The sequence below is a fragment of the Marmota flaviventris genome, chromosome 4 (genome assembly GCF_047511675.1).
Source record: "Marmota flaviventris isolate mMarFla1 chromosome 4, mMarFla1.hap1, whole genome shotgun sequence".
NCBI lineage: Eukaryota > Metazoa > Chordata > Mammalia > Rodentia > Sciuridae > Marmota > Marmota flaviventris.
The window spans coordinates 10,273,679-10,417,857 of record NC_092501.1 but is presented as its reverse complement, the minus strand read 5'-3'; positions in this window follow the sequence as shown (position 1 = coordinate 10,417,857).

Sequence of the window (144,179 nt, the reverse complement as noted above, 5' to 3'; positions counted from 1 at the left end):
GCCCTAATGATAAACCTCTGACTCTCTGTCCCTGGGCTTTAGCTCAGCATGGTTTCTCCTGCCTATGATGACAACACATGACCCACTTCAAGCTGAACCCTCAAGCTGACCCTCTGAAACTGCAGCCAGTCCATCAAGCAGTCTGTCCAGACCCTTGGAACTGGTTCTTTAAAACCCGTATCTGACCACCTACGGTGATTCTTTGCCTGTATATCTGCTCCCTGCATGGCTCTTGACATGGCACCCTGAAATTCTCTGGCTGCCGTAACCCTTTTCGCAGCCTTTCTGATGTACACACACACACACACACACAAATATGTATGTGTGAAGTGTGACATACGACTTGAGTATTGCTGCTATTAGTAATGAAGAGTGGAATAAAAGAGCCTCTGATCGCTTGGCTCATGGCTACCAAGTGACCCATGAGTACTTGGTAAATTACACTGGATGAAAGTGGTGTAGGTTGGGAAGACATTGTTATTCAACAAACTCTGACACTGTGGAAAGACACAAGTGAGTCTGGTCTCTGTTAATGGCATAGCCCACACACAAAAGAGGCAGAACCAGGATTTGAACCAAGCTCCAGAGCCCAACCTCTTCACTGCCCTATCTTCTTCCCAATAGTGTATGCTCAAAAAATGATTGCTATGACCATCGTTAGATCCAGGGGATTTTTTACACTTTCTACTCAATGACCCTGGCAAGGGTTCTCCACTGAAGACAATTTTGTGATTGTGTGACAGTGAAATGAAAACCTGTATGTAAAACTCCTGTGTCTGGTGCTTAGTAGACACTCACTGAATCTTAGTTATTATCATATTCATCACTATCATTACCTCTGAACCGTTGATTCTTCTTTCTGTGCCGCACCACGCATTCTATCTGGTAGTGAAGGAGCTATGAGTTGTGTGTTTCCAGCTCTCTGTTGCTGTTCTGCTAAGTGGAAACTAAAACAGGGGAGTAACCAGTACAGTATTTCATTATAGCCACTGTGAGTCTGCATCGCTTTTTAGGAACCTTGTCCTCTCTGGTTCAATCTGCTGCCTGTCCAGGGCAATCAATAATAAGTATCCCTGCAGACAGCTGAAGGACATTAAAAACAGGTGGCACTAGATCAGAGTGCTCACTGGCATCTCGGTGTGGACTGCATTCAAGGCTGGGTCCTGAGGCCACTCTGATCCACCTACGATCTGGCCAGAAATGGGGTCAGCTCCACAGATGGCAGTTGTTGGGGGAGCTCAGGGGAGTGCTGGGCTGTCTTGCCTTTATTCACCTGTTAGAGCACAAATGAGTTCATTTCTTCTGAAGACAGCAGGGAGGAAATGGAAAATGTGAGTTGAATAAGTCTGTTCTCTCCGTCGGTGTCTTACGTTATTAACAAGGTCAAGCCACAGTCATTCAGGTGTTCTGGAATATCCTGGGTGAAATTTACAAGCTGTTTGTTCTTGACACCACCTTGTGCCTCTCCTCTTCTCGGTGGTTTTCATGAGGGACATTCAGATGCTGTGACAAACAGAGGGACTTGGGGTAGGCAGCCATTTTGCCATCCCTAACCATAGGCTCATTGATTGTCCTCATGAAGTTAGCTATTTCTTGCCAGGACCCAGGGCAGGAAGGAGTGGGGTGTTCATACCAGAAAACACTTACCCCTGTCACATTATGGAAAAACCCATTTCTTTTCTTAAGTGAATGTTTCAGAAACATTCAAGCTGTTGGACAGCTCTCTCAGTAAGCAATGACAAATGCCCAGGTGAAGACCCCAGGCCCATTCAACCAGGGCATAGTAATCTGTGCCCAGAGGAGGCGTGAGATCACAGAGGAGCACAGCCTGGTTCTGCTCCCCGGGGCTCTCAACAGCGTGGTGGAGGGCCTCCAGGGAGCCCCAGGATCAGCAGCCCAGGGCTGCACCTGAGGTGGGCTACATGCTGTGCCTTGGGTATGTGTCCCTCCAAAGCTCATGTTAAAACTTAGCCCCCAAAGGCATAGGTTAATGGTGTTTGGAGACGGGGTCTTTTAGGATTAGAAGAGGTCATGAGGGTCCCTATGGTGATATTAATGACTTCATAAGAAGAGGAGGAAAGATCTAAGTTAGCTAACTTGTTCTGTTTTTCTGTGTGTTACCTTGGAATTCTGAGGAAAGACCTCAACAGCAAGAAGGTTTTCACCAGCTGTGGCCCTTCGACCTTGGATCTCCTGTCCTCTAGAACTGTGAGCTGAGTAAACTTTTATTTTTTGTAAATCATCCCATCTCTGGCATTCAGTTATAGCAACAGAAAACAGAATAGATGCACATTTATTCACTTGCACCATAAGCAAATATGCTACTGTTATTATTCTAAGATCATTATTGGGCACCTAAAAAACAGGCTAGGGACATAAAAAGATATATCTTTGCAATTAATACCCTAATTCAAATTAAACTTCTGGGTAAATTTGGTGGATTTTTAGCATGTATCTCTTTCCATTCCCTTTTGAAACCACACTAAAATGATAGAAAAAGGATTTTTTTTAAAGCATAAACCTCCAGGGACAGGGAGAACAGGGAAGGTAATAATAGCAATAACAACTTAGAATCTTGGAAACACACTGTTAGGAATAAGAAACTAGTCTGAATTCTAAACCTTCAGTGGAAGAATAAAGTCAATTTGCTTTACAGAATCCCCAAAGGTTCTCAAATTGCTGTACCAGGCATCCCTGTAAATGGAGGTCAAGGGAAAGGACTAAAATAAGGATGGACACAGTTGACCCTGTGTCCCTCCTCCCCCATCTGGAAGGATGCTAGAGTTTCCCCTCCCTGTGGAGAGGACGAAACAGGGTCCACACTTGGCTGGACATAGGAGGACCATACACCAAATACAGAAATAAGCCCTGAACAGGGAATGCCAAAGTCCCCAGCTCTCTTCCCCCAATTTGAGCCTCAAGGTGCTGACATCTAGGGACCCACCTCCTCCCACACACAGCAGAGGATGAAGGACCTAAGTATCCTTTCACCGGAGGTTCTCCCAGCAAAACCTCCGACACTCCTGACATCAATGACATTCACAGCCAACCAGCCCTGTGCACGTGCTCAGAGCTTCCGGTCCCTCCCTTCTCTGTAGGAGCTGATGCCTGGGGCTCACCAGACGTCCGAGGAGAGCCTCCAACATGGAAGATGGAGTCAGAACCAACAAAGCAAGACAAAAATCAAACTCTGCAGAATGAGCAATGCAGGAAAAATGGGATTTCAGAAATCTTAGTGTCTTTAGAGATATGGAAGGAGACCTGGAAACAAGAAACAAGAATAAGATGTCAGTAGATGACAAGAACTCTGTCGACCATCAAACAATTTGGTACTAAAAATAAAAGAGAAGCCAAAATGCACTATAACCTCTGGAAGATAAAGACCCTGGAAGGTAGAATATAAAAAGTCAAGCAAAAACAAGAAAGAAGAGAGAGAGTTACGAAGACAGGTCTAGAGGTACAACCTCTAAATAACTGGATGTCTAGAAAGAGATAAGGAAGAAAACAGGCAGAAACATAGTTTTTATCAAATTATTCAAGAAATTTAGCAGAACTCAAAGGGCCTCACTGAGTGCTCATGTTTGGTTTCCTGGTTGGCCTCCCCAGGTAGACCCAGAGACCCAGGGACCATGTTAATTCAGTTCTATGTGCCAGCCTCCAAGGTCCCAGGGCCTGGCACACCATGGTTCTCCACTGGTGCTTATTAAATGCATGAAGGAAGAAGGATTGTCTGACTAGACAGGGACACCAGGGCTGTGAGGCCGTGGAGCAAGAGTTGGGGAGCCCCTAAGGTGACTCGCAGGCTTACCAAGGAGTCTCTGAGGAGGACAGGGGGACAGGGAGGAGGGGAGGGCTACACCCAGGCAGGTGGACAGCTGCACAAGGCAGAGGGATGCGAGAAGGCACAGTACACTCACAAACACGTGTGTGCACACCTGTACTCAGAGACGAGTGGTCCAACACGACTGTCCTGGTGGGCAGAGGTCAGCAGAGTCTCCGGCTGTTTCATGGATCTAGGGCCACTAGCTTCTTCCTGCATGAAGGTTGGGGGTTCCCAGAACTGATTCCATATCAGAATCACCAGGTGAGCGTCGTCAACACCCACGTTCCTGGGCCTCAGCCAGACAGAGCATAAACCACAGATTTGGGATCGAACCCCAGATGTCCCAAGGCTCAGGGCACGAGCTGGGCCTGGGGGGAGGGAGAGGGCATTTGGGAGGGCCAGATCTGGGCTTCAGAGTCACAATTCACATTGACCTTTCCTTCAAATCCAAAGGGGATGGATTTTAACCGAGTTGAATCAGGAAAAAATGAACTCTACCTTAGTGTTGATCTAAAACACAAACACTGCAAAGGAGTTATTCTGTGAGCCCTTCATCATTACGAAATTGGTTGAGTTATTGCTGAAATGAGGTGATTTAAATATGGAAAGTTAAGATTGATTTCCTACTTTCATTACTGAAATTTAATAGGTTCTCTAATTTTCTTTCTTCTGTATGTTAGGAACAGTGAAATAATTCCTAACGTGAGCTAATGCATTTCACATCCAATAAGGGATACTGGTGCCATTCAAAATGTCCAATTTAACGGAGAGAAGATGCTTTAAAATGCCCTAATGGAATGTCATTCCTGAAATCTGCATTGTTTGAGTTCTATTGTGCTGTACACTGCAGTCTTATCTTATTTAAAATCAACCAACATCCACTGAGTTCCTATTCTGTGCAAGGCCTGGATTTGGGGAGCAGGGAGCTGACTTACTGTAGGCAATATGAGAAACCAGAAGCCTTGAGCCCTGTTCAAACCTGAAGTACCACTCATGTCCCGTGCCGGTGGTGGAATCGGGATCACTCTGCGTAGTGTGGGATGGTGGTGTGAAGACAACATTGTCAAAGCAGGAGTGTGTGTGTGTGTGTGTGTGGGGGGGGGTGGCGCTGCGACCTCAAGGGTCCTCTTCCACACTGGAAGGCAAGAGAGCAAGTGCACCTGGAATCACTTTATTTATAGGGAAAAGAAAGCAAAGGATTTTCAATAGAATATTCTACACCAATAAGGCAGAGGATGAGGTTTCAAGGGGGGTTGCCCAGTCCCGTTGGGTAACGCTCAAGTCCAGAGCTGAAGCAAATTTCTTTGCTGAGTGAAGGTCAGCACCTGGCGTGCAATGCGAGACCGACACCCCCATTCCTCAAGGCCGAGAAGGGGTGCCTAGCTCATGGGCAGGCGGCCTCCCACACTGAAGAGCTGTCTAGGGAGATGAGACTGTCGGCAGCCGCTCTGGACAGCAGCAATGTACACACCTTTAAGTCCGGAGTAAAGAGGTGCTGGCCTGGGCCTGCACCCACCTCAATGCAATTGGACCTCACCTCCGCTGGGAAGGTGCAGCTCCAGGAGTGAGCGTCACCCAATGGGGTTGAGTTACACCTGTTTGTTGTAACCCTATCCTTTGCCCTTTTTTGAATAGAATGTTCCATGGGTTAGCTCCCCCCATTAATAAAACCCAGGTTTGAGGAGTGCTCCTCCTCTCTCTTGCCTGCCTTTCCACCCTTGTGGGAGCCGCGGCTGAGGAGCGGTCACTGAACCCACAGAAAAGGGTATTTCTCTGTGTGTCATTATTCTGTGTCAGCTCAAATTCACTTGGAGTGACCTTGATTGGTTTAGTCAAGTGTCCCTGCATGAGACTAACATGCACAAAATGTTCTTAATGACCCAAGGCTTCCCATGCAAGGTCCACTGGCAAGGTCCAGTGTGGACACCACAACCATAGGGATCAGGCAAGGGGAGCAAGCTATGGACTTGGTGGGTCTGGGGAGGCTTCCTGGAGGAGGTTACGATCTGGGCTTGTCTTGGAGGCTGGGTGACATTTCACTGGACAGAACTGAGGACAAAGACTCCTGGGGCTGGAGGGGGGAGAGTTCATGGGTCCAGATGGGGGGAGATGTGGACCTGTTCAGGAGACAGAACAGACAGTGCAGATCAAAGGAAGGTCCTTACTTGAGAATCACTGAAGGTGAGATTGGACAGGATGTTCAGAGTGTGACCATGGAGGACCCTGGATGCCAAGTTCAAAATGGTGGACAGTAGTGAAGATTTTTTATTAGATTAGAGAAGTGGAAGGTGAACATAGAACTCTGGAATACTAATCTGGAGGAGTGTACGAAGGGTTAGGAAAGCAATGAGACTAGTTAGGAAGCTCTTGTAATAGGGTAAGAGATTCTGAGTTAGGCCTTGGAATCAAACTCGACAGGAGAGAGAACTATTAACACCGAAGGGCCATGGAGTGGGGGTTCACATTGAGGGCACTAAAGGACAACAGAACAGACAGCACTGGGAGTGACCTAGCCCCCAGCACAGCTCCAGGGGTCTGGTGCAAACTCAGGGATCACCTTTTGAGGGTCTTGTCCTCAGGATGACTGGCCCCAGCTGGTCTCCTACTTGTTGGGTTTTCTCCAGAGTCAGGACAGAGTTGAAGGCGCGGCTTAGCTTCCCTGGGGCCCAGGAAGAAGCCACTGTGGAGGGCAGGGTCCCCAGTCCATGTGAGAGGCTGTCCTCTCAATGGAGAGCTGAGAAGAGGAGGGTGAGGAGGAGGCTGGGGTCCAGGAACCTGGATACGGAACCCAGATCTGCACAGATTCTTGGGGTGGAGATGGATGTGTAGCTTTGGACAAAACGCACTCAGGATCGTAAGTAAAGCAGTTACAGATTCTTCTCAGAGAAAATGCTTCAGCTGCTGAGAAGATAAATTGTCCCCCATGATCATGATGTGACTTGCACAGAAGGAGCTTGGTGTGATGGCTGGCCACTCCCCAGAGGCCCAGCTTCCAGATGTGGCTCGGTACTTCTGCTGGAGACTCCAGACCTGTCACTCCCTGCCCTGGATGGCCCCAAATAATGACTAACATCTCTGTCTCTAAACTGCTTTTCAGGATGCAAAGTTCTTTAAAATCTGTTATGACACCTTGTTCTTCAAGCATAACCCTCTATCACAATATAACCTTGATCAAAGTCTCTGCAACCCACCATTTGCCAATGAGAACAGCTGGTGTCTTGCTGTTCCAATGGTCCATGGGCATATGGGTTAGTGTCTTTCTTCTCCACAGACCTGCAGATATCAGAGCTTTATCTCAATCTCTTAGAAAAGCAACTGAGGCAAAAAAAGAAGCCACACACAGAACAGCCCTGGAGAAATGGGTCTGAACTAATTAGCTCTTCATGCACACCTGCATCAGGAAATGAGGCGTGGAGCAAGGCCCTTAACCAACCCCCTGCCCCAAAGTACCAGATTCATTTATGACAGGGTCTGCTTCTTTCTCCAGGGTGGAGGGTTTGTGGCACCTAACTTCAAAATTGAACTTACAGAGTAGCTTTGCACACTCTTAAATTGATTAATTGTACTGTTTGTGAAGGGTTGTGCAAATGTGCCTCAAAGACCATTAATATATAATCCACACAGCTCATGGAATGCCTCACTGGGCAAATCATTCCTTCTTCATGATCCTTGATGCCCGAGTGCTTCATTTGATTCTTTTATACTCACAGATTTTCAGTTTTTCCAATTATTATTGTTTGAAGACATTGCTTACTCTTCCACATGGGGTCGAAGATTTGGAGTTTGCAAAGGATCTGAGAGACAATCCACTCCCTTATTACTACAACGACATGGAATTCCTGAGAAGTTCAGTGAATTGCTCTGGGACACAGGGCTGAGGATTCAGGTTCCTGGTACCACCCACTTCACAGTCTGCTCAGAAGGAAGGCTGCAGGGCCATCTTGTAAAAGAGTAGGGCAGGGAAGGGTGGGTGCAGGAGGGAGGAGGGCGTTATAAAGTGAGGCCAGGTTATAAACTACCCAAGGGAAGTCAACACCAGGATTCAGGAGGCTGAATTCAGTTCCCCTAGAGATTCCTTATAAAAATAAATGTGGTGAACATATGACCCTTGACTTTCTGAGTCTGGTCTATTTCACTTACCATAATGTTCTCACGTTCCATTCATTTTCCTGCAAATAACATAATTTAATTCTTCTTTGTGGCTAAATAAAACTCTATTGTGTGTATATACTACATTTTCTTTACTCATTCATCCATTGATGGACACCTAGCCTGGTTCCATAGTTTGGCTGTTGTGAATTGTGCTGCTATGAACATGGGTACGCAGGTGTCACTGGAGTGTGGTGACTTTAGTTCTTCAGGGTAAACACCCAGGAGAGGTGCAGTGGGGCCTATGGTGGTCCCATGCCTGGTCTGTGGAGGAGCCTCCGTACTGATATCCGTTGTGGCTGTGCTCATTTACAGTCCCACCCACAGTGTCAAAGTGCTCCTTTTTCTCCACGTCTCTCCAGCATTTATTATTGTTTGTATTCTAGATGTCAGACCCTGCTTTCTGAAATTTCAGCAGTGTATTTTCTATCTGCTCCTAAATCACAGCAAGATGTTTTTAGGCCCATGTGGTGTTTAAAATTAATTAGCAGGCACAAGGCTGAGCGTTCCTCCCGTAAGCTGCTTTCCTGAGTGTCCTCATGGAGAAATGTGATGTCTCTCCTGGGCCAGCGTGCAGGTGTCGCACACCCCACGCAGGGGCAGCTCCCTCAGTCTCTGTCCTTAAAGGAAGGGGCAAACAGGAGAGGGCAGGAATGTCTCAGGCCTGACTAGGCACCTAGCTCCGTGGGAACTCACCTGGGGGAGCAGGGGCAAAGCAGGAGAACCAGGACAAAGCCTCCTTGTTGTGTCCTAGAACCGTGGGGCTTGGCACGGGAAGGGTCTTGTCTGGAGCGCCCACACATTTTCTCTGGGAGCAACCTTGCCACATGGGCAAGGTCTGAGTCCATTCTTTCCCCCAGAGGTCAAACTCCCTGAAGAGTTGCCTGACCCTGGGCCCTGGGAGTCAATCTTGGCAGCTCTGTGCATTCCGTTAGTGCCACCTCTCTCCTGCTCTCTCTCTGGTTTGTCACACAGCAGAGAGAATGAACACAGTACGGGCTCCAAAGGTTCTGTGCTAAAGCTCATGCCACCAACAGAGACCAGACAGGTTCATCTGGACCACAGAGATGTCATCTGTCAGGTGCTGACCAACCCCAGCACCACTCAGTTGCTCTCCAAACACCTGCTCCCCAGCTCCCCACTGCAAAACACCCTAAAAAATCAAACTGAAACTACCTTTCATCCTCCATACCTTAGAGAAGCCTTTCTAAGCCCACCTTAGGTTGAGAGAGGGGGGGCTCCAGGGAAAACCTGTGGGAGTAGGATTTGGGGTGTGTCTACATGCCCCTGACCTATGTTTGCTGTTCCCCTAATGATTCCTTATACAAATATATGTGGTGAGGCCAAGGGAAGGCTGGTGGTGAAGAGTGGCCACTCACCTACAGTGGCCTTCCGTCACCTGGATCTCTCGACTGGCCTCAGAAGGCTGGAGGAAGGAGAAAGGAGGGAATATGGCGGCCCTGGGTGGTGGGACCCCTTAGGTGGTGACGGTATTGGAGAACTGGGGAGCACCATTACCTCTGAGGGCATGGGGCAGCAGAGACTTCCTGGGACAGGCCCTGGGAGCTGTCCTTTGAGCTCTGTGGCTCTCTGTTTTGGTCCCCTCCAATGGGATTTCTTTCTATGGTTTCCTTTTACAACTGCAAAGGAGGCCAAGCTTACAAAAGATACAACCACTTTTATCCGTTGGTTGACTGATTGATTGTAAAATATAAACTTCTACATCCAACACAAATGCTTAAATACTTAAATCATTCAAGAAATGCAATTAAATTCTTTACTGGATTCCTGCCTGGACCCAGTTGGAAACCTCCCTTTAGATAAGGCAATTTGTTTACGATGACGAAGCCTGCTGACAGGGTGGTGAGCAGCTCACCCCAGAGAGGCCAAACCCACAGTGCGAGGACCTTTCCATTACTGCCAGCCATGAGACTGCAGGACAGGCAGAATCTACACAGAAGTCACCACTGAAATTGGGAGGCTTTTCTTTCCTCCTGACCATGGTCACAGGCTCTGCATGGCCCAACCCAATGGCAGTTTATAGATTCTACAACCCCCAGATCATGGAGTGTGTAGAATCTATTTACTGCCTGTCAAAAATTGGGCAAGTCACTGATCCACCCTGAACCTCAGCATCCTCCTCTACAATTTGGGAGCCATTTACATCCCTTGTTGTATTGGAGGGTTAAATTAGATGATGTATGTTATGTCATCCTCGATGATCAGTACCTCTTCTTGAAATTTAATGAGCATGGGTCGGCAAAATTTTGCACAGGGCCAGATAATAACTATAGTAGATTTTGTAGAACATACTGTCTCTGTCATGACTGCTCAAATCTGCCCTTGCAGTGAAAGCAGCCACAGACAGCATATAAGCCAGCCAGTGTGACCATGTACCGACAAAATGTCATTTAGGAAAGCAAGCAACTGCTGGGTTTGGCTGTCCTGGAGGGGGAGATACTATGAGGGGAAGAGGGTCTAGGCTGACCATCACCCCACGCCTGCTCACCTGTAGAACCACAAGCAACGGTGTGAGCATCCGGGCAGCCCTTGTGCATTGTTCCGTTCTGTGTGCTTGTTTTATGCAGCAATAGATACCTGATTCCACTTATCAACGAGGAGATTTTACCAGAAGCCCAGAATTCCAGGTTCTATTGAAAATCAGGTTCTCTGACCAAATGGACTTCTGTTTCCACAGGGCTACATTTTCCTGGACCTGAGTGTCACAGATCCTCTTTAGATGAGGCGTCCCATCTTTGGGTGGCCCAGCCACACCTCTTCTGCAGTCTCCTCAGGGTCCGCTGACAGTTGTCCTCATACTTGCAGTTACGCCCCTCTCCCTGGGCTGCCCTGCTCATCTGTGACACCTGATGTGTCCCTTCAGGCATTTCTGGTTGCTGCTCCAGTTCAGAGGGATGGCCTTTTGTGGACCCTCTGAGCGTTTTGGTTGCTCAGCTCCTACTGTGTGCTGGGTCCTGGGCCACACACTGCGGCTGAGATGAACTGCCTGTCAGAGCACACACTGTGCCTCCTTTCTAGATGCAGCGTGTTCTCGAGTCGATTCACATCAATACAGAGTGTGGTGCAAGGTGCCGCTTCAGGACCAGGGTTTGAGCTGGGTGTCCCTTTCCCACTATTTCTTTCTTCTTAGCTCCAGACACACTCCCCTGAGCCTCTTGAGCCTCTAAGGAATGATGGGGTCATAGCACAGGAGCTTGGGTGCCATGTAGAGCAAAGCCACCTGCAGACCCCGCACGGCCACACTGGGCTGGTGTGTAATAAAACTCTTCCGTTTTGTCAAGACATTGAAACACTGGGGCTCACTTGTTGAAGAAGCTGGAGTTAAGTGATTCAGCCCTTCCTGTGTGCTGTGACACTTCATCCTCATGGTGAGCCCATTTTTTCAGTAGATGTTCCTTCCCATTTTATAGACAAGGTGACTAGGTCCAAAAAGGAACGCCACCCCAGGCCCTAGGAAGAGTCAAGGTGGAAGTGACTTCACCACGGAGCTAGTGAAGCTCACGCTTTGTGATCCTGTTCCTGAATACGCTACTTCAGAATTCTGGAAGATGTTCAGTGGTTATATATTTTTGCAAAATTTGCAGAAAGAAGGAATTTTGTCTTTAATTAGTTGGGATCACTGTCTCTTTCCACTCCAGCCTCCCATCCCCATGCCTGGTTTGATGCTGGAGTGGCTGTGGGCACAGTTGGCATCTGGCTAAAGGAAAGTCGAATTAGGAAACATTTGGTTTTATTTGTCAGATTTTGTGTGTGTGGTTTGCATTCACTGCTGCATAGAATTAAATTATTGTTTGCCTCTGGGTATAAGAACAAGTGCTGAGAATGCTCTGACCATCAACTGTGACTCACCTCAAATCATGACAGGCTGCGTCTGGTATCTTATGCCAGAAACATAGAAAAAGAGAAGAAATGAGTCTTGAACTTTCTGCGGCTGGTCTGTGGGAAATTCTTCCAAATGCTACATCACAATTACACAAAGAATGTGATAGAGTCTGCTCGCATTTAACAATCTGAAGATCATCGCATGCTGTCACCAAGAACAAATTGTGACGGTTAACTAAATGTTCCTATATCAACAAGCGAAAAACAAATTTTGATCAATCATGCTAGAGCAAAGATGGAATTAGCTTTCTATTTTATTTTATCAAACATGTTATAAAATCATCGTTATGTGAAGAGATCAGAATATAAACAGCAACATTTTTTAAAAGAGGAAAAATAGAAGTCAGGCAGTAAATTAATAAAATGATCATGCTATCTTTCCAAATATCAGACAGTGGTATTTGTCAAGTTTTTGTCAGATTTGAAATTTGATGTAATTCCTTTTTGCATTCCAAATAAACTTTATAATTATATTTTTTGTTCTCTCATAAGGAAGGTTTTTTTTTAAAATTATGAGTTATAGACCCCTCAGTTCTTACATCTACCCAGACTTGGGGCTGTATTCAGAGAATAGGAAGGCTCAATCCTCCCCAGAAGGTGTGTTCCACCCCCACTGCCAACCCCTGTCACCCCACCCCTATGGCAACAGTCTTTTCTACTTGCTGCCTGTGCTTCAGGGACCACCAGGCTCTGGCTTGCCCAGGGATTTCCCCACAGCCTCCTGGGGTCAGTAGTGGGCACCTTCACCATCCCTTGTGAGCCCAATGCAGATGTGACTGTAGAGATTCTGCATCTGGTGCAGCAGCTGAGACAGCACCTGTGCAAGTCTGCTTTCTGGGAGCCAAACCCGAGGTCCCCCTCCACACGTTGTCTCTTGTGCTTGAGCACAAGCCCCAAGAAAGCCTTGTTTGGGTGGAATTGCTGCCTGCCTCCTTGGGATGTCTATCTTGTATTGAGCAAAGATGCCCAAGGTTGAGCTGGTAGCACCGAGAGCTGGGAGATCATAACACCGAAAGAACTGCATTTTACCATTTCATAATTTCCATCCAAATTGAGCAAAACAACCCTCAGCTGATTGCTAACAGGACCATGCCAGAGTGGGTCACGTCTGTGGAGCTGCCCCTGGAAGACACCCTTGCTCACAGTCACCTACCATTGGATTTCTGCTCCTGGGTGAGAGCCTCTGCATCTGAGGCTCATTTAAAATTTCTGGCTGAGGTGTCTGCAAGCTCTGTGCCTGCTTTTCCATCTGCTCCTGCAATCCCATCATGAGATTATTGTTTGGCTTTTATAAAAACATAATTTACTATCTCCCCAATGTCTGGGGTGCTAGAGAGAATTCAGTCTTCCTGGAGGAACTTTCTCTGCATTGTGTGGATTTCTTGGGTGATCTCAGAGATCCTCAGACAGGTACACTAGCTGCAGGGGGCCACTGGGAACTTCCTGCCTTCTCTGTTTCCCTGTGTCTCCAGCCCACCCTGGATCCCGCCAAGTTTTGCCATCTTGGGTAACGGCAATGTAATCTGGGAAGCAAGGAGAGGCAGGGGAGGTGTTGGGCATATGTGCCAACTTCCTTTCCCATAGTTCTCAATGTTGCTTTTTAGTTTATGATTGTTGAAGTAATTTTTGTACCTTTGGTGTTAATTCCGTCATTTCTCATTCTCTGCTTTTGGGATGTTTTAGGATGGGGAGAGGCTTGGCTGGATTTTCTTTCTTGGGATTGTCTTGGTTTTCTCGACTTCAGCAAAAATGCCAACATGGTTTGTTTACCTTTATTTCCTAGTGTGAATGAAAGTGATACATCCTCTTTTAACTCTCTTGAAGAATATTTACACTACAAGTTCTGTCATTATTAAAGACAGGAGCAAAATCGTACTTTCTGACTTAGTCAAATATAAAAAGAAATATTAAATATGCTTTTATGCACTCTGTTCAGATTTTTGAAATAGAGCTTAGGGATGAGAACTCTTATTCAAAAACAATTTGTGTTTGAATTCCTCACATTCATTCTCTGAGAAAGGTTGTTTTCACAATTACTTGGGCCACTGGGATGTATTTCCCAGTGTTCATCTTTGCTCCTAAATTCCCTGAAATAAAGCCTTCTTTTAATGTGGGTCCCTAGAAATCTAGTCCTCGGTCCCAATAACTTGGTGGCATAATATCAAGAAGGTTGTTTTCTTTGTCCATCCTATAGTTTGTTGTGATCTATCCAAGAGAGACACGCACTCTACTGCTTTTTAAAAAAATCTCTTAAAAGCGAAGTCCCAACAAATGTGACACTGGAGATTATGAGGTCCAACTTTCCAAGGTCTGAAGAGCACAGAGGCAGAGGTGGATGGGACCTCTGGGGAGAGAGCTGTTGTTAGTGGGCTCAGAGTTTCAATTGCGCAAGATGAAAAGAGTTCTGAGGTTGGATAGTGGCCATGGCTACATGCCATGGAGCTGGGCACGTAAAGTGGGTTGAGATGGTAAATGCTATATTATTCACATTTTACTGCAGTTAAAACTAGTTTTTCAAAATTATGGGATAAAATATCTAGGAATAATACTTGTAAAATTTGTGTTAGACCTGTTTACCCCATTTTTTTAAACTGATTTTATCAGTGACTTTTATCAAAGATTCAGATCCAGAAAGTCTCAATGGAGCCTTGGTATCTCTGTATTTTTAAAAGGTATTTGGGTAATTTCGAAAATGCATGGCTGAGAATCTGCCTTTGATTAGATTTGAAAAGGTGAGGTAGTGGGGGTTGGGCGCTGCTATTGTCTGAGAGCAGGTGCCCTTTTCCTCCTCTGTTCCCCTCTCAGTGAGCTCCTGGGGATGGGGCCTGTTCTGCTGGCCTCCTGTGTTCCCTGCAACATCTAAAGAAGGGCTTTGAAAATAGAAGGTGTTCAATAAATGGCATTGGGTTGAGATGGGAGGAAAAGCTAAAGCACAAATATCCTGCACCCACTGACTTGTAGAAGTTCACCGTCCTCCAAGCTCTGTGAAGGGCCAACAGCTTTCCGTTTCCCATGAGACCTTAGCCAGCTGTGCTCTGCGGCCAAGTTTCCCTGGCTTCGCAGCATGAAGTATGTCCTGGGGTGACGGGGACTTATGAGTTGTTACTGACACCCTCATCAGAGAGACTTCCTAGGTGTACAGCCTTGTACGAGGGAATCATTTTTGTTCTGTGAGAGTTTAGAAGCTATAAGACAAAATAAAGCAGTTTCTCTCACCAGATTCTTGAGCACCTTGGTTCTTTCTAGTCTAAATAAGACAAAGGTAGGTGCCCCAAATGATGAGGGAGGCTGAGGAGGCTGCCTGCCACAGAGGGGGGCCAAGGGCCCTGGGTCCCTGGGTGCAGTGATGAATCTGGCAGCACAGAGCCAAAGTCATGGACAAGGAGTCTCTCTGCAAGAGGATGGACCCTTGTTCATTAGAGAGGAAATATTTTCAAGAAAATAGGCCAAGACATATCAGTTCAAAAAATTTCTTTTCTATAATTCTGTACTCCCCAATTTTCTGTTAATCATGATATAATTAGAAACAGAAGTAAGAATTACTTAAAATCAGGATCCCTGATTTCAAACCTTTTTGAATTTTTTCTTATGAGCTGTAAGAGTGCTCATCTTTAAATGCCCCAGAGTAACCAACTGGTTCTTTAAAAAGTGTTAGGACTGTAACTGACTTGGTGGTAGAAGTAGTAACATCAGATACCTGCCTGGGCAGGGACTAGTTTATCTATTAATTCATTCAGCTAATAGTTGTTGCCTGCCTGCTGTGTGTCAAGAATTAAATGAGATGCTGTAGCTCAAATGGTGACCAAGAACTTGTCTCTATCACCCACAGAGAGTGCCTGTCTCTGTGATAGATAGGCCCTGAATGTATGTATGTACAGAGTACTCTCTTCAATGAATAGATGTCCTGAGATATAATTGACATGCAATGTCCTGCACATTGAAAGAGTTCAATTTGATGATATTTGACATATGTTTACCCTTGTGACACCACCCTCATGCTAGAGTCAGTGATGTATCCATCACCTCCAAAGGATTCCTCCTGTCCTCCATAATCCCCTATCTCTCTTTACTTCCCTGTCCCCAAGGAACAGTGAACCTGCTTTGTCACTATAAATGAGTTTGCATTTTTTAGGATTTTGTATACATAGAATCAGACAAATGTATGTCCTCTTTGTCTTCTTTCTCTCATAGTTATTTTGAGCTTCATCAATGTTGAGTGCTCTGGCGATCATTCTTCTTTATTCCTGAGTAGCACTTCATTGTATGGATATACCACAAGTTGCTTATTCTTTCACTTTTGATGGACAGTGTGGTTGTTTCCAGTGTCTGGCTCTTCCAAATAAAATTTCTTTGGACATTCATGTGTAAGTCTTTGTATAGCTGTAAGCTCTCATTTCTCTTGGGTAAGCACCCAAGAGGATAGTGGCTAGATTACACAATATGTGGATGTTCAACTTTTAACATGCAAAGTGGTTGTTCTTTTATACCCTCAAAAGCAGTATAGAAGCCAGCCCACTGCACACACCTGTAGCCCCAGCAACTCAAGAGGAAGGAGGATTGCAAGTTTGAGGCCAGCCTCAGCAACTTATCAAGACTTTGTCTCAAAATTTAAAACAGAAGAGGTGGGGGCTGGGGATGTGGCTCAGTATTTAAGCACCCCTGGGTGGGATCCCCAGTACTCCTCACCCCGCCCCCCGCCAAAAAAAAAAAAAAAAGCAGTATAGGAGAGTTCCAATCTCTTCTTCCAGTCCCTTCACCACTTTGCCAACACTCAGCATGAGCAGTCTATCAATTTTTGCTATTCTAATAGGTGTGCATTATGACTGCCTCATATGGTTCACTTTTCATTTCCCTAATGCTTAATAAACATGATTATTATTTAATTATGGTTGCGAGAGCCTTGACAGAAGCTGATCTGGGCTGTGTAAGCGGGGAATGAACGAGGCTCAGCTCTTGGAGTGCCTTTTCTCCTAAGACTCATTATCACACAGTTTCTGAGCCCCACACTTATCTTTGCAGTGGATTTGGCCTTTGGATGAAGTTGACAGCCAGTTGGGAATAATGTGATATTTGGCTACGCTCAGCTATTTTAATGTAGTCCACTGATCTTCACTGGATGGAGATACGCCTGAATAGTTCTCTGAACTGGACCATTTCCACTCAGGGAGTTTCCTCTCCGCTGTCCCTGGCCCTTCACATTCCACTCTTGTCCATCTTTCCTAAAGAGTGAGCTTCCTGGACAGGAGGGTCCCTCAGAGTCTTTGCCTTCGGACCAGGGCCATATCTTGCCTTTGTGTCCTACTGTGGTTCAAATAACAAGGTCACTGGCCCAAAGTGAGCCATGGGAGTGAGGAAGATTCAAGTTGAGTCACCAGTCAGGGAAAGAAAGGAAGGGCACAGAGGTGGCTCAAGCTGCCGGGTGCCTTAAGGCCTCTATTGCAGCATTGCAAAGTGGTTTGTGTGTGCAGAACCTGGCCTGGCCTGGTTATTAGGGGACAGAGTGCAATCAGCCTGGCCTTGGCTGGCTACTGGGGGACCGAATGCAGTGGGCCTGGCCTGGCCTGGTTATTAGGGGACAGAATGCAGTGAGCAGCTCTGCTTTTGAGTCAGAGAGATGAGGAGCCAGATTGCTGCCTCCAGGGCCTTCCTTGCTCTCCCGGGGAGTTTTTGTAGCTCCTGAGAGGAAGGAAGCGGGGAGAGAGGCAGCACACAGAGGCTGCCCCAGGCTGCTTTGCATGGCTCCCATTTAATCTCTTCACTTGTTATTCCTTTGCCAAAATTAAAATTCCATTTCTTAGATCTTCAAATATTTAAAAGAATCATCTGCTGTGGCCCAACAGGAAGGAGGGAAAGGGAGAGAAGGGAAGGGGAGGGGAGGGAAAAGAAGAAGGAGACAGAAGGAAAACCAAGAACAAAAATAAGTCAATGTCCCTTGGGGCTGTTGGAGGAGAAGCAAAGACCCGGGCACTCCTGAAAGATAAGCCAAAGGCCCTGGCACCAGGAAATTAAAACACTTCTCTGTGGAGTGTCCACCCCTCCCCTCATGTTTTCTCTGAACTGGCCGTTGAGCCTGATAGTGTGACTTTGTGCCTTCTCTGCTCCCTCCAGCCAGGCTGTCTTAGTGCTTGTACCTTGAATGCCCATGATGTCACCGAGTGTGTCTGGATTCAGGACCCTTTCTCACTGTCTTAAAGTTGCAATGTCTTTCTCATCCCCACGAGTAGTCTACTACAAGTTCTTAGTTTTAAAGTTGTGTCTAAATTAATTTTACTTTTAGTGATTGTTGATGAAGCTCGTGAAAGGTCCTGAGACAGTGTGACCTCCAGGCCTGGGACAAGTTCTCCTGGAAAGAGGATCAGCCTGGCTCAGTCTGAACTGGGGAACCCATCTTTGGTCTTTCTGAGTGTCCTCTGAGGAGCTTGGGGATGTGGCACATACATGACACAGGAATCACCTCTGTGTGCAGTTGAAGAAAGGGGAGGGAGAAATAGTGGCCACCCCAAGCCTGTCTGCTATGTGCTGGGAAAGTCACATGGATCCCAGATTTTTAGGAGGCTAATAAAACAGGCTTTCTATTCCCTCCAGAGGGAGGAATTCTCCTTCTGAAAATCATCTTTTTATACACCAGACAATTTCTTTCCCAAATTCATTCCTAAATCTTCATTTGCAATATTTTAAGGATTTGAGGTGGTCTCCACTTTCTAAATAAGACTAGGTCATCCTCCAGATTGCATCCAAGACTTTTCCCTGATGGCAATTTGTACCGTTGGCATCATCTTGGTTTCATAAATGTTTATTGAATGACAGGGCAGGTGCCAAGCACCTGTGAAATTTTTTTAAAAATTTTTTTTATTCTTATGTAACTGCAAAAGGTGGATGCTTTCACTATCCCAATAGGGGGGATAAAGTGATGTCACTTGCCCATGGTGACACAACTGGCAAGAGACCAGGCAAAACTTACTCCCCATCCATCTTGCTCCAAGGCTCAGGCTTCAAAGCAGTATGCGGTGGCACCTCTCAGAGTTTTCTGGTGGTTCCATTATGGATCTGTCACCTCCTAACAAGCAAATGTGTCTCTCCATCTGGCTGAGACAGTCATTTGCAGCAAACTGATCACATGCAGTGGCTTCAGGTCTTAGCCCTTGCTCCCCTGCTCTACGTACATTTTGTCTCTGGACCATCCTTATGCTCTTTGAAAGACTTTGCAAATCATGGCTAGATAGTGCTTTCCTAAGGTCCAAAGGGGAAAAAGCAAAAGAGAACCATAGCTGCTTTCCAACAGCCCAACAATACCCTGTGTCTGGCAGGAAATGTGGATTCAAAGTGAACCCCTTCTCAAGCAATTTCTAGTGTGCTTTCTGGCTACAAAACAACTTGGAATATTAGATTTTCATGTCCTCATTACACCCTAGTCTTATTTTTTTTAAATATCAAATACCAAAGCTTTCATTTCCATCTTGATTTGGGTGGTAAATGACTCTATTTAATTATTTGCCATCATCTTTACTGACACAGCTGTAAAAATTTTAGTGTCATTTTAGGGACCCAGCTCCATAATTCCTATAATACAACTTGTTCTCCCTTTAAAGAGAGGACTGCAATTATTTGGGACATGTAAATGTATCGCCCCTCATTTCAAATGATGAGGAATATTCATGAGGAGGCTATCAATATCCAAACAGGATACATTAAATTTTGTTCTTGGGGAAAAGCTGTGCAAGGGTCAAGCATGCAATTAAGAGCTTGTCTGCTTTTAAAAGGGATGATGTTTACGTTCCTCCTGCAAGGAAAATTCCAGATGGAAAGCAAGATTTACAAAAGATGAAACTGCTCCCGATTCCTCTCTTTAGGGCTGATGTTCAGCTTTTATTAAGCCCTAAAATGTTCCAAAGATGCTTGTTCTGAAAAATATTGTGAAGATTTATGACAGTACTAATGTCCGCCTTCCTCTCTCCCAAATCTGAGAGGAATAAGTGAATATTTTGTGGCATTTAGAGTTGGTAATTGCTTTCATGGCAGGCATTTTTTTGTGAAATCAGATAATAAACAGGGTCTTAAATTCTTTGTTTCCCTCAAGTTGCATGAGCTTAAAAGAATTTCTATGGAGAATTTTATTTCTTATGCTACAACTTTAATAACTCCATTAAGGTTCTCTCTTTCTTACCCTGATCCCCAGCTGTGTATATTTGGGTGTAAAATGTAATTTTCTCTGGCCACAGCTAGGAGGAAGCTGCTTAAAATGTTCAATCTCTTCTAAAATGTGAAACACAATCAAGTTTCTCCTGGGAAGATAATGGCATTTATCGACTAGCTCAGGGGTCTGCAACTTTTTCAGTAAACGGCTAGTTACTAAATATTTTAGGCTTTGCAAGCCACAAAGTCTCTGCTAGAACTCTCAGCTCCACCCACATAGTGTGAAGCAACATAAACAATACTAGGTGAGGAGGCTGTGTTGCAATAAAACTTTATTTATGCACATTGACATTTGAATTTCATACAAATTTACTTCTCATGAAATATTATTACTGTTTTCCTCCCCCCACCCAACCATTTAAAAATATAACCACTATTCTTTGCTCAGGGTCCATACCGAAAATAAGCAGCAGGCCACATTTGGCCCACAGATCAAAATTTGTTGACTCATGTACTAATCATTGAGTCAATAAATACTTTTGAGCATCTATTATGTACAGGGAAAAAACAGACATAATACCTATCATCATATTGTTTATTGAGGAGAAAACAATTTGGAAGAAAAGTAGGAAACATTAAAATTTGGAAGAAAGGATGGCTTATATCTAATGGTGTCCCGAGCCATGCTTCCAAAACTCTTGACATAAGCAGTTCTGTCTTTCACTAACAACTGAGGAGCACAGGGGTGTGGTTAGCCCCATACTTCAGAAATATGAGCTGGTTCTCAGTCTGTGAAATACAGGGATTTAACATCTCTCCAGATTCCGGCTAAAGAAGGCAAGCTATTTAAAAGCAGGGCATTGGACTTGACCTTATTCCTCTTGTAGGCAGAGGTCAACACACAAAAAAAGTCCATCTTAGTAAAAGCACTAAGAGTTCACTAGAATTGCGCTATCCAATATGATAGCCGTTAGTCACCGATCCTAGTTAAAGTCAAATTTAAATTACCTAAATGCAATTACAAGCTCGTTTTCTCTTTTGCACTAGCCACATTCAAGCTCTCAATGGACAGTGTGGACATAGATTCCCATCACCATAGAAAGTTCTCTTGGACAGAGCTGTTTCAGAACATTGGAATATTTTTCTTCCCTACACTGCCACTTTCATGTAAATTCATCATGAAAGATGAGTTCTGGGATCTCACTCTTCCTTGGCAAATACTGCAGAGGCATGTTAGAATGTGAGAAGGAAGGTGGTGGGACTAAAGGGGATGGCAGCATGGTGGGATGGACATTGGTTTCCCTGAAATAGAGAAAAGAAACTAGACACAAAACTCGTGGTCAATTAATACATACAAAACACTAGGGGAAAAGGCATGAAGCCCACAGCACAAGACCTGACTGTGCAGAAAAAAGACAATGGGGCATTTGAAGGTCCAGAACAAGGACACCCCCAAATACCCAACAGTATTCCCTGGAGCTCGAATCTCGCCAATTTGTGAGCAATGGAGAAATGAATACATGGCGGTGGATGAAGGGACCAGTTCACTGCAGGTTCTGAAAGGCATGAAGCATGTGACTTGGGACTAACTGACCAGGGCTGCTTTCCAGGAGAGGAACTCAGACTGCAGAGGAACAGATAGGAGTGGAATAAAAATTGAGCAGGGTATTGACAGGAGGGAACATGGAAAGCAAAAGCCTAGGGCAGGAAACAATTCTAGGGCATTTCAGAAAGTAAGCCACCATACTTTTGCAAAATACAAAAACCACAAGAAGAAACTCTGAGAAGTTTGAAAAGTTATTTTGCTTCTGGGCTTATACTAAAGGGTCAGGGTAAAATAAGTTCTCAGAAAAATGAGGAACAGTTTCGGGGGAAGTCCATTTAGAGTTATCGTAAGAAAAATGAAAAGGAGAAGAATAATACCCTTAAAGACAAAATGAGCCAGAATGCAAGCGCAGGCAATGAACTTGCTATTTCAAAGTGAGCAAAAATAAATTTGGAAAATGATACGTGACATGAAGAACCATATAAATTAGATTCAGAAAAACTCACAAAACAACAAACTTAGGGAAAAATAGGAATAAACATTTTTTTAAATGAAGATCATTTAAAATTATTTTAAAAATGAAGATTAAACTACATGAAACGAGACTAAATATTATAAAAAGCTAAAAAGAAACAAGGAAAGAGATAAAAAGGACAAATATCAAAGAAAGCCAAAGTATATCCAATACAGAGTTTCTTGGAAACATATTTCTTTCTTGGAAAAGAAAAGAAAGCAAGGAGTGGAACAAACATCAGGTAGAATTCAAGAAAAGTTTACTAAATTTAAAAAAAAACAACTTAAAGCTGTATATCAAAAGGTCATAGGACACACTTGAGAATTTTAACCCAGGATGCCCTGCATTGAGGGGTTTTCTAATAAAATGACCAGACTCTACAGGGGAAAAAAAAAAATCTTTTGAGCATCTAGAAAAAGTGATTTAGAAGAGAAAAATTATCATCAGATTTTTGACAGCCATCATAATGCCAAAAACAAATGGAGCGAAAATGTTAATGTACTCAGGGAAAAGAAAGGGAGCCCAAGTTTTCACATCCGGCAAAACTGACTTCACAGTTCAAGGTGCAGTGTACTGTCAACAGGTAAGGGCTCCGTGGGGATTGTTTCTGTGGTCCTTCCTGGAAAACACCACAGTGCCCTGGGCTTCAGACCACCAGAGAACTAGGTGGGCATGCACGGGCGACATGGGGTGAGCCGTCCTGGCTGTGTGTACAGCCAGAACTCAGTGAGGGTGGGAAGGAGAGAGCTGGCATAGCTATGGGTGTGCAGCCAGTCACTGAAAGGGAGGCAGTGGAAGAAGTCAACCGATTTAGTAACCACAGTTGGTTGCAGTATTTGTATTGTTATTCTGAGGCCGTTGGGTGTATATGGTAAAATTAAGCAAATAGGCTACCCCTGATCCTGAGGATTTCATCAGAGTGCTTCAACTGGAAGAGAGGAGATACTGACTCCATAGTCTTGCATTTAAGTAAAAAATATCAACTCATGAGGTATTTTCTGTTCTAGGTGCAAGAATCTAAAAAGGAATGTATATGTGTGTGTGTATACATCTAATCATATTATATATATATATATATATATATATATATATATATATATATATATATACACCAAATTATAATTATAATACATATATACCAAAGTATCTGTATATAATACATTATGCATATATAAGTATAAAGAACTGGGAATATATATGGCAAGTAAATATTTAAATATGTAAATACATAAAAATATAATTAAACATATATATTTTCTCAGCTTTTTTACTTAGCTGAGAAAAATGAACTACCTACATGTGGGTTTAAAATACTATTTCCTGTTTAAAGAAATACTATTTCCTATTAAAAGAAATCAGGGCTGAGCCCAGGAGTGGGACAGAAAAAGGGCAAAATATAAACCCGGATCATATCATTAGATCAAATGGTACAAAAAGTTATCAGACTACCAGGTGCGTGTCCAAAGGGTTCATCAGCCAACTTGAATTGGCTCCCACTTGCCAGAGAGAGCACAGTTTTTGTCTCAATAAAGATAATCATTGCAATGAAACCCCATCAAATATGTGCACGTAGGCATACTCACGTGTGTGCGCATGCACACACACACACACACACACACCCCTCACTATAAACAAAGGGAAAGAATGATGCAATTTATCCTTTTTCCCTACAAGAACTGGACCACTGGGTAACCAAACCATAGAGGAGGGAAAGCGTCTCTGAATAAAAGCATTCCAACTAAAAGAAAAAAATAAATTATGGGATTAGAATATCAACACTTTGAAGTTCCCACTCAACAGATCTAGGCATCGTGAAATAATTACCACCAACATCACACACCACAAAAAGACAACTGGGCATTGATTGCCTCCTGATGAAAGGACATAGCACACCTTGAGTCTTGCCATTGGGATTGTTATGCTTGAATTCGGGACCCCCAAAGACCACCAGAGACCCAAGATCGATGCAAGCAGCAAAGAGGTGTTTATTGCGAGCTAGCTCGGTCCTCCGCACCACACACAGCAACTGGTGACGCTGAGAGGCACCGGGCCCAGGGTTTGCAGCATTTTTATACATTTTTTGGAGAGGGCAGGGACTTCACATACATCATAGCATCCCTTAGCAAATCATCACACACCGCGGGAAAATCAAATAACAACTCTAAAACATGATTAGCACATTCACTGGCAGGAACAAGTTGGGTAGGGGTGATTGGTCAGTGCAAAAGGGGTATTCGTTTGAACTGATTGGTTTAAGCCAAGAGGGGTGTACGTGCTGAACTACATGGTTTCCCAATATGTTATCAACCACCATAAACTACTGGGAGGGTTATCTGGCATCCCAGGTATTTCCCTGTCTCATGCTGATTGGTGGCTGCTAGGGGGCTGCTATGGATCCCCACCTAGCCTGACTGAGTCAGGGACACCTGGCGCAGCAGATCTCTCCTGTTATTTGTAGATAAATAATTTAGCAGGGTGGGAATGTGCCTAGGAGTGCTCTGTGGGATTTTCCAAGGACAAAGGTCATGTCCCTTTCTTGGACAGGCTTTGCTCTGAGATAGAGGCTGGTTTTTCAGGATCAGATTGAGGTGTGATCAAGCCTTTGGATTTACCTGCAATTTGCGGAATTATCTAGGAAAGAGATCTGAAATGCACAACCAGGATGCAATTGGCAATATCCAGACTATTAGAATCTACAAGATGAATGGCCTGGGTTGTTCTACATGCAAGCCTAAGAGAAAGACAGAAGTAATCCTGGATATTAAAGGAGATTTTTCAAATTGATCAAATAATTTTTAAAATGGCAAGATGAAGTTAATTCTAAGAATAGACACTGGGGTAAAAGAAAGCCAAGGAGCGACTTCTACCAAAACCAGGAAGAGAGGGAGGGGCTTTGATTGGGAAGGGGCCCAGGGAGGAATTCTGGGGTAGTTTCTTGACCTGGCTGGTGGCTATTAAAATAATCACCTTGTTAATAATTCATTATGTTATACATTTGCTTCCTATGTTTCTTTGAATATGTCTGTATTATTTTTAAAAAAAGATCTTGATAGAATTGACTTTGCTAATGTGAGGACAGGGCAGTGTCTCCTTAAACCCCTATCAAATCAGACCCTGGGGGGGGGGGGGGCTAGGTTTGCTGAATTCTACAGCCTCCCCAGGAGCTCCTAATGCACAGCATGGTTGAGAAGCACTAGCCACGTGGTAGTTCTCTAGTATTGAACCAGCAACTTCAGAATCACCTGGTATGATTATAAAAAAATGCATGGCCCTCTCCTGAGAACTTGCTAGAAATGCAAAAAATTCTCATACCCACTCCACCTACTGAATCAGAAACTCTGGGAGGGGCACCCAACACTCTGTATTTGAGTAAACCCTCCGTGTAATTTTGAGGCATGCTCCAGTTTGAAAACTCTGAGCTGTATAAAACACAGCCTTTGCCTCCAATTTGTCCCAGAAACAAGCCTGTGCAGGATAAAGGAAGTCTGTAGGAGGTGGCTGGTTGTGCTTTGGGGTTGCATTTATCTGCACAGAGACCCCTGGACTGTCTTCTCAGGATAGTAAGTACCAGACAGAATGCAAATACATGTTGGGCTATTTTTCAAATTATGACAATCTAGTAGGGCCTCTCTGCCCTGATAATGTAATATATGGAGATGATGATTATTGCTTTAGAGTAGGCATATTTTCAACTCTAAGCTGGTTCCATTACTGAACCTTAATGAATCTTAATGGCCACATCGCTGAAATCTATATGTAAATTTAATATGCCGAAATCATCCACTCTGAATAACTCAACAATAACAGCAACAAGAAAACACATGAATCTGTTCGTATTTGAGTTCTGAGAGCAAAGCCAGGTCTGAGCCAGTCTGGAGGGAATCACAGTGGAAGCGCATCCTCTCCCCACCCTCCAGGATTAGGGTCTGGGCCAAGAGAGCCATTGCTTTATTTGTAATTGCTGGGGCAGGTTTTTTGCAACCTTCATCTAGTCAGTGTGTTAGTGGAAAAATCTGAAAATTGCTGTTTCTCTCTGAAAGTACCTTCTGGAAGATACGGCTCTAAAACTGGGAAGCTTCAATCCGTTTGATTATTTGCAAAGGGAGATATTTTAAAAGTGATGTCAGGGAAAGAACATAATTAATTGCTCCCTCTGGGTTGCCTTGGCTCGCTGTAGTGATTCACTGGCAAGGATTGGCTTTGCTCTGTTGACTGTGCACCAGGAAGGCACAGGCTTTGTGCTGCTTCTCCAGGTCAGAGGGAGATTTGCATTCATCCATCGGATGGCAGGAACTCTTCTGGGTTACAGGTCTCCTGCTCCAGCTGTGGCCCTAGTCAGAGCACCCTTGTGCTGCAGGCTTCTAAGCTCCATTGGTTCCGGCGTTGACATCTAATGGTCCTGGGATGTCCATTCCAGAAAGAATCATAAATCTAGGAAGGGGGATAATTTTTCTCTAGAACCATTCATACCTTTGTTTTCTGATCCCTGACACAGGGCACAAGTGTGCAGAATGCTAAGGCTGCACCAGTCTCTATGGAAACAAAGAGCTACTCCCTGGCTACAGGTATCTGGCAGCCCATTGTAGACAGAGGCTGAACAAAGACAGTGCAGCATGATCATTTTGCAGAAAATTTGCGGGAATGCAGATGGGTAGTGGGAGGCTGTCTGGTTGGAGGATCAGCTGTGGCAAAGGTTGGGCCGTGTAGGCCACATTCACCTCTGTGGTTCTGCATGTTTCAGTGCAAGGTGGGAGCAATGCAGACCATGGGGATCAGGCCCTGCACTGAGTGAGTTTCCATCCAGCACGCAAGGGAGGAGGCTGTGAAGAGTTTTAAGCAGTAATTCTAAGAATTATCCTCAGCATTCTTCCTATTTGGTCTACAGCTATTATATGCCAAGCACTGCACAAAACAATTCCGATGAATCTTACAGTAACTCTAGGAAATAAATATTAATCTCCTATTCTACATATGAGCAAAATAATTTCAGAAAAAGCAAGCAGCTGACCTCAGAGCACACAGCTAAGAAGCAGCCAGGTCCTGACTGAAACCAGGCTGTTCTGACTCCGTCTGCACTCACAAATGCTTTGGCATTTTGGGATGTAGACAGAGGTGAGGGGGGTGCAGATTACTGAGAGAACTCTCCCACAGATGTAGCTCTCTTCAATAATGAGTATGCCGTATTAAACTATGAAAAAATCACACCTGTAGCACTTGTTCATTCGTCCAACCATGCAATCGGCTGTATGCCGAGCACTGTGGCAGGTGTTGGAAACAAAACAGACATGGTTCCCTCATCCCTCCCAGGGGCTTACACTTGAGTGGGAGAGGCCATCATTGATCAAGTAATTAGAGGGAGAGAGAGAGTTTGTGTTAATAGCCAGGACCTGTGCTCTGATGGCAGACTTTTTTGAGCTTTAGGGGAGGGTTTGGGTGGAGAGTCAGTCTAGGGGAAGAGGACCCAATGCAATAGGATCAGAAGCATGGATATGGACATGGCTGAGAGATGGCCTGGCTAGGTGGAGAGGGAAGAGTGTCCCCCATAGGCAGCACACAGGTACTGGTGTGATATGACAAACGTAGCTGAGAAATGAAAAGCAAGCCAGTTGGCTGGAAGGAAGGGGTGAAGTTGGGGAGGAGGGGTGTGTGTGCAGGTGGAGCCTGCTCCATGAGGTCCTGGTAATCCTGGATTGGGGTCATGGAGTAAAGCATCAGTCTTGGGCTAGCTGCACATGGGTGGCGCCTGGCTAGCTTTACACATACTGAGTGCTGGGCCTTGCCCCCAGAAATCTGATTTTCATTGGTCTGCGATGCTGCCTGGGTGTCAGGGTATGAAAGGTGTTCGGGGGGTTCCCACGTGAAGACCCTGGAGAGATATTGAGTGCATATGTATCATTGGATTCCCATCTTGTAAGACCTGGCCATCTTGTGGAGAGCAGAGGGGCCCGTGGGGAGCAGGTGGGGAGCTGACCAATGAGCAGCCGCGGGGCATCCTTGGCTCTGGCAGACCAGGTTCTGCAGGGGCATTTTGCTCTCTATCCTGGCAGCTGGCAATTTGTCTGCAACTGGTAGAAAGTTGGGAAGGGTAATTGTGCTCTTGTTTTTCTCCTTTTATTTTTAAGATATTCAGTTCAATTTGCTTTCTTAAAATTTAAAGACATTAGTCTAATTTCTGCTCCTTACATCAAGGCAGAGAAGGCCTTCTCCCTCATCCACATGACAATTTTTCTGTAATGGAACAGGTTTATCATACCCTGGGGCCTCCTTTTGGCTTTGGATTTCTAAACAATTTCTCATAGCATGGATTCTAGATCCTTCTGCTGAGTATATCCTAATTTGTCAGTAACCTATCCTCTTAAAATTTACTACTTTCTTTCCCCCAATGATTTCTCTTTAAATACTTTAGTAAACCATTTCAGTTACTAAGGAAAAAAATGCTAAGAGAAAAATACTGTGCCAAGAACACAGCTTTGACTTTAAAAAAAAAAAAATCACCCATTTGTTTTCTATAACAAATGATATTTAAATGATATATATAAAAAGGCACTTAAAGTTTTACTCTTGGCCGTGGAAAAAGTCGAAGTCAGCGTTTGAAAGTCTCACTTTGCTATTTGTTCTGAATGCTTAATTAATGACTTCTTTTTAGCAGTCAACTGTAAGCCTCAGGGGACTCTCACTTTTTTTTTTTTTCTTCTTCACAAATTTTGAATTCTTCCACTGGGGAACTTAACTCAGCACACAGACAATCTTTCTCTGTCTCAGTGTGGAAGAGCACCATGAATCAGCATCACCACCAGCTAAGGAGTGGCCGCTGCGTCTGGCACAGAGCTCTGCAGTGGTCACCTCACTCAGCTCCCATCACAAAACCAGGGGGAAGCATGGCTGCCACCTCCAGGCTCCAGAGGAGGAAGGGAGAGGAGTGGGTAGCCTGGGCAAAGCCACCACTCCAGCAACCGCCATGTCTGTCCCCACCACAGCACGGCACCCCCTGACTCCTGTCTCCACCTTGGTTAAGGGGCCAGGGCCAGCTTGGGTCCACATTCCTTCCTGAACTTTCCTGGATGACCCAGCCTATGTGTTCACACCCTTCTCTGGATGCCATGGCGTCTGTCTATACCCGAGGAGGCAATTAGGAGGGGCCTGTGGTATTCACCTTCACACACTGGTGTTGACCATTGAAAGATCCAACTCCTTGTCTCTATGTGGCTTCTTCTTGACCTAGGCTGAGCAATTTTTAGAGAATTTTTTTTTTTTTTTTTTTTTGTATCTTGCTTTCTTATGTGCTCTCTCCATATGTAAGGCAATCAATTGTTTTGAATCAAAGAATGAAGAATAGCTAGTTTTTCTGGAAAATGTGATACATAAACCTTGAATATCTCCTAAAAAGTGAAGAACAGGGAGGAAGAGGGGCCCAGGGCACAGGCAGAGGGGCTGCACCCTGTGGCCTCGAGTGTCGGCTCTGCACTTGCCAGGTCTGTGATCTTGGGCAACATCAGTCCCTCATTTGTAAAATATGGATAATAACATAGTACCCAGCCCTGAGGATTGTTGTGTCCAACGAGATCGTGTGTACACATCCTTGAGCCTAATTCCCAACCTCTGGTCACATTCACATAAAGAGTGATTGTTATTATTGGACCAAATATCTAAGTCATGCTTTGTCATTTTTAAGAGCTTTATGTATATGAGCTCATGTGATTATTGACAGGTGTTTACAGCACACTGTGATGTGCCAGACACAGAGTGGTGACACAGGCATGGCCCCGGGCACCGCAGAGCCTTCCCCATGACACTGCAGGTCTGAGGGAAGGCTTAGTCTCCCCATGACACTGACAAGGACAGAGGGTCAAGGGGCACTTCTGAGGCTGGTCCCTGGTGGCTAGACATTGAGCTGTGCTGTCCCTGCCTCTCAGATGCCCTCCCTGTGGCTGCCAGGTGGGCTCTGAGGGTGTGATCCTGAGAGCAGCAGTGTTCATTTCAAGTCTGCTCATGTGCTCGGATGTTAACTTAGCTACGGCCATTAGCTCTGATTTGTTTGATGTTAAATAAACCTGAACAAACATACACAGTATAAAATTAAGTCCTGCCTGGTTCCTCCATGTATTTGCTATTAATGCCAGCTCATAAGGACTGCAAAGATATTGTTTGTATTTCCACGTATATGTCCGGACTAGTAGGAAACGTGAAAGACTGTCAAACTGTTTACCATGTTCTATTATAAGAAATTTATTTTAAAAATATTTCTAAGATTTAATTAAAACAAATTTTAAAAAAAGAAATACTATAAAAAATATTTCTAAGATGAATTCCACCAACATCTTCTCTCCACCATTATCTGCTCGTGAACTATACTAGGTATCCAGTTTATTCTCCTCCTTTTAAATTCTTTTTTTTTTTTTTTTTTTAACAAAAAAATCATATGTGTTTTGTGTTAGACTCACAGTAGCCTCTTGTTTGTATGACTTACACAGTTTTGCAGAGGAAATCTACCCATAATTATGCTGTTAGCAAATGGTTCCCAGAAAGAACTCCAAACTTAGATTCGGATTTTTTCCAAATTCTGCCAGTTTGGAATTTCCTTTCTTTCTGCCAGGGTTCTGAGGAGCAGGGTTTGTAGCTTCTCCAGAGCCAACTCAGACACCAGGTTGATCTCCTTGAGGGAATGAACACTCATTCTAGGATCTGTATGACCCCTATAAATAAATTTAACCCAGAGATAGCTACAAACTGCCCAAATTATGGTCTAATAGTGAAAAAGGGTTCAGAAACTTGGCCCCCCCCCCCCAATCTTAGTCTTGGTTTCCTTATCTAGAGATAGAGATAATGATGCCTCAGAGGTCCCTATGATGGTTAGTGGAATCCCGCTGTGTACCCCCAGGGGCTCTCCTGCAGCTGTGAGGAGTGGGCCAGTTCCTGGCTTTGTCTCCTTCCTCACAGGTGGGGAGGTTCCCAGGAGGCAGGACCCGCCCCCCTCCCACGTGTTCCCTGAAGCAAACCTCACAGGGTCTACATCACAGACTCGGGACAGCCTCTGCAGACAGGGAGTCTGTCCAAGCCGCTCCTGTTAACAGGCAAAGCAAAACAAAGACTCAACCCCAGACCAGGCAGCGAAGCCAGCTCAACCGCAGTCAGGAAGGAGAAGGAGAAGGGAGGAGTTGGAGATTTTCACCTGGCTGTTTCCTCAGATGACAGCCAACATCTGGAAAGGACCCCAAGACCTAAAATACCCTCCCCCTTCCCATCTCTCTTGCAAATATGATGGGATTTGTGGATTTGTGGATTTAGAAGGCTGTGTAACAGAGCGCTCATGGTCTGGTCTTCATGGGCAAGCAGGGGCTTATGTGATGATGGCAGTAGGGACAGCAGTGACTTTCCCTCCAAGCCTGATCATGGTACTTACAAGGGCTACCTCCACAGCACGTCCTCTCTACTGTGTTGGCCACCACAGCAGATTTTGAGGCTATGAGTGGAATGTGGCTGAGCCTGGCGGGCAGGGGTGTGGGCAGGTCCAACCACCCAGTCAGCCTGAGACCTCTCTGGAGATAACCCAGAATGGGGCCAGCTCATGTGATGCCGGGCACCCCTGAGCTATGCAGCTGGCTCTCAGGCCATGGCCTCACTCGTTACACATCTGAAAATAAGTGCCCTGGCCTTTTCTACACATGATGTTTTAATATGGAGGTTAAAAGTTGTTAATATGAATCTATAATTTCTGGAAGAAAATTAGAAAACTATAGAAAATTTAGAAAAATTGTTTGTACTATGTTGCGGACCTGTAGTGCTTTGTTCCATTTTCTTTTTTCTCTATTTTCTATTTAGCCTTTAAAATATGCAGACAGAGATTTTAAAGCAAAGCTGAACTTGGGCTGTATTTTCACTTTTCCGTCTTGATTTTTTACTGGTGTGTTGCAAACATTCTTCCAAGCCATTGATCGTTCTTCAGGAATGAGATATTTCCTAGGTCTCAGGGTATTCCTGTGGCAGCCGCCAGGCCAACGTGGAGTCTGAGGATATTTCTGGGGAGCGCTATTTCCATGCCAGGGAAGCGGTCCTCATTTCAGTACGATCATGCACAGATGCTAATTCAGCTCAGACCATTAGCTCTGATTTATTTGATGCACAGGAGTCCCTGGTATGAATGTATCTTTGTAAACCATTCCTCTATCTTTGGTCATTTAGATTCCTTCATGTTTTTCACCCAAAATAAGCACTGCTCTGATTTACTTAATATCAGGAATAGCAATGAAACAGATTAGGTCTTGTCTCATAAAAACAGTGTGGCTGTGAGGTAAAAACCCACAGAGCAATGGACTAGAAAAGAGAGTCAAAGAAAAGATCCTAATGCATATAATGTGTAGGATGTTAAAAGAAATCCATCCGAAGCCGGTAAGGGAGGAATATTATTTAACAGTAGTGCTGGAAGGTCCTAGCCTCACACTGTATCAGCAGGATAAATTCTACAGAGTATAATGAAGTAGATCTTTAAAAATTGAAATCATAAACATACTAGAATACAGTGGTCATGATTAATTGTTCTCAGAGTTTAGAAAAACTAAATAAGAGAGCAACAGAAATCAAGGGAGAAATGATACATTTGTCTATGTAAAAATAAATAACTCAAAACAAATACACATGTATTTTTTGCTCTATAGGAATCGTGGATGAACCGTAAATGAAACAAACCCAGTCTTCTCAAGAAGCTCACATTCTCCTGGAGGAAGGTAGGCAGAAATAAATGTATTTAGAAGAATAAAGCCAAAGGTATGGCCTTGTGTTTCCTCTATTAACTGTAGACACCCAGTAGGTATTTTTTCTGATTTTAATTCTTTGGATAACTGCTACCACATTTTTTTTCAAAGACATTCATTAAGTTATGGTCCTTTCATGGTCAAAGACCAGACTTGAGGCTGTCTTTTCCTCCCCACTGGGTAAAATAGAGAATTTCCCTTTCTTTCCCTGTTCCTCTCACCCTCTGACTTCCTGTTCTCTGAATCAGGCTGTGATTGTGTGCCTGGATGACATTATAAAATTATTGTTTCATTTCCTTTTCATAAACATATTTGAAATTTTTAAAATACCTTTATTTTATTTATTTACCTTTATGTGGTGCTGAGGATCAAACTCTGTTCCTCACATGTGCAAGGCAGGTGCTCTACCACTGAGCTACAACCTAGTTTTCTTCTGCATTTAACTTTTAATTTTAGGACTCACTACAGACGCTTTGGTACCATGATGTCCCTGTATTAAGTACAGCTGTTCTCTCTCAGACTTACAATCTTTTGGCCTTGTGGTGATGTGAAAGAGATGGTCACTCAATAGGAAGTATTCTTAGAACTTTATATCTGGATATTTTCCTGGGCTAGTGGTATGGGATACAGTCCTCTCTAGTGATTCTGAGTAATGGCCATTGCCATGTGGTCACCAGGGTGAACAACCAGGAGTACACAGCCTGCTGTGTTACAGAGCTATGATGTTGGGTAGATTAGGTAATTAAATCAAATTAAATGCATTTTCCACCTAATTATATTTTTAACTTATGATGGGTTTATTGGGATGTTAGTTCATTATAAATTGAGATGGTTAATTTTTGTTTTTACCTTGCTTAATGTTGACAAAATTGATGTACATCCTCAAGAGTTCTTTTGATTTCTCAAAAAAGTTTCCCCCGCCTGAGTTCTTGCCTTTGTGATAATGCATTTCTCTTAGTTTTACACATAAACAGCAATCTGGCCATGGAAAATTCATGGGAACAAATCTTTGTCCTCCAATCTCTTTAGTTGCTATTTCATTCTCTTTTAGTCTTTAGCATCATAGAGGAAAAAGTTCATACCAGCATAGTTTCAAATATTTTATAAACAATCTATTTTTATTATTATTTTTGTCTGTTTGCTTGTTTTAAGTGCTTGTGGAATTTTAAAGTCATTCCTGCAACTCAAAAAATCACCAAGATATTTCTAGATATGTGTCTCTTTTCATTAATTTCAATCCTGCAGCATGGTAAGTCTCCTGTATTGAGGATGTGTAGTCTTGCGCCTCTGGAAATCTCATTTCTTTGTAGATCTTCATTATTTTAGTTTTAGATTTTTTTTCATAGGAAAACCTACAACTCTTTGGCTCACTCTTTATCTTCTATATCTTGTGTCTTTTCTTTCGTTAACTTGGTCTCTCCCTTTTTCTTTGTCTTTTAGAAAAATAACTCATTTTTCCTAAATATCCCTGATCTAGTTAGTTTCTGTGTAAGTCATTCTTCTTGCCTCCATTGCAGGTTATTTGGACCCTGAGTTTCCTTCTTAGCCCATTCCGATTCTCTTCCTGCCTCAGCTTATCCTTTCCTGTGCCCAACTATTTTTGTCTCAAAGGACCAAGTCTTTTTGTAAACTATCGAATATGCCTAATTTCTAAAAGAGTATTTCGACGTCGGAAGTGAATCAAAGTGACGTTCTTCCGGGCTTTCAGAATGATTTTCCTTCTTACTCATTTTGTGGTTTAAAGTCATTCTTATGTTTGATGGTGCCTCTATTTTCTTAGAGCAAGGACAGAGCTGTTGTTCCTGTAGACAGGCCTCTCCCTGCCAGCCCTCTCCCTTCACTGTCCACTGGGGCTTAGCAGAATCTGTGTCAGGACTTCAGACAAAGGTCAGACTCTGTGCACAGACTCGTGGCTCAGACCAGGGCTTTCATCTGAAACAGTCCTGCCAAGTTGAACGGAACCAGCAACGGAACCCTACTTACTTCCTCCCCTTCAAACAGACGGTGCAGACGGTGTAAAAAGACTGTCCTACTATATATATCCTGCTGCCAGGCTTCTGTCTGAGCCCTGACTAGCACTTTATTCGGGAGTGACAACAGATACAGGACAATTCCCACTTCCTATTTTTTCCTGTCTCCACAGTAATATTTTGTAGCCTGTTATTTTCCAGAAGTTCATTGAATTTTTTGGTTCATTAGAAAGGTATCTGGATGGTGAGGGCAGGAAGGGGCCACGCTTGACCACATAAAATGCAATACCTGAGCAGCAGAGGGGAGGCTGCCCGTCTGACAGGTGTCAGTCTTCACTGCTCATTAACAGACACATGTGATGCAAATAAATGCACATGGATTACATTTAACTCAGATGCAGTGTACAGAGAGCTATTGAAAACAAGAATCAGAACTTGGTTCTTAAGATGAATTCTCCACCATGTTCACCTGAACATTAGCTTAGCTCATTTTCCAAAGTGTCTTTCAGAGGTTTCTTAGGGTACATTCTGGCCCTTTTAATGCACTCACTATCCATGGAGGCCTGGAAATCATGATTCAGAATGATTCATAAAAGATAGGTTCTCTTCAATGTTCTTTCAGTGAATTGAACACTGTACTACAATGGGAAACTTTGGATTAATTCATTTCCTGAAGTGGGTTGCATAGAGTTCTTAACCAGGTGCATAATGGGCCCTTTGGATGCCCTACACTTGAAAATATGAATCAGAAAATGATTCTTAACACATGCTCTAAATTCTTGAAACTTGAGTTTCTTGGGTTTGCCAAACCCATTTCCAGTGCTCAGTAAGCCACACCTGACTGGGGGCTGCTGTGCTGGTCAGTACACTGTAAAACAGCCTCACCCTACAAAGTTCTGTTGGATGCACAGACACAGGGCTTGGTTCTGGTGGGGAGAGAGCTACACAGGCAGTAAAGAAGAAAGGGTCTGTTTTTTTTTTTTTTTTAAATTGATAGTTTTCTCTGTTTAATGCGACAAAGCATGCATCGGCTTGGGTGCTGGGCAGCCATTCACCATGTAGATCTCCCAGATGGCAGGATTTCCTCCAGATCCTAACAGCAAATTGGTTGCCATTTTGTTTGTTTTTTCAATGTGTGCTGTGAGTTTTCATATTTCAGCTGTGTTTCTAATAATCTTTCAGTAAGGAGTAGAGAGAGGCTGCATCAGGGATTGCTGGCTAGACAAGGTACTTTAACAACCCCCAGACATGTAATACTTTTCTTGAAAATGAATGCTGGTGGTGGAAATTTTGAAAATGAAATTAATGTGAATGGCCGAATGCTAGCCATTCCTCTACTTTGTTGGTGAATTTCCTATAATTTCTGCCCATTCCATCTCACTGGGGACAAGGTCTTTCCTTTCTGGACCCATTTCTCCCCAACAACTGTAAACTGTTGGATGGACCACATGATATGTGTCAGCAGGGCAGTTGCTCACATTTTTAAAAATCTTGTCACTTAATCCCTTCTAGTCTTCTCCCTGTTGTCACGACACAAGGCTCTCCTCCCTGGCATTGTCTCCCGGGATTCTGATGCCCTAAATCCTCCTCTCTCCCTCCCCGAGCCTCAGCCTTGCTAATCTCTGAGGTCAGTGAAGTGGGCTCTACAATTTGGCCTGCTCTTCTTTTTGTCTCTTACTTATTAAAGGATTTCATGAGGCTTTGCTCCTCTTTTGCAAGGGTTGTGGGGAGGAAAATGGCCCTGTGGCACTGCTAAGATAAGAGAGAAGGGGAAATGCATAGAAACTGACCCTGCCTCACTAGCCATCACCTCTGCTCCCGTTGCCCAGAGATTATTGTGTCAACATTTTAATCCATTTCCTCCTATTTTACCTAATATGTATTTTGTATCCTAGATAATCACTTTTTTTCTACATAGATTAACATCATTCCTATTTTTGGTGAAAATGAGAAAGACTGATAGTATCAAAGATTGGTAAAAATTTAGTAACTCGGCAACACGGTTGGTAGAGTAAAAATCAACATGACCGTTTTGGAGAACAACTCACAAAACATAACTAAAGTGGGATCTGTGCCAACTCTTTGCCTCAGCAACTGATCTGTAGGTTTTTACCCAGAGAAACCCAGACACAGGAGCCGCACAGGAGGCTGTGTTATGGAGCATCATTCAACAAAGTCAGTGAGTACCCACTGTGTTCCGGACACCAGGAATATGGCAATCTGTGAAACAGGCAAAGCCTCTGCCTTATAATGTCAAAAGGTAGAGAGATAAAGGACAAGGAAACGAATAAATGGTAATGAGTAACCTGCAGAAAAATGAGGCCACAAAAGAGAAAGTGGGAGGTGGATGTTTCATATAGGGCAGTCAGGGGAGGCCTCCAGGGTAAGGTGACAGGGGGATACCTGGGACCTGGGGTGATGGGAGAGGCTTCCCTGGCACAGAGACCAGACTGTGAAAAGGCCCTGAGGTGAGGATGTAGCCTGTATGTTTAAGGAACAAGGAGGAGATGAATATGCCTGGGGAACAATGAGAAGGGGAGAGGACAGGATCAGAAAGATGACAAGGGTCTGATCTTAGAGGGTCTTGTGGGCAACATGAGACGTTGAATGAGATGAGCAGCCACCAAGCTTTATTATGACCTTAAATAAAATTATACTGACATAGAATTACACTACCTCATAGCGACAGTCTCCCCCATCTCCTGGCCTTATTTTTCTGCCTGTCACTTAGCCACTTCCCCTCAGGTGTGTTCCTTTGCTCTTTTCCTCTTGCCTGCATGATGTTGCCAGAGCAGAGGCTTTTGCCTCCTTGATACACTTTCATAATCCTAGCACTCAGCCTATTCCTGTTACCTTCTTACGGGATCACTCCGCTGCCCACGCTAAGAACGCAGCATCTGAGAGTCCACCAGCAGGAAGGCCACCTCAAAGACCAAATGCAATAACCAAGATGTGTTAGCCAGCTTTCTGACACTATGACAAATACCTGAGATCGATCCACTGATAAAGAGAAAAAGGTTATTTTGGCTCAGTTTTGGAGGTTTCAGTCCATGGACTTATGTTGGGGGAGCACATGGTGGTGGAGAGCTCATGGCAGAGTTCTCCTCTCATGGCCAGAAAACATGAATGGGAAGAAGGGGCTGAAACTCCACTATCCTCATCACAGGTGTGCCCCAGTAACCTGAAGACCTCCAGCACGCCCTTCCTCTTCGAGGTCTTACCACCTCCCCAAACTGCCATGGGCTGGGAACCACACCTTTACACACGGGTCTTTGGAGGGCACTGCAGACCCCAGCACAAGGCTAGGGTGGTGGCTCAGGCCTGGCTGCCAGTGGTGACAATGTTGGAAAAGCTGTCATTTAATCTTAAATTTGGCCATGATTCCAGCTCAGTGGAGAAGGGTTTATAAGTCCATGATCGTATAAAGTAAAAGCCAGGGCTTGATGACGGCTGCTCTTTTCACATTCTAAATATCTCTTCCTTTCCTAATCAATCGAGGCTGTGCTGTGTCTTCGATGACCAAGCAGTCGGAAACACAACCACTGCCACTGGGTTATTGGTTTGCACCCTACTTTATGCCTAGGGCTGGATTTTGAGTTCTGGCTCATACCTGCTTCTTTTTTTAGTAAAACTAAGCCTTCATTTAAAATTTCAGTCTTGTCTACTCACCTGAAATCCCCAGCACACAGGAAGTTGCCTGGCACATAATAAGTGCACGATAATTATCTGTGGAATGAATGATGGACTAGGAAAAGCAATTCAACAAGTCTTTGTTGCTCTAAAAACCTGAATTTAACAAAGAAAGAAAGAAGAGAGTTTCAAAGTTTGGGTTGGAAACTTAATAGTTCTCTACCGGTGGCTCAAAGAGCAGAGAAGGTAGTGGGGTTTCCCCTGATTTATTTTCTGACACTTTCCACTGTCAACTTCCAGGAGACATTAAGGATCTCACAAAAGTCTGGGCTACATGTTTTCATGAGCTTCTGCCCTGCTCGGTCTCCTGGACCCTTGTGTGGCCATGAGAGATGACCTGAGGGAGGCTGCCTCCCACCGGCCAGTGGCTATGTTTTGACCTTGTACAACCTGTGTCAGCAGCTGTTTGATTTAGGCAGGCACAGGCTGCAAACCAAGCACCACCCAGAGGCTCTGGGAGGCAGTTTATTGTTGAGGAGGATGAAGGCCACTGGAACCCACTCAGGAGCTGTGTGTACCAGGAGGGGCTTGTGTGGTAGCATTGTCACAAGAAGCAGTTTCAAAGACTTGTTTAGGAAAGTAAAGATTTGGCAGAATCCTGTTTGCAGTGAGGCCTGCTCTATGCTGGGGCCTACTCCTCAATGTCTCCAGGTATCTGAGAAGGTCCCCAGGGTCCCTGAAAAAAAAAAAAAACACAACACATTCAGCTAGTGGAAGGGCTCAGGTCTGTAGGAGAAGCTTTGAGCAGCAGAGCATCCTGCATCCCAGCTTCACAGAATGCACAGCTTCCCCTGCCCCAGACCCTGGAGCTAGCCTGGCATGTGGTCTGATGAATAACACAAAGTTCTCTGAAATAGCTTTGCCCCAAGGACAGTTTCTTCACATTTCAAAATAGGAAGCCAAGAATAACTCCCCTCCCCCAAAAGTAAGGCATCTCAGGATGCGAGAGGCCCCATGATCCACAAGACCAAAAGAGAGACCCGTTGGTGCCAGCCTCTCCCATTTTTAGCTTCAAGTGTTCTGGCTTTGGTTTAGATGAAGGATCAGGTCTTCAGAGGCTCAGGCTGGCTTTTAATGGGCTTAGATGAGTAACCATCTAGATTTCCCTGCAAATGGCACATTAGGAGTGGGGGTCTCCAAGCAAGGTTTGTAATACTTCCTTTGGGTTTTGATTCTAAGATGTGTGAGGTCCAGCAGGGGATCTAGCTCTGCTCAGGTACTGTGTACGTTAAAGCCTGGGCTTTAAAAAAAGTAAAAGTGTGTGGGGGCCAGTCCTGCCTCTGGGGCCCTTCCTAAGCATAGCCCTACACTATGTGGCCCTAAATCCCCACCCCCTTTCTCTCTTATGTGAATGTCCATGTCCATTGTCCTTCCTCTCATATCTTATACCCCAGCAAAACTGGGCAGCTGGGCACCACCTCACCTTGCAGCTTCCATTTTGAGTGGGGTCAAGAGAGGTCTTCTGCTTGTTTTCTTAGCCTGGGATATCCTCTGCCCCCTCCCCACTCAGCCATCAAAACATTTCCCACCACTGTACACCTATTAGAATGACCAAAATCCAGAATTCCAGCAGCACCAAGTGCTGGCACAGAGGTGGAGCAATAGGAATTCTCATTTGAAATGCGAAATGGCACAGCCGGCTTTGGAAGGCAGTTTGGTATTTTCTTAGAAAACTTTACATACTCTTCCTATACAATCCAGCTATGGAGCTGCGTGGTACTCACCCAAAGGGGTTGAAAATGTATGTTTACACCAAGGGCCCACATGTGGATGCGTATAGCAGCTTTATTCATGATTGCCAAAGCTTGGAAGCCATCAAGGTGTCATCAATAGGTGAGTACATAAACTGAGATTGTTCAGCATGAAAAAGAAATAAGCTATCAAGCCATGAAAAGACATCCTTAAGTGCATATTTCTAAGTGAAAGAAGCTTCACTTTAGGCTACAGACTGTAGGGTCCCAATGATACCTGTGGGAAAAAACAAAGCATGGAGCCAGGAGAATGATCAGTGGGTACCAGAAGGAGGGAGGGCAGGCTGAACAGGCAGAGCACAGTGGGTTTTTAGGACAATGAAACTACTCTGTGTGACATTATAGTGACAGATGGCATCATACATTTGTCCAAACCCACAGAAGGTACAACACCAAGAGTGAACTCCAATGTACACTGTGGACCCTGGGGAGGCCCCGCCCTTGCCCAGGAGGTGACTGATGTCTGTCTTAGGGGCAGCCTGGCCCACTCCCTCACCCCACACCAGGTGCCCCTGGCTGCTTCTGTGCGACTCCCTTTGACCTTTCTTTTTTTCCCTTCCTTAGCCACAGACCCTCTGGGTCTGATTTACCGAGGTGGCTTCAACTGCTGGTCTGTCACCATCACACGGCTGCTAGCTCCACCCCCCGGAGGACGGACTTCCCTCTGCCCACATCTGGGTTTCCCCTGGACAGTGTCCCCCCTGCCCCACACTCAGATCCAGGCTGATTTCCCTCCTATTGAGCAGAGTGTAGGGTTTTGAATTCTGTTCCTCTCGTACTTACGTGCAGCCGCGCCCCATACTTGAGGTCATTTTCTGCCCCTCCACACAAACCTTAGGTATCTAGACTTCCTAGCCAGCTGCATCAAAAAATAGATCAGAGCTAAAGGTCATTATAGGATTTTAGGAAAGTAGAGGCCCTTTTATTGGCATTTTGCTGATGTTTTTCCTTCTGAACACCTATCCTTTGAGTTGTGTTTCTAGGCAGGGTTTGGGAGCGTGCTGGTGTCTGTCCCTGCAGGAGTAGAAGAGACTGTGTGCGTGGACCCTCTTCATGCTGAGAGGACAGCGAGGCTGCCCCACTGCTCCCAGTTGTCCTGCTATTGTCACGCTCCTGCTCTGAGCTGCTGCTGTAAGCACTTCCCAGACCCCTGTCACCACCCCACCCCACGGTTCTTCCAGAAGCTTCCCGAGGCCAAGCCAAGTCATGTCCCTCAGACGGTCCTGCAGGTTCAGTCTTGCCACCTCCTCCTCGCCCCACGCAGACAGCGTGATCTTCCAACCCACAGACCTCCTCCTGTCCTGTGGGCACTTGGGCATCAATTCAGGTTCAGTGCCGTGCCCACTGCCGTGAGGGATGTTGGAGACGTTGGGACAGCTTTACTATCAAACACTGGGCAGTCCAGGAGAGAGACAAATTAATTCCTTCACCAGAGCTCTATAATAGGAAAAAAATTTTTTGAATTATCACTTATTAAGTGTTTTGTAGGTGCCTGGATCTGGGCAAAGTATTTGGAGGTGTAATTTTATTTAACATTCAATAATCCTAGGAGGCAGATAGCTGTCTCCAGCAGTTTTACAAATGGGGGAGGTTGGGGTCTTCAGGTTGAAGATCTTGTTCCTGATTTTAGAGAAATCTTTTTCAGTTTTTATCTGTTCAGTGTGATGTTGGCTTTGGGTTTGTCATATGCAGCCTTCAGAGTGTCGAGGTAGTTCCTTCTATCCCTAGTTTCTCTAGCATTTTAAACTGAAGTGGGTGCTGGCTTTTATCAAAGGCCTTTTCTGCATCTATTGAGATTTGTCATGTGATCCTTGTCCTCAATTCTATTTAAGTGGTGAATTACATTTATTGATTCGTGTATTTTGAACCAGGAATGAGACCTGCTTGATCATTTGATCATGGTGTATTATCTTCTTGATGAGTTTTTTGGTAGGAGGGTGGGATTGGACCCAGGGGTGCTTAGCCACTGAGCCACATCTCCTGCTCTCCCCACCCCCGCTTACCATGTATTTATTTATTTTCCTTTTTGATGGCACATTATAATTTTTTTCCCAGCCATTCTTATTTTTTATTTTAAGACAGTTGCTCAAAATTAAAAGTTGTTTAAGGCCTTTTAAATTGCTGAGGCTGGCTTTGAACTTGCCATCCTCCTGCCTTAGCCTCCCAAGCCACTAGGATTACAGGCGTGCACCACCACACTCGGCCTGGATGAGTTTTTGAATGCAGTTTGCTAATATTTTATTAAGGATTTTTGCATCTGGGTTCATCAGGGATGTTGGTCTATAGTTTTCTTTTTCCATGTGTCATTGTCTGGTTTTAGTATCCAGGTTATACAGGTTTCATAGAATGTTTTTGAGCATATTCCTTCCCTTTCAATCTCATGGAATAATTTGAGAACTACTATGATTAGTTCTTCTTTAAAGGTCTAGTAGAGCTCAGGAGAGAATCCATCTGGTCCTGAGCTTTTTTTTTTTTTTTTTCCCCCTTGGAAGACTGTTTTAATTGATATTTCAATTGCATGGCTTGATTTTGGTCTGTTTAGCTTTTCTGTTATCTTCCTGGGTCAATTTGGGCAGGACAGATATATCTAGGAATTTGTCAATGTTTTTCATATTTTCCAGCTTGATGATAAATTTTTAAAACAGTTCCTAATGATCCTCTGAATTTCACAAGTATGTAGTGGTATCTCCTTTTCATTTCCAATTTTGTTAATTTGGGTCTTCTTTCTTTTGGTTGCTTTTGCTAAGGGTTTATCAATCTTGTTTTTCTTTTCAAAGAACCAACTCTTTGTTGTATCGATTCTTTCTATTTTTTTTTTGTTGTTGTTGTTCTCCATTTCATTAATTTGGCTCTGATCTCAATTATTTCCTGTCTTTTCACTGATTTTGGCATGAGTGTATTCTCTCTTCTCTAAAGTCTTGATGTGTAACATTATATTATTTAATTAGGACCTCTTATTTATTTATTAGAGCCTTATAGTTATTCGTGGTAGTTGGGTTCATCCCAATAATCTCATACATGCATGGAAATTTATTTCAGTTCGCGATCACCACTTTTCCCTCCCCCTTTTCCTTCCCAACCTCTCTCCCCTCCCCCATTCTCCTTCCTCTGCTATTGTTTAAAGTAGGCACTCGGTGCTATCAACTTTTCTCTTAGAACCATGTTCATACTGTCCCAGAGCTTTTGATGTTGTGTCTCTGTTCTCATTTGTTTCTAAGAAGTTCTTAATTTCTTCTTTATCCATTTCTCATTTTAAAAAGTACAGTTTAGTCTCCACGTGTTTGTGGTTTCTCTGATTTTTCTTGCTATTTATTTCTAGTTTCATTCCATTGGGATCTGATATCCGTGGGATTATACCCATTTTTTTTATTTGCCAAGACTGACATTGTGACCTATAATAAGGCCTATTTTGGAAAAGGTTCTATGGGCTGCTGAGAAGAAAGTAAATTCATCTGTTTAGGGGCGAAATATTCTGTAGATGTCTGTTAGGTTCATTTGACTTATTGTACTATTTAGGTTGGAAATATCTTTGCTGATTTTATGACCTGTTTATTGTTGATAGATGGGTTGAGCATTTTTGAGTGGCAGAACCTGAACCAGAACCTGGCTCCACTTGTATGAGTCGATATTCACCCTGTTTCTGGTCACAATAAAACACTGAGTTGCAGGGTGTGGGCAGTGTCTCATTGGTTAAGAAAAAAGGCCGACAGAGTACATGCAACACAGACCCCTTTCTTGGCCTCAAACCACTGAAATATCCCAAGTCTTTGGTTCACATGCTGGGGCAGCTACCTGGTTCTACACTTTTACTAGTTTCTTCCAAGGACAGACTTCACATAGCTGAGGGAGTGGGACTCAGTTTTGGCTCTTGGGACTGGTGAAAATTTTCACCTTTTGTATGTCCAGAATCTTCACTGGAATCTGAAGGGCTCACAGGATTTTTCCAGATTCACATGAATCAAGGGGATATAATGATTGTGGGGCACACAGCCTTTACCTGGAGTTAATCCCCCTTTTCTTTAGGAGTTGCAATAGGATTTCAATTAAATTTTAACTTGGAAAGAAGGTATGTCCACTTGTAGCCAGATTGGAAAGGAATAATGTCAGATTCAGGCATTGCTTGTCTTCCTTAGGAAACATCACACACTTTGGAGTCTCTTGGATCTGCCTATCTCTATTTGACTCCTATAAAGTGAGCACCTACTGTGCGCAATGCACTGCAAAACATTTGATGAAAGTGACTGACTTGATTCTCTCTCTCTCTCTCTCAAACACACACACACACACACACACATACGCACACACAGAACACATGTACCTCTCATATATGTAGTAACACAGCATGATCATTGTTCCTAACTTTTGGAGGATTTTAACCTTTTACAATCTGATGAATCTATGTACCCTCTCCACACAAAAATATATAAACAAAGAAAACTTAGCATGCAGGAGCAGAGGCCAGATTCTTCCTGAAATGCATCCATGGACCACGACCACATTTCTCAGTCCTGGCTATGGACCCAAATCATCTGAGAAAATTTACCCAAACTTGCCCCAGATATTCTAGGTCAATAAGCCTAAAGTGGGCTCCCAGGGTCAGTGGGGGAATCCTCATAGGTGATTCTGCTAAGCAGCCAGTTTTAAGTACCTAAAAACCACTCTAAGTGTTTGTAGGCCCAAGTTAAGACCCATTCCAGCAGGATTTTTGGAGTTCAGGGAAGCTTTGAGCTGGGGACCAGAACTGAGGACCCCTTTGGGGGCAGCAGGATTAGAGCTGAGAGACTTCAGGTATTTTTATCATGCGGATAGAGGGGAAGAGAGGGAGAGCCATAAACCAAGGCACAGAAGTAGGGAAATGTGGGGCTGGGCCAAGGGATGGATGGATTCACAGGAGCACAGCACAGAATTCACTGAAGGAGCAATGGGAGAGGTGTTGTGCGAGTGGCTTGGCTTTGTCCTTTTGGTACGAGGGCACAGGATGGTTTAGGGGTTGGGGGTAGGGGACACCTGAGGGCAGGTTAACCAGTCCCCTCCCACCACTATGGACTTGTGTGGGAGAGCCCTGCCCAGGAACAGAAGGAAAAGGGGCCCAGGTGAGATGGGCTCCACCAGAGGCACCCCAGCAGGACCTGGCGATGGACTGGCTGTGCAGAGCTGAGCCGAGGAAACGGGAACAGCTTGTGTTCCCTGCCAGGGTGAAAGTTCCAGGAGGCCGAGGCTATTGCATTGTTAGCACCTGACGCAAGCCCACCACAGAGGGGGCACTTGGTGCATATTTTTTTGTGAAGGAATGATTATTTAGAGATTAAGACTGGGAGGGATCCCAGAGAGCTCTGAAATTCTCAGTGTTAGTCACGGGAAGAATGGTGCTGCTGCTCACTAGGAAGTGGAACTGGCTTTGGAGGAGAAATGACAAGTTGCACATTATACAAGCAGTAGATAGAGTCAGTTGATAGCAAGTGATCTGGGACTTCATCAAAGGAGGTGGAAGAATAGAATAGAGGAATACTTGAACGAGCACCAGGAAATTCAAATATGATTTCTGTTTCAACCTCCAACTTGTTTCTCTTTCCTGGGTATTTTCTTGACTATACATTACCAAGGCTGTTTCTGACTCCAGAATTGCTAGAGGGCCAGAATTGCACATTGCATGGGATTCTATGCCAGGTAGCTCAGTTATTGACGCTCAGAACGGTGCTTGGGAGTCAGCAATGATTGGGTTAGACAGGTCTGTCATGAGAAATAAATAGCAAATTCAAAGCCACATGCAGTGAGCTCATGGACCTCTCTCTCTCTCCTGGTTATTGCTTTGAGGCAGAACATGGTAGATGCCTTCAAGGCTTCAAATCATCTAGGCTAGTATTTCTCTACAAGTGTATTCTGGTGGTGGGTTGTTAACAGATGCTTTATACACATATGCACGAGGTTCTATGTTCAAATAAGTTTGAAAAACACTATAATAAATAAATTAAAAGATTTCTTTTAGCTGGACTTTTTAATAGCCCTTAATATGCTCATTTTTCTCTCTGGGATGCTAATGTACTAGATATACTTCCTTTAAAAAAAAAAAAGGAAATTGTAATCAGGCAAATCTCAGCATGGATGATGGGGGCAGCTGACTCCCTGCAGGCTTGTTGAGAGCCCTCCATGACGGTGATGTCTTTCAGTGAGATGGCCCTTGGTGGAGTCATTGAGGACAAAGATTAGTACAGCAAGACATTGTCTTGTCCCCTGCTCCCCAGTAACCTTGCCAATGCTAATGGGAGCTTCTGCCAATCTGGGGTGTGCTTCTGCCCTTATGTCCTAAGAAATGATCTGAACACACAGGTGTCCCGGCTTCCATAGGAGAAAAACTAGCTACTCAGCCTATTCACCTCCAATCCTCCTCCCCCTCTCTCCCAGCCTGCCCATTTGTTCCATTCTTGCACTTGTATTTTTGTAGCACCAAATAATGAGGACTCTGAGGACTTCTAGCTCAAAAACCTGGGATTGACTCAAAACGTTTGTCTCCGGGCAGCACAGTTCCCCTGTGATGGTTGCTGTCCACTCCTGTCTAACTGAAGACATGGTTGGGAAGTGGTCTTTTATGCCCTTGGCACGTGGGGATGGACATCTAAATGTTAACTGTGTCATTGGTTCCTGTCAGCTTCACGTGGATGGAACCATTAGTCACACCAGACTCCTCCCTGAGAGCTCGCCCTGCGTCCAGTCAGGGAGTCTTGGCCAGGCTCTTACTGAAGAAAATCCCTGCTATTTTGTCCCTCTGTCATCCTTTCCTGTTGTGAAACTGTCCCTCTCCTACTTCATGCAATTCCAAAAGCTACTCTTAATAATTCCTGGGGACTCTAAGAGGAGAGAAGCCTTTTCTGAGGTAGAAGGACAGACAACATTTAGAGAGAGAGAGACAAGCAGCTGTGACATCTGGGTGGGACACGTGGGTGGGCAGAGGCCTGAGGAAACCCCTTGGGTGCCCTGAAGTGGGGCCGATGTCGGGTCCCAGGAGAGGACTTGTATCAGACACAGGCCCCACTTGGCACATGGGGTGTCCCTGAAGGCACAACTGGGTCCAACTCCTCTGTGTGTACCCTGGCACCATCACACCATAGGGGGTCCACAAATATTCAAGACACCAACACCTAATGGCCGCCACTCGTGGCATGCTATATGTCAGGCACAGTGGTGATGATGTCACCTTGATTCCGATTCATCCTGTGCAGCGTCCTCAACTTCATCATCACAGCTTAGGAAAGAGGGGCCAAGAGAGCTGGTGTCACCTGCTGGAAAGCAACCGCTGCAGATGGCAGAGCCACGAGGGAGGTAACTAAGTCCAGCAAGTGCTCTGGACCACAGCCCTGGGGTGGGTAGGTCACCACCGAGAGCACAGTGACAAGGCAGGGAGAGCCTCCCTCCTGGGGCACAAGCCTGAACCCCCATCCCCTCTGGAGATTGTCTCCCCACCCTGGAACCCCTGCACCTGTGCATCCTGGGCACAATGCACACTGTCCCCAACTTAGGCCTGGGCCAAGCAACCCTGTAGTATTTTGTGTTTAGGTGCCCGAGTCTGTGGGAATCTGTGTGGGGCCAGCTCCTCCCTTGTTCCCCGCCGGAGGCAGGGTCCCCCTGGAGCTCAGTGCTGAGGCCTGTCCAGAGGAAACCTACCAACGGCACGCCTGTCTGGAATCCCGAGGGATGTCTTTCTTCCCCTTGGATGTAGCACACTGAAAAGTCAACCTCTTCAGCAATGACGATCAAAACAAAGTGGAGCTACTTCTGGATATGATTCTTGCCCGCTTGCAAAGAGCTCTTGAATTACACAAACACACGTTCAGTAAGCCATTTTATTCAACCGAAAATGAAATAATGCCATTATCGTTTTAACTTTCACTGAGTTTCCTACATGGGCATTCGAGTTTGGCCAGAAGCTCATTTGTTTCGTCCATGGGCCTAACCTGCCTCTAAGAAACACCCCCTCAGACATTTTTCTCAGTTATTATTTTCATTAAACTTTTACTTTATTTTTAGCTTTAGATAAAATAATCCTAAGTTAAATAAAAATAGCTTATTTTGGTTGTGTTGGAATTTTGTTCAGTTATTAGAACTCCTAGTTAATGAAGTCCCTTCCCATTGGAAAAAAAAATAGTTAAGAATGATCACCAAGGCCCTAAAGACATAATAATAAAATGATAACCTGGAGCAATCCCTTTCCAGGTAAGTCTAAGATATAATGAGGATTTTCCTCTTCTTTTAGAAGGAGCGTCTACAGAATTTCAATGGGCACTGTCAGATTTTTCCATTAGCGTCAGCTTCTGAGGGGGAGGGGTTTCGTGGTATTTTCTGTGCATCAACTTCCTGTTTTAGAAGGATAGAGAGGAAATGATGTGGAAACAAATACATCATTGCATTTAATTTCAGAGTTTGCATCCTATCCTCTCCCTACTTCCGATGCATTTTGTTCAAGAAGATGCCGTCAGAATAACTTCCATTAATCTGTCTTTCTGGATGGGGGTATTTCCAACGGAGCAATTACTTATTGCCTGGACTAAACATTCATTTCATTTCCATCAGGAGCCTCTTTCACTTTGCTTACCAAGTGGGAGATGTGAAATTGGTTATCTCAGCTCTGAGAACAGAGGATGTGTTTAAATTACATAAAAGATCCTTCAGGCCAAGGCATCGAGACTGACAGCCACAATGGCAAACCAGCCAGGGGAAGGAGCTAGTGTCAGATCATTCACGTCTCAGAGCAAATCGTATGCTATTTCCACTTCCTATCACAACCGTTCTCATGAAAATGAGTCGCTGACGCTTAAGTATCCTCTTTTTGACTGTGTGGTGTTCTTACGACAGAAAAAAAATTAACAAAAGAAAAACAGGAGTCAAGTATATATTCTTATGTTGTAACATAATAAGGGACAGAAAATAACACAGAGTGATTCAGTTTTAAAGGCCTTTTAAATTATAATCCGAAGCCTAAATAGGGTAAAATAAAATTGGTTTGGGGGAAAATATAAAATCTCCATTTTGTAGTTAATGCCCACTTGGAAAATTGTCCCGTAATAGTAGCAAAATTAGATTTAACCACTTCAACTCAGGAAAGCAGTGGCAGTCAATATTTTCTGACCCCTACAAGTGGGGACCACAGTACAGTACAATTACAATTTTTGCAATTAGTGATTAAAGATATTAAAAACAAACTTATCAGCTGTCATTATTAGGTGATGACATGTCTCAAGTATTTATGCTTACAGTGAATTTAGATAATACATTATTCATCAAGGATGTAACTAACCATTCGTATGAAAAAAATAAAGAACATTGTGAAGAAACCAACCACATACCTCGTCTACCTGCTTTCCAAGCCTGGGGCAGCATAAACCAGAATTGAGTGAGATTCTGGAATTTTAAAGTTGGAAGGAATTGAAATTTTTATTAACTGACGGTCATCAGAAAAGCTTTTGGTTCTTCCCATCCAAGAAGTGGAGAGAAACAAGTCCTAGCAGTACTCAAGACGTAGTAAGAGGATAAAGAACAGTTGTTTGGGCTTGCTCTTCACCAAGTTCAGATAATTAAATTAATCTGCTGCACAGCACTTTATTTTAACAAAGGTTCAAGCATGTATTTAGTGGCTCAATAAAGTTGAGATATTATTAGGAACCCATGTAGGACATATTTCCCTAGGTCCATGAGTGTTTGTTTTTATTTTGTTTTAGATTGATTTTCTATAACCAGTGGGTTCTGGGAAAGAAGGTACTACTTCATACCTCTGTTAGTCAGGGTAATGCTCAGGTGTGTTGCTGTAACAAATGATGTCCGTGGCTTAAGCTAGGTTTCATTTCTTGCTCATACCTGCTACATGAAGGTTAGTAGAAAGCTGGGAGCCTCCACTGGGTTACTAAGGAACTTAGTTTAACAGAGGTTCCCCCATCTGGTGATTTCACCAGCTCACAGTGGCTTCTAAGGTCACTGAAAAAGGGCAGTGAGGGAACAGAGACTATTGACTGCCATTGGTTTCCTGAGTTGAAGTGGTTAAATCTAATTTTGCTACTACAAAGCTCACATATGACTTCTCATCATAGCCCACTGGCCAGACCCAATCATCTGGCCTGTCTCAGCATACTCTCCCCCATGTCTAGACAGGAGAGGAGAGTCAGGCTAAGCCCTGGAGGGCTCAGCAGCAGTGTGGGATGATCCCCCAGTTTAATCTTATGAGATTGTAATACTTTCAAGAGCAAAGATTTCCTCTACCGTCCCTTCAAAGAGAGGTACCTAACCTATGTGAACATTTAGGAAAGGAAGTGTCTAATCCACTCATGCTCTTGACTCAATTATGGGGACCTGGGATGAAGCTTGGTAATTTGACTCCTCAGGAAGGTGCTTCCTGGGTTCCCCATTTAAAGTGGGTCCTGCTCATAGCGCCCAATGTTCATCTCCATCTTAGCAACCGAGTCGCTTCTTTTACCGCAACATCATAATGTGTGATTGCTTTATTTTGCTTATTATTATTAGAATTTCAAATTTTGACTGTTTTCCTCACTAAATTGGATGTCCCAAGAGATCAGGGACGATGTCAGCCTTGTATACTCTTTTGTTCTTGGATCTGTGAAAGACGCTGGCCACACAGAGGGAGTCAAGGAGCCATTTGCTCAGTGAACAAATGAATGTGTTTTAAAGAAGGTTCCAGGTGATGCCAATGAGGACCGCCCACTGACCACACTTGGTGAATATGGAAGTGTTCTTGCCTCCCCCTTTTTGAAATCATCAGTCCCTGACTTAATATGATTTGATCCACTCAATTCAATCCACATTCGCAGCAGTGCCACAGGGCAGGGGCTGCCACTCCATTAACTTCAAAGAGTGCCCTGCCCTTCCCCCCACCCTGGCACACTCATCCATGTAACAGTTGGGGTACCAGCCCACGTACCAACCCTGACACCCCAGCATAGCAAGTGTCCAACAGGTGTGAGCACAGTCATTCACAGCCACCTGGCATTGTTCTCCTTTCCTAACAGTGACCCGGCGAGAGAGAGAGAGAGAGAGAGAGAGTGTGTGTGTGGCGCCTACTTTGGTGAGACCATAAAAGTGCTGTGTGAACCCGAGCAGCTGCTTCATCCAGATGTGGCCCCTGGACTCCTCGCCCCAGACTTCCATGTGTCGACCCGAGCAGCACAAGGACAGGCAGCACCACCAGGCCTCTGCCCCAGCACTGGTGCCCACTGAGGTGGCTGCGGAGCTCTCCTGCCTGACACCCCGATTCCCCTGCTGGACATCCCATTGCTGAGCTGTCACTCTGCGTGGTCGGCAGTCTCCATCCATCCTGCGTGTCTCCTTCTCTAAGTGGGACTTCAAGCTAGCCTCTCCGGGTCCTGCCTGCTCACTCACTGCCTTGGTTTAATTGGGAGTGATGGTATACTTCCCCCAGATAACATCTTCCCACTCCCTTGCTCCACTGAGATGAGATATACGCAGAAGGTGCTGGGTAGATTTTTTTAAGTGAAGTATTTGAAAGAGACCTGCCTCTCTCTGGGAGTATTTACATCCCAGCCTTGTTAAGAATAGGTCCCTGGTATGAGCAGGTGTTTTTCTCCCTTGCAGCAGAGACATGTACTGTGATGAGAAAACAGATGTGAAGGCACCAATTTATGCAACAGATAATCCGGATCATCACGTAATGAAGTGTTTCATTTTACCCAGATACTGTGCACTTCGTTTCTCTCAATGTCGCAGATCCCTCCCTCCCACGTGTCCCTCAGTGATATCTAAGATAACATTTCAGATGCTTTTTCTGTCAGTACTCCAGAGTAGTGAAGAACTTGATTTCTAGACACAGGCAGAGATGGATTTAACTTCTAGATCTGCCACTTTACTCAGGCCCCTTATTGGGGAAATGGGAACAAAACTGTCATCACTTCAGCGAGCCCAGTGAAAATAAAGCTGGAAAATACTCGGAAATCCCTGGCTTTTGGAAATGGGAGGTCCTGTTGGCATGGTCGCGCACACACACACACCCACTCTTCGGGTCAGGGTTACAATCCGTACTGCTGATTCACAAAATATGAACCACACATTGATTCAGCCCGACACAGCCTGAGCAATCCCATCCAATCTGCACTGACAGGGGCAGTATTCATGGTGATCCTTCAGTTTCTATGTGCATATTCAGAATCAGAGTTGGGAAATAGAAACATTTGGTCACTCTTGCTTTTAAACCTTAGAATTCTGACTGCTCTAAAATATTGCAAATATTTTTTGTCAGTAGACCCACTAGTTAATAGCATTAGTGTTCCCAGGAGAGGGACATTAATTTGATTTTAATTTTTTACTTTGAGGTATGTACAATAAAATGTACCAACCATAAAGTATTCCATTCAGTGGGTTTTGAAAGTTGTATAAATGTGTGTAGCACACGCCAAACAAGATCCAGAACATTTTGACCATCTGGGAAATTCCCTTGTGCCTCCTGAAGGCAACCCGTCTCTGGTTGGCCCTGGCTGCTCCAGAGCTTCAGTTAGACGGGATCACACCGCACATGCTCTTCCGTTGTCCAGCCGCTTCCTAAAGCCTGTGTGAGACTTGCCTGTGTTGGGGTGATGTGTGTCAGTGGAGCCCTCCTTCTGTGTTGCTGAATTATGTTCAGTTGCAGGGGATATGAAACAACCTGTTTAGTAATGTTGATGGACATGGGGGTCATTTCCAGATTGGGGTTCCTATGAGTCTTGTTTTCATTTCTTTTGGACAAACACCCAATAGTATATTCTCTGAACATATATTTAACCTGATAAGAAACTTCCAAATCATTCTGCCATGTGCAAGCCCCATTTAATATTCCCACCAGGAATGGGTGAGCCAGTTGCTTCTTGGCCTTGGTGATGACCATCTCCCACCCCACCCCAAACTGTTCTCGTGGGCTGATCTAATTTTTCCTCCTCCTTTTCTTATATCCCCTTTTGGGTTAACAAAATATTATTTCACTTTATCTGTTCCATTGACTTATTAACTTTATTGTATGGGCTTCTTGAAGGCACATGTCCAACTTATCCTAGTCTACTTTCAAATCACATCTGCACAGACAGTGCACGAACCTCACAACACTGACCCTTTCATTTATGTCTTCCTATGTCTGTGTTCTTCTCATGTATTTTATTTGCACATATTCCATCACAGCAAGCATTCATTCTTATTATTTTGCCTTAAACAAACATCCCTTTTAAATATGCTTTTTAATTAAAGTGTATCCTAAGATTTAAAAAGCCAGGTATTTATCCCCCTCTGGGGTCTTCATTCCTTGTTGCTGTCATGTGATGGCATTTCCCATTAGCTTGAAGAAATTCCTTGACCATGTCTTACCATTTAGGTCTGCTGGAGACATCTCAACCTTTCTTTGTGGGAAATGTCTTTATTTCATCTTCATTTTTGATGGATAAAAATTGGATAAGAGTCAGTGTTGAGTCCTCAGCACAGAGGGTGGCAAAGCCCTGTTCTCACATTGGATAAGAAGATACCATTTTCTTTCCCATTGCTTTTTAGAACCAGAACTTCAAAAATGCTATTCAATATTCTGACCATTGTTTCTGATGAAAAGAAGAAATAATACAGCTTCATTGGCATTGTTCCCTGTGTGTAATACATCTTTTTTTTCCCCTAGCTGTTTTTACCTTTGTATCTTGCTTTTTGGCAGTTGGAATGTAATGTGTCTGCGTTGTTGGCTTCATATTTATCCTTCTTAGATTTACTGAGCTGCTTGAATTAATTGATTCATACCACCCATGAATTTTGGAAAATTATCAGTTGTTATCTTTGAAAAATTATACATACATACATACATACACACACATAATACATTCGTGTGTGTGTGTGTTTTCATCTGGCCCATTCTTCTTCTGATGCCACAGTGATATATCTGTTAAGCATTTAATATTGTCACAGATCGGAAGCATAGATTCCTATTGGGAAGAGGAAACACAGATTTTACTATCTGCTTTAAAAAGGAAAGGAGTGGGAGGGAGGAAAGAAGAAAGGAAACAAAGGGAGAAGAGATATAAATTAACCTCTCCAAAAATCATCCGGCTTTGTACATTATTTACAGATGATACCAAAGAGCCGTTGAAGTTAATGTCACGGGAAGATACTCAAGATTTATAGACCTGGGCCAAATGACTATGTGCGCTGTGAGAGAATTTCTGAAATATGTAAAAGTGTTCACAGAGAAGACAGGAAGGAAAACCAGCCATGTTTTTTTACAGGTAGTGGGAGAGCAGATTCTTTTTTCCCATCTGGTGTGTGTGTGTGTGTGTGTGTAACTTTCCCACAGTGAGTCTGCTTTAGTTGTGTAAGCAAACAGAATAAAGAACAGCCAAAGGATATATGTTAAGGAAAAAAGAAAAAAAAAAGTCCTAGGACAATGAGTCTGTCCTCCCTCACATGCCACCCCAGCCTAGGAGAGGACACAGGGAGCTGGGCATGGCGTACAGAGTGACTGTCCCTGCCGCAGTCTGGCTGGGCACAATCAGAAGCCACTTGTCAAAAGAAACTAACTTTATTTTTAGAACCAAACACGCCAAACAAAACAGCCTCTCAGGAAAAATCCTCAGAGCCTCAACTGCCACCACCGGCTTTCCACAAGCCTGTCTCTCCCCCCACAAGCTTCTTTCCACCTCCCACAATCCTCCTGCTCTTGAGGCCGATTGGCTGGGTCACGTGGGCAGAGCCAAAAAGTCCCCCAATGAGCAGCTCTGTGGTCTGAAAGGGCAGGGAAACAGTCCAATGAGCATCACCGCAGAGGAGCCAATCAGCTAGATGTTGCTGGGGCCGAGGAGCCAATCAGCTAGATGTTGCTGGGGCCGCTGTGAGCCAATCATCAGCCGGCAGCTGGATTGCTGGCAGCTGGAAGTTTGCTGGGGCCCCTTCGGCTGTGGCTCTCAACGTCCCCAGGGGATCCACATCCTGGGCTTTGGGGACTCTACCTCTGATTGTGAAGAAAGGGCTCTACTGAGGGTGCAGGTCCTCAGGGCCCCTGCCTGGGGTTTCATCCTACTTTGAAAGGATTCTACCCACCCCCACCCCCATGCCAGGACTCTGAGGGGAGTCCTCCAGCACCAGGCCAGGTGGGGTGTGGGTGAGAACAGGGCTCTGCCACCCTCTGTGCTGAGGACTCACACTGACCCAGCTGGATGTGGATTATAAAATAAACACCTGGTCGCACACTTGGCCGCCTGCAGATTTAAGATCAGCTTGTGGCACCCTTTGCCTCCTGGGCAGGAGGTGCCTGGGGGCTGAGAGCAAGAAGCCTCTGTGCAGCTAGCTGTTCCCGACCTCTCTACTGATCTCAGAAAGCCATGCAGGGAGGCACTGGCTCCTGCCCTGTGAGCACCCTTTGTTCAGCTAAAAACAAAACAGCTTCCAGGAGAGAGTGATTCTTACCCTGCTCCCAGGAGCAGGGACCACTCATGAGTCTAATCCGTCTACCCTCCAGGCGCCTCAGCTGTCTGTGACGCCCCCTCAGAGACACAAAGCCCATGCAATCCCATCATAAATGTCCATGCACTTACCTGTGGCTCCACCAAGCCAGCTCCCCCATCTACATTTCAAATGATGGAGTGTTCCAGAATGTTCTGTCAAACTGAACCCAGCTTTGTAGATGTGACAGGAGATTGTGGTTGGCATCTATCACTCAGAGGGCACATTCCCAAGTCATAAGTTTCTCTGTTCTAGGGTAATTTTGTGCTCCTCCGAGACAGCCGGGCCTCCTCTCACTGGAGGAGAGGGACTAGCGGGAAGTTCTGATGAAGAGCGATTTCTTGGAGGAGCACCAGGCCCCTTCCCACTCCATCTTGAACTAAAGTGCAAAGAAGGCTGCCCCTCACTTCGCACCCATTTCTAATTTAGCATCTTATGAACTTCAGACCTGATTTTCCTCCACCTTAAACCCTGTCCCCTTTGTGGAGAGTCAATTTCAAGAGGAAATTTGTCTGGGCAGCCTGTGGTTACATTATCATTAGCATTATTATTATTAATTTTTCAAAAACCATTCTCTGGAAAGTGAATCAGTAAGTTTTAAAAATTTCTGCACTGGATTTATTTTCTTGATAGACACATCAGGGGTAGACACATATTTTCTTTGGTTACAAACTATGCAAAACATACATAATTTTATGAAAAACTCTAGTAGGTTATATTTTGATTATTTTTCATTCCTTCTCCTCTCACATAGAAAAATTAATTCAATTGCTTCTCATTGGCATGAGAAGGAAACAGGTTGCTCCTGAATGCCTCTTGGTACTCAACATTTCAACAGCAAGATGCCCTAGCCAGTATTGTTCCCGACACCCCCTTCTCATTTTTCTGGGTGTTCTGACCTTTCAAGTTCATCACTGAGGTCCCAGGTATGTGCTGATATGTTCTTCTCCCCACTTCTTCCAGCCTCAGTCAGACCAAGTGATCGGCTGGCTTCCCACCCACAAGGGATGCTTACGCAGCCATCTGCATGCTACAGTGGTCTTCTCTGTCTTGGTGGGCTGCTCTGCCACTTACAGCCAATAGCTTGAGAGGATGGCAGAGCCCTTCCCAGGCAGCTGTGTGCCATCGGGTTCTGATTGTAGGAGTTGTGCTTGGGGGAATGGCTTGATCTGTAACATGAGAGGATGCAGGCACAAGCAGAATCAGGGCTCTGCTAAGCTCAAAAATATACTTGAAAAAAGTGGTTTTAATTTGTCATGTAATTTAGATAGGCATAGGCTGAACACCTGCTGTTTGGGACTTGTGAATCAAATTGGGCTGGCAGATACAGACACAAGGACAATCAAGGGAAAATGTTAAATTAATGGAAGGGAAATATGAAGGATGTGTGAACCTGGCCCATTTTCCTGATAGGCACCTGCTTTTTCGCCTCTGTAGCCAGAGACAGTGGGACTATAACCCAGTCTGTTGACTCTTCGTTCATCCCTACAGATTTTAGGTGCTTCAGGAAATCCTGGTGACAACCAGTGAGGCCAGAAGGTCACATCCCTACCATTCCACAGAATCAGACACCATGGTTACCCAGGCTGAGCTCAAGGCAGCATGTAAGGTAGAGGTCATGACATAATATAATCCTAACCCTAACCTGTTTAGGAATGCAGAGTTTGTAACACCTAACCTGCCTGCAAGTCTACAGAAATTTCCACCTTAGACACTCCAGAAATATTTTTACATCTCCTACCTAACTGAAGACTCTTACTTTGTATACTTCTCTCTTTTTAACAAACTGTATTTGCTGAAGCTGTCCCACTGTGGAGTTAATTTTCATTTCCTTCATTGCATTCTCAATGAAGGGGTTGCGAGGACACTTAGCATCCCACACAATCCAGACAGGTTCATAGAGTGGTCCGACAGCTGTGGACTCCCAGACTCCAAGGCTTGCTAGGGTCACCTTTCTGTTTATACTCTGAGTACCAAGAGGCATTCAGGAGCAAAACCTATTTCCTTCTCATGCCAATGAGAAGCAATTGAGTTAATTTTTTCATGTGAGAAGAGAGGGAATGAAAAATAATCAAAATATAACCTACAGAGTTTTTTCATAAAATTATGTATATTTTACATAGTTTATAACCAAAGAAAAATATGTATCTACCCGATGTGTCTATCAAGAAAATAAATCCAGTGCAGAAATTTTTAAAACTTACTGATTCACATTTCAGAGAATGGTTTTGAAAAATTAATAATAATACTGTTAATGATAACGATAAAAATAATAGCAGTAAGAGTGATAATTGTTGCTTTAGCACCTTGAGGATCCAAATCAGAAGGAAAGTTTATTTTGCCACAGAGACATGCCTCCATCTTCATTGTTCTTCTGCATACTAGGAAACTCACAAAAGGGTTTTTTTTTTTTTTATGTTTTGCAAGAAAATAAGCTGGCATTTCCACAAAGGCAAGTTATATTTGAGTGTGTTCCCTGAACACAGAGCCTCATTGTAGGTACCCCCTCTAGTGGTTAGCACCCAGTCACTCTGATTCCTGTGACAGTCACAGAGCACTGGCCTCTGTGTTTGAGCTTAATGAACACCTGACAGTGCCCTTGAAGCAGTGGTTTTCAACAGCAGCACTTTTGTCAACAAGGTTCTTTAGCGACATCTGGAAACATTTTTCATGGTCTCAGTTTAGGGATGGGGTGCTCTTGGCATCTAGTGGGTAGAGCCCAGGGATGCTGCTCAACTTGCTCAGTGCACAGAGCACCCACCACTAAGGGTTATCCAGGCCCAAATGCCAAGTGTGTTAGGGAGGGGATCCCTGTCCTACAAACATGACCGTCACTGCCCCAATAGGCACCGGTCTCACAAAGAAGCAGAGCTTGGGGAAATCAAACACTCCTCCCCACCCTAACCCTACCCCAGTTTGCTGTGGTGTGACAGCGGAAAAGCAATGAGCAGTGTTTAAGGAAAACAAACACGAAGATCAATACAGGCAGCCTTCTGCTGGCAGCTGTGGCAACATCCAGCAGGAGCCAGGAGACAGGCTGCAGCTTCACAGGAATGGATCTGAGCTAGCAGGTCCTCATGGCTCAGAAGGCACTTGCCCCAGGTTATGTGTGGCCCAAAATGGAAGGAGGAAAGGGGTCAAAAACCAATGGGGATGGAGAGTCGGCCTTCCTTTTCAGTGGAGTATTTGCTGAATTAGCAGAAAGTAGAAGAGACTTTCAGGAGGAAAGTCAATGGCTTAGCAAATTCTGTATGTTGGGACTTAAAGCATTTCCTTCCAGGAGAAGCTACAATTCAATCTCAAGGAGGGAGCTGGAGATGTGAGGTAGCAACACCCTGTAGGATTACTCATATTTAATCACCTAATCTTAGGTATATATTTGCAGGCTGGGGATGTATGTAGTCCAGTAGTAGAACATTTGCCTAGCATCTGTGAGGCCCTGCAAAAAAAAAAAAAAAAAAAAAAAAGAAAAGAAAGAAAGAAAAGTTATGGGCTGGGGAGGTAGCTCAGTGGTAGAGTGCTTGCCTGCACAAGGCCCTGGCTTCAAATCCCTGCCACAAAAATACACACATACATGCACAAATTGTTAGCAATTCCTATGTGACCTGATAGCATATTGTTTTGGGAAATAGCCTTTCACAAAAATAAAACAAATGAGCTATGAACTGCTCTAAGCTCATTCTCTTCTGAATGTGACCCATATGCTATGGAAGTAGAGTAAAAAATGGATGGACTAATGCTCATTTCAGAAGCCAGTCTTTGGATTAACAATATGCAGAGGAGGGAAAAGTTTCCCCTGCAGTCTAGAGGCACTTAAAAAAGCAGGAATTTCCAGGAGACAGCATTTCCCCTGCCTACCCCAAATGTGGGAAGTGAGAACTACAGAATGCCTTCCAGGGAATTGCCCCAAATCCAGTTTCTTCGAGCCTAATTGACAAGACTTCTGGGATAGGTAGACTCTTTCCTTTTTAAAGGAAGTGAATGAGGTCCTTTAGAACAATAGTGACAAAACTCAGAATAGCAATGTAGACAGAATGCAGCCTGGGGGCAGATTCTAACAGACTCACTCGAAATTCTGGAGAAGCAAGAGCTCACTGCTAGAGGATAAGAGAGAGAGCACCCCAGAGCTAAGAGGAAAGTTCAGAGAGTGGGAGGCATTCAAGAGAGAAAGGCTAGTGTTGGTCCCGGTCAGGCAGGGAGCACATGGCAAGTGCCTGACCACACTCAACGGAGACCCCAACATTTGCTCCAGCTCAGGATTGGTGAGGAAAACGAAGGACTGGTATGACCTCATGGAGACTGAGGCATACAGTCAAACCCAGGTATTGGTGGGTACATTGGTTTCCTGTGGCTACTCTAACAATGACCACAAACTGGCTTTAAGACAACGGAAATTCATTCTGTCACAGCTCTAGAGGCCAGGAATGCAGTCAAGGTGTTGGCAGGTTTGGTTCCTTGTAGAGGGAGAATCCATTCCACACCTCTCTCTGAGCTTCTGGTGGCTATCGGAAGTGCCCCAGCATTCCTTGGCTTGTAGACACATCACTCCAGCCTCTGCCTTATTTCCATATGGCCATCTCCCCTGTGCCTCTGTATCCCAAATCTGTGTCTCCTATCTAATAAGGACATCAGTCACTGGAATTAGGGCCCACCCTAAACATCAAAGATTTCATCTTGAATCTTTAACTTAATTACGTCTGCAAAGACCCTTATTCCAAATAAGGTCACATTCTGAGTTTCCAGATGGACATGGATTTGGAGACCAGGAGGAAGGAGGGGAGCAGTATTCAACCACCATACCAGGAGACTCCAGGGTGAAAGGAGCTGATCCAAACTTCCTTACACTCCACAGCAGCATTTCTCAAACTCTAATGGTCATATGATCACCTTGAGGATGTTGCTAACATTCAGATTCTGATCCAGTAGCTGAGAATCTGCACCTCTGTAAGATCCCCAGGAAGCTGATGCTGCTGGTCTGAAAAATACTGAGCATCAAAGCTTTCCTGTATTCAGTGTAGAGACGACGCACGTGCAATTATTGGTCTCCGTTTAACCTAACTCCCAACAAAGCTAGGATGGCTACAAATAGTTTGGAAAATAATTTCAAGTGCTTGGGGGCAAAAGTAAAAAATAAAGAGAAATTTAGGGGTTGGCCCAACTGTTTTCCCAGAGTGGAAAAAACAAGTTTGGAGGTCATTTGCTTCATGTTGTACCCCTCAATATTAACTCAAATACTAGACCAGCACAACATACCAGCAGGTGAGTCTTGTATGGAGACCTGGAAAGCACAAAGCTTTGAATATAGTTTGGTCCAAGGAAGAATAAATGTCTATGAGAGGATTCCCTGAGAATTTGCAGAAATCAAGAGAGGAGAGGTAGCAGGGCTCCCTGATTTAAACCAAGAAAACGGAATACTGGAGAGGCAGGTGGCACCAGCTGATATCTGGGTAATGAGTACTAAGGTCCCAAAGAAACGGCCTTCTGTGGGACAGGATCTAGGAAACACCGCCTTGGGCTTTGTCATAGAACAGAGTCTTTTATCCATAGGTCATAAAAAGAGCAGCCCGAAAAATTGGATTTTGAAAGAGGCAGTGGACAGAGTGGCTTAGATCTCACTATTTTGAAATCAATATCCTGTTGCAATTATTTGCAGGGATATTGCAGCCACCTGGCCAACCTTTAGACATAGAAGGATCATGCAAAATAGATTTCTCTTATAAAGCCCTTTTCCCAGAGAGGACTGTGGGGTGGAGGAAATGAGGGGCTGGTTTTCACCATGATACCATCAAAGTCCTCCTTTGCTCTGACTGTGCTGGCCTGAGCCTGGGGTCCTGGCATCAGTGATGGTCAATCCCTTTTATGTTCTAGAACTGGCTTGCTGCAGGGCATCCCATCCCTGTGTGACTGAGGTGGGACTCCCAAGTGCCCCTTTGTTCACCTATGACAAGGCCCTAGAGAACCCCTCCAGATTTCCATTCTTTAACTTTTACATTATTACCTGAACTATTTGTGATCGATCCAAACAAACTCCTTGTTAATCCAGCTTTGGTTAGGATTCTGTCCTTGCCCACTCTCCTTGAATTTTGACCCACGCTCGGGCTAAGCCAGCAAATGTTGGGGCAAAGCATCTCTGATCTACTGACCATCACCCCCTTATCACATCCCTTTCTCTCACGTCTGGCTCTTTCCAGACTTTCTTGCTTCTCCCTGGAAAAGCCCTTTTCTGGCTGACCTTTGAGATGCTTGTAGATGTCAGAGTTTGCTCCCTGTGCCCCCTCCCTCTTCCTATTGCAGTAGGCCCCTGCTATGATCTTTTTGGATAGCATCTCTCTTTACCAAATCTGGATTTGATTATAATTTGGTAGCAAGAGATATAAAGGGAAACATGCATGTGTCGCTATCTGCCTAATGACTTGGAGCAAGTAAGCTACACAATCTTTCTCCCTGGGTTCCTGAAATGGTCCGACTCCATGGGCCTCCTTAAGGTCACACTGGCAGAACATGGAGCTGAAAGTCAGGACCGATAGTCTCTGTTTCCACATCTGTTACTTACAACAGGAGCTGTGCCGCCGAGAGTCAGTCTCTCTTCCTGGGCCTCAACAGAAATAATACCTTAAAGGAATCTTGAATCTTTGATTTCACTTCTAACAGCTGCAACTTTGGGATGGATTAGACTTTTCCAACCCTGAACACCTTGAACTCTAACAGAAGTTTTGGTCTGACCCTCTCACCAAGGCTCATGCCAACAGGGTCCCTTGCTGTCCAGCTGCCGTGCGGGGTGTGTGCTGAGGGTGTGTGCACCTGTGTGTCTGCGAGATCCTGAGGAGGTTGAGGCGTCCATGATGATCTAGACAGAGTATTTGATTTTCTTTCTTCCTGCCAAAGGCTTCGGCTACATTGATTTGCTCTCTTTAGTCTCTGTCCTCTATGGTCATGAACAGCATTTGCTGATAAGGCTGTGAAGGGACACACTACTAAAATGCATGATTAGGGGGCCTCCGGTGACTTCCCAGGGCCTCGGCTTGGCCAGAGGTGCTTCTACTTTTCCTCTTTAGGTCCCAGAAATGTTCACAAAGTAAAAGGTTCAAAACAAAAGCCTCAGAGATAATGTGACCTTGCCAATTAGTTTCTAAAATGTCATTTTCCAGTTATTCCCTTTTTTAGATAAGGAAACTTCGGACAAACATAACCGTGCGTTGAAACCCATGCAGATCATGAAACTGGAATCAGTGGGACTTCTTTGGAGGGATGGGGTTCAGAACCTGCCCTGTCTCCCTACATTCTCCCTACCCTCGATGGCTCCTGAAGTGCCACCAAGTGTGCCATCCCCAATCTGGCCCAATCACTCATTTTTGGACAGGGAAGCTGGGACTCCAACATTGTCCATGACCACGAAGTGGTTAGAAAAGAGCTGGGGTTGTTGGCCGCAGGTCTGCTCATGTGGACGACCTCCCTCCCTGCAGGAAACCACCCCTCTTTGCTCAGCTCATCTCATTCTTATGTCCCAAACCTCTCACTGGAAAGCCACTGTGCTTTTTAGATGCACAATTTTATGAGGGGTTTTGATCCCTTTGGCTTTTTGATTCAATTTTTCTGGAAAGAAGGAATCAAGGGAAGGAGGACGTTTCATTGCTTTTTAAATGATACTGAAAGCACTAAAAATTCAGCTGTCTATGGCTCTCAAACATTTTTAAAATGCAATTCACAAAATTGATTGTGTTTGCTATCTGCTGACTGACAGCACACATTCTTTATTTTAGGGCCAGATGTCAGTTTTAAGACTGGAATTGGTTTTAAAAAAAATACATCCTATTTCAAAATTATCAGGATCCCTCTGGAAAATACCAGAGCACAGATATGTAAGAATATGAATAAAAATTTAAGCTCTAAATTGCATCATTAGTAATACACCCCTGCAGGCTACTATTACTTGGTGGCAAGACATACATCACTGCCAGGAGATTATGAACTGAAGAAGAGGCACAAATTTTGCAGACTAGGGGATTAAAGAAATCTATCAGGCTGATGTAGTGCTGTGCCCATGAGGGACCTGAAGACTAAATATTTAAGCATATTGTATTTGCCTTGAATATGCCAGTTTTACAAGACAGTCACACAGCATTCCCTTCTTCTGCTTTCAAAGTCCAAAGGAGACAGAAGCAGGACTGTTGGCCAGATTCTCCACGAATTCCTTGGATCTTCTCACTTCCTGCGGAGTTACTTTGGGGCCATGTGACCAGTTTTTACTAAAGGGCCCTGAAAGAAAATGGCTGGTGTCACAGCCCATCTGAGGCACTGAGGAGCGGGAATGTCTCTGCACCCTTTCCATGAGTGTTCTGGAAGTTCTATATAGATGAAGACCACGGATGCGAAGTGCCACGTTTGTTACATGGTAGCTAGGGTGCAAACTGTCAACATGACTTTCCACCATTGGTGTTGGCTCTGATGACCTGGCCTCGGAGATGTTTGCCAGGTCCTCCACTGCAGGACTACTCTTCCCCCTCTTTTACATGTTCGGTGCTTTGGGAGGAAGCCCACACTTACGGATTCAGACCTTGGGTTCCTCAAAGGAAGAGTAGGCACGTACACTATTTGGAATTCTTCTGTATGCCTATTCTCTTCCAATTAATTTTTTATTCAATTATTTATTTACATCAGCATGGCCCTGAGGGTATTTATTTTATACATTGGGATAATAACCATTTTATTTATTTTGTTGCTAAAATTTTTCTAACTTTGGCCATTGAAAGCTCTTCAGCTGGCTCCGTGGCACCCCATCACTGTGCGGTTGACTTGTTTGAGTCTTCCTCACACTTTGGCATAGTAAGATATTCCAGGCACATTTCTTGCTTAGTCTTATAAGCAGCGTTTCTCCAAGGAACCCTAGTTCCTTTTAGTGGAGAATGGGTATTGGAAACAAAGATCTGTGAGTTAAGGATGCTTGTTGATATTTAGGTTTCATTGGACCCAACCAGAACAACTTAGAGGAGGGAAAGTTTATTTGGGCTCACAGTTTCAGAGGTTCCGTCCATGGTTGGTCCGTCATTGGTCCCAAGGTGAGGCGGCACATCAGCGGAAGGGCATGATGAAGGAGCGCTGCTCTGCCCAAGGCAGCCAGGTAGCAGATGGAGAGTGGGGAAGGGGCCATGGGGAAGAGATACCCTTCCATGGAATGCTCCCATTGACCCACCCCCTCCAGCATGCCTCGCCTGCCTCCAGTTACCACCCACTCAGTCCATTCAAACGCCAGTGAGCCAGTTAGGTTGCAGCTATCAAAATCTAATCATTTTACCTCTGAATATTTCTGCATTAACACAGGAGTTTTGGGGGTACACCTCATATACAAACTATAACACCCTCTCAGCTTACAGCACATGAACCTAAATATTGCTATCTGTAATAATTCCTTAGTTTTAATTTTTTTTAAAATAACTTATTGAGATGGATGTTTAATTTATTTATTTTTAAACCATATTGTTTTTTAAATATCTCTGTTAAGGGCTATGGAATCCCTTCCTATAAGCATAGCATTAGCTCTTTCCTATACATTTTATATGCATGTTTAATTATTATGCAGTTCAAAATATTTTATAACCTTTACTGTGGTTCTCCTTTGACCCATGGGCTACTTGGAAGTTCATTTAAAAATGTTCAAACCTGTGCAGATTTGATAGTTATCTATTTTATAATCGATTTATAGCTTTATAACTTAATTGTCTTATAATCAGAGAACATACACAAAGTTTGAGGTCATTTGAAATTTTGATGGATAATTGCTTAATGTTACAGCTTACTGTCAATTTTTGGAAGGTTTTACATGTTCTAGGAAATAATATGAATTTTGAGGTTCTTTGATGCAATGTTTTATATGTGCACATTAATCCTGTTTTCTCATGACATTAGTGAAATCTTCTAAATCTTTACTGAATTTTTGTGTGCTTGTTCTACTGGTAACTGAAAGAATTATATCCATTTCTCCTTTGTGATTGTGGATTTATTTCTTTCCCTGTGGCTTTGTCAAGTTTTGTATTTATAAAGCTTTATATTTTGGGTCTACGATAGTAGGAGAATGCAGGTTGTACCGGATGAATTCACACACAAGGTTACAAAACGTTTCCCTCTATCACCTATAATGCTTTTTATCTTAAGTTAGGCCTGATTTGATGAATGTAGTTTCTTTTTGTTGTTCCAATGGTGCATCTTTTATTTTCATTCCTTCTGTAAATATGTTTTATTTGTTTCACTTCTTGGACTCTGCTCCAATCCTAATCTGACAGTCTCATTTAATGAGGTCGTTCATCCACTCATATTCAATGTGCTTACCTAAGTATTTGGGTTTAAGTCTACCATCTTATTCAGTGCTATTTATCTCACCCATTCTTTGGTCTCTTTTTTCCCCCTTCTTATCTTCTTTTAGATTAATTGAGATTTTTTTTTTTTTTTTGTTATTCCATCTTGCCCCTTTTCAGTTTGCAAATAATATACTTTTAAACAATCCTTTTAATGGATACTCTAGAGCAATGACCTTCAAACTGAGGGCCATGGACAAATTCATGGTGTATAAGAAGAATAATGTTCTTGGGCTGGGGTGGTGGCTCAGTGGCAGAGGGCTTGCCTTACATGTGGGGCACCAGGTTCGATCTTCAGCACCACATAAAAATGACTAAACAAAATAAAGATATTGTGTCCATGTATTAGTAAAAATGAAGAAGAAGAAGAGGAGGAGGAGGAGAAGGAGGAGGGAGAGGAGGAGGGAGAGGAGGGAGAGGAGGAGGGAGAGGAGGAAGAAGAATCCATGTCAGGTGAAAAACAAATTCAAATATCACTGTTTATATGTAAAGTTGTATAGAAACTCCTGTGACCTTTTGCCACTCCTACATCTGTAGGAAGGTCTTTTTAAAGCTACAAAACAAAACAGAGCAAACAAAATCAAATAGAAAGTAAATAGACTGATGAAATTCCTATAGAATTGAACAAATCCTAATTTCAGATATTGCACTAATTGAAGTGTCTTTTTGTTCTCATTGATCCTCTTTATAATGAATAATATTAGTTTAACACATAAAACAAATATGTGCTAATAAAATTCCACTTCTGCTTTTTAGTTTTGCAAGATTAATTTTGAAAATGGGATTTCCATACTTACAAGTTGGAAAATAAATGAATGAATGAACCTACAAACAGACTTGCACTAAATAAAAACTGTTGGTTCCTGTGTTAGAATATCAAATCACCCATGAACACTATGCTGGGAGTCTTCCTGTGTCTTATCCCAAATCAGGCCTGCATAAGAGTGTCCAGATAACTTTCAATTGTCTTGAAGAAGAGAATTTGGGGTATATCCAGCCATCCTTAAAGTAGGGGTTTGAGTAACTTTTGAGTCAAATGGATCTTGCCTTTACATTGTTAGATCTTCTGTGTCTGCTGCCAGCATTTAAAAATTGGGGTATTTTATATGGAAAAAAATCCATGTTTCTGACTTCTCTTAGTAAATTGGCAGGAGACGCCAGCATCCTCACAGGGCAATATTAGGGTGGTGCCCAATAGATGCTGTCATCCGTCATTATCTCCTAGAGCTGCCATGATAAAACACCAAACAGGGAGAGGATGGAGTAAGAGAAGTTTATTCTCTCAGCTCTGGAGGCCAGAAGGCCAAGATCAGGATGTCAGCTGAGTTGGTCTTTCTGTTGGCTTCATGGGAGCATCGGTTCCAGGCCCCCCTCCTAGCCTCTGGAGGATTGCTGGCCATCTTTGGATTTCCTTGTCTTCTATACACATCACCCCGATATCTCCTCTCATGTTCATTTCATGTTGTTCCTGTATCTGTGTCTATGTTTGTATCTAAATTCCCCCCTTTTTAAAGGACTCCAGTAACATTGGGTTGGGGTCCACCCTACTGCAATAGGACATCATCTTCATTAATGACTTCTGCAATGATCCTATTTCCAAAGAAGGTCACAGGTTTTAGTACTGAGAATTAGAACTTCAGCATATGTATTTGGAGGAAGGGATCTAATTCAGCTCGTAACACCCCTTTGGACAAGCAGCTGGGGATGCAGCTCGATGGTAAAGAGGGTGTTTGGCATGCATAAGACCCTGAGTTCAATCCCAGCACCAAAAACAGAAAAAAGAAAAGAAGGAACATTCATTTCCTTATTCTGTACAGTTGCCAACTAAGCCATATATATTTCTGTTGTTCATCTGATCAATTAAAGCATTTATGACCATTTTCCTGAATTCTATGGGTTTAGAATTCTAAACATCTGAATATACATTTAGGTTGACCTAAACATTAGAGAATCATAGCATCATGGAATGTCAGAGCTGGGAAGAGCCCCAGAGATGAACTCTTGTCACCCTCTTACCCTACTGCAGGGAGACAAATCTAAGGAATGTTCTCGGCAGGTTTATTCCAAAATAGTTTCCACAGTGATGCCCCAATTTCTTACTGTTGGTCTGGAATTCTTACCATATGCTCAATATTTTAAAAAATTCCATTGCACTGAATTTATCTGAAAAGAGAGATAAGTTTGACAAGGTTCTACTTTCTGATCCACTAGGCAGGATATAATCCTTTTCCTCTCAGCTCTTCCCAAAACTGGTGTGGGGGATTTGATCTTTACTGTGGGACCTAAATATTATTTTTTGTTTGTTTATTAGAGTATTTGCACTGGATGCTCCGTTCCTTAGAAAATAAAGAATCTTTCTGAGTAAATAGGGCCACTGTGTACAAATTAGAGATCAAGAAAGGATGCTTTTCAGTGGTTCAGCTGTTTCCTAAGCCACTTAACATACAACATGTGTAAAACTGAGTTCCCATCTACAAACTTTATTTCTAAATTTATGGCTTCTAAACAGCCATTAATTTTGCTACCATCTGGGTCACGAGAGGCAAGCTGATAAATCTTTCATGTGCAGTGGAGCATGTTTTCCCATATGCCCATTAATTTTCAGAATCCATGTGTATTTCAGCCAGGGAACACTGATCTCCCACAAAAACTATGCCGGGGCACGTGAAAGAATCAATATTGTCCTGTGCCCACCTGCTCTTGGTAAATTGTGACTCCTTAAGTGTCCCAAGGAGACTCCAAGGAGCTCCTGATTCTACATGGCATCCCTTATAACAAATCACTGTAGAAGTTGATGCATAATCAAGCTTGACCTTTAAGCACACAACAATTTGCATCTATGTCAGTGAATAGTGATCAGGCCTTAATCAAATGCCATTATGAAACTACTCTCCACCCCAGAACCGCAGTGGGACTGAATAGTTTTTCATGATTATCTAATAGTAGCCCAAATCATTCCCTTCAGGTACTTGCTGACAATTTAGATCTGTTACACAGTTAAAATCTAAATTGCATGGTTTCCTGCTCAGCACGTTCAAACACTGGCTATAATACACTTGGCATAATGTGAATGTAATTTCAAATATTTGGGCCAATAAATACAACAAGAATCCGATCATACCTGCCCAAAGGCCAGGAGGATTCATGTTAATGTTAACACACAGATCGCTCCAGGTGTTTGGACATTTCATATTAGATGGCTCTCTTTTTAATTAAGAGTACATTAAAAAGTCTTGCAATTCGAATAGAACAGTTGCCAGGTACTTTCATGTTCTTTGTTTCATATTTTTTAAAACAAGTAGTAGCTCTGAGAAATAGTAAAGGCCATCTCCATTTTCTAGAAGACACTGGGGCTCAAGAAAGCCAATGACTTGTCAGGGGACACCATCTGTCAGAGCTAAGTGGAACCAGGCTCAGGTTTTCTGCCTTCTCCAAGCCCAGTGTCCTTGTTCTCTGCTGTTGCTTACCCAGTATTGTGCTTGGGTATTTCTTCTCCCATTTGCTTTAATGAGCCCCACTTCAGGGCACTCTGAAGACACTGGTGAGCACTGAATGTCCCTGCTTGAGTCTCAGTTCCACTGTTTCAAGTCAACCATCATGAGCTGGGATGCACCTTACAATAACTCCTCATCATGCAGGTGAACACCTGAGAAGTGAAAGTGCCACTGGCCACTGTGGATTTGCACACTCTGTCCTGGGTCAAGATGAGGAGGATTTGGCGTTGGGTTCATGGGGAGAAAGAAGCTGTGCTCTCTGTATCAGGGGCTCAGAACACTTTCATGTTGACCCTCTTGTCTCCATAACTTTCTTCTTCAAAAGGACAAATTAAGTTATTTTACAAGGAACATCTTTAAATAAACTATACTTGGGTTGGCTTCCTTGCATTTGCATAGAAATTAAAGGAAGATGGTATTTTTGTTACAAAAATAACTTCTTAATAACAGCTTGATATGAACTAATTGCTTTCATGGCTTTGCAAGCGCTGGCAGGAATTATTACATAAATTGTGCACTTTGGCTGCTGGCGTGGATGTGCTGCCATAGGGGCTCAGCCCCTAGGGATCCCCATAGTTTTTATCTTTCCAGGTAGATGAACTTGAGGTCTGCTTTGTGTTGATAAACAGGTAAGATTTGCATTTAGTAGTAATAACAAGACTAGTTGTGTTAATTGAGCAGGGCTCTGTCAAGCCCTGAGTGGGTGCTTTCTGTGCAATTGTGCACACACTCTGAAGCAAATCGAATCTCCTGAAATCCAGTCTTTCCCTCTCCACCGACGAGATGTTTCACTGAGTTTCAGTTACTGTCACCTCGTTAAGCCTCAGTTCCTGCATCTGTGAAGTGGGAATTCTGGCTGTTCCTACTTCACATTGCTTTGAGGGTGAAGTGACAATGTCAGGTGCTGAGAGTGAAGGTGCACAGTCAGAACAGGACACAAGGTAGTCACGATTGCCACTGGGGGTGGGGGTGAACTCTGTAGCCACCTGAGAGTTAAGAAATAGATTTACCCGTTACTTTTCTAATCTCAGCTTCAGGAAACTGCAGGACCAGACACAGTGTCCATGGCTTGCAAAAGGCCAGGCTGCTCGTTGATGGCTGAGCTGGGAGAGGAGCTGGTTTGTTTTCCTGGAACTGTCCACTGGGACAAGCAAATTCACTGGCCAAGCTATCCAAGCAGCCAGCGAGGCAGTGACGAGGGAAAGAGTGCGGCAGGGTCTAGGAGGGACAGTGCACTGGAATCAGAAGATTGTGTCCTAATGCACCTTCTTGAGTGCCCGCAGGTGGCTCCCTGGGGTTCTCTTCCTTTGTCTAGAGAATGATCCCTGACCCAACCACTAAGGAGGTTTGTTCTGAGGAGTGAAGAAATACCATAGGTGAGAGCATTTTGAAAATCAAAATGCCATCCATGGTATTTATTAGTATAATGAATCACTTAAAATCTGTTCATTTTTGAGATTTTACTTAATGGTTTTTTGCCTTTTTCACAGTTGCTGATTAAAATGACCAAATCACGTGGCGGTGTCACATTCATGGAATATACATGTAGATCTACATACTACCTGCAGGGGCTCCGTTCACTTCTTTCATGTACAAGCACTCAGCCAGCCTTGAAAACAAGGACATGTCCCGTCTCAGACAGAGGCCTGTCCCTGCCACAGGGAGCGCACCCCATTATGCACACACTGGCTGATCAGTGCATCCATCTGTTCATCTGCTTCCTTCTCTGTGCCAGCCACTCTGCCAGGAAGGAGAACGGGCCATGCACAGTCTTAGCCTGAGGAACATGGCCTCACCAGCCCTGTGAGCAGATTGTTATGATCCATGGTGTAAGTGCAGCAATAGGTAATTGAACTGGCCTGGGAAGAAGTCACAGAGGACTTCCTGGAAGTGACATCTGAGTCTTAAAAAAAGGGAAAAAAAAATGTACATGTAGCTGAATGTACGGGTATTCTTTGTAAACCCCAGTTCCAGGGGCAGGTGGCAAAACTTGGTTCATGGACCATCCTCACTCTACCCTCCAGGCCTAAAACAGCTGAAGAAAATATTCAATGACGAGGCTGAGACAGTCCTTCAATAATCTGTCATAAGCTGGGGGCTTCTCTGTTGGCCCAGTGTGATTTGCAAACCTGGCTTATTTAATGTGTGAAGTTCCTGCGATGGGCCACGTTTCCCTCTAGAGGGGGGGAGACACTTGTCTCCTCTGGGGTGACCATAAAGGAGCGCTCACAATTATGCAGTGCAGCTCAGTGCTCAGGAAGAAGACAGGAGTGACTTCAGATGAACCTCTTCCAGGCACTAAAACAAAAGGCAGGAAATGAATAGGATCAGACCAGAGCTCAGGGAAGTGAGTAAATATATATCTCTACTTGCGTAGACATGGTCTTGCTATCGCTTTAAATCATTTTTGAGTGGGAACCTCATAGGATAATTATTCCATAAATACCCTTTAATATGTGATAAAAATAATTTCGCTCATACCAGTTTGATCGTTTGTTGACTTCCCTAAAAGCAAATACCTTGGGATAATAATTTAGAGACGAGGCCAAGAGTGTCAAAGTCTCATCATCTGCTCCACAGCTGGGTGGAGCACAGCCAGATCCCTTTCTGGCTTAGGACTGGTTGGAAAAGTGGGTTGAACTTTTTGCATCTTCAGGTTGAGAGCTAGTTGATTATAACACTAGAAAAATACATCTCCGCAGCCCAAAGGTGATGATGGGTTAAAGGACCGACTTCAGGATCAGAACGTTAAGATTGATGCCTTGGGATCCTTGACATCCAGTTGCATAATTGAATTTGTCCCCTGAATATTTATAGCCTGGATCAATGTTTATGTTGTGGTAAGTGGTTGTGGACAGATCCTGTAACCATTATAAAGAACTTGCCACCACACATTTGAGTTAAGGGGGTATGATGTTTGGTGAATTTAAGTGCGCCATCTAGTGGGCAGAGGTGATATTTTTGAATTGCTGTCCCTGCTAAAATGTTTGAGGTTTGACTCCTAGAAGCCAGTGTGCACGTGTAAGCAGTGGGGTGATGGGATAGGAGCTGAGCTGCAGAAAGATAGCTTAGTGTTATGCGAGGAGAGGCCAGAGGCAGGACAGCAGTGTGTTGGGTACGGTGGTGGTTCTGCCTAGATTCACACATAGGCCTAGATCAGTGATGCTGACAGGGAGGAGCCAGGGCTCAGCAAGGAGGACTTTTTGAGATGAAATCCAAAGCCCGAGAAGACCCGTGGAAGGTGGATTGGGACTCCCGAGGCAGTTCCCAGGCCAGTGTTGTCACCCTGTATCCCAGCACCTTGCAAGTGGTGGCCACCTTGATTTGTTGGCCAGGGGGGAAGCCAATGGGGGAAGTTCCTATAGAAACAGGAGAAAAGGGTCATCTGCTGAGAAGGGCAGGAGTGGTGTGTAGTCAAGAGGCCCAGGGAGGTGGAGGGCACCTGAGAGGCAAGAGCGTCCCAAAGTGTCCTCACACCCTGCTTGGGCTGGGCAGTGATGAGGCATTTGGTGGGCAGAGCTTCAGTACATTTCATTTATGTAGGTGGGTGGGGTACTGGGGATTGAAGCCGGGGCCCCACGCATGCAAGCTCAGCAAGCACTCTGCCATGGAGCCACATCCCCAGCCAGGGCTCCCGCACAAAGGAGGAAAAGGGTAAGGGAGGAGAAAAGAGCACGTCACTGCCACCTCCATCAGCCTTTGATAACCAGTCACTAGCTCCGTCAGCTCTTCGACAGCTCTGTGGTTGGGAAGCAGCCCACCTCAGCTCCCTGTGAGGCGTCCTCAGCCTTTCTCAGCCTCAGGGTCTTCAGGTATAAATTGGAGATAAGAATGGAACCCAGGCCACAGGCAACGTGGACATATGCGGCACAAAAATTCATACAAGGGGCTCTGCAGAGAACCTAGCACTTTCCCAGTGCTAATCTGATAGTAGCTGTTGACTTGTTTTCCAGAATGGGTACCCCTCAGAACATGCCATATGAGACTTATCAGGAACAAAGAATTTGCTGCATCTTTCCAAAATGTACCATTTCCTTGGCTGCCAGTATCTCTGGGACTGGGATGGAGCTACTGGATGATGATTCTGCCACCTTCCCTGTTTCTGTGTGTTTTCTCAGATGATGACTAGAACTCTCTCCTTCGGAATATGCAGGCATGCTACTACATTTAATCTGATCTACTCCTGTTACTCAGTAGCCAGAAATTTTTGCACTAAGGCAGCCTACAAAACCAAAAAATAAAATCTAATCCTGGCTAATTTTGTAGTTAATTAACAAACTTCTTCAGGCTCTTTATAAAGGAGAAAAACAGCTTCTCCCTTCTTTCTGCAAGTGCCTGCAGAGATGGGCGAGGGCATTACTGTAATTAATGCTGGGTTTTAAAATGCCAGCCTGGGGAGTGAGCTAGCATCTTCCAAACCGGGCATGAGTCAGCCTTGGAGATGATGTTTAGATAAATGTGATTTATTAAGTGAACAGAAGGAAAACATTAGGAAAGGCAATAATTAGGTCAATGAAGATACACACCGGCATGAAAATTGCAAGCCACGCTCCCGGGTGCTCTGCTCTGTAACTTTGAACCAAATTTATATTTCACCAAAGAAGGGACAGGGGCATGCTGTTACCCCTCATGGCTTTGTGGGTATGGTTTTGATTTCCACTGTTTTGACTGGAGGTGGTTTTCCCATGGGCCGTGCTTTGGGAACAGCTGGTGCTTTTCTAGTCCCTGGATCTCCTCTTGCTGACCCTGCAGCATCCTGGAGAAATGAGAGTTGAAGAATCTCCTGAACCTCAAGAGCTCTGGGGAGGGCTCCCCCAACACAGGAATAAATCTTTGTTTTGCTTTGTTTTAAAGACCAATTTTAAGAGCAGTGAACACAAGGTTCTGGGGTGGGGGTGGGGGGACCATTGGGAAGGCGCTGCTGGAAGATTGAATCCAAGATAAAGTGAGGGAGTGGGGGAGACCTGGAAAGAAATCCTAGGAAAGGTCCAATCCATCACGTTTGAAGTAAGTGCTTTTTCTACTCGTTCATGGGTCATTGGTTCATGGAACAAGAAACAAAGAGAGGTATGAAACCGGGAGCCCAACCCAGCGAACTCATTACCCCAGGAGCTGCCTGCAGCCTCGCCTGCAGGAGGAACAGCCATGGGATGCAGGCTCTGAATCCAAGACTCAGAAATGGAGCGACGTGTGATCCAGAAGCGCCCATCCAGCTGCTCAGCCTCTTCCCATTATGGCCCCCATCGGCCTTCTTTTAAGGCACTATTTCCCAACCTCCCCTCCTCATAATGCCATAAAGCTGTCTGTCTTCCATGTGCAGGGCACATGCCATTGTAACTTCTAAGACTCTTGCCTCCCACCAGGAACGAATTTTACCCCTTGACCCTTGCTATGTACTTAAGTACATCACCCTGGGTAGCTACTGGGCACCTGGCCCTGGCATATGTAATTTCATGTCATGCACTATTCCCACTGGCCACAGGAAGCCTAAGGGGGTTGAATAACTTGTTTCAGGGCAGAAAGGAAGGATTGGAACCCCGGCCTCCATCCCCACCTGCTCTGGAGCTGCTTCTCCGCTGGGGTCCTGATCCGCACCTGCCAGCCTGGTGAACACCATGCCCCCGCCCTTTTTCTGAGAGGTCAGCCCATCTCAGCAGGGATGCAAAGTTATGCCTCTGTGGCTTGGGACCATCACTGGTGCTAAGAGGCTGTCCTGAACACCTTCTGTTGGAATGGGAGCAGGTTGTGATGACATCCAAAATCGAGTGCGTGGTCACTGAGCACTTACCCATAGAGAAGCTGTGTTCTGCAGGAGATGAAGGCAAATGAGGCCAGACACCAGCTCCCTGGGAGAAGACAGTAGCCCCACAGCAGGGGACCGTACCTGTTCAACCCAGGGGAAGCACCAGGGAGGTAACCGCTGAGAAGGAGCACAGCCCCCTGGATCCCCAGGCCTGGCCTGCTGAGGTCGGGGACACAGGAAACGGGCCATTAGCCCGTTCTTATGCACTGCACATGTACATCTGGACACAAGGGTACAGCCAAGAGACACTGGATGTAATCAAAATGGAATCTCACCCACTGGCCCTGAATTAATTTATCTGTGGTGGAGCCTGGGCACAGAATGATAATAATATTATTATTTATATTTATTATTATTATTATTTTGCAATGCTTGGGATCAAATCCAGGGCCTCGCACATGGTAGGCAAGTGCTCTGCCACTGAGCTACATCTGCAGCCCTGATGTATTTTATTTTTTTAATTTCCTGGAGATTCTGGTTATAGCTAAGGTTAGGACTCTCCCAACTCCACCAAACTTTTCTCCTTTTCGGAGGCATAGGACACATTCCCATCTGTAATTTGGCTCACTGCACTGATTCTTCTGGTGAAGAGGTTAAGGCATAGGAGATACTTGGAGGAAAGTTTATCAACCACGAAAGTTTTTAAATACAAATAGCAAAACAGCTAGCCAGAGAGAAACAAGCATGAGCATATTTACTAACTTGTGCACACTTTAAAAAGTCTGCAGAAAGGCAGTGGCTGCCACTGATTCTAATCACATCACAATATTAGCTCCAACGTATCTAAAAGTGTCTCAGCTTTGACTTCATGGTGGCAGGATGGTCACCAGAGCTCCAGCCAGAGAAAAAGAGAAAGAAGTGCTGTGGACAGACTTCTGTTTACATCTAGTTGGCTAGAATTGCCTTGTAGGTTGCTTGCAGCAACGAGAAGGGGATTGAGAATGGTTGACTGATCTTGGGGCATTTAAAGGCCCTCTTGGTGATTCTGGCATCTTCTCCAGTGACTAATATTCTAGACCAGTGGTTCTCAACCAAAGGCTATTTTACACCCCACCCCTAAGCTGGGGTTCATTTAGCAATGTCTGTAGACATTTTTTTTTTTGTCACTCCTGGAGGGTTGGTACTGGATCTGGTGGACAGAAGCCAGAGATGTTGACAAACATCCAAAATGACCAGACCTCCCCACACAACAGAATGTTCTGATCCAAAAGAGCAATTGTGCTAAGGTTAAGAAATCCTGTTCTCTGCCATTATTGAAACCTCCAACGCAGTGTCCCTCTCTCTGGAGTTCTGCATTGCAAACATCCATCATGATTCTGCTCTTCCTGAAGCTTTGCTCTGACCCAGTGACTTCTCTGTATGAAGTGTGAAGCCCAATGTGCATCTTTCTTTTCTTTTCTTTTCCTTTCTTCCTTTCTTCCTTCCTTCCTTCCTTCCTTCCTTCCTTCCTTCCTTCCTTCCTTCCTTCCTTCCTTCCTTTCTTTCTTTCTTTCTTTCCCTCCTCCTCCTCCTCCTCTTCCTCCTCCTCCTCCTCCTGCTGGAATTGAACTCAGGAAACTTAGCTACCCAGGCCTTTTTACTTTTTATTTTGAGGCAGGGTGTCACCAAGTTGCTTAGGGCCTCACTGAGTTGCTGAGCCTGGCTTTGAACTGGCCATCCTCCTTTGTCAGCCTCCGGAGCCACTGAGATTACAGGCATGTGCCACACCACTCCTGGCCCCAGTGTGCATCTTTTAATCCTAATGTTGTAATGCAAATGAATCTTTCTACCCTTCCTGATAGTCACCTGTGTTCTGCCAGTCATGACCTCTGAGAGGATTTCCGATTTGGGGCAAATATGAATATTTTGTGGGGGATGGGTTTTTTTTTTTTTAGTTGTTTTTAGTTTATCACCTGCATTCACTTCTCTTAGGCACATACATAAGAGTGGAATAGCTGGGTAATAACATAGGCCATATTTGGCTTTAGTACAAAACATCAATTTTCCAAAGTGGTTGGACCAAACTGCCCTCCCAACAGCGTGTGTGCCTGGGTTCCAGTGGCTCCACACCCTTGTCAACTTGGTGGTGTCTTTTTCATTGTAATCATTCTGGGGGATGTGCAGTTCTGTCCTGTTGAGATTTTCATTTATTTTTCCTACTAATGATATTGAGTAGCTTTCTCTATGTTTACTAGCCATCTGAGAGCCTTGGCTGTGAGACACTTGAAGTCTTTGCTCATTGTTTAGTTGGGTTGCTTGTTGGATTCTGGGATTCTTATGGATTACCGATTCTTAGTTAGGATGCTTATGAATTTCTGGAAATTGTTTATGTATTCTGAAAAAAATCCCATTTAATTGAAAATTTCTTGCTCTTTTATGCCAATTTAGAAATCACAGCATGTTTACAAATGCAAACTGTCATGTGTGGAAGTCACATGTGGCCTCTTGCTGCCAATGCTAACTTCTTCCACGGCTTGTGAAGGAGAAGTTTGCCCTTTTGAAGGAAAACAAGAGCACAGGGTTTGTATTAAGATTTTGATGTAATAAAAGACACTCGGGGTACCTCATAATCACAAACTCTTTGTGATGCCATGGTCTACATTTTGACAGACAGAAAAAGAAAACCTAATGAGAAAAAAATGATCAATTTTCTAGTTAGCTCTTTTGGATCAAGAAATCATTCAAGTCACCCATTTTAATACAGCTGATTTTAAATGGCCCATAATAGTAATAACTGCTGATCCCCCTCTCTGCACCCAAAGCTTGGCTAGGCACATTGCATTCTTTCTCCTACTTAATTTTCCCAAAAGTTCTGCAAGGTAAAGATGAGGAAGCAGAGCCACAGGGAAGTTAGAAATATGTCCAAGCTCACAAACTAACAAGGAGAGGGCCAGGATCTGAACCCCAGTCTAACTTCAAAGCCCATGCCCCTAGAGACAAGATTACACTTTATAAGGAAGAAGTTTATAAACTATCTGAAGCTCAGAAGAAGCTTGAAAGAATGTCCCCATCCTGCTGGACTTCTCTCAACTTCCCTTTCCAACAGAGTGACTGGGCGTGTGTGCACTGTGATTGGCAGGTAGGACTCTCCTGAATTCCAAGTGAGTTCTGAGGGTGAGAACCCCACGCAAAGGTGTGCTGACACTTATTTGGAGGCTCCTGCGTGGTGGCTGCACAGAGCCTGCTCAGACAGCATGGTGAGGCAGCCGTGAGGCCACGTTCACACTGGGGAGCCGCCTCTGGGTGAATCTACCGCCTGTGCAGACAGGCAGTTGTCTCCAGCAGACTCACGCACTTCATCCTGTCCCATCAGGAGCCATTATGAGCTGCAGTCTCCTTGCCAGTTTACCATCATCAGGAAGCAAATTCTATGATTCCGAATTCTTTCCTCCGCAGAAAGGAAATTGAAATTCAGGTCACAGACAGCACAGTTTTTAGCTTCTGGAAAGCCATGGTTCTCTGTGTCTTCTGCAGTGAAGGAGGGAACTGTGCAGAGCATCAGCCTGCGGGGTAGGAGGCTGAAGGTCTGGAGGGTAGAGCTCAGTGGTCGAGTGCCTGCTTAGCCTGCGAGGTCCTGGGTTCATCCCAGCACAGCAAATAGAAAGAAAAGAAAGAAAGCTGAAGGTCCCAGGAACACTATTCTAATGACTGATGGGGAAACTTCAAAATAGTTCTACTTTCCCCTTAAGATTTAAACTGATTTTTCACTATAGGGGAAAGCACATGCCAACTCTCTCTCTCAGGCCCATTAAAAGTTGCTCAGAAGTGATTGCAGCTTTACCCACAGAGCACAGATCACTTTAACCTGGGGGGATGTGGGAATGATTCAATCCTCAACAGCATCATGGCCTGCTTATGTTGATGAAGAGATGGTCCAAGGATATACCTTGGACTTGGTTTTCATACTGAGCTCTGGGATCCATGGTAAAAACCTCCTGGACCTGCAGTCAGAAGACCTAGGACAGAAGCCCTATGTCTTTCCCTCTAGAATAAGATCTATAAAATCTCTTGCCAAATGAATTATGCCTACATAATTCTTAGCCCATAAATTCTAATATTTTAATACAAGGACTTTTCTTCTCAACAATATTATACAGTATTTGTTTAGTTTGCATTCCAATTGCCCACGGGAGGCCTCTATATACAGAGTGGATCCACTGAACAAAGGGATTCTCGTGTCCTGGTTAAAACCCAGTAGGATGGCTTGAGATTCCATTGTGCTTCTCAGAAGAGCATGTAATTCAAAACTAATGGAGCTGTTTAGTTCTGGAATTTTCCATTTAATATTTCCTGACCACAGTTGACCATGGGTAACTAAAACCATAGAGGACAAAAGTATGGAATGGTGTTGGGCAGGGTAGGAGGGACTACCATGATGCATTTAATCAGAGATCTCCTTGAGGTCAACGTGTTAGGGACATTTTGTGCTTTATGATTTATGGTTAGAGATAAAACATAAATACAGCATTTAGCATGGCATTGGGAGACATCAATGATAAAGAGTAGGAATGGGTAAGGGATGAACACAGGAAAAAGGAAAGAACCCTGTGTGCAGGGGTCCCTGCCAGCACTGGACTTCCCAGATACCACTCCTGATTCAGGGCCTCCTTCTAAGGTTAACAGGTAACTGGAAAAGAGAAACAAACGTGAAGATGAAGCACATCAAGATCAGAGTCTGAGCAACCGGTGGCTGTGGGTTCCACGTTGAGGAAAAGGGGTTGAAAATTGGGGGAGGGGGTTAGGTAGAGGTCATTGGGTGGTATTGCATGGAGAAGGTGCCGTGGTTAATAAAAGGACCACCCTGAGACCACACTGGGAGGGTGTCTTGGGCAGGGTCTCATCCCCTCCTGTCATGTCCCATCCTGGATAGATAACACAAACTCTCTCCAAGACACCTCGCCCCACTGTCCTGCTGGCTGCCAGCATTGCCTGGAAGGAGCTCTGGTGGGAATGGAAGAGCTCAGCTGTGGCACTGGCCGCATGCTTAGGGTCCAGGGTCAGGGTTAAGATTGCCCAGAAGGAACACATAAGGGAGTAAATGAGAAGGCTTTGTAAACCATGACACAGGCACAGATGTCAGCTGTTATTTCTTTCCCATTAACTACACTCCTTTTATTGTGATGTAATATAGATGCATTAGAGTACAGAATTTCAAAACACGAATGACTCCTAGAGAAGATCTGATCGTCTGCTTGTTCGACACACATTTTCTGCACATCAGTTCTGTGTCAGACTTAGAGCTCGGTGCAGGTTAAATAAGACATGTGTCATTGCCCTCGAGGAATCCAGCCTCAGAAAAGAGAATAGCAAGAAACAATGGGACATCTCCTCTGATAGGGGTGTGCACAGGTGCCTTGGAAACACGAAAAGGATCCTCGATTCACAGACAGGTGCTGGGTGACAGCCAGTAGGATTGGCGCTGTTCTAAGGAAGCGTTACCCGGGCAGAGAAAGGAGAAGGCGGCACTCTAGGCAGAGGGATAGGGGACAAGGCACGGAGGAGCACTGTCTGAGGAACGGCCAATAATCTAGATGGGCTGGAATGAAGGGCACATACAGGCAAAGGGGCCAAAGAATGAACCTGGACAGGATGGGAGCATGCAGTCGGGGCAAGACGCTATGTTTTAAGCAGGTGACACTGAGCCTGAGCATGTAAACAGAGGTGAGCCAAGAAAGTCTATCGATGTGGGCGGAATGAGTGTGCATTGGTTTTCATAAAGATGACTCAGCCTGCACCATGGGGTTTGGGAACCAACTTGTGCAGGAAGGAGCAAATTGGGGAGGTAACAGGAGAAGCACGCTCAAGGTGCAGTTATGGCCACAGGTCTGGAGAAGAGCAAAGTCACGAGCTACTCACTAATAGAGGGACTTGGCTGCTCTACAGTCTGGGCTTCCCTAACCCTCCCCTGGATGCATGCTTTTTACATCTTCCTCCTCTAGGGAGGTAGAGTAGATTTAATTAGTGATTTGGAAATAATAATTGGCATGCTCACTTCAGTCAGCTTAGCCCTTTTCCCTCAAGAGAGAGCCTGTTCTTGAGAACATCAGTCCTCCTCTACTCCTCCATGTTCTAGATCTTCCCTGGGCAGGAAACCCTTGAGGGACTTCCTGCCTTGCTACTATGATTGAGTGGGTGACCCTAACAAAGTCTGAGGTGCAGTATGTGCAAGTCTAGTTGGTCCATAGACATAAGGGCATGTCACTGGCTGAGCCTCTCCATCTGCTATTCTCTGTATTATTTCTCAATTCAGTCAGCTTAGCCCTTTTCCCTCAAGAGAGAGCCTGTTAAGACCCCTGGTCCAGAAGAGCACAATTGAATGGCAGTGAATGAAGGAGGTGGTGAGAGACAGACCAGACCTGAATATGTGTGTTAGCTAGCTTTTCATCACTATAACAAAACACCTGAGATACGGCAGCTTTAAAAAGGAAAAGGTTAGTCAGGCATGGTAGTGCATGCCTGTAATCCCAGCTACTGGGTGAGACAGAAGGATCACAAGTTTGAGGTTAGGCTGGGCAATTTAGTAAAACCATGTCTCAAATTTAGAAGAAATAAAAGACTGGGGATGTTGGGAATGTAGCTCAGTGGTAGAGAGGAGGAAAATATTTATTTTGGCTCACAGTTCTGAGGTTTCGGTCCATGGTTGGCTAGCTCTGTTGCTTACGGCCTATGGCGGGGCAGCACATGATGCTAGGAGCACATGGCAGAGGAGACGGCTCAGCCATGGTGTTAGAGTCTGTAAACAAGTCTGGATGGCGCCTGGCAAAATGCCAGAGGGAGTGGTTTGAGAAGTCACAAAAGCGAGCCATTAAGTGTGGAGATTCCTGATTGGTTGACTGATGTATCTAGTTTATGCTAATTAGATAAGCTGTGTGGAATGTATAAATACCGCTCCTGTCCTGCAATAAACGGCTTCCACTCCTGCTGTATCAATCGACACAAGTTGCTCATCGCCCCCCAGCTAGTTTGCTGCAGCCGGACTGCAGCACCATGGTGCCTGGGAAGGGAAAGGGAGAGGAAAGGACTGGGTCCAATATCTCCTTCGAGGGCACAGTCCCAGTGACCCAACTTCCGCCCACTGTGCCTCACCTCCTGAAAGCTCCACCACCTCCCAGTAGTGCCACTTGACCAACCTTCAACACATGGGCTCTGGGGGAGGCTCATCCAAACCACAGCAGTCGGACTCCCAGCTTCTGCTTGAATATTTCTCATGAGGAAAAATGGGGAGTCATTACCCTGGACGGGGAACTCAGGGGGAAGGAAGGGTCTAGGAAGGTGATGATTTGACGTTGGGCCACAGGGAGTTTAGAGTGACCATGGACCACCAAGGAGCTGTGCCTCTACTGTCTCCTCCTCCGCCTCTGTGCACCACAGTTCCCCTGCTTGTGTCCCCGTCATGTCTATCAGAAGATGTCCCCACAGTTATCCTGTCTACATATCCCTTTGAGCTCCCAAGGGTATGATCTGCGTGTTTTTAAGCCCCTTCACCTTGAGTCTAGGTCTGTTCTGAGCACCAGAAGTCAGTCAATCATGCTTGTTGAATGAATGAGTGAATTCAGTTAACCTAGCCCCAACAACGAGTTCTTTCTCTGTGTTCCTTCACCCTGGACTGTCTGGCAATGTCAGGGTCAGACAGATGAAAAAAAAAATGCTTAATTGGAGGGAGCGAGTCTTCTACATCAACTGCCTCCCCACCACCCCAAGTCTCTTCTCTTTCAGTCAAACCCCATGGCACCCCATGCAATGTCTCTGTGCTCTGAAGTCCTGAAATCAAGAGTCGACAGCTCACTGTGAAGGTTACCACCATTTGCAACTCACGTTGACCCGGGGGTGCAGCTCTGAGTCTTGTCCAGCCTTGTCCGCAGCCCCCAGAACCTGTCAGTGGGCTGCAGTCGGTGCTTACAGCGTGACCGCCCAGAGATGCCCATCATTTTAGCAGAACTGACAAGGGCTGACACCGGTAAAGCATGGGCTCTGCTGTGGCAGGGAGGTCACCATCAGCTAATTGTTTCTATTTTCTGGGGCACAGATAAACACAGTCCCAGAGCCTGAATGATGTGCAAGGAACAGACATCTGGGTTACAGAGAATACTGTTTAGAGAGGCCCTGACAGGTCAAAAGTACTGAAGATGTCTCAAAGAAATGGAGATTATTTTTCTTTCTTTGAAATATAACAGACACAGAAAAATGCATGAGAGCCTTTGAACAACCTAACAACATATGAAATGCTTTTGCAACTACTGCTCAGGCAAGCATCGCCTGGTACGCTCCACTCAAAACGTGTGTGCCCTTTTCTAGTGATAGCCAATATGTCAATTTTCACAGTAAACACGTTCACGCCCTCTTTATAGCTTCAGCACCTTGCTTCTCATCTCTAAATTATTTGACTCAGTTTGCTTGTCTTAAAACTTGATATGGATCCAGTCTGGCCAGGTGTGTTCTTTTTTGATGTGTATCTTTCACTCAAAATCATATTTGTGGAACTCACATAGATGCGTGCACTTATGGACTCTTCCGGTTGCCATAATTTCACTATGTTACTATGATAATTCACCCAATTTGCCATCAATGGTTTGAAGGTTATTCAGGAGGTTTGCATTTTGCCATTAGCACCATTCTTGTTCCTGAAGGCTGCTATACTTGTGCAGAATTTCTCTAGGGGATTTGGTGATGGATTTCTGGATCATTAGGTATGTATATCTCAAATTTAATAGAAATGCCAAACTCTTCCAAAATGGATGTCCCACCACTAATGGGACTTAAAGTCACCTCTCAGTTCTAACTGCAGGATCCAAGATAAATCCTATTGGTTGCAATCAAGAGGATTCAGCTAGCCTTTGGAGAATGCCTCACATCTAAAAATGTGGCATTTTATCTTGTTTTCATCATTTAACTTCTTTCCCCTCTGAGGATGAAAGAGCATCAGACATTGTTAGTCAAAGTATCTCTGGTCTAATTTGGACAGACAGAAGGGCAATTGAACAGCTATCACGCAGATACATTTCCTTCCAAAGTTGTATATACAGAAGTAAATTTGTCACAAGAAAAGAAATAGAAAATAGAATGCCTGGACTAATACCATGGTTTCTTTCTTGGACTCGGCCAATTCGCTCCCTCTACCTCTGCTAAGAAACAGAGGGTTCAAATTATATATTCTATTCAGGGTCTGAATTGAACATCTGTTGGTCCTCTCTTGTTGTAATAGGGCAAAACAAGCAAGAAACACAACCTGAGAAATTTCAGCATTGTGTCTGTCTCGGGACTCTTCCCAGGAGAAGGTATAGCCTTGTTTTGACCTTTTGTTTTGGTTTGGTTTGGTTTTTTTCATTTGCTCAGGTAAATGAAACAAGCAATACTTATCTCTAATTGTCTCTCCTACTTCACCCTGTATCCCCAAAACCTAACATAGGCCTTGCTTATAATAAGTGCTCAACAGAAGTTGAATGGATAGATGAAAAAAAATGCATTTTGTTAAAAATTCTGTCCTGTAAGATTTGCCATCCAATGACTTCCCCTTAAAAAAAAAAATGCTGTGGGTCTCAAGAAATTTGACCAATTCCTCTTTGTGATGAAACATTAATTCTAGGCCTAATAACGATCCTTCTAAACAGTTCATTAAATTTGGTTGAACAAAAACATAAAGGAGATTCAAAGCCTCGGTTCCTACCCCTGGTGTATTCTGGGGAGCCTTTCCTGTGTGATTTCCGATGTTCATGTTTGAAGGTAGTGATACCACTGAGCCCGGCTGGAGCACAAGACACCTTTCCAAATGGAAGTGCAGACGGCAGGAGGCATCTGAGTGCAGCTTCAGCCAGCTGTAATGAGCCACTCATAACAATGAAGGAAGCATCCACTGAGAGGGTAATATATCCTCTCTCCTTAATAAATCTCTGACAAGAAAGGACCACGGGATGTCTCAGTGTCCTGAGCATGCAAATTAAACCCGAGGCAATGTCTTGTTGATTGATAGATACTGCAGGTAATCAGTTAATTGACCAGGCCTGGGCTGATAATGAGATACTTTGGGCTAATTAGAGGAGGACCAATGAATTGAATTCAGATGCAAAGCCACAAATTTAAGCCATTGTGCGACAAGGGCAGGTGCTGGAGAGCCAGAAGGATATGGTTGTGGAGGGTGGAAGTTGCAACCCTCTAAGTCATGAATCATTTGCTTATGCTCAACTATCAAAGGCATGGATGCTTCCCTGGGGTGGTTTAGAGTCCAAAATCTAATGCCTGGGAGAGGAAAAGACCTGGGAGCCAAATCCCAAGAATGTCTTTGTATTTTGAATTCAGCGACTTCTGAAGTTTGATTTGAGTATAAAATAGATTTTTTTTTTTTTTTTTTTTTTGCAGGGGGAGCTATTGGCAATCAGTTTAAATTGCACATAGATTTCAGAAATTAGGTTCTACCCGGAGGCGGCTCATGGTATCCAAAAGAACTTAACCTATTTTACATGTTATAGATGTATTTGAGAATATGATTTTTATCTCAAGCATCCATAAGGCAACCTCTCCACCCCACCTTGCTCTTATATCCCTTCTCTGTCAAGATGCAAACTGTCCTGCTCAGTCCCCTCTCCTTGTGCATCAGTGGGACCAAAGAAGAAGAGGACACTCTCAAGGGCATTGGGAGTGGGCGATGAAACCCATTGGCCATGTGTTTCTCTTCCTTCCACTGACCCTTTATCTCTTCCTCTTCCTCCCCTGCCTATTCCCTTCCTCCTTCTCCCTGTCTCTCTCAACTATAGATCCACATAAAATAATTCGTCATGCTTCTTAGATCACCACCCATGGTCATGAGCAGATGCTGCAAGGCCCTTATGGCAAGACATGGTGTATAGGGAACCCTGTTCCATGGCACGCCCCCTCTGCTTTTCGGGCACGAGTACTCCCTCCATTGGATCTAACTCCTGTTCTTTAATCCATTTTCTCTTTGTTTATTTATATATTTGTATCATCAAAAATTGTAGGGTCTAGGTCTTTGTGTTACAACTTACATACATATATGGTGGCTATCATTCTCATGGTTTCTTATTTTTTTCTATGAACACAGTTTTTGAGATCTAGTCCTGCAGTTATGTAAGCCTGGTTCGCTTTTTTTTTTTCTGAGTGCTACATCAGGTTCCGTTCTATGGCCTTTAATTCTCCATGTTGCAGGGTCATACAGTATGTGCTCTTAAGAATTTGGGGCATGGACAGCACCCTCCCCTGGCCTACCAACACCTCGAGCTTTGCAACGATGCCCCTTGGTGAGAAGTCTGATTTTGATGCACAGCCGATTGTTGTTTTTATGATGGTTTTTGTTTCATGATTTTGTTTAAGAAGAGGATCACAAAGATATTCTGTTCCCTTTTCTTCCATTAGCTTTATACTCCTGCCTTCTACACTGATGTTTTCAATCCATTTGAAATTTATTTTTCCATAGCAAAAGGTAAAGATACAGCTTTATTTTCTCTATACTGAGAACCAGTTCTCCCCACATCATTTGCTAAATAATTCACTCAGTCTGTGTGGATTCCTGGATTCCCCTCTAGGCGTTTCTGTTGCTCTCACTTCCACTGTTAGTCTTCAGTCTTTATGACCCTTGCACTGCAGTATATCTTGATAGTTGACAAGGTAATTCTTCCCACTTCTGGTTCTTCTGTTTCAGAAAGGCTCTTATCCATTTGTAAAGTTTTATTTCTCATTTCAAATTTTGGCATTAGTTTATCAAGTTCCAGCCAATGACTGCTAGGATTCTGCTTAAAATTATACTGAATTTTCAGATTAACTTGGAGAGAGGTGATTTTTTAATGATAGATTACCCCATTTATGATGGTGGCCCAGCCTCCAATTTATTCCTCTCTCTTTTGATATCTCTTAATATTATGATTTTTTTCATGAAAGACTTGCAGATTCTTTATTGATTACTAGATACTTTAATGTCAGCACGATGATGACATTTTATTTTCTGTTCTATTTTCTAATTGCTGACTATTGATATAGATGGATGTTATGGATTCACATATGTTTATATTTTTATTTGGAAACTTTACTAAACTCTTATTAGTTATCAACATTTATTCTGTTAGGATAGGATTGGTATGGATGAGAGAGTAATATAAAAATAATAACTTAAGTTTTCGTTCTTCTTCCTGACCTCCTGGTCCACACCTTATTTACTCCTCATTTTGGAAAGGTGATTAAACTGACCTATGATTTAAGAATAAATTTGATACACATATCCCCGTTTGGAGCCAGTGACCACAGGAAGCAAAACCTCTGCTCCTTCCTGTTCAGCTGTAGACAGAGACCAGCCCCATTGTCTATACTCCTTGCAGTTCACAGGAAGTTGTCAGCAGACCTGCCTGCCTGGCTGGTGCAAGCCCATCTCCAATACCATCTTTGCCTGTGATGAGGTCTTGTTTTTATTTCTGTCTACCTCCTGTGTCTTTTTCCTTTAGTTTCTCTGACTTCATATGGCATACAGATAGTGCTATTTACTGTCCCCTTAACACCTACACACCTTCTCGACTTTATAAATCTGCTGTGGTTTGCATGATTATTTCCCTTGAAAATTCATATTGAAATGTGATTTCCAAGGCAGTAGTGTTAAGAGGCAGGCCCTTTAGGGGGCGAGTTGTCATGAGGACCCTCCTTGAGAATGGCTCAGGGACCATACAGAAGAGGCTCCACACTATGTCAGGTCTCTTTCTCTCTTCATCCAGGAGCTGGGCTTCTCTTGTCACCGGCTGTCATTTTCCTCTCACCTGGGAATCCGACCACCTTCTCTGTCTGGGAAGACTGTAAGCCCATGGTCCTCAGCCTGTGGGGAGCTGGGGAGGGACCTGCATGCCAGGGAAGAAATGGCTGGTGGTCACTGCTCTGGGTGTGGCTGCTCACCAGACACCCCTCTTGTAGGACTGTCCTGCACCTCGCATCTGATGAGTCCCTTCTCTGAGTTTGGGCAGGTAAATGTGTTTCTTACCAGAAGAAAAAGGGAGGGAAAGGCAGAGGGCGGGCAAGCCCTCCTGGCCTCCTCTCAGCGCCCTCCCTGGGCTCCTACACCTCCACCTGCTCTCTGCCCTGGAACCTGGCTCTGGACTTGCTTTTTACTCCCAATGGGTTCCGCCAACTGCTCTGTCACCTCCATGAAGTCTAGCAAGTGTTTCCAGCCGCGTTCCTGCACCCGCTCTCCCTCCTAATCACCCACTCCCAGCTGTTGTCCCAGTGAGAACCGTGCTCTGGGTGAAGACCTGGGAAATACCCACAGGAGCTTGCTCCTTCCCTGCTCTTCCCCGGGCAGCTCTGTCTGCACATCCGTCTGTCCCATCTTCCTTTCTAGCTTCTTCAGCGTCACTTCCTCGGCCTCTCTTTCCTCGTCCTTCTTCTCTCTGGGTCAGTATTCTATTTGTTCACACAGTATTCATTTGTAACAAGCATGATGTGAAGCTAAGTATTTCATGAATTAGCTCATTTAGCAGTCACCATATTTCAATATAGAATAGCATTACCCACTTTTACAGAAGGTGCTTTTAAGGCTCAGAAAAGTCAAGTAGCTTGTCCAAGTTTACACAGTTCATATGCAGTGGGTCTCACTAGTTCCTTCCCCTTGGCCTTGAGACGTGGCACGTTTGATGACATAACTAAGGAAGCAAAGCATCACTTCCCATGAGGAACCGTTCTCCTTCTCTTTTTTTCTTTTATTGCTAACATAGCTGTCAAGCAGATGGGAACCTGTGCTTCTATTTCCTCAGCATCCAAACCTGCTTTGAATCCTTGCAGCCCACCTTCTGCCCTCTTCCATTCTGCCTTGGTTAGAACTGTCTCTCCGAAGCCACCAATGGCTACCTTCCTAATCTCAACAGATGGCCTTTGTGATCCTTCTCCTTGGACCCTCTGTAGCTATTGTTAGAAATACTGAGGTGCCACAAGAAATCAAACACGTGCTTGGAAGTGAGTGGGCAAGGCAGACTTTACTCCTGCTAGCAGGGCGTGCTGCTGAACTTGGCTGGCCAGTTCACCTGCTGTTAACCCTAAGGCAGCACTGCCCCTGGCCCAGATAGGAGGAGATTGGGGCTATAATCTCGGCCATTAACTAACCCTAAAATTGGCACAAAGGGAAGAGGCTATGTTTAAAATAGTTACAATTAGATCTTACTTCCCAATTAAAGCTAAATACTGTATTCTGAAAATGAACCACTGAATTTTCTATTTTTCACAACTGTTGATGTTTTGATGATCTTCTCTTTGACAATTCGGTTCCCAGCCAGCAGGGCCTGTTAAACAGACATGGGTGGTCACTCAGATGTGCATGCTATAGTCCAGTCTTGGTTGAGTGAGCCACTGTGAATGTACCTCAGGCCCGTGGCCACAAATCCTCATTTCCTTTGAGGACCAAGATGCATGGATTATATTCAAGGTGGGAAGAATCTTTTATAAATATAAAGCTAATTTTTGCAGTAAGAGATCATTTACCTTTTCTGAATGATACCTAATCATTTGTGATGACCCTGTAACTCTCAGATCTTAAGGGCCTAGATAACTAGATAATATTGTTATTTGCAACAAAATATGTATAACCCTAGTAATAACACAAGGATGTTGGGCCTTGAAGGGATGATGTGGGGGCTGGGAGTGACGAGGAGTGGTTCTCAATGTTATCTAATGGTTCAGTGGAAAAATGAATCTCCTGGGGATATTTTGTATATAATTGTGTCTATGAGATTCTTCTAATTACTCTCAGAGGAGTATGTATGAATATCACAAGACTATTTATTTTCTCTGAAGATGTTATAGTTTCTAAAATGAAAGAAGAAGTTCAAACAAAATAATCACAGATTTTGTTCCTCTACCACACAGCTTAGAGGAAGTAGAGTCTCTGTTTGATTGGAAGCATGAGGCAAGTGGTTAGGACACCCAGGAGAAAAGCACAGATTATAGTCAGCGTTTCCATCAAAGTGCATAGCACCACAGAGTGATCACACCCGTCACCCATCTGCCTCCTCCCAAAGAGGAGGGTCTGATCCCAGCTTGGTAAACAAAAGTCGCAGCACCAGTGACTCCCAGAGCTGTAAAGGCAGGGTTAACGCCCAGCCCACCCCAGCCAATGGCTGAGCCCCATCCTCCTCCAGACCCTCCTGATTAGCAAACGGAGGGGAACAGGGCTTAGCAAAGCCAGTGTGGCACAGGACTGCCAGCCACCCTGCTGTTCATCCACAAATTTTAATGAAGCTGCATGGAGAGAGAAATTGTACTTTCTAAAGAAAAACCCTGCTCAGTCGATGTCAGGGGTAGCATGATTCTATGATCTAATCATTTGTAATGACCCTGTAACTCTCAGATCTTAAGGGCCTACAAAACTAGATAATATTGAATTTGCAACAAAATATATATAACTCTGATTATAATTGATTTGGAACTCATTCTTGGCAGCCCCATCACCAAGGGCAGTTGGTATTTCCAGGTGGGCCCCGTCACCCCACCTCGCCACTGAATTTTCTACTAGGACAAACTTGGGATGGAGCATTATTGTGCTCTTTGGAAACTCAAAGGGCACTTGGGACTCACTGCTGCAACTCCAGGTTAGAACACCGGATCCAGACAGGACGTGTTCAGGAGCATGTTATAAAAAGGCGTGAAGAATGGACGTTTCTATCCCTCTGAAGCTGAAGTGTGTGGGGGGAGGACCTCTGGGGATGTCAGTGCAGCCACAGAGCCCTGAGAATCAGCCCCCTCCACCACCATCGCCGCCCCGGCCACACTGGAAAGCAGACATGTGACACACACAAGCTTCCAGAATTCCATGAGGAGAACGGGAAGCAGTGTGGGTTGCAGGGTCCTTGTCTATCTGAAGTCTTGACGTACTTTGAAAACAAATGCATTCTGTCTTTTACAACAATGAAACGGTGTCTGCCGTGGGATTTGAAGCAACCCTTGTCACTGTGTTTGGTTCCTCTCTGACAAACGGGCGGCAAGACTTGTCTTTCTGTGTTGAGGCGACAGTGTGCCTGTGACTGCTCCTAGCACCACGTTGGGTTGGTGGGGATAGGGGAGGAGAGTGCTTTGGAAATAAACTTCCCAGGTTTGCTGCTCTGGGGAGGCTTCCTGCTGCCTGCCGGGCCCCCTCAGCAGCCGTGCTGTAAGCCACCACACCCAGGCTCCTCCTCTGTGTGCGAAGACAACGCAGCACAGAGCCTGAACCTGCAGGGGCCTCAGCGTCGGGCAGACATGGCCAGGAGCCTGATCCCCGCGCTCTGCAGCATCCTTTGCTGGTCTTGTGGCTTTGCCTCTCCTAGATCCCCTAGATCCTGGCCTCCAGTGTTTCGTGAGCCAATGGGGACAATACGGGGAACCGCCTCATCGGGTGATGGGGCAGGTTTGGTAAAGCAGTGAATGTCAAGAGCATGTTAGCAGGTGGTACAGGGCAGAATTCCTCATGGGCTTCCCTTCAGGCCTTAGAGCTGTGGCCCACACAGGCACCATTCCCAGGTGACAGGAGGAGGGCTATGAGGACTAGCAGGGCGCCGTGGGTCTACCTGTGGTCACTGGGTCGTCTTCTGCCTAGGGGGCCCAGCTTTCTACCAGCTCTAGGGAGGGAGAGGCCGTGCCAGAGGGCAGTGTGGCTGTGACCCTCGTGTTTCATGCCCATCGTCACATTTAGGAATATGCAAGAGCTCTTTATCTCTGACAATAAACTCTAAAGACAAGTGAGCTAAAGCTGTGGGCTAGGGAAGGAGAAACCTTGCCGAGGATAATGCTGTGACCCCTAGGTCAAGCCAAAAGCCTGCATACATGGGGACTGCCACCAGGGAGTGGCCCTGGAGGTCTGAAAGATGCCACAGAGGCACCCCAAGATCCTGGGCTAGGGTTCCTAGCCCAGCCTACTTGGCCGCCGGTTTGCTCTGATCTTAAGGAGGCCTGTGCTGCTTCAGATTCAGAGACGTGCCCCAGGCATCAAATCCATCTTGCTCCCCCGCCCCACTCTGATACTCTGTAAGATTAATTGAACTGCTAAGATGAATGGAGCTATACACACCAGCTCATTTTCCAGTGGTCAGCGTGACCTTTGGGGAGAGTGTCTGCTCAGCATTTGATTCCCAGCATCCACAATGAAATCCACACCACACAGCAAAGTTTCATGTGATTTTCGCTTTAAAATGTTTTCATTGGTGCTTCTAGTTGTACATAACAGTGGGGCTCCTTCTGACATCCATAAGGATGCGGGCCATCGTGGGGTGCATTGCAGTCCCCGGTGCTTCCTCTCGCCCTCCCCTCCTCCCTCCCCTGATCTCTTCCCTTTACTCTGCTGGCCTTCCTTGTATTTAGTCATTTTTACTTGCACTTTGGTCATCTATAAAAGTGGAGTACATTCTGGTGTCTTCGCACAGATACACAGCACAGTGTGGTCAACTTCACTCCCAGTTCTTTCTCTTTCAGCAAACTGAGAAGGCTGAGATGTTCTTTTGCCCGAGAGTCAGAAACCACACAACCAGTTAAGAGGTCTGAGAATATCACGATTGTCTTGTAACAGCAAATAGTCATGCCTGTGTAATTCCATTTAGCGGGTCGCTCAGCCCTTTTTGAAAGGCATTATTAAGCTTGTTAGATATTCTCAAAGGGAACTGGTTTCATTCTTGGAGTACTTAGAAAGATGATGGACAGAGGAACTGTGCTGCAAAGTGGTCCTCCAAATGCATCTGAGGACTCGGTAGATGGACATAAAGATTTGCAAAAGTACTTTTTCAGATTTTTTTCTAATTATCGTTAATTGGTTGTTTTGCAATATAAGGCATTCATTGTAGAGATACATTATGTTTGCATATTATTTTTAAGTATTTACATTATAAATAATCTGAAAGAAGAAAATGGACCATTTCAAGAAATAACCACTGTCACTATTTTGCCTTAGAATTAGGGTAACTGGATTTATAACCAGTTCTAAAACTTATTGACTCCAGTATCAGAGGAATTCACTAAAACTTTTTTTTAATTCAATTTTCTTATCTGTATAATTGGAATTTAACATATGATCTTCCTTACTAGTATTTTGTGAGAATCAAATTAGGTAATAAGTGAAATTCTTAATTCAGTTTCTGTATTTGGTAAGCCTTCAGTAAATGTTAGCTATTGTATGTATCTTATATTGACAGTAAACAATTAAAATGAGATTTCATTATATTATTGTTTTATAGTCAACTTTTGATTTAACAGCAGATTGTGAAGATATTTTGGTATAAATAGACACACATTGCTTTGTTATTTTTGATGACTATATAATACTCCATCCCATGGATGTTTGATAAATTATCAAGTAGGGGGTCAAGCAAAGCCATATTTCAGACTCTGTCCTTCCCTGCTAGGGCAAAGAGTAGGCCCTTTCCCAGGCCACCCTGTTTTGCTATTAGTACCTTTATTTTGTTGAAACTCTGTGACTCAGGTCTGAGCAATCTGGGCTTCCTCAGAGTGATAGAACATGCTGTCTTAAGCCACCAAGCCAAATGGACCCAGAAGGATCCAGCACTATGACTGGTAAGGCTTGTCTTCTTGCTTCTACCACAGCCCTAGCCAGCACCTTGGTCAGCCACTGCAGAATCAGCCTCTTAGCACGGCAGGATGTGGGAGGTGGGCTGGCCTCCTTCCTAAAGAGTCGGGGGCGGGGGGGCACTACACAAGATCACAGGAAGAGGAAGAACCCAGGTGTTCAGGCCTAGACTTCTTTCTACTCCACTCTACCCTTGGCCCTCTGTCCCACCCAAGGAGAGGGAAAGTAACCATATAGGCAGATTTCTGTTCCTCTGCCATCAACCCCTCTGTTCCCTCTGAGTCAGGACATCTTGGGGAGGGCAGAGCACCATGGGTGGGGGCCGAAGCAGAGGACTAGGCCACGTCAACGAGAAGGGGTTGGGAAAGGGAAAGGACGCGGCCACCGAGGCACTACTGCTGTGGAAGTGTCTCACTCAGCAGTGGGTGTGTGAGTGTGTCCGTGCAGGGGTGCCACCTGAACACTGTGGAGTGCAGAGATGAAGCCCAGCCTGTGGCAGGACTTGAGGACACCGGGTTCTGGTCTAGCAGGGAGTTTGTCCGCCCCAGCATCTTGCCCGAGGGTGGATGTACAGCCCTTCTCCAATGATCCTTTGAAAGTGCAAACCCAACCTCATTCCTTTGGAGACCTGAAAGTGGTTCCCCTGAGTGACATTCAGACTCCCTAGAGCAAGGGAGCTCAGCAGCAAGGCGGGGCCCGGTGACAGGAGTTTCTTATTCACACCTTTCTTGAGGGCTGGAGGCCCCAGCCACAGCTCTGGCCGAGCACAGCCCCTCCAGCAGAGCTGGCTGAGAAATAGCCCAGGCTCAGGCCCAGGGGCCTAGTGCTGCCCCAGCCACTAAGCCTCATAAATGTTTGCAACATCATCCCAGAAAGCAAGGGTGCATAGAACAGGACAAAGTGGAGGCTCACCTTGCCCCCGAGGTCCTTTCTGTCCACCACTCATCCCATCTAATGGACTTGGAGCTTGGATGCTGCCGTTGACCATGGGCCATCCAGTCTGTCAGCTCATCATCAGCACGTGCGGTCCTCACTCAGGACTCTCAGAGGTCAGCCGGCAGGTAGACTGGTGGTACTACCTGCCAACCATGGTGGGTTTTGGGGCTGCCTTTCTGCATCACTGTGCACTTACGCATTTTAATATCATTCCACGAAGATTAAGGGGAATAAGAAACTCAAGGTCTGATAGCAACACTAGTCTAGATAGCTCACGGGTCTCATCCGTGTATTGCAGCTGAGCCAACGATGGAAATCGTAGCCTGGGGACAGGGTCTTTGACTTTGAAGAAGAAGTACGGGACAGAAGATATCTCAATATTTTTCTTTGCCTAAAAGACAAGTCTAAGTAGAATTTTTATAATTTATATCTCAGAGAACAGAATGCTTCTATGTTTTTTCTTTTTTGGGGGGGTGGGTGGTATTACTGGAGCACTCAACCACTAAGCTGCATCCCCAGCCCTATTTTATATTTTATTTAGAGACAGGGTCTCACTGAGTTGCTTAGGGCCTCTCTGTTGGTGAGGCTGGCTTTGAACTCGCGATCCTCCTGTCTTAGCTTCCTGAGCTGCTGGGATTAGAGGCGTGAGCCACTGCTCCTGTCTAGAATGCTTCTTCTCAAACACACTTATTTTCAGATTTCACACATTTGACTGATGTCCGAAAGAAAGGTCCTGACCTCAAGCACCACTGGATGAAGGGAGGCCCTGGCAGGGAACGCCAGCCCAGGCAGAGGACCGGACTGCTAGACGTGGGTGGGCAGTTAGGCAGTGCCCTGTCCTTCTGACTGCCTGATGCTGAGATTCCATTGCTGGAAGACCACAGTGACCCCTCAATCTCTCACCACCAAACACCAACGGCCTGTCCCCTGAGCTCTGATAGACCAGGTATACCTCTGGGGGCTTAGACTGTTCTTGGAGAAGAGATGCTTCAAAATCAGCACAGTGCTCCTGGACGGAGACAGCTATTTGCTTTCACACAAGGTGAGGACAATAGATCCACAGGCCAAAAGGTCTGAGCTCTGCAGAAACGAGAATTGTGGGTCTAGCCTGCCTCACACATGTAAGGTTCTTTGAGTGTCGAGTGGATTAGCAAGTAGGCCTGGTTCTCGCTGACAGAGGGACAGGAGAGTACCACTTATTGTTTCAGTGCATCTGTGCTGGCTATATAGTTACAAGGTTGCCTTGGCGGTTATCTATAATCTTTTCACTTTATCTTTTAGCTACTTTCATAAAAGGAAAGGAGGTGAAGGGAAATGGGAATGGCAGTGCACTGGGGGCTGCTGCGTTGGTTATGCAGAGGCTACGTGATTGACACTCTGGGCTCCACACGGTGAACAACCTGTGCAGCTGGACAATACGATCCCGGCTGTTGGAGCCTTCCTATGTTTGCAGTCCCATTCTAGATCACCCTATTATCATAGCAAACTTCATTCCTTAGAGACCTGGGGGCAGGGGGAGTTGTACCATTTTTCAACTAAATTATATTTTTCAATTCAAAACAAAAAGACGTTGACTCAGAAAAGTTAAAGGTTATCCCAAAATTGCACAACTAGAAAGGAAGCGATGGGAACCCTCAGCTGGCTCTGCCGAGCTTCCCAGAGAACTTGCAATCGTCCTTTCCCTCACAAGATGGCAAACACGCGCAGCCCACAGGAGTCCCGGATTTCCTCGGGGTTCTTCAAGCCAGAACTTGTGAATCCAGGGTTTCTGAATCTTAAACTCTCCTTTGGATTTTATCTCCTGGGTCAGCTGCAGCATAGTTTCCGTCCCCCTTTGTCTGGCTGGTTCTTTTCATCTGTGAGAGGAACGGAGTCCTCTATTACTCCATGCCTAGCACCCTTCACAGCTGGGGCCACAGTTCTAGCTGAGCTAGTAAAGCTTCTGAGGGAAGAAGGAGAGCTCAGTCCTGATCCAAGAGGAAGGGCCTGCTGAGAGTGCCTGCAGGACAGAGGCAGGGGACTGGAGGGGCCCTGCCAGGAGCCACCAGCACCTCCCTCGCTCCCTCCTGCAGGAAGATGTGCTCAGCAGAAGGAGGCTTGTGAGTATCAATGGGGGGTGCAGCTCCAGGAGACGGAGAAACCAAAGCCATCCCAAGGCCACGGTCAGGAATGCCATGTAGGTACACAAGGGAAGCAGCCGGTGGGACCCACAGCAGAACGGAAGCCACTAAAGGGCTGTCCCTATGCACAGCACTGCAAGGCACGGCATCAGCTGGTCCTGTGCACCAGAGATGATATTTCAAGAAAAGCTCAGAGCTCTTGATTTTTAGAGACGAATCATAACTAACCCTGATTAAGCCCAGGGCTGGGGACAGAGCCTTGAGGTCCTCATATCCAGGGAAAAGGAAGAGACGGGGAGCTGTGAAGACCCTCCCTGGAGATGCTACTGGCAGAGCGAGGCAGCCTCTTCAGGGCACCACACGGAGAGCTGCAGACACAGGGTTGAATTTCGTGTGCAGGATGGCACTGCTGACCCCAGAGGGGGATTCCAGCCAAGGAGCAGAAGTCGGAGCCCAAGGAGCTGAGCAACAGCAAGTGGGGAACAGCAGGTGGGACTGGTACCTGCTGCTGGTTTCCAAACTTTCTTCCCTAAGAGCTCTGAGATACATATTTCATCCCCCTCAGCTCAGAGGATGCTTTCAATTAGTTCCACACTCAGACGTCCACAGCCTCTTCCTTCCCACTGTCAGGGCCATTATCACCATGAAACGAGGAAGCTGCTCAGTTGGGGTCTGCATTTTAACTGTTCATCAAGGAGAGAAAAATCAGCAAAAGTGCTGAGTTTGTTCCAAGCGCAGCTGCACAGACTGCAACCACAGAGGAGAGCCCGGCCAGACCCCCCGGCAGGGGAGGTGGAGGTGAGACATTTGCCGTCACTGGGAAATCTGCTGATTTATAGGTGACTGGGGAAACTGAGACCTCCCTCATAACTGCATCAGCTGGTGACAACCTTTCTCCTAAGACGCAGGACTCCTCTGATGCATGACTGGCTTGAGGCTCCTCCCAGGGGCTCCCTGACACTTGCTTTGGGCTGCAGAGGTTAGGCCTGTGTGGCCATCTGACTGCTTTTGCAGCTGCCTCCCCTTCCGTGTGCCCCCCAGTAACCTTCTTGCACAGCTAAGCCCATTTGGGCAGGTGCTTTTGGAGGAACTGAACTAACACCTACGGTATGGTGAAGGCAGAGGATTCCTCCTGGCTGGTATCTAGGGGGACAGTGACAGATTTGGAATCACAAACCTTAGACTAAATCATTAATTGGCTTTCGTCCGACAAATAAAATGGTTGAAACAAAACTAGTAGGCACTAAGAATACAACCTCACGGTACTGTAGGCACCCAGTGAAAGTGCGTGTTTAGATATACTTTGCAAACCACAAACAACTTTCCATATGCTCCTAATTAATACATAGCAATGGTGAGAGCACTTTGTGCAAGCAAAATATACTCTGCTGTCAGAAACCAGGTTGGAATAACGTGGCAGCCGTCCGAACAAATTCTGTGCCTGGATTCTCTGCCTACTGTTGTCACATAAAAGGGAATGCCTCCTCCTATCAATGTAGGAGTTGGAAGAGAAGGGCTCAGGGCCGAGCAATGGCGGGCATGCAGTTGGATTAATTAGACACGGTCTTCTTGAATCTCATTCCAATCGCCCTCTCTCCCCTCATCCTGTGTAGACAGCAGTGTAGCCTGTTCAAGGTGGAACCTCCTTGCTGCTTCTCAGACGACCTTTGAATTTGATCCAAGAGCCTTGCCTAGACCCTTCTGCCCCTCTCATAGCTTTCTGCATTCTTCCAAGCATAGATTTTGGCCAGTCTACTGGGTCACAGGTTGGGGAAGGTTTACTTTTGGGGTGAAGGTCCTCTCATTGGTGAAGCACGGGGGCACTTTCCTAAGACCCAGGAGTGAGTTAGTGAACTAGTGGTCTGGGGAAGTAGGTAGTTTTGTCAAGAAGACTGAGTAACTTGTGGCTCCATGGAGTTAGGACCAGTCTGACTGGCTGGTGTCTCATAGTTCCTCTGTGTGTCCTGTGGACATTCTCTGTTAACATCTACAGCCCTTAGGCCAGCCCTGTTTGCCTCCCAACAGCCCCCACTGCTCTCCTGCTCCTCTGTGCCCAGCCTCCTCGGGGCCAAGAGATGGCCCACGGCCTAGTTCGGCCTTACCCGGCGATTACCAGCCAGGCCTGGTCTGCCGCCATCATTACCTCACGTTCTTTATCACGACTGCTAACAATTATTCACCCTGAAATAGTTACAGCCACAGGGATGAAGGTGTGAATGTGATCAGAACTCTAGCCCAGATTTCACAGAACTCTGGACTGATGCTGGGAACAGCACCGGGCGGTCCATGCCAGGGGTTCATGCAGGGAGCTGTTGCGAGATGCCGCTGGGACAGCCAGCCTGCCACAGGCCTGAGAGGTGGGGCCCGGAGGGCTCAAGCAGTTTGCCCAGGTCACGTGTCGGTTTCCCAGGGCTGCCACAACACAGCCCCACAAATCGGGTGGTTTACACAGCGACATTGATCCTCTCACAGCTCAGGAAGCCAGCAGCCTAGTCAAGGCGTCAGCAGGACCATGCTCTCTGAGGCCCGGGGCAGAATCCTGCACTGGTTGTGGGCAGTCCTTGGTTTTCAGGGGTCCAATCCCTGCCTGTGTCATCACATGCCTTCTTCCCTGTAGGTGTCTCTGTTCAAATTTCCCTCTCCTTACAAGGATACTAATCATATTAGATTTAGAGCCCATGCTAAACCAGTGTGACCTCCTCTTAACGTGATCACATCTACAGAGACCTCATTTCCCAAGAAGTCCACATTCACAGTGACCCGAGATCGGGACATGAATGTACCTCTGGATGGAAATAAGTTAACCCACATCAGGCCACACAGCCAGCTAATGAAGAGCCAGGGCTCTCATCAAAGAATCACGATTCAATCCACAAAAGCAAAAATGCACCATGGACAACAATATAACTTTTTAAAGTATGACTTCAATTGTCCCCTGGTCCTTTGAAGGGAAACTATGACACTTGTAGTGTAGTGAAAGTGTGTGCAACTGAGCCCTTGTCAATTGGGCACATTCAGAACACCAGTGGGGTGCACAGCCTGAAAAGAAGCCTCACATCGACTCACTACCCACTCAGAGGGCAAAGGGTCAAACGCGTGGCAGTTTCCTGTGCTTCTGTAGAGGCTCTCCCCGGGCCAGCCTGCTGCCCCTCTCTCTGCAGGCTCCTGAGTGCCTGGCCACTGTGATCGCCCAGCTCCTTCCTCTTCCTGGGCTCATGGCTGATTCCCAGAAGCATATGTTGGGTTTTCAGCCTCCCCCAGGCTCCGTTCTCAAGAGAAATGGTCGGCACTGGGAAGGAAGGAAGGAAGCCATGGTCCCTTTGGATTTTTCAGACTTGGGCCTTTAGAGGACAAATCAACCCTTCCCTAGTTAAACCTGCTGGCTTTCACTCCAATGTGTTCTACGTTACCCTCCCCCACTCCCCATTTTTTTTTTTCATCTTTTCATTAATCTTGCCCGAGATTCCCAGAAGCTCCTCTGGAGGGATGGAGGAAGAAAGAGAGGAGGAAAAACGGAAAACAAACCCATCTCGCCACACGTCTAGCTTTCTGAGCTTTGGGAGATAATGAACTAAAGTTACAGCATTTATTTAAACTTTCCCATCTGAGAGAGCTTAAAACCCCTAAGAGTCTTCTCTGAACTACACAGAGGGGGGTCAGAGAAAAACGATGTTCTGATTTAATTCCTACGTTATAATGAAAGCAATTGTCCTGTGTGTGTCATTATTTTTCCATTATCTTAATATACCACTTAATGAAGATTTTGGGGGCCAATTCGCGCCGCCACAGAAGCTGAGCAGTGAGACTCCATCCTCCGCCCTGCAGATGCCCATGCGGCTTCTCTGCATACCCCCATCTCCTCCTGTCCAAGCCTGGTCAGTGCTAGCCTTCAACTGAGCTCCATATGCCACCCGGTGAGGGTGGGGGCAGAGCACTTCCATCTCATCCAGGTGGGTTTCTCCCCCCATCCCTTTCCACTTGTAATATTGCTGCATAAGGCTACCCAGTCCAAAGGGACACACTGTGCTGAGGATGGCAGATTGACAGCTCTTGAGCACTTGGGTACTCGACAGTTGGTGCCTGACACAGAGCCCTGGGGCACTGCTGCCTCTGAGCGAGAGGACGCACCCTTCTCAGTGTGCAGGGACTTTCAAGCTCTATCCTCTGCCTGAAGGTAATGAGCTCAGAATTGGCAGTGTTGCTTTTCCTGTCCCCACCCTCTCTCCCTGATTCCTCAGTGCAGAAAAGAGCAGACGCCTCCCGAGAAAAGAGATCCCACAGAACGTCCTCCCAGCTAGCTTCACAAGCAGTGAGAGGTGGGACGGGGCACGTGGATCATGATGGGGAACAGGATATGCAGGCATCTGGGATAAGACGGTAGGGATGAGGGAATGGGTTCCTAGGATGCAGGGCAGGGAGGAAAAACCCCATGACTGGGTGGTGGCAGAGAAAAGAAGTTATAGAGCCATTGTAGACGTTGCCCCAGGGGCCTCGTGAGTGGTTGAAAGATACCCAAGTAAAATTAAATCTTTTGCATGGGTTCCACTCTTCAAATGTGTCAGTCCTCTGACATGGCCCACTTGGGTCCTGGATTTGTGAGCAGAGTACCTTGCTTGTTGGCCACCCACCTACCAGCATAGTACCAGGACCATTGAAAGCAAGTGAAAAGGCAGAACTTAGACTTTCAGCGGGTGGGCACACATCCAGAATTTCCAGTCTAAACTTCTACTTGCTTCTGCCCCTTCACAAGAGCAGTGCAGGTTCTACCTAAGGGGCAGATGGCCTTGGGGCTCAGAGCCCACCACTGGGTCTGCAAACCAGGTCAGGGGAGTCCAAAGTGGAAATGTGCACAAAGTAAGCAACCTGATAGAGTTTGCGTTTAAAGTAAATTCCTCATCAATGGTTAATAGATATTGGAAAGGTAAGAAGTCAAAAGACTGTGTGCTAGGGCGGGATGGTGGGCAGAACATAGGACCTTGGAAATTGAATGCTATTCCAATCATAGTCAGTCACATGCAGTGTTCTGAAGTACTGTTTTAGATATCTTTTTCTCTCGTAAGTATGGCATTTAAGTAAGAATATACTTAAAAACTGGGATCTTAGAAAATCTGACAGTAAAAATAGGAAAAAAAAAGGTTACAAAAAAACCATTTCAAAATAATGACTTAAGTGTAGAGGAACTAGAGATGAGTTTATTTTTCCTTCTGCGTATCACAATTTTCTACCATCATGTTATATTACCTTAAACAGCTGGGCAGAGGTGGCGTCAGGCACAATCTGGTTAGCAGCTTCTTGTGTGCCCTCTGTCGATCATCTCTCCTCCGCTGCCTCAGTTTCTGCATCTTGAAGGGAATTCAGACAGTGCTGTGTGGGAGCCTTTCTTACAGCGACTTTAATCTTGTATGTGAAAATGTCACTTATCAGCAATTGGTTGCTGCCGTTGAGAAATGCTTTTAGCTTGAGTCAGATGATTTCCCATAGAAAAATCACACATTTTAACAACTAGATGCATCTTTCCTGAGACATAACAAATAAAAGAATGACAGAGAGATGTGTGGAGTCTTGGAAATTTTTGATTAATAGAAGAGTTGTCAGATTGTGACTTTGGCCACGAGAGGATGGGTGTTATTATACGGCATGTTTACACCCCGTTCTCCAGTGGAAATTGTCCCCGTTCAGATGAACCAACGTGCTCAAAGTCTCCCCTGTCCACAGCGTTAGCCTCGCTGACATTCACCAGACACACAGCCCCAGAACTGATTTCTACCAAGATGGCTGGACGTGCTGGAGCTGACTGAACGCCCCACAAGCCACCATGTAGATTGAAATGTCACCAGCATCACAGCAAGTCACATCCTCCTTAAATTCAAACTACATCTCCTAAGCAAAAAAAATAAAAATAAAAAAATAAAGAGAAACTCATGAATAGCAGGTGTTAAGGGGCCTAATTATAAAGCATAATATTCATAAAACATAGTGCTCACTATGTACAGAAAAGGAAGAATTGAAAGAAAACCTACATTAATCTTTAAAATGTTGGACTTTTGTTGGGTGACGGAGTGACAAAAAGACTATTTGGAGTCCTACGGACCAACTTGCTAACTTAATGCTCATCAGGGTAGTAAGTACCCCTGATTTTCAGTTACTTCATCTGCAAAAATGGGCGTGTGTGGTAGGTTCCTGTATCTCTCTTTGGACAATCTTAGTTGTTCTTTAGTTCTGTATAGGTTATAAAATCTGGGAAATGTTTTCTATGTTGTAGACTTGTCTATACTCTTTCTTTTATAACATCTTATGGTAGCCACAATAGAAATTCATCTCCATTTTTAGCTGGGCTTCTTGTCTATTGATGAAAGGAATCTGTAAGAGGGGCTGGAGGTTCTTACTTCTCTACTCAATAATTTGCTAAAGCATTTAGATTAATAGCACATTCTAGTCTTCCCACTCCATGCAAGCATAAATGCATTAATATTCTACAAGATAACAGCTGATGATGCTGTTATCTTTTGCTTCCTTGAAAATGAAGCTCATTCTTGAAGGCATGGGTAACCCACTTTAGACACTGAGTTTTCATGCACACATGTGCAGTACTATATTGCATAATATAATATGTAGTGTTCTAAATATGTATTGTGAGTATAGGAAGACGAAAGTATGTTTATTTGCAAAACACCTTTTAAAGTATGTGGGAGGAGGAAAAGGAGGGGCAAATATATATATATATATATATATATATATATATATACATACATATATATATTTATTTATTTATAAAACTGCACTCTTATCCTCATCTATGATTTTGTCCTTTGCCAACACAGGGTGTCACCTCTACTTCTCCACTGGTAGAACCTATATTAATGATAAATAGAAACCCAAAGCCCAGAGAAACCCATTTTCCAGATGCCCTTGGTCCCTTGGCAGTCACTAGACCTAATTCTGTCCAGAGACATTAGTGGAAATGCCCTGGGGACGTCTTGTAGGACTCCTCTGGAGTGATACAGGGTAGAGTCCTGCTCCACCTTGCTTTTGGACTTTAGGAAAACTCAGACAACAGCAGAGGCACTAATTCAGTATCTAGACACAACAGAACTACTTAACCAACCCCAAAAGTCAGCTCATTGTGAACTTCTTATTAACTGAAAAAAAAAATAGCCCTGATTGCCTAAACTGCTTGGCTTCTGCCTTTGTGCACCTGCTCCTACTCCTTGCAGCTGAAAGCCTCCCAGCAGCGCCTCTCCTACCCGCGCCCCCCCCCAACCCTGCTCTGAGCCTTCTGCTTCCCACCCTTTGCCTGGTGAGATCTCCACTGCACACAAGTCTACTACCAGAAAAACGATCAAGAGCTGATCTTTTCTCTGTGCCCCGATGACCTCTCCCATGTGTTCTCTCAAGATTCAGGAGGGTGCAGACCCCTCACTTCCTGAGCACCCCTGGGGGAGGGTGTTCAGCTAGTCATGAGGCTTCAGGGCAGAGCAGGAATGGAAGTCACAGGTAGGTTGGTGACTCTGAAAAGCTGCCTAGGAAGCTGTACCTGTGTTCCTTGTGGGTCACAAAGGGTGTCCTTTGACCCTCAGAAGGAAATGAACAGGGAGCTGCAGCCCCTCCAAGCCCAGGGGTAACCCACAGGACTAAAGCTGAGTTGCTTAATTGTCGGAGCCCTGAGAGAGAATCACCAACAGCAATTGCTGTCCTCTGTGGCTGGGGAGCAATGGAGGGAGAAGCCTCAGGGGGCCATCCCTGCAGCAGGAGCAGCCGCTCTGTTGGGGTTGCCCTAAGGATCGTGCACCATGGGACCCCTAGACTAAACTACAAGGAACTGCTGAGTTGCCCCCTGGGGGACCCTGTTCAAATGGCCCCAGCAGTCTCCACTCTCCCGTGACCCACCCTTGACACCTGTGCAGGGGAGAGGGATTTGTTTCTCAGTTCACCTCATCCCTCGCTGTGGAAGGAAGATAGATTTCTCCCACCAGGAGACCCAGAGAGCCTGAGGCCCCAAGATCTAAAGTTGATCCAACTGCAAAGACCTTAATTCCAATCCAGCATTCAGACTGGGCAGTGGTAGATATTCAGCCTGTCCAGATCAGCAAGTTGTCACTGTCAGGTAAGTCATTGATTGGGGCTACTTTTGCCAAGATTTGAAACTCTTAAGCTATAGGCCTCAGAGCAGGAGTCTTGATTTATGAACACTGGCAATCCCAAGTTTTCTGAAAGGCCTGAGATAGCTTGTAGGCCTTTAATAAATAGCAGCTGCTCCAATTCTTAATGCTTAAGTATATCTACCCAGCACAGAATAAAGTGGAAATACAGCAGGAGCAAAGTTGATTACAAACCAGATTTCACTAACTTATCTAATGTTGTCATTTAGCATCAAACTCGGGCTAAGTGTCCATTGAGCTATCCCTATGTAAGCACCATAGGCGGTAACCATAGTAACCGCTGATTGTATGGAATGTGCCATTCACCATGCCGGTGCATGATGTCATTTAATCCTTAATACCCTATTCAGGATTTACAAAGTTCTTAAATCTCTCCAAGCTGGCAAGTGACAGAGCCAGGACTCAAACCTGGTTCAGCCAGACACAAGGACTTTCAGACCAGGATGCAACCATGACCTCTAAAGTATCCTTGGGGAGCTCCACCTTTCCCTGCCATGGCCAAACCCTCTGACAAGTTAACATCATGAACGTGGCTGATTAGCAGACACCACTAGTTTTCAGGTGACTAGTGAGGACGATCCCACACCCATTAAAAGTCCCAAGTCCACATAGGCCGGAGCCCCTGAAAGGTTACCAGCACTTGTGCAGCATCAAAGCATCTGCCCGCAGTGGATGGTGACACTCCACGTGGCTGCCACCTCTGCCCTCTCTGCTCCTGCTGCAGTGCAAGGCAGACTGAGATGGCATTTGCCACAAAAGTGGGAATGTTCCTTATGAAATCTCCTGACATGTTAGCATGTGAGGTTGTACGCAGCAGTGTTGGCCTACGATGAATTACGTAGTGTAAAGGAGGAGAGAGGAAGGGTCACTGTCCTCTGAACACAGGCTTCTGCATGGTCATCCCTCTGCTGAGGAAAATTATGCTTCAAAGTCTAATCTATAATTTAGTAGTTAATAAAGTCAGGTAAATTAAGCCTCAATCTGATCCCACCCCTCATGGCTGGCTGTAAATTACAGAACTGGATTCCAATTATCAGGACACTTAAAACCCATGTCAGAGAACTTCCCAGAAAGGAAAATTGAATACAAGAATAAAAAAAATCAATTGAGAATTCTTTTCATAAGTAAGACAAGGCACCCAAAGGCCTAGTGTGCATGGCTTAAGTCTTTGTTGGATATGGCTTTCAGGATAGCAGAAGAACACAAGATACTTTCCTAAATAGCCCCAGAATCAAACTAGGCTTGAACTACTTTTAGGAGGAGTATGTATGTGTGTGTGTGTGTGTGTGCGCGCACACACGCATGCACGTGCGTGCACATTGGTAAAGCTGAAGTAGATACTTCAGGATGTTAATGTTGAGAAAATTTTTAAATAAATTTAATTTTATTTTGCTGTGGATCAAAGAAAAGAGCCAGGTAAATTCAACATTTTGAAGCTCCAAGTACTTAAAAACAATAACAAAAACTTTAAAAGAACATACAAAACCAAACCTTAATAACTTGATAACTAGACTAGAAATCTCTATCCCTTCTGCATTTGAACACCATAGTAAATAACTTGGGATAAAACTTTGTAGGTTGTCAGCAATATAAAAGTTGAGAAAGCATCTAATAACACACTTAAAAGAAAAAAGAAGACCTTGTTTGCCTTTTCTTTTGTTTGCATCTCACTGATATGATTTCATTTTGTTTAAGATGAAAGATGTGAATACTCCATTTACTAACCAAGGAAAGGATCCCCCCAAAATCATAAGTGAGAGATGGGTGGTAAATTTGTTTCCAAACCCATCCATCAGTGAGAAGTATGGGCTGCACCCATTAGTGGTTGTGTTCAACAAATGATTCATATTTTCAAACTTGTTTTCACTTCTCAGAAGCACTTTGGAAGTGATTTTTTTAATGCCGAGAACTGTTGAATATTTGCATTTCTCATGACAGACAGATTCATGAGGCAGAGTTGGCATTTGAACCATGAGTGGCCTGTGCTTGGAGAACTCCAGGTTTTCTCCTGTGGAGACAACAAGGCCATGGGCACCCCCTGCCCTGCACTAACAGGAATAGAGTGGAAAACAGGACTCGGCCATTGAGAGCTGAACTCTACCCCGCCCCAAGTTCATATGTTGAAGCCCTTACCCCCAGGACCTCAGATGTTCCGCATATCTGGGTTTAGGATCTTTAAAGGGTGATTAAGTTAAAGTGAGACCATTAGGGTGGGCTCTGCTCCATTTTGACAGATGAGAAGAGAAACAGGTTCATAAAAGGAGATGCCAGGGTGTGCCTGTCCAGAGGAATAAGCACGTGAGCAGGTGGCCATCTGTAGGCCCAGGAGAGAGGCCTGAGAAGAAACCCCTGCTGACACCTTCATTGTGGACTTTCAGCCTCCAGAACAGTGAGAGAATACATTTCTCACCCATTCGGGGACACTTCATGGCCAAGTGTGGGAAGACTTCAGCTTATTATGCTCTGGATGCAGACAGATTTAGAGTTAAGCCCCAAGCTCCTGATCCTTGAAGGTGAACATCAGCTCTGACAAACCCAGTAAATAAGCGGCGTCTCTGAGAGTGGTGATGTCACTAGAACTTCCCTTCATATTTGGAGAGGTGATGTCTGACCCACGCGATGATCGTAATGAACCAAGCCTTTGGTTAGTGATGAGAGCAACTGTCAACACCAGCATCATGGGAAGCTTATTATGCACCCAGCTCCGTCCTACACATAGCCATTGCCATGATATTCAGCAGATCATATGGTTCATCCAGCTTTATGGAAAGGGTCCTGCTTGCCCATGGTTACCCAGCCAGAAAGCCCACCGTGGACAGGTAGCCCCTCTCTAGAGCGTGTGGGTCAGTGTACCAGAAACATAAGCACCTGGAAGCACAGTGGTGCCCCTACTTTTCCCTCTAAATGAGTAGCTGTGAGGTGTGGGGGTCCATTCTCTACTGAGCAGAACCCATCTTCTTTTACTCTTTGTATCTGGCCCATCCTTCATGGTCCACCCCCCTCCTCCAGGAAACCCCCCAGGCTCACTCCATCACAAAGGCTGTGCTTCTTCATTCCCACTTTGATTGATGGAGACCTTCATTTGGCACTTAGCATAAACTAATTTTATATTCTCATATTTATATTTACCAACTTTTATGTGCAGCATGGATGGTGGTATTGTGTGGTGAGCACCCAGGAGTGCACATTCTGTGGCTTTTTTATTTTAAAGAGGTTGCCTCATACAGGTCAGTTTGAGGAAGCAAGGTGGGGTGGGAATATGGCCCCAGGAGCCCACCTGGAGCTGCTGGGATGAGGATCCAGTGGACCAAGGGTTCCCTCCTCCCCCAGGAGAAGAGAAGCGGTGGGCGTCCTGCATCCAACACTGCATGTCCCACGGGCACATCAGTTTTCTCTTGCATGCCAAGTGGGCCGGCTGCCTAGAGTTTTACATTGAGAAGCTTACAGGTTGGGGTTCATGGAAAAGTGCTCAAAACTAAGAACAACTTAGGCGTCACCCAAACTGTTTGAATCAGAAAGTCTTAGAGGCTCGGATGTTAGAATTTAATGTTTTAAAAGCTGCCTAAGAGGGATGGCAGGGTGGAAAAATAGGAGAGAAAAGCCTCCCCAGCCTGTGATGGTGACACCCAGGGAGAGGAGTGAACTGAACAGTGGACATACCATGGTCATCAACGTCAGTTCCCATCCTCCTCCTTCCTATAGCCCCCACTACTCTGCTAAGCAAGCAATAGGGGCTCAGTAGGTACTACAGGTTGACGGACATGACAACTCAAGCAAGACGAAAGAGCTTTACCAGGATGGGTGGTAGAGGACCCTGTGGGAGCAGAGTGGCATCTCATTCTGGTTTTAAAACTGAAAGTCCCAGATGCTCAAGGTCACCCCACTGCTCAGACAGATTTTTCTACAGCAACTGTGTCTCCCACCTGGGGAATTTTATCCAAGAAATGTTGAAATGGTAAAGTTTTTGCAATCTTTCAAAGCCTAAAGATTTGTAGGGCCTGGATTACTAAACAGAGTAACTTTGAGCGAGCACAAGCTTTGGACTAGAGGGGAGATGGCCCCCGACACCATCACTGTCTCCTTGCAGGCATTCCAGAACTGGGAGGAGGCTGTCCACTCTCCTAGCTGACACTTCACTGTGACCTTGAGCATCCACCCAAGGGGAAGATGAGCTGTGTTTACAACAATAAAAGCCGATAGATGTGTCAGTACCAGTTTCGATACCTAACATGCTTGGGGACAGCCCGCCATCTGGGCTTAAGTTTAAATATGACTGGTTTGACATTCAACCTGCAAAAGCCACAGTCTGATTACAGTTGCATCATATATGCAGTGAGGTGTGGTCCTGTTGCATTTGGGTAATGAGCTTTCGGTGGGGTTACTCAGGCCTCCTCTAACCACCTGCCTGGGGATGTGTCCTTAAGCAGTTTTCAGACATAATCAGGCATTTTCCCTCCATAGGCAAGAATTTCGAAACAGAACTTGAGCAGTTATAAAGGACAGTTCTGGAACAACTGGAGAAATTTGAACACAGGTGGACTGCTAGATGATGCTCCTTTTGTCAGCTGTGATTATGGTGGCATGGTTAGACAGGAAAATGTCCTTATTTTTTAAAGGTATATACTAAAATTTTTAGGGGTGATATATTGTCTGTAATTTGTCTTATAATTCAGCAAAAAAAATCAGTAAATGTGGGGAAAAATATTCATTGTCATAGCAATCAGGACATTGTTTGTAGAAGAGGCTCCCCTTCCTCTGTTTGGTAAAGTACCAAAGTACAATGATGGAATTTCTGAACAGTGATCCTGAATGGTGGAGAAGTGGCCAATGTTTGGCCTGTCTACTACAAGAAGAAAGCATGTGATTTTTTTTTTCAAAGTTGTTTACCTAAGAAATGGTTTAAATAGTAAAGTTCTGCAATCTTTCAAAGCCTAAAGATCTATAAGGCCTGGAGCACTAAATGCAGCACACTAGACTGAATCCAGGTTTTGGAACTAAAGAGGAGATGTGGCCCCAACACTGTCACTTACAGGTTTGGGACCCTGAGCAGGTGGCAGAACCTCATGGAGATCCGGGTTCCTACTTTGTGAAAAGGGCTTAATAAACCCTTCAGAGCTGTAGGAGGGACACATGAAATACTGTAGACACAGAGCTGCCTGGACACCGTAGATGATCAATAAATGGAGAGGTCTGTCTTGGGGAATGAGGAAGTTCATTGGATTCTTTTTCAATGTAAAACAACAGCCCCCAAAATGACCTACTGAGTGTAGCAGCAAACTTCCAAGGTTATGGGATAGATATATTGACACATTGGATTAATAGAAATTGGAACCCAAAGCTGTCTTAGAAACTACATGTCATAGAAAATAGGTCTGTGATGTTTTCTTTACGAAAATTACTTTTAAAGGAAAAATCAATGCAAACAGATTTCTGCTTTTAATTAGTCCAACCTGTATTTATATACAAACTGAGTTTTCTCCAATATAAGTTTGATTCATATATCCCCCATTTCCAACCTTAAGTCCAATTATAATGACTCCATTTATCAAACAGATACTACAGGCCAAGCATCACTAGATGCTATTAATTTTCATCTTAGCCCAACAGAATGAAGTAGGTATTATTGTCTAATTATGTTCCATTTAACGGAAGTAATGCATATCAGAGAGATGCAGTCTCCTGCCCGAAGGCCATGGCTGGAAAGGCATCAGAGCCAGTGCATGACAAGAATCACTATGACCTTGTCATCACAGGAGCTGGTCTCCTTCCAACCTGCTACCCACAAGCCATAAAGTTCTGGATTTGGTGACACAAGAATGATGATAGGACTCAGCCTACTGGGTCCCAAGGACCAAATGAGCTAATACCCTAACTCAGGCAGAAAATTCAGAAGGGCTGTGGGCATGTGTTCAGTGTTCTGTGACATCAGGTAGCTTATTGTTAAACAAGTAAAATCTGGCCAGCTGCCTCACTCGTAAATAAACTAAGCCAGCAGAGCGCCTCATGGTTCAGGTGTCATGACCAAGACAGGACGGGAGAAATTACCTCCCTCTGCTGTGCCGCTATTTAGCAAGGCTGCAGCTGGCCTGTCCCTGGGCTTGTGGCCCCACAGGACACCCACCTTTCAGCACCAGCCCACATCTGCCTGGCTTCCTCTCAGGCTGCTCTCTGTGCACCATGGTTGAGTGCTGCACCCTTCTGGTTGCACCTGAGAAATGCAGTCTATGCACTGACCCTTAGGGGATCAGGATCATGTCCATGCAGCTGTGAGGGCAGGAGTTCAAAGCTTGGGCTTAACAGTGTTTTGTGATCCTGAGAGCAACTATCATCACGTGTGAGGCAGGAATTTCTGTGGCTGAGGATATCCTGAAAGACAGAGTTTAGCCAGAAACTCTGGAGCATAAACAAGCTTTGAAATGGTACCATGTAAGTGCATAAGTGTCAGTCCCCCCCACATCCATCCCTGCCATGCCATGGTGATGGGTGTTGGTTGGCCAGGGTTGGTGCAACATTAACGCTGTTCCTGGATTTGTGGCTGTGTTGGAACATAGGGTAGAAGGGTGGTTGCGCCTTGCACTGTCACAAACCACAGAGGAAATTGTTCAAAGAAACAGAAAGAATGATTCCTAAAGTAAAAGGCAAAATTCCTCCCAACCAAAGATGTGAACTGCACAGACAGCTCATTCATGCACGTGTTCATCTAGTCATTTAGCAAATACTCAGGGGCTTCTTGTGTTGTGCCAGAATCTGAGCAAGGTGGTGGGCCAGGCTTGTTCCTACGTGCAGGAGTCCCACACAGTGAGCAATGGCCTCCATCAGTGACCATGCTCAACCGTAGGCATCACCTTCATGTCCAAGACCTGCATTCTGCCCAGGCTGGATGGGCTTGGGGTCTGGCATTATCGCACCCACGGGGCCGATAGTCTGTCACGCTTGGAACTGATGAGATAGTTGGAGACCCTCATGAGAGAAGAGATGAGACCATCCCCCACTTACTCCTGATGCTCTGTAGTGCCCCCATCCAGGTCCTCCTTCCTCAGAAGTCTTCTGGGGAATTACAAGACAGGTCAGTCCTAGGTATTTGCTCTACTCCGCGTATACATTCTTTTTTCTTCTTCCTCTCCTCCTTCTCTCTAAAGAAATGAATTACACATCCCATAGCTACATAATTAAAGAAAGGAAATTAAATCTAATATATCCCCAGCTTATCACGTCCTTGTTTATTTCCTCTCTCTGCTCATCGCTGACTATTAATACTCTTATTGATCTTAGCTTAAGAAAGAGGATAGAAATAATAGCTGTGGTTGATCATGGAAATTGCTCTTTTTACCTGCCATGAAATCCAGTGAAGTGATAAGCATTCACAGTGCACCTGCTGCATGCCCTGTGCTCAATCCTGTGGAGGATGTACATCAAACACAAGCATGTTGTCCTGTCCCATGGTCAAGTGCAGTAGGCAAAGCTAGACTCAATCAGAAACAGCCTCTGTGCTCTCCTGGGCCAGACCTTTCTGTCCCGGCTCAATTCCCTGTGCCCATCTCAGTCTCCACTTTCTGATGAATTCCCTGATCCAAAGCAGGACACCAGGACACAGCTGTGTTGACATGGTTGTTTTTCTTTGGGGAGTGTTTTACGACATTTGCATCAGTGATCTGTCAAAATGTAAAATAACTGCTGTCTATTACCAAGGATTGTGCATAGCAAACACTTCTCATCTTTCTCTCTCCCCCATTCCCATGCCCCTTCATTGGTGGCATGTTTTATTTATTTATTTTGGTATTATCTAAATTGTTTCTGAACCATCATCTTTTATTTAATGGTGTTTCCTAGAAAATCTATCAGAATGGAATTAGTCTCTATGGGTATATTCCCTGCTAACAGAAAGTCATTATTAAGTAGGTTAATGATATTCAATATGATGTATGTATACTACTGGGTACTAATAAAACAATTAGAAGTTGACCTGAGGCTTTCCTCTGTGATTTGCAGAAGAGACGAAGTGCCCAGTACAAGACGGAAGGACGATGAACAGCTTTGCAGAGGCAGCGGGGGTGGCCCCAGCTGCTCTTGCCTGATTACAGGTGCAGGTTGTGAAGGTTTAGTTTTGGGGCCTTTGAAATTTGTAGGAGTGAAAGAAACTTCCCGCACTTACTGAGGCATGGCCTTGCCCAAATCCCTCACCTTCTCAGAGCCTCAGTTTTCTCAACTGTAAAATGGGCCTGATGATTCTTCCTGAAACAAAGGGACTCGGGAGGGAATGAACAACAAGACCCTGAAAGTGTAATGGGAAGGCCTCACCCGGGTTATCAGTCTCCCTGTTGACGTCATGTGTGCCCACAAGGTGTCATGTGTGCCCACGAGGCGTCCTGCATGGCCCTGTCCTTGCGGCTGTAGGAGCAGTTCACAGCCCTGAGGTGGGGCTGAGGTTCCCACCACCTGTCATCAGCCTGGGAACTGAAGACTCAGAGGGGCAGCCCCGGACTCAGATGAAAAGGGGGACGTGAAGACCAGCACCTACATCATCTCCATGGACCCAAGGGTCTCTTGGGGTCACCCGGGAATTTCTAGGTGGTGCAGGAGCAACGGTTTCCAGAGGGGGAGGCTGTGCGAAAGCTCCTCTCTGTTCTCCTTTGCTTCTCCTGACCCCTTCAGCGAGGCTCTTGCCTAGTTTCACGGGGGAGTCTAATTGTGAGGAAAACAGGACTCCGCTTTCCCTGCTGCTCTTCCTCAGTGCCTCGAGGTGCCCTCCCCCGCTGCGGTATAGACACCCCTAAATTCCACCAAGGCAGCCTTGCCTGGGTAATAGACTTAGTCCTGCCCATTTCTGAAGGTCAGCCTCATACGTATATGGAAACTCTCAAGCTGCCAGAGTCGCAGGTCCATCCGGGCCTGTGGAGCATCAGTGAGTGGCTTGAACAACACTCTCCTCTGCCCTGGTGTTGGGTGGGGTGGGGAAGAGGGGCTGCGGCTGGGATCACACGGCTCTCTCAGTGACTGCCCAGGGTGGCTGATCACCCTTGCTGTTCGTCGTCTCTCCTTGTGCAGTGTATTTCCTAGGACCCACTCAGTTCCTAGCTGGTCTCCTCTCCCAGGCTCTGATGGTCCCTTATGTGACTTGGCCTCATCTGCTGACTGGCAGCTGGAGGTCTCACACCCACTCTTCTCTGATGTGGGGGGTGTGGCTCATGCCAGTCTGCACTGACCAGTCATATCCATCCCACAGGAACCGGGACTTCAAGGGGGCGACACCCTCTCCACTGGGCAGTATATCACGTCATCCCCCAAAGCAGCCTCTCACCTACCCACTCTACTGTGATGCTGGAGGTGGTCAGCAGCCCAAGGGGTCGCTGGGAGTGGGGCTCAGTTCCCCTTTGGTAGCCAGCCACAGTCTTGTCCAGGGATCCCCTGAGAGGGCTTTCCATTCCGGGAGCAGCAGGAAGGCACCCTCCGGCTCCTCTCCCTGAAGTGAGAGCCCACCCGGAGCCCTTGGAAAGAGGGGACCCTGCTAAAAAGCCATCTTCTAGTAAGTTGTGCAGGGATGCAAACTGCCCACAGCTGGCTGGTTTTGCTTGTTTTATTTTGTTGTTGTTGTTGTTAATTTTTTTTTTAGTTATAATTCACATTCAATAAGATTCATGATTTTAAAGTGTACAATTCAGAGGGTTCTAGTATATTCACAAGGCTGTGCAACCATCAGCACTGTCTAATCCCAGAACATTTTCATCCCTCCCACCCACTCCCCCAAAACCCCTAGATCCATTAGCAGTCACTTCCCATCTCCTGCTTCTTCCAGACCTTGGCAATCACAGATCTACTTTCCGTCTCTATGGATTTGCCTTTCTGGATGCTTCTTATCAAGAGAATCAAAATACGTGGACATTGGTGGCCAGCCCTTTCACTCAACAAGATGTTTCCAAGATTCCTCATCCTGTAGTGCCCATTAGTACTTCATTCCTCTTCAAGGCAGAAAGATGCTCTGTCGTGGACATTTGGGTTGTTAGGCTGATTTTCAAACTTAGATTGTGGGTCACTTTGAGACCTTTTTTGAGAAGACAAAACTCCTCTGGATGTTCACACCACCCTATTATTATTGGCTAAAGTTACAACTGAGGTTCTTCTGCAGTAGGCAAAGGAGCGAGAGAGGCAGGCGAGGGGAGAGAAGGTCTATGCTCCCCCACTGAGCCTGTGTCATGTCAGCAGGGCTGCTTCAGCTGAGACAGCAGAACGAGGCCTGCAGAAGCTGTTATATCAAGATGGAGTCATAGCGGACCTCAGCGGCACGTGTGCTATCCCAGCTACTCGGGAGGATGAGGCAAGAAGATTGCCAAGTTAAGGCCAACCTGGGCAACTTAGTAAGACCCTGACCCAGAATTTAAAAAAAAAAAAAAATCATTTTTGAAAGGTTGGGGATGTAGCTCAGTGGTGTAACACTTCTTCAGCATGCATGAGATCCTGGATCAATCCCCAGAACTGCAAAAAAAAAGATGAAGTCACTCTGTCACTCTTGTCAACCCTAACAAAAAGAAAAACTGGGGAGTTATGAAAAAGGGTTCTTCATGTGCTTGTGTGATAGCAACCATCACAACAGACTCCATCAGAAACACTGCAACCTCATACAGAAAGTACTTCAACAAGGACATTTACCCAACAACTGTCTGTTCAACCTTGGACTGATGCCATCCTTGTTATTAAACATTGAAGGATCATTATGTAACCCTCCTCATTTCTACCTTAAAAACTGCCCTTTGCCAGAGCCTCTTTGAATTCCCCATAGTTATCTATGATGTGCATGTTTCCGTTGGTCTGCTTTATCCAAGTAAAACTTGATTTTGCTTTGATTTTAACCTCTTTGAGTCTCTGTTGGTCAACAGGCCCCGGAGAGGTCATGAGCAGTAGAAAGTGTTTTGTGTAACAGCAAAATTGAGGTTGCAAGGAGCAGTGTGCTGATGAGCCAGTCCTCAAAGAAAAACAGCACCAAAAAAGCCCTGCTTTGCAGGATTTGCTAGCACCATAGTGTATACATCCCATGGTGACCACCTTCTAGCGACTTACAGGAAGATGCTGCAATTAGGAAGAGATGTCCATATCTGCTCTAGGAGTGGATACAAGTTCCTCTGGGTCATCACTGACCAGAACCCAGGTTTCGGAACATGCATAAAGTCACCGCTCCCTGGGACCTCTGGGAAACATCTAGGTGCACTCTGAGGGGGCATCTCCAGCAACAAGGCACCTAGTGCTTGTTTCCCTTCCCTGATCCCAGCCCCTAAATACGGACACATTCTTCAGTTAGATACAAATCCTAGGTCACCTCACTGCAGCTACTCCAATGCTTCCCTATCATGTGGGGTCATAGGCAAAGCCCCTCTGTTCCTGGCTCTCCCCTGAGCGCCCTCACAAAAGAGCAATGCAGACTCGTGAAGTGTTTGGTCAGCGGAAACAGGACTCCATGGGAATTCCTTCTGAGAGGACTGTGACAGACCCGTGTTAAGAATATTTGTATAGTAGTTCACAGTCCATCAGTAATAGTGCATAGGAAAATGAGATGGCAAGTGTGAAATTTGAAAAAAGCGTCTGATTCTTCATGTTTATACCTGGGCTGTCCAGTTTGTCTGTCACTCATCACATGCACTGCTAAATATTTGAAATGTAACTAGAACAAATTGAGAGGTGCTGGAAGGGAAATACGCTTTGATTAGAAGGTTAAGTAAGGAAAAAGAGAACGCCTTATTAACAATTTTTTTATAATGGCTATATCTTAAAATATAATTTTTTCAGGAGGCTGAGGCAGGAGGATAGCAAGTTCAAAGCCAGCTTCAGCAACATAACGAGGCCCTAAGCAACTAAGCCTGACCCTGTTTCTGAATTACGTATTAAAAAGGGGGCTGGGGATGTAGCTTAGTGGTTAAGTGCCCCTGGGTTCAATCCCCGGTACAAATAATAATAATAGTAATAATATTATCATTTTTGATATGTTAGATTAAATGAAAATGTCTTGTTGATTTTAGTTGCCTTTTTCCTTTATAAATTTTATTAATTTTAAATCACACATTAACTTATATTCAATTTCTGCTGCACAGGATTGGTCTATGGAGTGCTCTTGGACCCCCGGCTCACAATAAGAGCTCCTGTTTATTAGGCTTCACCAACACCAAATGAAGCTATTCATATACAGAATTTCATCTGTTTCTTTTATAACTTTTTCCCTTTTTATTTCATTAACTTTTTCCCACATATTTTATGGGTGCATTTTAATGCACCTATGAGATTTTTGCTGCCTATTCACACATGCACAGGAGACACCATATCACAGCACAGTTGGCCACTGTCACTCCCCAGCACTTCCCCTTCCTCCTGGCCTCCCGCCCCTTGGTCCCTTTCCTCTCTGATCTCCCCTTGATTTTCAGGGCTCTGCTCCCATTTTTCTCTTCCTTTTTCCTCTCTAGCTTCCTCATGAGAGAAAACATGACCTTGACCTTCTGAGTTGGACTTTCTCCACTCAGCAGGATGGTCCCGAGCTTCAGCCACTTTCCTGCAAATGACATAATTTCATTTTTCTTTATGGCTGAATAAAACTCCATTGTGTATATATTCCACCTTTTCTTCATCCATTCATCCACTGATGGACACCCAGGATGGTTCCATGGTTTGACTATTGTGAATTGTGCTGCTATAAACAGGTCTGCAGGTATCACTGTCATGTGATGACCTTAATTCCTCAGGACAAATAGCAAGGAACGGTACAGCTGGGCCACGTGGTGGTTCTATGCCCAGTTGGTTGAGGACCCTCCATACTGAGTTCCACAGTGGTTGTGCCAATTTACAACCCCACCAACAGTGTAAAAGTGCTCCTTTTTCTCCACATCCTCTCCAGCATTTATTATTATTTGTATTCTTGATGACTGCTGTTCATTTTTAAGTCTAATTTGCATTTAATTTTAATGTTACAACAATGAAAATCATTATTTTTAATTTTTTTGTTCTTTTTAGTTGTACATGACAGTAAAGTATATTATGACATATTTATACAAATATAGAATACATTTTATTCTAATTAGGATCCCAATCTTGTGCTTATATGTGACATGGAGATTCACTGTGGTATATTTATATATGTACATAGGAAAGTTAAGTCAGGCTCATTCCACTGTCTTTTCTATTCCTGTCCTTCTACTCCTCCCTTCCCTTTATTTCTGTTTAATTTATGGAACTTCTATTCTTCCCCTCCCCCATTTTTGTGTTTTAGCATCCACATATCAGAGAGAACATTTGACCTTTGGTTTTGAGGGATTGGCTTATTTCCACTTAGCATAATAGTCTCCAGATTCATCCATTTCCTGGCAAATGTCATAATTTCTTTCTTCTTTAATGGCTGAGTAATATTCCATTGTTAATATATACACCACATTTTCTTTATTCATTCATCTTTTTTTTTTAATATTTATTTTTTAGTTTTCGGCAGACACAACATCTTTGTTTGTATGTGGTGCTGAGGATCGAATCCGGGCCGCACGCATGCCAAGCGAGCGCGCTACCGCTTGAGCCACATCCCCAGCCCAAATATTTATTTTTAGTTATAGGTGGGCACGATATCTTTATTTTATTATTATGTGGTGCTGAGGATCGAACCCAGTGCCTCATGCATGCTAGGCGAGCGCTCTACCACTGAGCCATGGCCCCAGCCCTTATTCATTCATCTTTGACGAGTACCTAGTTTGGCTCCATAGCTTAACTATTGTGAACTATTGTACTGCTATAAATATTGATATGGCTATGTCACTATACTATGCTGATTTTAAGTCCTTTTGGTATATGCCAAGGAGTGGGATAACTGGGTACAATGCTTATTCCATTCCAAGTTTTCTGAGGAGTCTCCATACTGCTTTTCAAAGTGGTCGCACCAATTTGCAGTCCCACCAGTGATGTAAACGGATACACTTTTCCCCCACATCCTCGCCAACACTTATTGTCACTTGTATTCTTGATAATTGCCATTCTGACTATAGTGAGATGAAATCTCAGTGTAGTTTTAATTTACATTTCTCTAATTGTTAGAGCTTTTGAACATTTTTTTGTATATTTGTTGACTGTTCATATTTCTTCTTCTATGAAGTGTCTGTTCAGTTCCTTTGCCCATTTATTGATGGGTTAGTGTGTGTGTGTGTGTGTGTGTGTGTGTGTGTGTGAAATTTCTTGAGTTCTTTATATATCTTAGAGATTAATGCTCAATCTGAGGTGCAATTAGCAAAGATTTTCTCCCATTCTATAGGCTGTCTTTTCACATTCTTGATTTTTTTTCCTTTGCTGTGAAGAAGCTTTTTAGTTTGATACCTTCCCATTTATTGATTTTTTATTTTACTTCTTGTGTCTTAAGAATCTTGTTGCAGAAGCCGGTTCCTAAACTGACATGATGGATATTTGGGCCTACTTTTTCTTCTATTAGGCAGGGTCTCTGGTCTAAAGCCTTGGTCCTTGATTCACTTAGTTGAGTTTTGTGCAGATAAGAGATAGGGGTTTAATTTCTTTCTGCTACCTATGGATTTCCAGTTTTCCCAGCACCATTTGTTGAAGAGGCTATCTTTTCTGCAATTTATGTTTATGGAGCATTTGTGTGGTGTGAGATAACTGTATTTATGTGGGTTTGGATAGCTGCTGACTGGTGTGAGATGAAATCTCAGTGTAGTTTTGATTCGCATTTCCCTAACTGAAATGTTGAACATTTTTTTTTCAGAGATTTGTTGACCATTTGTATTTCTTCTTTTAAGAAGTGTCTGATTCATTTGCCCATTTATTAATTGGGTCATTTAATTTTTTGGTGTAAAGTTTTTTGAGTTCATTATATGTTATAGATATCAACCCTCTGTAAAAGAGAAGGTAGCAAAGAGTTCCTCCCATTCTGTAGGTTCTCTGCTCACATTCCTAATTGTTTACTTTGCTGTGCGGAAGCTTTTTAACTTGATGCCATTTCATTTATTAACTCCTGGAATTATTTCCTGAGGTTTAGGAGTCCTATTGATAAAGTATCACGACAATTTTTGATAGGATTTATTATGTCTGTGTTATAAAGGAGGAAAACAAAGGTCAGAGGAGTAATTTACTCAAGATCCCAATTCAAATCAATATTTTGGCCCAGGTCTGGGCTATGATCTTTTCTGCCAGAGAATATTAAGGATTTTTTTAATCTCTAATAGACACATAGGTTAATGGGGGAAGTTGATTTGTTAGTGATTTGGGTAACTTTTGACTTTGATATAATTTCAAATTTAGAGAAAAATTATAATAGTTCAAGGAATTTCCATGTACTTTACCCAGAGTCACCAACTATCTATGGGGTAAGGTAGCAAAGGGGAGAAAGAGAGGTTTTTATCCAAATCATTTGGGAATAAATTGAAGACATCCGATCCATCTGTCCCTAAAAACTTACGTGTGAATGTTTCCTAAGAGTAAAGACATTCATTTAAACATGATGCAAAGATCAAAATCAGGAAACTTAACAGGATACAAGGTCATTATCTGCTGAAGGCTCATATTCAGATTTCATCAATTGTCCAGTAGCAACCTTTTAAGGTACTTTCCCCTTGAGGGAGTTTAGTCCACAACCACCTACTGCATTGTGGCCATGTCCCCTTAATCTTTCATCTCCAACAGTCGCTCAGCTTTATGTGCTGCTTGACTCTGACATTGTTAAAGAATACAGTCGAGTTATCGTTCCTTAGTGTAGTTTGTCTGAAATTCCCTCCTGATCGGGTTCAGGTTTTACATTTTCCACAGGGGACCTATTTGCTGGCTCTCCGTGCTGCCTCGAGGACTCTGGCAGAGATCATTCACAGGTTATAAAAGCAAAAAGTAAGCCTTTCGCAAATGTTTCTAGACTTCACCCAAATAGTCACTGTGCAAAACAAGAGTAACCACTGGTTGCAGTTAGGAGAAGCTCAGATTGAAATAAACAGAGATTGACCTCCTCCTCATCTTATTACTTGATTTGCACATTTTTCTGACCCTGTAGAAAATAAAATCGCCTTAGCCTAGCAGCAATTCAAAAGATTAGAATATATAAGTTGGTGCAGGGTAGGAAAACAGTAGGTGCATAAGCTCACTTAAATGCTAAAGATTGCTCAATGTGAAGACATCGTTTGTGTAGATTGGAATAATGGCTTTGTTCTTCTTTCTCTTCCTTTTTACCTCAAGTCACATAAGTGCTTCAGTTACAGTCACCAAATGGCCATTGGCAGATCCTCTGAGATACTGCGGGAGGATGGTATTTGTTCAGTTCTCAGTAAACTCCTATAATCTCATTTCCTTCAGATGATGCTATTATTGCAAGATGTGAAAGTCTCATATTTCTCATGTTTAAGAAACAGCTGTCAAAAGGATCTGTGTGAGTCGAGCAGCTGACAAATTATAAGAAAATTATATTTTCAATCAATAACTTGCCTAAAGTCACAAAAGTGCATATTTGGGTTATAGTTACCCCCATAAAATACCATTTAGAAACCCTTTTTTCATCACAAGGCATCTGGTCATTCTTATGGCATTTCTTCTTATGCTGTGGAAAATAAACTGAAAGATGCAAAAGAAAAAGATGTCTGAAAAGATGTGCTTTAAATGTGAACATGCAGATAGGCTGGGGAAAAAAGATGAAAAATAGGTATCATGCAAAGTATGAACACAAGAAAGATGATGTGGGGGTACTAACACCAGTAAAATAAGTTTAAGGCAAGAATTATTGATAGATATGAGGCATATTTTATATAGTAATAGAAGGGCTAACTCATCCATACAAAATGTGCATGACCTTAAAAATCAATAAAAATATGTATATAAATTCAAAATCACAAAGAAAAAATGAGAGTTTTTAAGTGAAAAATAGATATAGATGGAGATTTTAACACCTCTTGCTTAATAATTACAGGAAAAGTAGATCAGATAGGTCTGTAAGGATGTGGAAGATCTGACCAGCAACACACTGATTGGCACTGACCAGTGGTAGTGCACGTGCACTTCTTAAGAATGTGTGGAGCATTCACTACCAGAGACTCTCTGCTTGGCTATAAAAAGTCTCAATAAACTTTGAAACATTGAAAGCTTTAAAAGCATGGTTTTTAATCCTAACAAAATTAAGTTAGAAATCAATAACAATAAGATAGCTAGAGTTTTCAAATGCTTAGAAATTAAACAAAACACTTCTGAATAATGCAGAGGTCAAAGATGAAATCCTAAGCAATAAGAAAAAAATTTGCACTAAAAAATGACATACCAAAATATTCAGAATTTTGCATTGACTTAAGAGAAATATATAGATTTAATTCTCAGACTGTTGATTTGAAATCTTTCTACTTTTTTAATATTAAGTTTCTGCATTATGAAACTAGAAAAAATAGGAATGAATTAAACCAAAAATACAAAGAAAGAAGGAAAAAAGATAAATGCAGGAGTTAAAGAAATAGATTATAGAGAAAACTAACAGCTATAAATAGTTCTTTGAATGAAATGATAACATTGATAATCTTTCAGATAGATTTTATCCCTTGAGAGTTAATCAGAGAACTACCTTGAGCCAGTAAGAGTGATCTGGAATATAGGATTTAGTAAAGGAACTTGACCTCATGCAATGTGGGGAGCTGGTTAAATAGTCTTGCGAAGCAATTAGCTTAGTGTCTGAAGTGTCCTGTCATCAGACTGGACCAAAAGCTGGACCTGGAGTGGGAGAAGCCAAGGACAAACTGGCACCCAGGAGGACCCTCTGGAATGCAGGGATACAGACCAGAACCCTCAGGCTTCTTTCACTACCTCTGAGCACCCACTTCACTGCACAGTGACCTGCTGGTGCACGTGATGCAGAGCGGCAGAGAACCTGGACCAGGCCAGGAGGTGTGCAGAGCCAGCACTCAGTGGAAGCTCCTGGGGCTGCAGGCCTGGCTGCTGCCCCTACACACAAGATGGACCGGTGGAGTCCGCACTCATCCTCACAGGAGCCCAGCAGATCCTGCGCCTCCAAGGACTGCCGCTTTATTGGGCCTCACAGAGCTCATGTAAATTGCTCTTGGGCCAACCCGGACCCAGAACCAAACAGAAGGAAGTTCTGGAAAATGTAGGTTTGTTTCAGCAGGTAGACACGATGTCTATCCATCCTGGTTGGGGTGAGAAAGAGAGGAGACACAAATTAACAACACCTGGATGGGTAGAGGGGACGTCACTATAGACTTTAATAGACATTTATTAAAAAAGAAAAAGAAAAATCACAGGCTTGTCTGTGGCTTACCTTCAAGACTTCCTAGCTATGTGTGCTCCCAGGAGAAAGCAGGTTCACATTAAAAAAGAAAAAGGTCATTTTTCATCTTCTCATTTCCTTTCTGAGTTAAATGTATCAAGGTGTTAAAGCAAAATCCTATCCAATAGATCAATGAGCGTATCGGGATTTACTTTGCTAAAGGATTCTCCAAGCAGCAGAACATGGACATGTTTCATGGCAGATCATTATTTCATTGATAAGTTCAAGGACAAGAACAATGAATGTTAAAATCATTAGCCACCGCACGTTCAAAATCATTAAGAAGTGAGGGTAACTTTTCTGAAATGAAACTTGATCTGCCCACAGTGCTTTTAGTCCGATTGGATACAACCTCAAGACCCATTTATTGCCCAGAGTGAGCATCCTTTGTGCATGTTCTGCCTCCTTTGATTCCTTATAATGCAGCTTCTTTGCCCGGTGGTCAGGAATGTATGACATAGCATTCTTCACTGGGCAGAGCTTTTTGCATAGAGTGATCATAAGAAAGGGGCCCACTATTTGGGTGTCTGCTTCTCCACCTATCCAGAGAGAACAAAGCCTGCAGGGAGGGGTGTCCCCTGTGACATCATCTATCACACAGCTTACTTGAACCAAAGGCTATGACGAGATGAGTCAAAGCTTGATCAAGTTCCTGTACTCAAAATTCCCATTTTCCCCTCTCTCCCCAGCCAGTGAGGATCAATTAATTCACAGTGGGATATGGAGATGTCTTCTTAGGGTCTTTGCCTTTTCCAAAAGGTCCCTGGGGGACTCAGCCACCGTAGGATTTATAATGGTAGATTTCAGGAAGTGGCAGGGTTGGGTTGAAAGAGATCTGGGTCCTGTGGGGAGAATTTTCAGACCCTGCTGAATGCCCACTTCTCTCCCTCCAGAATCCTAAGATCTGCTTCCTTCACTGCTCAGTGAGAGCCTGTTGAGAGCCAGCTACCTCATGAGCAGTGGGTTCCCGTCTGCCCTGCCTGGATCTTGCTATCTTTAGCTCCTGAGCGGCTGTTTCTTACTTCCTCGTTCCTGACAGAGCCATTGTTTCTGACTCTCGATAGATCTGGGACACAAGTTACCAGCCTGATGGCATCCGCTGTCACATTGCATGTCTTCTGGCAGGATTTATGATGTGGCATTGTTAAACCAATAGTGCTGAACACATCTCCCAAGGAGAGAGCTGCTCTGAGGCTGGGAATCATAAAGCTACTGCCGGGAGGAGAGGCTTTGCCATGGATCAGAAGAGTCCGGGGCAGCCACGGGAAGAAGGGGAGGCTCCTGGGAGTCGGGCCGTTGTGCCAACACGCTATAGAGGAAGCCATGAGCCTGGTTTGATGAGCTCCTAGAAATAATTACCACTTTAAAGCCTGGCAGCTTGACTTTATATTACAGCTCTTTTCAATTAGATCTACATTTTTTCCATCTTATTTCATGTCATCCCACTAATTGGTTTCAGCATCTACTTTTGCCAATTGCCACCACTCTACTGGTTTTTAAAAAGTCCATTCAACAAAAAAAGAAAATTAAAAATGTAAATGTGTCTTATCTCCTATTGTTGCCTCTTTGTTTTCTGGGGAGATGGGCATCAGAAAGAGGACAAAATTGACCAGTTAAATCCAAAGATGCCTGCACTGGAATTAGATTTTCTCCGTGTGCTGGAGAGCGTATCAGGCTGCTGTGCATCTGGTACTTCACAATCGTTCTTATTCAACCAATGCGTATTGAGCACTGTCCATGTGCTAGGCCCTGTTCCAGATGCTTCCAGACCACTCATGTGTCCATGAGAGCAGTCCCTAACTTCCCAAAAATGGCAGAACCTCTGCTCACATGAAAAACTCGTGCTTCTGGACCTTTCCCCAGAGGGCTGAATTCATGGCAACCTCACAGGAACCATCATTTCCGGATTTTCTTTCAATAAATGCTTCAAGCTACCATATGACCACCTCCTCCCCCTTCTTCTATTTTGAAAATGGTGAGAACTCAGGGAAAATCAGAGGTAGAAAAATAAAGCAGAATTGTTCTGCCTTATTAAACAACATTAAAAGACTCTTAGGATCAGAAAAGGGGCTGTGTTATATTCAGGTGACTCTGAAGACCTAGTCAACAGGGAGGTCATCTAATCTCTTGTCTTGGCCATTACTAGAAGGGTTTTTGAGGTCAGATGTGCAAAGGAGGACAGTCAACACAGGATGGTAAATCAAGAAAGGGATTTGAAATGTTGTGTCCACTGTTGCTGAGCTGGATCCCGGAGTGACAGCTCCATGCCATTAAGTTGCTGCTCAGGTGTCCAAGAGGCAGATGGATGGCAGTGCTCCAGTTCCCCCACCCAGCATCAACGAGTGGGGCTTCCTTGTCATTTGTCCTTCATGTCAGTGTAACTTGGGTCATTCTGTAGAAGGAAAGGGCCCTATAGCCTTAAAAATAATTGAAAACCCTCGCCTATGACTCATTCCTGCATGCCGAAGAGCAACGTCTGTGCCATTTTCACTGAGGGACCAAAGAAAATGAAATAGGGAACATGTTGATGAGTGATGAAGCCATACCTTGGTTATGGTCAACTCTATTCTGTCTATTCTTTTCTCCTGTCTGATGCCCCTTCTCAGCTCTCTAGGGCCTGTGCAGAGGGCATGTGCTTGGTGACTAGAGGACATTCCCCTGGCCTGTGGTTCCTACACGCTCCCCTTCAGCCTCCCCTGCTCAGGGAGGCTGAGCCAACATTCCACAGGCCAGATACTTGCAGATATTCAAGTCTGCATTTCCTCTCAGATCTGTGTAATCTAAGTTTAAGCTCAACTTACTGAAAAATATACACTCCCAAGGTTGAGGACCACACTGCTTTTATTGCTGCCATAAACCAGGACTCAGTGGATGGAGCCCTTAACCATCATTCTTCTTGCTCATTCTTTTTCTCACTCCATATAACAGTAAAGGATAGTTTCAGGGAAAAGTTAATAAGAATATGCATCTAATGGGTTTTTGCAAACTGTTTGCTTTATGGTGCTGGATAAAGCCATTTTGGAGAAATACTACAAAGCCACTGCTGCTGGGTGTCTGACAGGATGGGGTGATGCCTAGAACCCTGAGGTCAAGCAGTCCAACCTCCAGCAGAAACACAGGTCTCTGCAGAAACTGGAAGCAATGCTGCCCTCGGTGGGGTACTTAGCATGAACCAGGGCCTCTGTAAACAGCATCACTAGTTCTCAAGAAAACCTTTCAAGTTAAGTATTCCCATTTGACACAGAGGAAACAGGTCCAGAGATGTTTAGTTCCGTGTCCAAGCCTTTGGGCCAGTAAGTGACAAGATCAGGTTGCAGGTGCAGACCTGCCAGGCCATTCTCTTCCTGTTGTGTTCCCTCACTACGGCACTGCCCAACCCCAGTGACAGAGAACTCACGTCTCCCAGGCCACAGAGCTGTGTGCTGGACAACACTCACAAATAGAAATTTGTGTTGAAATGAAATTCATTGCCTGTTACTGCTGCCCCTAGAGCCTGCCCCTGCCTTTGACCCACAGAGCCAATCAAGTTAACCCAAACCAGCCCTTCATGTCCGTGGAGAAAGACGGTGGAGCCTGGCTCCTCTTCCCCAGGCCAAGCATCCTGGGCTGTGAGTAGAGGCTCAGGTTGGGGGGTTCTGGAGCCAGGCTGCTGGGGTTCAAGACTTTGCTCTGTGACCTGCTACTGTGAGATGAATTTCTCAAATTTTCTTATCCTTAGAGGTATCATCTGTGAAATGAGATGAAAATAATAGCACTCACTTATTTGAGTTTATGAGAATCACATTCAATTATCTATAGAATGCACTTGGTACATAGTGTCTTGTGCACAGCAGGAATTTAATAAGTGAGAATTGTAGTGATTATTCATGACTTCCAGTTGCTTAACTGCCCAGGGCCATTTCTCCCCCAGACCATTTTTTGTTGACACAGGGCTTCTTGAAGTGTGACAGTCTAGGGAACAGCATGGAAGACCCCAGGATAGGCCTGGGCAGCTTGTGAGAGAACAATATCAGCACCTTTGTTCTAAGTGTGATGCGGGCATTATTAAAGTAGGCTAGGGAGGTGTCAGTTTGCAATGCAGCCACGTCATGCTGGTAACTCATATTGAACTTGGAGTTAATGGAGACCACCCTCCATGAGCTCTTGACTGCGAGCTCAAGTTTAAAGCTGAAAGGCAGATTGCATGAGTTGGTGATTGTCAGAACGGAGTGGTGGGTAAGTGGAGCTTAGTTTTAAGGCATGGTTTACTTTTGTCTACATTTACAAGTCTCCATGATGTAAAGGAAATGAGGAATTTGAGATTTCCAGGACTGAATCTGGGTCAACTTATTGGGGACCAATTAAAATTTATTAAATGAAGAGATGGAAAGATAATGCTACAGATGTGAAACTGGATCTGAGATATTAAGGAAGCTTCATGGATCTCATAACCGGGATTAGGACAGCAGTCTTGAAACCTGGGAAAGGAAACTGACATTTGTCACTTATTGAACTGCACCCGTGCCAGAGGCTTGAACCTATCTTTTCTCATTTAATCATCAAAATCATCTCATGCTGACAAAACCAAGGTCCTGACATCACACAGTGCTGGATGGTGGGGCTCAGTTCCAAACCCAGGTGGGATAGATCACCCCCTCTCCTGCTTGTGTCACAGAGAGATATAAATGTAAAACTCTCTTGGTTGTCTTAATAAAAATTAGCACTCAATAAAAATGGAGCATGACTGGATCTTCATCTCAGTGGTTTGCATGTCTCAGCTTACCTAATGCTGGCAGCCACACCAAAAGATGAAGAAACCGAGGCAGAGAAAAATCAGATGCCCTGCTCAAGTTCACATGGCTAACAAGTAGAGCTGAAATTTGAACCAGATGGTCTAACTCCAGAGACTGTGCACTTAACAACCACATCCTGTTGATCTTTGTATATAAAGCCAGTGTCCCTAGATACCTATTTCAGGTAGGCATGTTCTGAAATATTTGTCTTCCCTTCTGCATCTATGCCTCTTTCCCCAGAGCCTTACCTCCTTTTATTTTCTATCGTGTTTGTTTCATTTCAAATTACACAATGAAAAATTAGTGGAATGGTCATCCAATTTGCAAAATAATCAGGCCTATGTGTGCCAAACATTTATTATGCCACCAAAGATGCCAACTCTGGGTGGTGCTGGTTTTGTTTTTTCTCAATTCCAGCTCTAAGACCTCTAAAAGGAACATTGCTAGAAGAAAATGTGCTCTGTAGTTAGGATGGATGAACTGTAGTTTGCATTGATTTCGGTAAGACAGCCAGTTAAAAACATCTTTAATTATCTGATCCCAGGGGTTATGTTTGAATTAACCAGATGTTGATACCTTTCTGTGCTAGAACACCATCTCAAGTCATTTCTATTGACAATAGGAGGATCAATAGGTAAATGTGCTTCTGAGTAATAAATAATGCTTGTTTAGAGGATTCAATCACTTAAGAGATAAAATACTTGATTGTCCATATCATCAATAGCAGTGGTTCTCAACAAAGGGTACTTTGTCCTCCAGGGGTGAAGGTTGCTACCTACAGGGAAGAGACCAAGATTGCTGCTAAGCATCTGGCCATGCTCAGGATCGTGCCCCACCAAAAGAATTAGCTGGCTCCCCACGTCAGTAGGCCCAGATTGAGAGACCCTGATTTAAACAATGCCGAAAGAACACAAACAGCAATATGAAAAGCATTGCTGATTTCACATTACGGGAAGTAATTCACAATAATAGACTGACGCTGGTGCCCGCCTCATCAAATCCTTTGAGATAAATTATAACAGGTCATCATTTATAGATCACACTGAACAAGCGCTATCAGGCTCCACTGAGAACATTCCCAGCCCTCCCTTTCACCCAAAGGGCAATTGGTGCCGTGTGTCTGGTGTTCACAAATTCAGGCATACCGTGTAATACGTAGTCTAGACACAGAAAGAGATTTGACTTTTAAACTGAAGACAAGTGAAGACTCAGATGAAATCATCACCCACTGTTACCAAACTTGTGGCTTTGGGCAGTTAGGTCCTTTAAGTCTCATGCCTTGTCATGAAAATAATAGAAAAACATTTGAGAGATTAAGATGATAAGATCAAATAAAGCATGCCAGCACCCTGTTAAGTAGGAAATGCTGACCTAAATACAGTTTTAATAGGAGATCCATTATTATAAGTGAAAATAGACACCTCACACAGCCACGGGAAATTGCCCGATAGCATTTAAATGCTTAATAACAAGCCCTGAAATAGTTATGCCCTAGTCAATTCCATCTGAGACTTAGTCATTCTTTCTTAATCAAACACAATTATGTGGATTAGATGCTCTCAATAAAATCCTAGAATTAGATAATGATGCCGCACCTGGAGTTTTTCCTATTACCAACGGAACAGCATCTCTTTGAGAAGCAGAAATGGCTCAGTGAGTTCTGAAATGAGATCAGAAAGAACAGAAATAGATACAGGGAGAAAGAAAAATGTATGAAACAATCTTTCCATTAAGTAAGACCAAATAGAAGGGAAGAAGAACTTAGGTCAAAATCCGAGGTAGAGAATACTCTTTCTTCATGGTCTTGTGACTTTGGACAACTTTATCACGTTTCAAAAGGGACAGGAACATGACTTAACAAAAGCAAAGCCTGTATTGAATAATTAAAGGCATAGAGATAGAAGAAAAAAACATTTTAAAAATAAAAGTTAAGCACATTCCCCCAAAGAATATCTTTCATTACATAATTTGATTTTTTTTTTTTAGATACACAGAAGCAAGTTAAGCTCTAACTACACCCCTCTGCAAAACCAAATAGAACTATTGTATATGTAAGGGCTTCAGGAGCAGAGGAGTCCTTTTAATTTATAAAGGAATGCATGTTAAGAATCGCATACCGTGAGGATAATTTTCCATATCTAAAACAATGAAATTCAGAAGGAAATTATACCAAATTCATCTTCTCCAAGCACACCTCGGATTTACTCACTTCCTCCCCACACATAAACTCCAAAGCTAGCAGAGGTTCCCCAAGAGCTAATGTCCAGACCCTCCTGCTGCTCTCTCCAGCCCTCCCTTCTGTTGGCCATTACAACTGCTCTGCTACAAAATTCCATCTCCCAGCTAGTGGCCATGCCATCTCCTGGTGGCTGCTCTTGCTTTTTGTTTTCTCTAGAAAGATCCTTGCCATGCTCTCTACCCCTGGATCTTGGCCAGCCCCGTAGCCATCCACCCAAGAGCCTCCCTGACTTCTCCAGATGGAAGGCTTGCCCTCCCTCCTCTTGGATCCTTGCAGCCCATCCTGACTCCTCTCCCATCTCAATCTGATCATCTTCTAGATGATTTTGTCCATAGCATCCTGCCACTTGACATCCCACCCAGGCGGGAGGGGAGGACGAAGGGCCCAGGCAAGCTCTGTGGGCACATTGTGTTCTGTGCCCACATTTCACCAGCACTGCACACTCTTCCGATGGTTGCACAATCCTGAGAAACTGGCAATCCCCTTGACAGCAGAGGAAACTGAAGCTCAGAGAGGACCCCTGCTTTACTCTGTATGACCGCTGTCACTTCAATCTGCCCAGGCTCCCCAACAATCCTTAGTAGGTGTAGGAGGACATCTTGCTGACCACAGCCTTCCCTGATGCTGCTAATACTAGAAAAAATGAATTCCACTGACTGACTTTACTATCAGCACAAGGCAAACTGGCCAACTGCTTTAAACCTCCCTGGAACATTTCCTCAGGCCACTGGATGAATGCAGACTGGCCAAGGACACTGTGCCAGCCCAACCCAAATAGGCCCCCTCTCAGAAATGGATTCATTCAGCCCATGTACTGAGCCACCCAATCACATGCAGATTACAGACAGAGGCTCTAGCATTACAGAGAGAAGGCTCTAACGTTCATGGCTGCACTTGTTTAAATACTCCCAGGTACAAAACTGGTGTAGACTCCTGCTGCTTTTTTATGATTAAATGCACATCAAACACAGGCCTGCTCTCTCTCTGGTCATTTCTGTAACCCTGTCCTCAGCTTGCTCCACGCCAGCTCCACTGTCCTCTTGGCCATTCCACAAATGCTCTGAGCATCCTCGCACCTGGGGCTTTGCAGGGACTGTTCCCTTCCACAGCCTCATGGCCGGATTCTCTTTACCCTTTCAAGAATTAGCTCACATGTCCCCTCCCTGGCGAGGATTTCTGAGGCACCCTTCTAAAACTCACAGTCACTTCTCATACCTGCACACCCTGCATACTCCCAAGCAAGGCCTGCCCTGTCTTGTCCCCATTGTGAAGTGCTAGAGTCTGTAAACAAGTCAAGATGGCGCCTGGCATTTTGCAGAGGGAGTGGTTTGTGAAGTAACACCAGCGAGCCATTAAGTGTGGAGATTTCTGATTGGTTGACTGCTGTATCTAGTTTATGTTAATTAGATAAGCTGTGTGGAATGTATAAATACCTCTGTTGTCCTACAATAAACGGCTTCCACTCCTGCTGTATTGATCTACACAAGTCGCTCGTCACACACACACACACACCGTTATTTTGCTACAGCCGGACTGTGGCAGTGAAGCAACACTGGACTTTGAGATTATATGACTTTGCATGTCCCATAAGAATCTTACAGGCAGCAGCTCCCAGCCCTCCTGCAGTTGTAATCGTGCATTGTACTTCTAACATCATTATCAGTCACACAACATGGTGTGAGCATTTGGGCTTTAAACAATTTTTTTTACATTTTAAAAATAACAATTTTTAAAATTATTTCAAATGTAACCAAATACATATGATAATATCAGCCTGTAAGACCTCTGTAATCCGTCTGTAAGCTTCAATTTCTGAAAGCAACTTTTTTTTTTTTTGGTGGTGCTAGGGATTGAACCCATGAAGCAACTTTTTAGCTTATTTAGTCATTCATTTATGCATTTGCTGTGGTTTCTACATCCTGGGGGAACTTATGTGAAAGATAAGTGCAAAATTATGAAAGGCTAGGGGTGGCCTTTTCTGCTGTACTGTGTGCAGTCTTCCCAGGTCAGATATCCTTACTTTGGTGACTGCAGAGAAAGTAGAGAAGAAAGTATTATGGTGTTGCATTTATTCTCTTCCATCTGTTTCTTTTCTTGCTCTTCCAAATGTAGTTGAAAGGATGTTATGGTTTAGATGTGTGGTGTCTCCTAAAGGCTGGTGTGTGAGACAATGCAAGGTTCAGAGGAGAAATGATTGGGTTATAAGAGTCTTAACCCAATTAATGAATTAGTCCCCTGATGGGGTTAACTGAGTAGTAATTGCAATGGTAGGATGTGGCTGGAGGAGGTGGGAATTGGGGCGTGGCTTTGGATATATATTTGTATCTGGCAAGTGGGGACTCTCTCTCTCTGTTTCCTGATCCACCCTGTGAGCTGCTTCCCTCTGCCGCACTCTCCAACCATGATATTCAGCCTCACCTAGAGCCCCAAGAAATGGAGCCGGCCTTCTGTGGAGTAAGACCTCTGAAATCATGAGCTCCTTAAATAAACCTTTTCTTTCCTAAAATTGTGCTAGTCAGATCCTTTAGTCACACACACACACACACACACACACACACACACACACACACACACAAAGCTGGCTAAAACAAAGGGAAAGAACAGAGTTGCCCTGGTGGGTTAGTGGCTCTCAGCCACCATGTTCTTGAGGTCCCCAGCTCTGGCATCCTCTCCCTGCCCTGTTCTGTACCCTAAGTCTGGCCAGAGATAAATAGGATCATGAGGCAGTCAAAAACCACAGATTGACCTCCCCAATCTCTCTATTCACAGGACTGAGGACTCTTCACAATGGCTTGCATGTCCCATTGTCCCCTCCTCTACTCATCAGAAAAAATCAGCACATTGAAGACCCTGGGAGGTTAACAGTATGCTATTTTTTAATTTTTCCTCCTTTTGCCTCTCCTCTTTCCCTCTCTCTTTTTTCTCTCTTTCCTCCTTCCCTCCCTCCTTCCTCTCTCAACGAGTACACATTGAACGCTATATGGTGGGCTGAAAATTGGACCACAGACACCTTGTTTATTTCCTGGAAAGCTTTAATGTGTTACCTTATGGCAAAGGGGACTTGTTCTGCACATGTGATTAAGAAGGATGCAGGAGGAATCAGTCAGGTAAGACCACACACCCACAGCAGAGCGAGATGTCAAGGTGTTAGTGATCAGCTTTGAAAGGGGCCATGAGCCAAAGAATGCAAGCAACACAGCTCTAGAAGCTGAAAGAAGCAAGAGAAGGATTCTCCTCTGGATCTTCCAAGGGACTGTGGCCCTATCAGCACCATGTTTGTAGCCCAAATCCCCTATTTCAGATTCCTGACCTCAAGAACTATGAGATTTGGGCCACTGTAAACCACTAAGTCTGTGGCTATCTGCCACAGCTGCAAGAGGAAACCAGTTGAGCACCAAGCGCTGTATCTGGTATGACCTGAGCTCAGGAGAGGTTTGGTCACTGCTGGAAGGGGTAGTTGAAGCCACAGAATTGGGGAAGGGAGCACCAGCAGCCAGGGACAGATGACCCAAGCAGGGCTCAACTTGGGGTACAGAAAAGAGTGCAGAGTACTAGGACCCTTCAGAAGCCAACAATGAGTGCCCAGGGATTGGTTTCCTTCCTTTTTCCCTGGGGCTTTCATGTCTCCCTCTAATTCTTGTTAAGGAACAGGTGGCAATGGAGTCTATCAGCAGAGCTTCAGAAAGAAAATGCCCAAAGCCACAGAGGCAGGAAGTAGATTAGCAATTGAGAGGGGTGGGAGGGAGCGTGGGGGTTGGTTGCTAATGCGGCAGGTGTTTTGAGGACTCCATGAACATATCTGGAATTAAACAACAATGGTTGTACAACTCTGAGAATGCACTAAAATCCACTGAAGTGTGAATTTTATGATATGTAAATTATATCTCAATGAAAATAAGATAAAGAAAATCCCAGTGCTAGGCTGGCTTTCATTAAATGCAGAAGAACCAAAAAGTAACTGGGGACCCCGAGGCCCCATGTGCTCCTTGCTACAGATAGCCGTTAGCCATCTGAGCTCCCTGGTTCTCTCAAAATCCTCCCTGTGTCTCTTGCAGCATGGAGGAGAGGCAAATGATAATGAAAGGTAGGATGAAGTGTGTCACCTGGAGCACTCTTAGCAGGATGAATGAGTTTCTGCTTCATCTTATGAAACAGAACATGGTGTGGAGACAGGACATCAGCCAGACCCTCTGGGTCGACTTCCAGAGGCAGGTGGTGATTGCTAATTAGGAAGAAAAGCATGCTGCTGTGATCTCAAAACTAAGAAAAAAAAAAAAAGCCAAATGTTCACTAATAGTCATTCACCAAGAAGGAACAGATGGCACAGGTTGAATACCCTAGAAGCCTATGCCATTGGCTACAGGGCTGGCTCAAAGTCCAGGACCCTCAGAAGATGTGAAATGAGATATCCACTTAAACATCAGGGGGCAGATGTGGCTGGAGTCCCTGGTACTTGGGGGCTGAGTTGGAGATGACTCTGATTCTCTGTAAGTCCATAATCATACTTCTGAGTATGTTGGGGTTTTTTTCCATATATAAAATAGTAAATCTGGATGCCACGGACCAATTCTGATGATGTCTTAGAATTAATTAGGAATACTTTTAGGGCTGGACTGCTAGCAACATGGTCAGGGCACAAATTTCTGATAATGGAGGGAAACCCTATTCTAGGTAAAATAGGTGGGAGTTTCTGTAAATCTTGCTCTTATACCTAATTGCTGCTTGAAAAACAGTGTTATCAACCCACTAAAAACAAAAACAAAAAAATATGCTTATTTAACCACCTCATCTCATCTGAGTTATGATACCTCTCTGGTTTTATGAAAGAAGAATGTTTATGTAATAAGGACAACTGCTATAATTTGTCAACATCATTCCTTTTTCTGAAATTATTTCTCTGCTCACAACATTTTTACATAGTCATAGTAATCGCCTTTTGTGAAAGAGAGTGTATTTTGATGACTCTGTTGGCTAGATCAGTAATTTTAAAAAACTAGGTTTGAAGGAATTATTTCAAGATTATAACAGATAATCTGGGACCCCCTTGGGAGGTGTTGGAATAAGTTCCTAAACCCAGCTTCTCAACAGCAGCAGCTGATCACAGCGGCAGGGACTCTTCTCTGATCATGAGGCTCTGCTTTGCCCATGCAGCTTGCCTCCTCAAAGTTCAAATCTGTCTTCACCTCCATCTGTCCCTGATGGGGACTTGTGCCCAAAGTGCAAAGCATGCATGCTTTCAGAATGCTTTAAACATCATTTTCTCCACATACTATATTCATCATCTTCAACTGATAGGAAATAAAATGAAGGAGTTGAAACAGTGCTTCCCCCTTCTGAAGTGGCAGAAAACAGGGCACAGAGGTCAGAACTGCTGCTTGCTGGGCTCCCGGCCACGCTGGCTTGCCTTTAGGGAGAGAGCCTTCCTACCAGAAGAGGGCTCATTCCCTCACCCAGGTTCCTGCCTGGGGGGACCGGCAGATCCTGTGGACAGAGACTCTTCCTCCAATGAACCCCAGACAGAATCTCAAAATTCAGGAAACTCCTCAAGGGCTACAGCTGTGCTCTGAGAGGCGGGGAGGGAGGTGAGGAAGAGACAGAAGAAGTCCCAAGAAAGGCAGCCAAGACACAGGAAGACGGCTGACCTCCCACCTGCCCTGCACAGTCCTTGGGGGCCCTTGTAGCACTCCTGGACGCCACGGCACCCCATGGCTTGCAGTGCTGGCCCTTTTCCACTCATAGCTCAGGGTGCCTGTCAGCCTGGATTATGGCCCACAGCCCACTGCACCGTCAAATTTGCCATCTGTAAACAGAAAGGAGTGTATTTCAGCCGGGGAGAGGGGGAACTCGGGAACTGTGGCAAGGAAAAACGGAAGGCAGTGGAGGAGAAAACTCCATTACAAACTCTTGGAGGAGCCAGGGTCATCCATCTTCCTGATGACGGTTGTCAGTGAGCTGCTCTCGGCCTGCAGCTGCCACCTTCTCTCCAAAGGAAAGAGACACACAGCACTTTTATTTCCCACTTTTAATCTCAGGGTTAGCAGGCTAGGTGGCCACGCCCCACATCACAAGCTCACAGGTCACTAGGTCAGCATCCTGTCCTCCGGCGTGGGAGAGCTCGGGAGTCCATTCTTTTTAAAGGACGTCACCCCTTGTTGTTGTTGAAGCCTCTTCATTACTCAGGCCTTCTCTCTATGATTAGTCTACACTTGGCCAGACTTAGACGGCTCTCAGGCCCAAATTTCCTACCATTATCTTCCTAAAACCCAGGAGCTTTAAGCAGGGGATTTGATTTTGAATTCAAAAGAGAAACTCAAACAAACAAACAAACAAAAAAATCCCACAATTATCAGACTGGGCCGTGTTTTGTTGTGTTGCTTGCTGTTGTTGGTGTTTCTCTCTCTGGAGACAGCCCCATGGAGGGGAGTTCTGTTCTCCAGCATGGTGCCCCATCACCTGCCTGGTGGGTTATGGTGGTTCGAGAGGTGGGTCACAGACAATTACTGTTACTAATTAAAGTCTGTGAATCTCTCTCTTTCTAATAAAGCATAGTGTATCTAAGGGATATTTTCACCATAAAATTTCTTTCGCTCATTTACATTCAGAACTGTAGTGGGAGAAAAGGGGGGTGGGGTACAGATAATACACCCACCTAGGCCACCTAACTGAAAATTGTGGTAGTTAGAAGAGGCTGTAGTAAAAATATTTTTTAGGTTGCCCTCAAAATATAGCTATGTCCACAGGGGTGTGTTTAGCACATGACGCTGCGTGTGTGCAAGGAAGATAAATTGGGATTGGTGTAGCTATGTTGGAGGTGCGGCAACTGAGGGGGCCCTAGGCACCCTCACATTTGCCCTTTTAAGGTGATGTTCTAATTCCTTTATCTCCCTTTCTAATCCCTCCTCTTCCTCAGAGAGAGAACTGAGGTCCTCAGGATCCTTTTCGGGCTTAGAAATCTGGAGGCGTTTCTTACCCCCCGAGCCCGAGTCCTCAAGAGGACCCTCATCCAATTGACAGTGCCTTTGTGTCAGAGTCTGTTCCTGACTGCAGTATGCCAAGAGAACATGAGTCAGTCATGGTCCTGGGATAGTGGTTGAAACTCAGCTCATGCCAACCAATTCTGAGCTTTGCCTCTTTCCCTGGCCTTGATTAAAACTTTTACTTAATCCTATCCAAATATCAACATCTTCATCTGTAAAGTACGATCAAAATAAGGTGACCACGAAGATTAAATAAGCCAAGTACAGCGGTCACATAACACCTGGACATGATAAGGACCTTATGCACATTTGATGGCTTATTGCTTCTCAGACGGTATGGGTATAAACTGCCTGGTGCTCAGCATAACCCAATAAGCTCATGGGTCCCCTTCCACCCTTTCCCTTTCCTGACACCATTTGATCTTTTTTCTTTGAATAACCTCAGTGAGGAGCCCAGGTTGCCTGTAGAAAGGAAGCCTACCTATTGTTTTGCCACTTGGGCATCTGATCTCAGAGTGCCATATTTTACCCTAAGCAGTATATTATTGTTTATCTCTAAGGAACACCACTCCCACTGCTATGGTTTGGACCCTAAGAGTCCCCCCAAGGCCCATGGGTTATTGGTTTGGTCCCCAGTGTGGGGCTGATGGGAGGTGGTGGAAACTTCAGAAATAGGACCCATGGTGAGGTCTTCCAGTCACCTGGAGTGTGCCCTTGAAGTGGGTGTGGGACCCTGCCCCTTCCCCTTGCAGTCTTTGGAATCCTGGCCATGAGGAAAACGGTTTTGCCAGGCACTGCTGCCAAAACATGCTACCTCGCCCAGAGCCAGTCAATCGTGGACTGAAATCTCAAAAACTGTGAGCCAAATAAAACTCTTTTGTTTATAAATTTCTTATCTCAGGTATTTGTTACAGTAACAGAAAGTTAACCAATATATTCCTAAGACTCATCTGACACTTAGCTGTTAGCCAGGGCCACATTATGACTTCAATGGGGCCGAGGAATTTTTGCCTTCACGAGTCACTTCCTTCCTTCCCCCAAAAAATTAAAATATATTTATGACTGCATCAGTTAAAGATAAATATGAAAATGGCTGGATTATATTCATTTTTTTCTTCTAATTGTAAAAAAAATTAAAACTTGTTCACAAGATCCTACAGATACGATGGATCCAGGGCCCTGGGTCTACTGTGCCCGCTGCCTGCATTGGCCCTGTTAAAGAAGTTCATTTTCACCCTGCTTTCTGTCTGAGGGAGGTGGGCTCTCCAGCTGGTGAAGAGAGGGTCTCCCACTCTGGAGAGAGAATTTCTCGGTGCTCGGTGCCAGCACCCTCTGAGGCTGGGGCATGGTGGGTCTGGTCCTGCCACCCCTTCCCTGTGTGCCAGGGAAATGGTGCAGTGGCTGGTCTTCCCCACGTGATAAGTGGAGAGGCTGAGACACACTACAGGTGTAGAAAGGAAGCTTACCTATTGTTTTGCCACTTAGACATCTGATCTCAGACTTTCATTGGGCAGCTTCGATATGCCCATGTTTATACTTAATTTATCTAAATGTTTCCCAGAATTCAGTCAGTTACTACTTCTGCCATATCAATGATAAATCAATGTTGTTCCACATTTTTAGCTTAATTAAATTCATGTGATAAATGATGAGAGGAAAATCAGTACACCTTGCCACCCCTAAATAACAGGCGTGCATAAAAGTAACAGGCAGAAAGTCAGGCATGGTGGTGCACGCCTGTAATCCCAGAGACTCAGGAGGCTGAGGCAGGAAGTTCAAGAGTTCAAACCTAGCCTCAGCAGTATAGCGGAGCCCTGAGTAACTCAGGGAGACCATGTCTCTAATAAAATATAAAAAAGGGCCGGGGATGTGGCTCGATGGTTAAGGTGCCCTTGGGTTCAATCTCTGGTACCAAAAAAGAAGGAAAAAAAAAGTAACAGGCAGATATTGCAGCCTGCCAATTCCTAGTTCTCAGACCTGCTCCCTTCATATCAGCAAGTACATTGATTGATAGAATCAGAGAAGACTGAAACTTTCTCCTGGGTGATTCTAAAAGGATACAAAATAAAGTTGAAAAAATGACCATCTCACTGAAATGAATGTTGTTATAAATGAGTGTGTACCAATTAGAATAGTCTCAGCTAAATTCACAGGCAGCTTGCATTTTTTTTTTTTGAACACCACATTACATAATCCTTCCTATACAAAGTATTACCATTATTTCAAGTTTGCAACTGAAAAAGCTCAAGTGGTTTTAAGGATTAGCCGGACACTAAGCTAATAGTGGAAGAACAGGGGTTTGAATCCAAGCAGCCCGGAGTCAAGTTTGATGTTTATTACATGACCTCCCATGGGGTGAGGGGAGGACACTGACCATCATCCATGGTGTCTGCTGACTTGGCTCAGAGCCCCAGTGTCTCTCAATTCACATCCTCCAGTGGTTGTCTCATCTCTGCAAAGATAAAGGAGTTCACCTGTTTAAAGGAAATTTACTCAGTCAAAAAGGCAGAAAATTCATCTCAAGCTAGATCAGGCAACAGGCGAATTTGTAGATTCACACAACATTTAATTTAGAATGCACCATTATTTGATGCACCACTGTTAAAAATGCTGCCAATTAAATGATGTCAAGCTATTTACTATAAGACACATTCAATTTCAGAAAGGTTAAAAATGAGAGTCAGCAAAAACAGATAAAGTCAGGGCCTGCAGGAAACCGGCCCTCATGACAGCAACAAGATGCAAAATTATCTGGAGCCACTTTCCCAGGCCTCTGGAAATGGAGTCAAAGGCTTGCAGCAGCCTGGGCATGCTTACTGAAGACAAAGAGCTGAATCATGACAGCTTTGTGGCACACACCTTGCCCTAGTCCTTTCCCCAGCTTTCCAGCTCCACAACAGGCAGCCACCAGACAGAGGGGTCTTTGAGGGTGATGAAACTTTTCAAAAGTTAGGTAGTGTTGATGGTCGTGCAATCTTGCAAAACTTATTTTAAAAAACCCACTGAAGTGTTTTTTTTAAAAGGTGAGAGAAGTCCAGCGCAGTCTTTGGGAGAGACTGAATCCAGAGCCTCAGTGGTATCATCAGGCCAAACCTGTCCTCATGTGCAGTCCAGCTTTGCTCTGGGTGGCTCCACTCTCTGGCTGCATCCTCCACTTAAAGTTACCCCTGCAGCCCAGGGTTACCTTCTCCCAGCTTTGAATAGAACCCCAAAATAAATTCTCTTTTCTAGACATTTCACATAGGTTTTCAGCTTGAGTGTGTCTGCGGCCATCCCAGGACTAGCTGTTTCTGCTGGTGTGAATGGGATCTGCTGAATGGCCTGGGCCTGAGCCTCCACCACTCCTGTGGCCCTAGGGGGTGGGAGAAAGAGTTGACAGACACAACAAAACACAGGCAGGGAGAGCCAGGCCAGGAGGTGGTTTCCCCAAAGGTAACTGGGGCTTTCTTAACAAGAGCAAACACAGACACGACATGAGCAGAGTTTGCATATCTACGTGATCTTGGGTAAACCCCCGGGCCTCAGGTTCCTCATCTACCACATGAGAAAAGTAATACCTGCCTCCTCAGGTGGTTAACACTTCAATGATTTAAGTGATGTAAACTACTAGGACATATCAAGCACTATATAGTGTTAACTATCATTAATACCAAGTGCAATATCATCCCTTCCTGGATTTCTATAATCAGGCTTGGTTATCACTTTGGTTATTTACTTCCTCATCCAAATGAGTCTTTCTTTAGTTGTCAGCAATTTTTGACTGCTGTTCAGCACTAGTTAGTCAGCTCTTGTTTTTCCTGCATTAATGGACTAAGCACTCGGCAAATTTCTACAAGAGAAATTAAAGCCATAATAATAACAGCAGCAGCAATTTCTATAAAATTATAAGGACAGAGCTAGAATCCTAGCCAGGTTTTCCTCTTAAGGGTTCCTACAAACGGAATCCAGAACCAAAGAAAGGGGAATGTTCTAGATCAGGAAACAAAGGGCCTTAACCTTGAGAATGCAGTCTGGCTCCTTCCTGTGTTCCCTGGAGATCCACCATCTCCAGGAGAGAAGAGGCCATCAGGGCTCACAGCCCAGTATTTGTTTGTGGACTGGGTGCTGTGCCAGAGGAGAAAAGGCAGAACTCAGGTCTGTGTGGGTCACATTCCATTAATGCTTATTTCTAGAGACAAATGGTTCCATTAAATGCTGGGAAAGGCCTCTTGCTCTTGTACAAGTGCTGAAAACACATAAATATGAATTTCATACTCATAGCACAAATTCTTCTTTACAACATAGTTCTCAGAAATACTTCAGGTGATTTTGTAGGAATAGTTTCAGAGAGATGATTGTAAGATACGAGGACTCTGGTGGATGAACAATCCAGAAAAAACAGCAACTATTTATTAGCATTGTCAACTTTGCCACAAGGTGACCTCAAGAAAGAGATTAGCAACTCTATAGACTGTTAAAGGAATAAATACACGTTAGTCCTGATGTGCTGTGAGTGGAGTTGTCCCCCACCCACTTCCTAACAAAGGAGGAAGTTCTCATTCCTTTTTTTTTTTTTTTTATTAGAACATTATAGCTATACACAGTTGAGTAGCAGTTGGGTTCATTTTGAAGAAATCATATATGCATGGAATTTGATTCACTCTGTTTCGGTCCATTCTGCCCCCCTTTCCTCCTTTACCCCATTCTCCTTCCTCTACTCTCTGATCTTCCTTTCACTCATTTGTTTGTTTATGTTTGGTTGGTGCTTTTTACATATGCATAAAACTTCAGTTCCTCTTTAAACAGCAGTAAGAAGCTATCGTGGTCTACAAATCCGCATGTTATAGAGATCATAAATGGAGAAATACATTTTTTTAAAGACAAAATACTCAGCTCTTCCTGGACTAGTGAAACTGGATTTTCAGCCTCGGCTGTTGTGGTGCTGCCGCAGACCCCAGATGCCTGCCAAGGCTTTCCTTCCAGGTTCTTGTCTTGCAAATTCAAAGAATGAAATTCACAGACCAGGAAGACTGAACCCAAAAGAGTAGGATTTTGTTCAAGTGAGAAGAAAAGAGAGTTCCTGTGGGGTGGGAGGGGACCCTGTAGGGGCTGCCACTTAGGTGTACTAGTCTAGGGGTTTATATGGCTACTGAGTGGGGGCATTGGTCAACATCTAAGCTAATCAGATCTTGGAAAAGTACCAAGGCTATGGGTCAAAATCTATACTAAACAGTTATTGGAATAGTACCCATGCTATTGGTTAGCCCTTGAGTCCGTAGCCTTCGCTCAGGTCTGTCTCCCCTCTCTATTCTTGTTACCCTGAGACAAAGCAGTTGGCTGGAATGTTTGAAATGTCTCTACAGGTTAACTTTATGGAGTGATCTTCACATTTAAAAAATCCTTACTGGGGCCCATTACCTATCCTAACTTATCCACTCGTATAAAGATAAAAGCAAAAGAGAACAATGATAGGAGACCTAAGTACTGCTCTCACTACATCTCATTGCCGTATCATGGGTAGGTCTGATTTCTGGTTGTCTGGACAAGGTGACCTGGTGGCATCAGCGGTGATGTCTATTGACTGATTCTCCTACCTGGCAGAGGCTCTGTTGTAAAAGCCTTTGCTTTCTGGAACTCTTTCCTCCACTAGAAATCATCCATACGGCCATTTGGGATCCCTGCCTTCCCCTAGCCAGAAAGGATGTTTCCAGGATGTTACCTAATTCAGATAAGGTGAGTCACAGATCTCCGTGAATTGTTCTAGAACTGGGGAAAAGGGACAGAAGCAATGAGCTCCAGCTGAAAAATCTTGCTGGTCATTTGGTGGGAACACAGTCGACAATGAGAGAGAAAAGCCAACACGGAGAGAGAAGCAGAGCTGCAGAGAGCTCAGTCAGTGTCGACTCTGGTTCCAGGCTTCTCAGACACCCACCTGCACCCCTCTGCTCCCTGCCTTTGGGGTGTTTCCTTCCTTGGATCTTATGAGCTAAAGAATTTTCTTTGGGCCCAAACTATGCTTTCTGCCACTTGCAACTGAAAATGATGATGTAGAGCATCTTTTTTATCTAAACATTCCTCCAGTCTATGAGATGGCATAGTTTTTTAATCTTTTACTAAATCTATGCTGCCCTTCAAATATAGCTCCTGCTGCAACATGCTCTTACGTCAGGGGAAGCTAGGAGTTCCTCAGTGGGGTAGAATCCTGACATCTTCAGGCCCAACAGATATCCTCTCTGTGGGTCCAAAAGAGTGGGTACAGAGAGCAGCTCAACATCAGTCTAGCTGGTGGAGAGCTGCCTAGAGCTCTTCACAGTCTGTGGTTCCCAATTGGTGTCTGTCAGCGTGGAGTCTATGACAGAGGAGATCTGATTTTCTGAGAAGGGAATGTGAATTTTTCTCCTAGCAAGTTTGAAATCATTCAGGTAGGCTAAAAAGTCAACAACTTTAGGCTCCAAAGTGGTGCAATGCTAGCCTGCCAGGGCAGTGGTTCCCTGGTGGCTTGGCTCTTAGATGAAGTTTGGTGTTTTGTGAAGTATCAAAAACTCAACACTTTCCAAAAAGTTCCAAGGAGAATCTGAGAAACCAGGCAGCAGCCTTTCACCGGCTTTCCAGCTGGCTCCTCACAAGTTCATCACGAACATAAATGAAAGCACTGCTCAGGAAAGTGACCGCAGCTCGGCCCTGCCTGCCGGGATAGCAGTGGAGAAGTCAACAAATGAGGACCCAAGGAAATCAATGGAGCAGCTTCAGGCTGCAGTCCAGACCACAGCCAGATGTTAGGCTGGGCACACAGGGGCTGCCAATACTGCCTTTGCAGAAAGCCCCATGCTTCCTTGGAGAAGGGAGGGTGTGCCCTCTGCACTTGATGCCATCACTGACCGGGTGTGGGGGCTGCTCACTG